At 35.7% G+C, this 144,179-nt stretch overlaps 10 protein-coding genes, 1 long non-coding RNA gene, 2 other non-coding genes and 2 pseudogenes across 16 annotated transcripts; 6 read left to right on the top strand and 9 right to left on the bottom strand.

Moving 5' to 3' along the window:
• Nucleotides 1-8,874: 8,874 nt before the first annotated feature.
• Nucleotides 8,875-8,981, bottom strand: LOC125584750. The gene has a single exon (XR_007321659.1). It is a non-coding gene; the product is annotated as a small nucleolar RNA R71 (small nucleolar RNA).
• Nucleotides 8,982-9,660: 679 nt separating this feature from the next.
• On the top strand, nucleotides 9,661-10,969 carry LOC125583223. Its single transcript, XM_048749859.1, has 5 exons — nucleotides 9,661-9,697; nucleotides 9,808-10,334; nucleotides 10,383-10,580; nucleotides 10,658-10,735; nucleotides 10,811-10,969. The coding sequence occupies exons 1-5, from the start codon at nucleotides 9,661-9,663 to the stop codon at nucleotides 10,967-10,969; spliced, it is 999 nt and encodes a 332-aa protein (XP_048605816.1).
• Nucleotides 10,970-23,422: 12,453 nt separating this feature from the next.
• Nucleotides 23,423-28,729, bottom strand: LOC106419682 (floral homeotic protein AGAMOUS-like). Of its 3 annotated transcripts, none has more exons than XM_013860494.3 (9): nucleotides 28,484-28,728; nucleotides 27,734-27,974; nucleotides 24,708-24,789; nucleotides 24,549-24,610; nucleotides 24,343-24,442; nucleotides 24,162-24,203; nucleotides 24,033-24,083; nucleotides 23,712-23,908; nucleotides 23,423-23,618 (listed from the first exon to the last, which is right to left on the bottom strand). In XM_013860494.3, the coding sequence occupies exons 1-9, from the start codon at nucleotides 28,620-28,622 to the stop codon at nucleotides 23,615-23,617; spliced, it is 918 nt and encodes a 305-aa protein (XP_013715948.2). In that variant the 5' UTR covers nucleotides 28,623-28,728; the 3' UTR covers nucleotides 23,423-23,614. The 3 variants fall into 3 exon arrangements, with proteins under 3 accessions (XP_013715948.2, XP_013715947.2, XP_048607244.1); XM_013860493.3 differs by having other exon boundaries at nucleotides 24,033-24,074; nucleotides 28,484-28,726; XM_048751287.1 differs by lacking the exon at nucleotides 23,423-23,618 and having other exon boundaries at nucleotides 23,708-23,908; nucleotides 24,033-24,074; nucleotides 28,484-28,729.
• Nucleotides 28,730-40,827: 12,098 nt separating this feature from the next.
• LOC106358866 (integrin-linked protein kinase 1-like) lies at nucleotides 40,828-44,379 on the top strand. The gene is made up of 7 exons (XM_013798661.3): nucleotides 40,828-40,941; nucleotides 41,219-41,281; nucleotides 41,391-41,497; nucleotides 41,581-41,666; nucleotides 41,880-42,001; nucleotides 42,118-42,229; nucleotides 42,336-44,379. The coding sequence occupies exons 1-7, from the start codon at nucleotides 40,862-40,864 to the stop codon at nucleotides 42,432-42,434; spliced, it is 669 nt and encodes a 222-aa protein (XP_013654115.2). The 5' UTR covers nucleotides 40,828-40,861; the 3' UTR covers nucleotides 42,435-44,379.
• Nucleotides 44,380-46,774: 2,395 nt separating this feature from the next.
• On the bottom strand, nucleotides 46,775-50,328 carry LOC106419584 (integrin-linked protein kinase 1). The gene is made up of 12 exons (XM_013860401.3): nucleotides 49,350-50,328; nucleotides 49,198-49,272; nucleotides 49,002-49,097; nucleotides 48,828-48,913; nucleotides 48,623-48,743; nucleotides 48,466-48,545; nucleotides 48,126-48,188; nucleotides 47,910-48,016; nucleotides 47,741-47,826; nucleotides 47,407-47,528; nucleotides 47,180-47,291; nucleotides 46,775-47,072 (listed from the first exon to the last, which is right to left on the bottom strand). Exons 1-12 carry the CDS (start codon nucleotides 49,680-49,682, stop codon nucleotides 46,974-46,976), a joined length of 1,380 nt encoding a protein of 459 aa, XP_013715855.1. The 5' UTR covers nucleotides 49,683-50,328; the 3' UTR covers nucleotides 46,775-46,973.
• A 12,781-nt stretch (nucleotides 50,329-63,109) lies between these two features.
• Nucleotides 63,110-63,624, top strand: LOC106419702. The gene is made up of 3 exons (XM_048749858.1): nucleotides 63,110-63,154; nucleotides 63,216-63,346; nucleotides 63,432-63,624. The coding sequence occupies exons 1-3, from the start codon at nucleotides 63,110-63,112 to the stop codon at nucleotides 63,622-63,624; spliced, it is 369 nt and encodes a 122-aa protein (XP_048605815.1).
• A 3,773-nt stretch (nucleotides 63,625-67,397) lies between these two features.
• Nucleotides 67,398-69,979, bottom strand: LOC106419697 (cyclic phosphodiesterase-like). The gene is made up of 3 exons (XM_013860506.3): nucleotides 69,222-69,979; nucleotides 67,970-68,024; nucleotides 67,398-67,829 (listed from the first exon to the last, which is right to left on the bottom strand). Exons 1-3 carry the CDS (start codon nucleotides 69,675-69,677, stop codon nucleotides 67,636-67,638), a joined length of 705 nt encoding a protein of 234 aa, XP_013715960.2. The 5' UTR covers nucleotides 69,678-69,979; the 3' UTR covers nucleotides 67,398-67,635.
• A 9,421-nt stretch (nucleotides 69,980-79,400) lies between these two features.
• LOC106355283 (uncharacterized WD repeat-containing protein C17D11.16-like) lies at nucleotides 79,401-81,290 on the bottom strand. The gene is made up of 12 exons (XM_048749857.1): nucleotides 81,267-81,290; nucleotides 81,096-81,219; nucleotides 80,950-81,011; nucleotides 80,860-80,868; nucleotides 80,639-80,700; nucleotides 80,452-80,548; nucleotides 80,300-80,389; nucleotides 80,063-80,209; nucleotides 79,863-80,012; nucleotides 79,686-79,778; nucleotides 79,529-79,606; nucleotides 79,401-79,460 (listed from the first exon to the last, which is right to left on the bottom strand). Exons 1-12 carry the CDS (start codon nucleotides 81,288-81,290, stop codon nucleotides 79,401-79,403), a joined length of 996 nt encoding a protein of 331 aa, XP_048605814.1.
• A 13,182-nt stretch (nucleotides 81,291-94,472) lies between these two features.
• Nucleotides 94,473-99,640, bottom strand: LOC125583784 (annotated as a pseudogene).
• A 1,777-nt stretch (nucleotides 99,641-101,417) lies between these two features.
• On the bottom strand, nucleotides 101,418-113,191 carry LOC106403133 (annotated as a pseudogene).
• A 1,760-nt stretch (nucleotides 113,192-114,951) lies between these two features.
• Nucleotides 114,952-115,928, top strand: LOC125583222. Its single transcript, XM_048749856.1, has 2 exons — nucleotides 114,952-115,281; nucleotides 115,329-115,928. Exons 1-2 carry the CDS (start codon nucleotides 114,952-114,954, stop codon nucleotides 115,926-115,928), a joined length of 930 nt encoding a protein of 309 aa, XP_048605813.1.
• Nucleotides 115,929-125,276: 9,348 nt separating this feature from the next.
• LOC106402605 (heat stress transcription factor A-4a) lies at nucleotides 125,277-127,083 on the top strand. Of its 2 annotated transcripts, none has more exons than XM_013843379.3 (3): nucleotides 125,277-125,669; nucleotides 125,761-125,975; nucleotides 126,067-127,083. In XM_013843379.3, the coding sequence occupies exons 2-3, from the start codon at nucleotides 125,763-125,765 to the stop codon at nucleotides 126,940-126,942; spliced, it is 1,089 nt and encodes a 362-aa protein (XP_013698833.1). In that variant the 5' UTR covers nucleotides 125,277-125,669; nucleotides 125,761-125,762; the 3' UTR covers nucleotides 126,943-127,083. The 2 variants fall into 2 exon arrangements, with proteins under 2 accessions (XP_013698833.1, XP_013698830.1); XM_013843376.3 differs by having other exon boundaries at nucleotides 125,752-125,975.
• Nucleotides 127,084-127,760: 677 nt separating this feature from the next.
• Nucleotides 127,761-129,091, bottom strand: LOC106404938 (transcription repressor OFP5). The gene has a single exon (XM_013845577.3). The coding sequence runs from the start codon at nucleotides 128,778-128,780 to the stop codon at nucleotides 127,818-127,820; it is 963 nt and encodes a 320-aa protein (XP_013701031.1). The 5' UTR covers nucleotides 128,781-129,091; the 3' UTR covers nucleotides 127,761-127,817.
• Nucleotides 129,092-137,368: 8,277 nt separating this feature from the next.
• Nucleotides 137,369-137,440, top strand: TRNAG-UCC. The gene has a single exon. It is a non-coding gene; the product is annotated as a tRNA-Gly (tRNA).
• A 3,705-nt stretch (nucleotides 137,441-141,145) lies between these two features.
• On the bottom strand, nucleotides 141,146-142,295 carry LOC125583783. The gene is made up of 2 exons (XR_007320850.1): nucleotides 141,530-142,295; nucleotides 141,146-141,446 (listed from the first exon to the last, which is right to left on the bottom strand). It is a non-coding gene; the product is annotated as an uncharacterized LOC125583783 (long non-coding RNA).
• Nucleotides 142,296-144,179: the final 1,884 nt, after the last annotated feature.

Below are 144,179 nucleotides of genomic sequence, written 5' to 3'. Positions count from 1 at the left end.
ACTTATATTTGAATTATCTATCATTTTTTAATTTGTGTATGTCTCATATTTTGTAGGGATTTGACAAGAGTTGTGGTGGATCACCGTAAAACTCTGTTATTTTAAATATGAAAGCATATATTAATTATGTTTTGTTTTCGTTCCAACTTTTGGTGTTTCTAGCATATTCTTGTTTTTACACTTATTATTATCTTCAAATCAAGGTCATATTCAGCTTCAACGTCTCTGTTGAACCTTTAGCAAAGCACACACAATGTCCCAACACTTCATAGACTGCTCTGTTCTTGTATTGAATATATTAGTATTCCCAGCTAAGTAGAAAAGTGTACAACATTGCGACAAAATAGTTTGAGAACGTGGGTTGTTTTTATCCATGTACATGTTCTTGTAAATTATGTCAATGTGTATACTCTCATTCATTCATATGTGTAGAAACTATATAATAAGGGTTGGAAAATAAACTGGTCCAAGTAGCTTAAAACAAGCATTTATACAACATCATGAATGAATGATCTTCAGTAGCAGGTAAATCAGAGTAAAATGAACTGGTTTCAGGCCATTCTGGTCATAACCTCTTGAAGAAGAAACTTTGTATCTTTATAACACGAGGCTAAGTTCTTCGTTTTAGTTGCATTCTTCTTAAGTCTATATGTTCTCCCTTTTCTTTCATAGATGTTCTCTTCCTCTAGTGACAACGAAGAACAAACCAGAGCAAAAAAAAAAATTCATTATCTCCTCACAATGAAGCACTGGCTTACTGCTCTTCACTTTGTCGACGTATATTCAACCCTTAGCCATGATCCTGGTCCTTATCTTTGTAGTGCGTCGTCATGAATACCAACCAGAAATAGCTATTCTCTCTCACCTTCTTACTCGATGAATCCTTACATCGTGATGTGAAACTTCTATAAAATACATTATATTACCTTATAAAAACATACAGTACACATTTATAATGTCTTATAAACAGAGACATGAAAGCATTCTTCTTAACTCTAGTTGTACGGCTCACTGTGTTTATCTTGTTCACTCACTCTCTGTTTTTGTTCTCACACTCACTCTGTTTTGTCTTGTGTTTCATTATTACACAAGCACACACAGTCTCTTTACTCCCTCGTTTCTTTTCTTGTTCTTGTAGAGAGAGAAGAGAGTAATCTTCTTCTTCACTCTTCCGTTTCTTGCGCCTCAAGTCTCTTCTCCTTCTTTCTTCTTTGTAGCTTGTTCTCTGCTACCCTTCTTTGTTCTTGTTCTTGGGAACTTCTCTTAGATCCACTTCGTCTGTAGATTTAATCAAAAGTTCAATTCCAATAAAAAACATATCTTTTAACTAGATGCTCTTCTTCGCCATCTTCTTCTTCCTTGTTGATAACAAACAATAATTATACTTGTGGTTAATTATGTTGTTTTAGGGAATTGACCTAATCTTAAAACATCGATTCTTAAATTTGAATAAGGATAAAAGAGAGTAACGCAAACACAGATCTCGAACCTTTGTTTGAAAAACTACAATCTGTGTTTTTTAGGGACTGTGAAGAAGCCTCTGAGTTTGAAGAAGCAGCAGCCGACGAGATGTTTTGATGAACGTCATTAAGTCGACGTCTTCCTTTTTTTTAAAGCTATTTTCCTTTTTTTTCTTTAGTTTTAATACCTTTTTTGATTAATCCTACATGACAATTTGATTGGTAATCACTAGTGAGGTGAATTTAGGGGATTCACCACAGGGGTGAACCCAAGTTTTGTTCTAATTTTTTCGGTTATTTTTTCTCTGTTTTATTGAACCAAGTTGATGTACAACTCAACTCTCACATGGCAGCTCTCTTGACTCCCAAATAAAAAGAGGCTGTTTATGGAACTTTGAACAAATGGTTAGCTCGGGAGGTTGAGTTTTCATTATTGTTGCAGCTAAGGCTTTTGCAGATCTTGAGAAAGAGAAGTCAATGGCACCATGTGATTCAAGTTAAGTAACATAACTTCATATGCCCTGGGTGCAAGTTTTGCTATAGATGGTGTTCATTGGTATAAAAAAACTCCAGTGGCTAAATGGATGTTAAGCAAAGAGCATTTAATATGGACGATTGGGCCGATGAGGCAGAATCTCTATGGAGCACACGCATACTCGATCAGTCTCAAGACGTTTGTTTGCTAGAATGATAGCTTTGTATGCTCACCATGACCTTCAAGATAAGGTTATCGACGTAAATTAGTTGTCTTTCGTTCACATGTACAAACATGCATATGTATATATCCCCCAGAGTTCTTAAGTCTTGATTGTAATTTTTTAACTGTGAATTAAACAGAATAGTTGAATCTTTGTTGACAAATGCCTCACCATTTGGTCCCAAAGTGATTTTTTTGTTTCTTTATCACCAGAAGCATGAACAAAGTCATAGACTTGAAAAAAAAAAAAAAAAGTCATAGACTTGACCAACTTCAACTACCACATTATAATCATGATGTTCATCGTCATTGTGTCGTTCTTCCTCTTTGCATTTAATGTTTCTTCCATCTACCTCCATTAATACATACATCCATACCTCAAAATCATTCTTCACCCAACCATGATAATTCTTAGCCGTTCAACTACTATACTCCAAGGACACAACACCCATGATCGAGATTACGCAGGTGGCCCTCACATATTTACTATTTGTTTACAATTTTCCATCTATCACAAAACTAGACCATTGTCTAATCCCTTGGCACAATGGAAATTTAAGCTAAAAATGTTAAAGAGTATGTGAGGTTTGGTCAAAGCCCATTAGACATGTTCAATGTTGGGCCGGCTTACACAAGTTACGCGCGGACAACATATGTGCCTAATCATTGAAGCTCATTAGGTAAAGTACTGATACAAAGAAGGAGATATCACGACAGGGATCTCTAAGCTCAAGCTGAGCTTCTAGGAGGCGGGAGCTTCCATGGCGTCTCTTGGAGAGATAGAGTAAGCTAGTGATAGATATGTAATCCTAGGCTTATCTCTTACCCATGTACTTCTCTTGAAATCTCTTTATACTCTCTAGGGTTTGTATACCCACAACAGAGGGAGTAATGATCTTGTAAACCACATCGGAGGTGTTTTCCGATACTTCATAGTGGATGTTGTGGATCTTGGATCCACCCCATATGTAACGCGCTGCGGCTGTGAACTGGGTGAACAATTCTTGAGTCATGAACAAGGATGAATCGAATGAGTAGTGAAAGGTACAGAAGTATTATGAGCTTGTATTCCACAACAAGTGGGTATCATAACGCCCACAAGTGGTATCAGAGCATATGCTCATTGATTTATGGAGTCCACGTCTCGAGGAGGAGAGACATATGAAGAAGCTTCCAAGCGAGACAGAAGAAACTCGCAAGGTTTAATGGAAGCTGGTGGTCACGTGGTTCTACACACGTGGAATTCTGATTATGTTAAAAATCAGAGGATAAACCGAGTTACAAGATCAGGTTAAAGAGATTTTTGGTTTACAAGAGAAGAAGAAAAACCGTTGGACGTTCTTTGCTGCAGCTGCACAAGTTTATGGAGGAAGGATTCACGAGTCAGTTGAATCGGTTGAGATGATTTCTAATTATGAAATCATGGTTTCTCTAGAGTTCTCCAGGGTGCAAGAATCTGCTACTGTGTGAAAAAGACTTCGGGTTACTCACAAGATAAGATGGTGGCAGGCTGCTAGCATAAGAAAGAAAGGTTTCGGAGCTGTCCTCGATCTGCAGTCACAAGGCGTGTGTGACTATATGCATTGGAGTCTTGGGTTTCTCCATGTTCTGCAAGTTATTGGAACTGAAAGCATAGTGGAGCACAAGGGGTTTTCGCACTGGTTTTTCTATGGGATTGTCTGAAGATTCAGTGAGGGTTTTCACGGTGTTCGTGGATTGAATCTACATGGTATATCAGTTGCAGGTGGTGTTCTAATCTATGTGGGTATTTCAGCTCGGTATCTCATGGAATTCTTGGAACTAGGGGACGCCTTAGAGCCTTGAATGATATGAATGTTTCATGGCTGTTTCAAATGGTATTCTTTAGTCAGCGTGAAGGGTGTTGCAGAAGATTTGAAGGAGATCGATTCATGCGGGTTTGTCTATGTGTGATCATGAGAGTCTATAGTTGGGTAGAGGTTCAGAGAACAAGATACTACAAGGCTGCTATTTTCAGAGGGAATGCAGTGTGGTTTTCTAAGCAGATATGTGTTTGGCGTAACACATAGTTTTCTGCTGGAATGGATCTGCGAGAACGAGGAGTTACTTGTTGAAGGCAGAGTTCGGCTGAACGGGTGGCGGTATCAAATCGAGATTGATTCAGGATGGAAACATGTATGTTTTGGATTTTCTGCATGGGATTCAGTAGTAGTTTGTTTTGGCTTCTCAAGGCATATGAGGGGGAAACAAATGGGTCAACGGGGTATCACGGTTGTAGAGGTAATGATTTGTTTGAGCAGAAGTTGAGCAGAGATTCTTTGCGTCGAAAGTATTCTTAGCAAGTTGAGCTAAGCGGCGGGATCTGTTGGCAACAGCAGTGGTTTAGAGTGATGTTCAAGGCAAGGTGTTCATTCAAATTGTTACAAAGTAAATTCTTAGGATGAGGAGGTTGGTGTCTACGGGCTATTGAGGTTGGATAAGGATTGAGTCAAAGGGCTTCTGGTTTTAGGCAGTGGTGATTCAGGTTCTGCAGGAGCTTTAAGTTAGCATTGACATCAGCTGGAAATTCTGGAGAAGAAGAATCAGTAGATTTGTAGTCACGATCACAGTAAGTGTGACAAACCAAAGTTGACGTTGAACAGGTAGCGTTAGAGAAAGCAGATGGCGTTCGTTTGTGGTAGACAACAACGACGTCAGAGACAGAGGAAGAAACGTTCATATAGGATGATCTCAAAGCACATGATGGTTTCAGGTTGGTGAAATCATGATGAGACACTTGTAAGGGATGCAGCAGATGTTTGCAAGAAAGGGAAGACCCACGTAAGCAGCATCAAAAACATTTGCACAGGTGGGCGTGTTAGTGATCAGTGTTGGAGATTGATTTGAGTCGTCTGGGATGGAGGATATCTCAAGGGAAGACAGACTCACATTAAGTCAAAGCTAGACTTAAGGAGATGGAATCAAAGGTTGTCAATCTCACAGGGACTGAAGGTTTTTTCAGAGATCACAAGGAATGCATTTTATCTTAGCGAAAGATGACCAACGGATCTTGCAGCTGCAAAGGTTGGTTGTCGTGTGACAACAATATGACGAAACAAAGGTGATTTGTTTTGGGTCAGTTCAAGTCAGGCTCGTGGGTGCATTAGAGGAATGGTTTCTGGCTGGTAGAAGAAAGTCAGAGGAGTCACCAAGTTAGTGTGACTGAAACATGGTGTACCTCCACGAAGAGGAAACTAGAGCAAGGGAAAAGTGTGTAAAATCCTACACAAGTATATGCTGGAGCAAATGGCTATTTGTGGTAACAGCATGTAGCAGCTTTAGTGAGGTCTTGAGAGTGACACAGAATGTTTCTGGCTGTTAGAAGAAAGCCAGAATAGTCACCAAGTCAGTGTGGCAGGAATAGGTTGTACCTCCACGAAGAAGCAACTAGAGCAAGGACAAAGTGTGTAAAAGCCTATAAAAGGATATGTTGGAGCAAATGGCTATTTGTAGTAACAGCATGTAGCAGCTTTAGTGAGGTCGTGTGAGTGACAGGAAGAACCTAAAGGGAAAAGGTGATTCAAGGTTAGACTTAGCTTGAAAATTCTGGTCAAAGGCAAAGAAAAATGCGCAGGCGGAATCGGATTGAACAGGTTGTTACGACTGGTTGTAATCCTGAGGATAAAGGGTATGAGACAACAGTCATCAACACTTGTTCAAGAAGCAGAAAGTCGCTACCACAGCTAGTAGAAGCGTGTGTGAGTTATACCTTAGAGGAATCGTCGTGGATGTCTGAGTCAGAAATTCAAGATGAATAGACTCAGAAGAGGAGTAAGGAACACCAGTCTGGTGTCACGACCATAAGTGTCAAGGTGGAGCTCTCAGACAAGAATCGAAGCTCAAAGGCAAAAGGAGAAATTTGCAGACTTGACCAGGTCGGAACTTCAGGCCTGAACAGGTTATGGTTCAAGTATAGTTACAGGTGGAGAAATTCGTCATGAGACTCAAGTTTGACACAAGAGAAGTTATAAGGGATTATCTCAGAAGCATCACATGCATAGATGATGTGAGATAAGGTTAAGAGGCCGACATGAACAATGAACAGTTGCAGAAACTTAGTTACAGAGACATGGAACTTCTAAAGGGTTATTTGATTCAAGTGGAGCCACTGAGATTATATAAGGATTGATGCATCAGGGATATATATAATATGATTCCAGGTGAAGTGAGTCACTGGTTAGAAGATGTCTTGATTGGTTCAGCTGAAGGGGTAAAAGTTTCGGTTAGCAACATGTTCAGCTCAAGGGAGTAAGAGCTGAAAGGAAAGGTTATTCCATGACAAGAGGGTCGTGGATATGTTCGGTGTATCAAGGCCAGGAGTGTCAAGGTCAGTTAACAAGTACAAGGCGCATCATTAGGAGATTTGTAAGAGGAGTCTTACATAAGGGAACTTGTCGGCGAGACAAGTAAATCGGCATATGTATCATGAGTACACCGCAGTGAGGTTGATACAGAGGACCATGAAATCAGAGCCGAGTATGAGGCAATATAACATGTGGTGAGGTACTTGGTTAAACTGAAGGGAAGTAAGTTGATATCTTGTATAATTACATGATTTTAGCCATTAATTCTTATACATTTTGATCATATAGATTAAGAATTAGGCATCTTTAGAGTCCATATTGAATTCATTGTCCTTATTAGGTGTTGGAGTGTGCCATGGAGTGATTTGAGATGTTTGGGAGCATTGTGATCCAAAAAGGGGTAAAAGATGAGCATGGATGGAGGCCTTAGAGAAATCTTCTATTGTTAAGTTTTGTGGGAACACAGTAAATTGAGTTAACTTTCTACTGGAAGTGGTTTCAAGTCATTTGGAGATGTAATGAAGGAGTTATGATCAATTTTACTAGAGGCATATCCATCCTTATCGAGCATCGTAGAGTGACCTTCCAGAGCGACACCATAAGGTAGCTCCCAACCCAGAGCGACCTCCAGAGCGATCCACCTACGTCACTCACCTTTTCATCACTTTGGAGGCAAAAAAATAGGCCTGGAGCGACCTCTCAGAGCGACCAGCTGAGGTCGCTCCCAAGCCAGAGCGACTTCCCGGAGCGACACCACGAAGTCTCTGCGCGTCATTTACTCAGTCGAAACTTATGATTTTCCACAGACCTTTTGGTCATTTGTCTTGACATTTTACACTTTCTAAACCTAAGTTTAAGTACCTTTTGTAAGCCAAGGAGGCAGATTATCTTTTATCTGGGAGAAAACCACCAAAAACCTCTTGAAAAAGTTCATCTCTTTGATTGATTTGATCATATGTTATCCTGTTGATTTCTAATATATTATATGTATTTCTCTACATGATTAATCTGAAATCCAATATGAGTTTAAGAGGAATCATGAAGAGTAGTAAGTAATCCACTCTTGAATTCATGGGTTAGGGAGATTAAGGGTGATTAGGCTAGGTCTAGGATGTTATAGTGTAAATCCTTCTTATTCCTTGATAGAAGAGTATTCATAATGTATCTTCTGAGTTGGCCTCTCAAAAGTTGATATTTAGGCATTTACCACCCACAAGGTGTTTGATGAAATGCCTGAGACAACTCTCCTAAGCTTTTAACATACTTTACCAAAGACATTTGTTGTTAAAGGTGTTAAGATAGCCAATAGACTTGTTAGTAATGATTGCTTTCATATTATTCAACCAAAGACATTTGATGTTTGAAATATGTTAGTAAATGAACATTCATCTAGACATAGAGTTTGTTTAAGATTGTGTATAAGCTTAAGGTTGATATTTTGATTGATCATTTGCCATCCTTAGTTCGAAACTTGATCACCCAAGGTCTAATTCCTACACCCATGAGTTCTCTTTTATCATAACAAAAGAAAGTCATTTCTTTTATTGTTTTATTGTTCTGTTATTGCATTCTATTATTAGTAGTAGTTTTAAACCATCCAAATTATCTGTTGCACTTAGATTAAGTACGTACTTGCATTCTCGGTGCTTTGAATCCCTTATAATTGGTTTGACAATCTTTTATACTACATCATTTGTCTTAGGAGCCTTGAAAACTTCTAACATCAAATTGGCGCCGTTGCCAAATTCTGAGTAGATTTCAACATTGAGATTTAGTCATTTGCTTGAGACTAAGTCATTTTTATTTTTCTTTTGTTACTGATTCTCCTTCTTCACTTCCCTTTAACTTTCAGGTGTATGAACTTGAGGAGCAGGGTCCATCAAACCTAGTTTCAAGAGTTGCAGACATCAGAGCTTTAGAGAGAGTGTGTGCTAGAGCGAGAAGAGAAGAAGAGCAACAGGCTCACTTGCAGAGATTGGATATTGATATGGCAGATCAACCGCAAGGGCTAGAACACCCACAACGAGAAGCTCGACCCATTGGAACTTATGACCTCCTCAACATTCATGGTCATAGACTGGGAATCCGAGCACCGGCTGTGGCAGCTAACAACTTTGAGATCAAATTAGGACTCCTCAACGTGTTCGAGAACAACAAGTATCATGGCTTGGCTTTAGAGGACCCATTTGATCACTTGGACAGGTTCGACAGCTACTGTGGGTTGTCAAAAACCAATGGTGTGTTAGAGGACGCCTTAAAGCTCAAGTTATTCCCTTTCTCTTTGGGGGATAAGGCACGTCAGTGGGAGAAGTCTCTACCCAGTGACTCTATCACCACCTGGGATGACTGCAAGAAAGCATTTTTGGAGAAGTTCTTCTCTACTTCATGAACTGCTAAGGTGAGAAATGAGATATCCAGCTTTCAACAGAAGAACTTGGAAGGATTCAGTGAAGCTTGGGTGAGATTCAAGGGCTACCAAGCTTAATGCCCACACCATGGTTTCTCTAAGGAAAGCTTGCTGAGCACATTCTACAGGGGTTTCTTAAGTACAGAGCCAGATTAGATACAGCTAGCAATGAGTTCTTCTTGGGAAGAACTGAGGAAGATGCAGAGGAGCTGGTTAACAATATGGTAAAAAGTGACGCAGTCTATAGTGGAGACCACGACAGAGGCAGTAGAACAGATGACAAGCAAACGAGGAAGGAGTTAAAGGCTCTACAGGATAAGATAGACATACTCATTGCTGATAAATCCACCCAAGCGCAGCTGAACTTTGTTGGTAACCCAAACCAAGAGACACCACCTGTTATCAATGAGGTTGAGGGTTTGGAAGGTCAAGAAGAGCTGTGTTTCATCAACAACAATGGCAGTTGGTACAAGAAAGAGCCCAACTTTCAGTACAACAACTACCAACAGAAATCCAATCCTAACAACCAACAGAGTGGTTATCAGCCTAGGAACAACCAGCAAGGCAACTATCAGCCTCAGCAAAACCCTCCTCCTCGTTTCTCCAACAAAGGGAACCAGTCTTCTCAACAACAAGCTAATCCTTCTACCTCTACTCCTCAGGAAAGCAGCAATGATGTTCTACTGAAACAGATCTTGGAGTCTCAGACTAGAAGTGAGAAGCAAGTTGGATATGAGTTGAAGAACCTTCACTCCAAGATTGATGGAAGTTGCAATGAGCTCAACAACAAGTTCAGGGCTTTGGAAAACCAGTTTGCTTCCATGACCACTCACCAGAATCGCCAGCAAGGGTCTCTACCTGGAAAATCTAAGCAAAATCCCAAGGAGTATTGCAATGTTGTCCTCTCTACTACTTCTTCAGGGATTGAATTGAGTAACCACAAGAAAGAGGTAGATGAAATTGAAAGATTGGTGTTTGGAACTGAGATTGAACAGTTTGAGCATCTGATTGTAGCAACAGCTGAGGCAAAGATTGTGGAGGAAGCTGACAAAATGGTTGAAGCAAAGATTTCGAAGAGAGTTGACCAGACGCTGAAAGAGGTCAAGCTAGAGGACACCACTGAGGTTGAGCAGTCACCCTATGACAAGCTCCCATTTCCACAATGGGTCCTCACCAAAGCTCAGAAGAAGGTGATTTCCAAGTTTAGAATAGACCTAAGTGATATTGGACTTAAGCTTCCAGCGATTTCGGGTATGCGTGAGGCTCATGTCCAAATGATGCTCATCAAGGACATTGTAGACCACCAAGCAGAAGTAGTAGAGCTTCTCAACATCTCAACATTGAAACTTGATCCACCAGTCACACCAAAGTCTCTCCCTAAACTAGAATCCCAAGGGAAGTTCACCTTGTCTTGCTCCATTGGTAAGCTCACCTTTGATGATGCTCTTGTTGATTCTGGTGCAAGTGTGAATGTGATCTCAATGGAGATGGTGAAGAGTCTTGAGATTGAACACATGGAGCCAGATACTTCCTCTCTCACGTTTGGGGATTCCTCTTCTACTACCCCTATTGGTCTCATCAAGGACTTCCCTTTGAAGATTGGATCTTACACTATCCCTATAGACCTCACTGTCTTGAAGATGGCCACTGAAAAGAGAGTTCCATTGATCCTGGGCACACCATTCCTTACTACTGTGGGTGCTTGCATCGATTTTGCCGAAACAAGGTCACACTCCTCAATGTGAACAAAGCTGTCTCTTACCCAATTCAGTCTCCACTGGACGTTGAGTATTGTGGAACCATCACTTGTGGAAACCCCTCCATTGAGAAGATCAAGGATGCAGTGGTTGTTAGTAAGAAAGAAAGTCTTGATGGATAGTCCTCTAAAGAGATATGTGATGAGCATTTGAAAAGTGCTAAAAAGGAGGAGGTGAGTCGAGCCACAAAGGCTGCTCATGACAAGAAGGCCACAAGGACTCATCAACTCCAAGATGATCCAACCAAGCTTCAAGAGCCTCTCTCTCAGGTCCTCACCATCACTCTTGAAGGTGGGAAGGATCCTCCTTCTCCACTTTCCACTTGAGGTACCACTCCACCACCTTTCCATTGTATATACCAGTTTTTCTTTGCATTTATCTCTCTTTTAGGTATCTCTTTCAACTTACTAACACAGAGACTGTGTGAACTAAGTTTGGGGGAGGTACCAAGTATTTGATCATGTTTTCTTTGATGATTTTGAGTCTCATGCATTGCATTGTACATACATATTTGCATAGAAAAACCAAAAAAAACTTAACTAAAAAAAGAGTTTTTGAAAAACACAAAAGAAGCATGTTGTTGCATCTTACATCCTTAAGATTGAGTCTAGACACATGCATATATGTTGCATTCACTTGCATAGGGAGCAATGATTAAAAATGCCTTAAGGTACTTGTCTGGAATCCATCTCTTGTAAAAGCTTGCATGTTTCGAGCCTTGAAAACTCTTCTTGAAACCTGTTTGCTTGCTTGATATTGACATTGTTCTTGAAACCAACTCCAAGCTGAACTTGAGCTAAATGAACTTAATCTCTCTTGCACATGGGCACTTGCATACTTAGTCATGAATTTCATACACATTTGGGTTATCTTATTTCATTGCACCACTCTCTGTTAACCCAAATGACACTCCCATGCCCTTGAACCCTTACCATTCCTTGAAACCAACTTTGATTTGCTTGAGTGAGGCCTTTTATGAAAGCTAGTCATGTGCAAAATCTTGAGAGTATCAGGAGCGACAATGGTTTGTTCTTATCTTTAGCTAGCACTAGGACCTCATTTGAGGTGGCACTTAGGATGGTTGTTGGGTTTGTGAGCTTGATTTTGATCTTGGGATTGGAATATTAGAGGAAAGTGAAAGAAATGAACCAAAAGAGTGAGAAAAAGAAAGAAAACTACTAGGGATATATAAAAAAAAAGGCTCTAGAGTAGAATCCCCTTTAGAATCAAAAGAAAAGAAACATGAAAAGAGTGGGGAAAAGAAAAGAAAAAGAAGAGCTTAGTGAATAAGAAAAAAAAGAATTCCTAGTTGGTTAAGATAAGTGAAAGAAAAGTGTTCATTGGGTGAGAGATGAGAGTGTGGTCTTTCGGGTGTTTGGGATGAAAAAGGGTTGAGATTACCACCAAGAAAAAGGATAGAGTTTAAAGATCTTTAGGAAAGGGGGAGAATGATGAGAACAAATCATTGTATGCATGAATTGCTCCTTTTTTTAGATAAATTTTGCATAATGTTCTTGCTCCTATTTTTGAGTGTGAGTCACCACAAAATATGCATTTGAAAACCATTTGCTTCACATTAGACCAATTTCACTCACCAAGCCAAATGATTGAGATCATGTGTCCATTTGTAAGAATTCACCTTGCGTGTGTGCGTGTGAATAAATGTGAGAGTTGGGTGAAGGTATTTGTTGCTTGATGAGCATTGCGACCTGTGTAAAGGCATAAGAGTATTGATAGGCCTAGAGAAGCTAGAGTATAACAAGAAGTGTTTGGCTATGAGCTCCCACCTTCAAACCTCTCATCCCTATGAGTTCTTGAAAGTTCACTTGAGGACAAGTAAAGAACAAGTTTGGGGGAGTTGATATCTTGTATAATTACATGGTTTTAGCCATTAATTCTTGTACATTTTGATCATATAGATTAAGAATTAGTTATCTTTAGAGTCTATATTGCATTCATTGTCTTTATTAGGGGTTGGAGTGTGCCATGGAGTGATTTGAGATGTTTGGGAGCATTGTGATCTAAAAGGGGTGAAAGATGAGCATGGATGGAGGCATTAGAGAAATCTTCTGTTGCTAAGATTTTGTGGAAACACAGATAATTGAGTTAGCTTTCTAGTGGAAGTGGTTTCAAGTCATTTGGAGATGTAATGAAGGAGTTATGATCAATTTACTAGAGGCATATCCATCATTGTCGAGCATCGTAGAGTGACCTTCCAGAGCGACACCATAAGGTAGCTCCCAACCCAGAGCGACCTCCAGAGCAACCCACCTACGTCACTCGCCTTTTTATCACTTTGGAGGCAAAAAAAATAGACCTGAAGCGACCTCTCAGAGCGACCACCTGAGGTCGCTCCCAAGCCAGAGCGACACCACGAAGTCTCTGCGCGTCATTTACTCAGTCGAAACTTATGATTTTCCACGGACCTTTTGGTCATTTGTCTTGACGTTTTACACTTTCTAAACCTAAGTTTAAGTACCTTTTGTAAGCCAAGGAGGCAGATTATCTTTTATCTGGGAGAAAACCACCAAAAACCTCTTGAAAAGTTTATCTCTTTGATTGATTTGATCATATGTTATCCTGTTGATTTCTAATCTATTACTTGTATTTCTCTACATGATTAATCTGAAATCCAATATGGGTTTAAGAGGAATCATGAAGAGTAGTGAGTAATCCACTCTTGAATTCATGGGTTAGGGACATTAAAGGTGATTAGGCTAGATCTAGGATGTTATAGTGTAGATCCTTCTTATTCCTTGCTAGTAGAGTATTCATAATGCATCTTCTGAGTTGGTCTCTCAAAAGTTGATCTTTAGGCAATTCCTTCCCACAAGGTGTTTGATGAAATGCCTGAGACAACTCTCCTAAGCTTTTAACATACTTTACCAAATACATTTGTTGTTAAAGGTGTGAAGATAGCCAATAGACTTGTTAGTAATGATTTCTTTCATATTATTCAACCAAAGACATTTGATGTTTGAAATATGTTAGTAAATGAACATTCATCTAGACATAGAGTTTGTTTAAGATTGTGTCTAAGCTTAAGGTTGATATTTTGATTGATCATTTGCCTTCCTTAGTTCGAAACTTGATCACCCAAGGTCTAATTCCTACACCCATGAGTTCTCTTTTATCATAACCAAAGAAAGTCACTTCTTTTATTGTTTTATTGTTCTGTTATTGCATTCTATTATTAGTAGTAGTTTAAAACCATCCAAATTATCGGTTGCACTTAGATTAAGTACGTACTTGCATTCTCGGTGCTTTGAATCCCTTAGAATTGGTTCGACAATCTTTTATACTACATCATTTGTCTTAGGAGCCTTGAAAACTCCTAACATCATAAGTATTAAGAGATACTGAAATATTGAGCAGTGAAGATGAAGAATGGTGAGATGAAGCAAAATAAGAAACTGTTAGAAGACATTGCAGGGATTGCAGGGAATTGTCTTATAGTTTGTCCATCACAAGAAGGGTAAGACTTGTTCTCCACAAGCAGGCTCATCTTAAATTCAAGTCATGGAACTGAAAGAAGCTTTCATGAAGGTCTAAATTCAAGGAAAAGCCTATTGCATTTAAGAAAAAATGAACCAGTGGAGTTCTGGATATATGGTCGCATCACAGGGGAATATTGAGGCAGTGTCCTCAGGAAAATCCATTAGCAAATGGCCAGACACTCATCGATGGCCAAGTACTCATCAGGCTAATGGTGGGTTCAAAGACTAACAGGCGTGTTCAAGTCGTTGATGGTGATGCACATGTTTCGGTGTTTGGAGACATCTTAATACAAGAAGGGTATTGAGATAATGAATTCACAGCTGAGAAAAGAAGGGATATCAGGGAGCCTAAATAAAGATAGCACATGCAGCTCGTGAGGAGAGCCAAGGCGTATCATGGATTCGATGGTATGAGGCTCAGTTCATTCAACTAGCAGTGGGGTATAAATCTGTTAGTGGAGGTTCTGTTATTGCAGAACAGTTTGGTCAGATGGTGGAGCAAAGATATTTGTGTCGATAGTCTTCCTAATCATATGGTTTTAGGCGGTGTGTCCTGCTTAAGTGTGCAGCGGTACAAAGTGATGCTCAAGTGTAATCTGGTCAAGAACATCAAGGGTAAGTCAAAGACTGTTTCAGAGATATGGACCATGAGTGACTTCAAGGGTTTGCAGTTGATTCAAGGAGAATTATGTGGTAGAAATTTCTGTTAACAACATGAAGGGTGAACTAAGGTTGTGTCGAGAGTCTGTCCAGCAGTGATGGTCGGATGGCGGGTCCTGTTCAGAGTAACATCGGTACAAAAGGTGTTCAAGGCTGGAGTGGTTTATTCAAGTAGAGAATCAGAGGTTGTTTCAGGTCTGAAGCATATGTGATTCGAAGGTTGTTGCACAGTATTCAAGGAATTTGATTCAAGGCTCAGTGCACATGGGTGGAATCGAAAGGCCAAAGAGGAAATCAACTTGTAGAAGGATGTTCAGGTCTCTGTTCAAGCACTTGAACAAGTTCGTGATTTTGACAGCAAGGTTGTGTTGTTGATAAGTTCACGAGGAGTAAAAAGATATGAAGTAACACGACGTCGATGAGGAGTTGAGCTTGACACTTGGAGTGTAACAGCTGGGTTCGCAACTCAAGACACTAGATGAAGGTGATGAAAATTCAGAATGGCAATGGGATTGTCACATACCTTTCATCAGGCGTGATGTCTATGTTCATTGATGGAGCTAGTGGATTTAAATGTTTATTCTACTTAAGCAGTCGTGGTGTATAAGTGTAAGCTTATGCATGTTTCAAGGAGATCATGAAGAGACTTCAAGCTTTGCTCAAGGTGGAGCTGAGAGAAGTGAGAAGAGATAAGATAAGACAAGGAGATGCAGAAGATGAACAGACTTGCTCAAGCATCAAGAGGTGTCGGCACAAAGTAAGGGTTATGGACTTGGACCAAACCGGTGGAGTTTTGTGAGGTTTGGTCAAAGCCCATTAGACATGTTCAATGTTGGGCCGGCTTGCACAAGTTACGTGCGGACAACATATGGGCCTAATCGTTGAAGCCCATTAGGTAAAGTGCTGATACAAAGAAGGCGGGAGCTTCCATGGCGTCTCTTGGAGATATAGAGTAAACTAGTGATAGATATGTAATCCTAGGCTTAGCTCTTAGCCATGTACTTCTCTTGTAATCTCTTTATACTCTCTAGGGTTTGTATACCCACGACAGAGAGAGTAATGATCTTGTAAACCATATCGGAGGTGTTTTCCGATACTTCATAGTAGATGTTATGGATCATGGATCCACCCCAGATGTAGCGCGCTGCGGCCGTGAACTGGGTGAACAATTCTTGAATCATGAACAAGGATGAATCGAATGAGTAGTAAAAATGACAGGGGTATTATGAGCTTGTATTCCTCAACAAGCGGGTATCATAACCCCCACAGAATAACTCACTCGTTGTCCCCATCTCAATCTTTGTTTTATATCTCAAATCCTTTAAATAGTCCATCAACAACAAACCATCTATGTGATTGATTTGAACATAGGTCTCTCTCTGAAAAAAAAAAGGTTCCTAAACTATATCTGACGAACTAAAATAACAGAATTACCACATGTCATACAAGTTGGTTCCGAGTAGGTACTGTAAGAAACAGAGTTTTTTTTTTTTTTGATCAACTGTTTTATAGAAACTGTTTTTTTTAAGAAACAGAGTATTTTATAATCTGTTTTACTCTTACTATCTCCAGATCCATACGTATACTGTATACAGTTACTTTGCATATCTACACCAACGTTATCACCGCCTTACATTTAATGTTTCTTGAATCGTTAAAACCGCAAAACTTCTGTTTGTTCTTTTGTCATTCCCTCCATATTCTTCCGAACTTTATTATATACACACATTTACGTTCTTCACCTTCTTAAGCTAACCTCTCTCCTCTTTGCATTCTCTATCTTACCGGATAAGATGTTTCAGAGAGATCATGGCAAGAGTTTGCGTAATGATGATGATGGTAGCTATGGTCTTTAACATGGCTATAGGTGAGCAAATAGCACCACCATGTTACTTCATATTCGGTGATTCTTTGGTTGATACTGGTGACAACAATTACCTGTTCACCCGGCGGGTTCTGTAGCGGAAAAACCACCGTCGATGTCATCAGAAATCTTATAACAACACTATATTCACAAGCCGTGGAGCTAGATGTTGCATTTCCTCCAAATAATATTCTCAAGATCCAGATTGAGTTAACCAAACCATGCACATATGAAGGAGAGGAGGACTTGAGGAGCATGGAGCTCAACTCAGGTTTTAGAGGATGATAAACTTGATGTGTTTAGCTCGAGAGCAACATCTGACCTGGCTGCCTACAGGAGATAAATTTCAACTCAATTATATAAATAAACTTACAATACTGAGCTGCTAATGATCATGATCATTTTCATTTTGAGATTTTATAATCAGAAAATCACAAGAAGCACTAATACGTCATGAAATAGGTAAGTACAACAATTGAGCTAATTAATAGCTGTAAGAGAATTTAACTTAGGTTAGTTAGGTTAAAAGTTATCTTGACCTAGGTCTAGTACTGAAAGTAAAGACACAAACGATTTAACGAGTTCCCGGCCCTCGGCGCGGTACGTCTCGTGGGAGAACTTCTGCTCCCAAAATTCACTAGATCAAAGAGACCCTAGAAACACCAAAGTAGTGTCCTAGATAGTTTGTTACACAAGTATCAAATACTCTTCACAAGAGAATACAACAAAGCCCTTAGATCAACTAGACTTAGGCCTAAGCTATTGATCTTGTATTGTTGTCTCCTTCCCCTTGCACTTCACCTTGATATGAATACTTGTTGCTGTCTGCTCTGTAACAATCTGCTTGTATTGTATGGCTTTACCTAATCAACATACTCACATTATGTTTATATGTGATTAGGTGTTTCAGCTGGAGTGGGCCTGCGTGTTCTTGGCCCAAGTCACACCAGCATTGCTTCTGGCCCATCTGTCTTGCCGAAGCCCAAGCTATATTCACAAATCTCCACCAGCTTGGTTAAGGCCCGATCCTGGCCAACCTCGATGAAACCCTCGTGCCGACAGCCTCACGCCTTTGTCTCTTTGTCTTCTTGCGAAAGAAAGACATCAGTCTCTACTCTCTCTCTCTCTCTCGCCGTCTCTCTTCTCACGAGCCTCCACCGGAGAAATGGTCTCGGCTCCGTTCTCCGAGAGATCTCGATCAGCTCCGTCGTACCGACGTCCCTTTGCTCCTCTGTTATCTCCAGGTACATCCAATCTCCATTTTTAGCTTTGAGATTAGGGTCTTCTGTAAAGAAAGTCGAGAGCTTTCTTGGGAATTTAACTGATCCTTTACTTTCTTGTGTCTAGCATGTCTTCTCCGACATGATTCCGGCTCTTACTCGAGCTCCACTGTCACGCTCCATCTCTTCTGTGAACCGAGGTATGAACTGACAAGTCCTCATCCCTCTTTCTGCGTGTTTACGATCTACTCTGATATGATCAATCTGACGTTTCAGGGTAACCTCAAGTATGAAAGCCCTAGTACGATCCTGATGATTCTGTATCTTGATCTGAGTAATCTGTTGTAGCTCGGTGAGCTTTCAACGCGCTGCTTCCTTGCTTCTCATCAATTGAACTTCTCAACAACTCCGTTTGTCTTGTGTAGCTCGTTGTGGGTTTGAAAGCATTTTGAAGAAATGGTTGGTGACGACATTTATAACACCAAACCCTTTGACTGGCTGGCGTTGCTTGGTGAACTCCTCCACCTGAACCGAGAACCCTTATCGATTCTACTTTTGCTCCAGGTAACATCTCCTGTCTCTTGTCAAGATACTTTTGGCCATCAATTGACTCCACATTCGTATTCACTAACATGCGTTTGTTACTTGTGATCTGCGAGGGTGAAGTTTAGACAACCATAGTCACCTGGAGCGTCTTCCTATCTCATTAGTGGACATTCAAAAGTTCACAGCAAAGCTGGAACTTCTGACCAGGTACTGTCTTAGTTAGGAAATCTGCAGGATTAACATTTGTATGAATCTTGTTTAGAACTATGTCTCCTGCTTCCACTAGGTCTCGAATGAAGTTGAACTTGGTGGCTATGTGCTTTGTCTTCTTGTGATTGACTGAATTTCTTGCTAGAGCTAGGGCACTTTGAGAATCGCAGTAGAGTTCGATCCCCTGTTGTTTGAATCCTAGCTCTGCGCATATCTCTTTTAGCCACATTGCTTCTTTAGCTGCTTCATTCATAGCCATGTATTCGACTTCTGTAGTTGAAAGTGCAACAACTGATTGTAGACATGATTTCCCTGAAACTGTATTGCCTGCAAACTTGAATGCATAACCTGTAACTGAGCGTCGTCTGTCCATGTCTGTAGCGTAGTCTGAGTTTGAAAAACCTTCTACTATTAAAGTTGAGTGCTTCTTGAATGTTCGATTAGAGTCCTTAGCTCCCTTTAGGTACCTTAGAACCCACTGGACTGCTTTCCAGTGTTCTCTTCCTGGTTTGCTCATGAAGCGACAGACGTATCCTACCGCAAAGCCTAGGTCAGGTCTAGAACCTACCATAGCATACATTAGGCTTCCCACGGCGCTAGCATAGAGAACTCTTCCCATGTGGGATGCCTCCTCCTTCCACTCATCATCTGTTAGACTTCTCAGTTTGAAGTGAGATGCAGTGGGAGTGATCACGGCCTTGGCATCCTGCATTCCATAAGTCTTTAGTACTTTCTCAATATAGTTTCTCTAAGATAAGATCAATGTTCCTTTTTCTCGATCTCGTATGATGTCCATGCCTAAGATTCTGGAGGCTTTTCCCATATCTTTCATCTCAAATTCTCCACTCAGCTTTTCCTTTAGATCTTTAATAACCTTCTTGTTTCCTGAGGTGATCAACATGTCATCGACATATAGAAGTAGATAGATGGCTTTGTCGGTTTGAACGTCCCTCATGTAGACACACAGGTCCTTACTGCAGCGCTCAAATAACTGATCCTTCATGAAACTTTTGAACCGGTGGTTCCATCTCCTTGGAGATTGCTTCAAGTCATACAGAGACTTTCTCAACAGGCACACTTTGTTCTCTGTTCCTGGCTTTATAAACCCCTCAGGCTGTTCCATTAGGATTCTTTCTTCTAAGCTTCCATGTAAGAATGCAGTTTTAACATCCATCTGTTCTAGTTCTAAGTCTAGGTTCACCACAATACTAAGCATAAGCCTGATGGAGACATGTTTCACCACTGGAGAGAAGATCTCATTGTAGTCGACTCCTTCTCTCTGTGAATATCCTTTGGCAACTAATCTGCCCTTGTATCGGTCATTCTCAACACATGGGATTCCTGGCTTTAGCTTGAATAGCCATCTGCATCCAACAAGCTTTGCCTTTTCAGGCATATCAATGAGATCCCATGTTCTATTCTTTCTGTGAGACTCCATTTCTTCTTCTGCAGCATGCTTCCATAGCTTCTTTTCACGACTCCTCATAGCTTCTGCATAGGATTTTGGTTCCTCAACTTCCAAATCATCAATCACATTGAGCGCATAAGCCACAAAGTTCCCATCCTCATATCGAGATGGTGGTCTCACGTTCTGTCTCCTTTCCCTATCTCGTGCTAGAACATAGGTGTCTAGAGTTTCAGTGTCACCACTCTCACTCTCGTGATCACGTTCACTATCAACCTCGTGATCTTGTTCTTCGTCACTTGAGTTGTTAGAGCTAGAGGATGATTCTTCTCCACCTTGATCAGATGTGCCTTCGGATTCAACAGAAGGAGAAGGCCCTCTGATCAAATCATCACTGAATGACACCTTCTTCTTAGCTCGTTTTTCTTTCTTTGTCACTTATGTGCTTTCTTTTCCTTTAGCAACAGTGTGTTTGTACAGCTCATCCTCGTTGAAGACAACGTTTCTGCTTGTTCTGCATCTGCCTTCCTCCTCTATCCAAACCCTGTAACCTTTAGTGCCCATAGGGTATCCTACGAACACTCCCTTGATGGCTCTAGGTCCCGTTTTCTCCTCGGTTATGTGCACATAAGCAGTGCATCCAAATGTTCTGAGATGTCCCAAATTCGGTTTATGACCTGACCACACTTCTTCAGGCATTTTGAATCCCAGCGTAGAGTTAGGTGATCTATTAATCAAATAAATCGCAGTAGATGCAGCTTCTGCCCAGAAGCTTTGGTCCAAGCCAGATTCGGCTAACATACATCTCACCTTATCCATAATTGTTTTGTTCATTCTTTCTAAAACTCCGTTCTGCTGCGGAGTGTAAGTGCAGGTTCTGTGCCTCTTAATCCCAGCCTTCTTGCAGTAATCATCAAACTGTTTATTACAGAACCAAACCATTGACTGTTCTCAAACACTTGACTTTCTTCTCTGTCTTAGTTTCAACTTCAGCCTTTCATTCCCTGAACTTAGAAAATACCCCATCCTTAGTCTTCAGAAAATAAATCCAGACTTTTTTTGAAAAATCATCAATAAAAGTAACAAAGTACTTAGCTCCAGCAAGGCTGTCTGGTGTAGAAGGAGAACCCCATAGGTCAGAATGAACATACTCCAGAATGCCATTAGTCACATGTTTAGCTTTAGGAAAGCTTTGCTTGTGTGACTTCCCAATGATCCAATGTTCACATAAATCCAGGGTCTTAACATCCTTGTCGACAATAAATCCCCTTTTGACAAGTTCTGACATGTTATTAAGACTCATATGACCGAGGCGTGAATGCCAAACATTAGTCATATTCTTCTCTGCTCTAGATAGATTAGCTTCTCCTTTTAAGACTGTTCCTTGAAGATAATATAGTCCCAGATGATACCTTCCAGACAGAAACCCTTTTATCATCCTTGTAGAAATTAACTGTAAGGTCTCTTCCTTCATATCGACATCCTGTTGTTTCCAACATTCCATAAGAAATTAAATTCCTGCTCATGCCTGGCATGTATCTAACTCCTGTTAAGATAACCAAAGAACCGTCTGGATTTAGAATTTTAATTTTTCCAATTCCCTGAATGTTGCTGTGAGTGTTGTTTGCCATCAACACTTTGCCTCCCTTAAATTCTTCCAAATCAAATAAGAAGCTCTTATCAGGTGTGATATGAAACGAACATCCTGAGTCCATCACCCACTCATCCTTAGTGTATTGCGTGCTGACTGTGAGTATTAGAGGCTGGTTTGCCTCTTCTGCTACATTCGCCGAGTCTTGCGACTTGGATGATCTCCTGTCAGGGAAATCACGCTTCCAATGACCCTCCTTTCCACTTACAAAACATCCCTTGGTGTTTTTGTTGTTCCTGGAACGAGACTTAGATCTCCCATGTCGACTCTGAGATCTACCTTTGTATGTCTTTCCATTGCCCTTTCCGGATCTTTGTCCTGATCTGCCTCTGTCTACAAGCAGACCTTCTCCACCTGACCTGGTGAACTTGCCACTCTCGATCAACTCTCTTTCTTTAGACTTTGCAGCACCAGTAACCTCAGCTAGGCTCAGTGTGTCTCTCCCATACTTGAGAGTCTCCTTGAGTTGATCATACTTAGCAGGTAGAGAACTTAGCAGTAAAATAGCTTGAACTTTCTCTGATACTTCAACTTGCAGATTGTTTAACTCTGCTACAAGCTTTAAGAAGTCATCAACATTCTCATCAATAGATTTTGAGTCAACCATCTTGAAAGTGTAGAACCTGAGCTGTAGATAAATCCTGTTGGGTAGGGAAGTCTCTGTGTAGAGATTGTTCAGTGTACTCCACATTGCAGCAACAGTCTCACAATGTTGAATTTTTCTTAGTACCTTATTCCCAACATTCAGCACAATCAGGTCTTTGGCTTTTTCTGATTTCTCAAATTTTGCAGGGTCTATCGCAGGTGCAGGGTCAATAATTCCAGCAAGTCCCTTTCCCGAGTCCTTCATGGCAGACTCGGGTTCATCCTTTGCGTCTGATCCCTCCTTTAGAAGCTTCGTGTCAGTGAGAATGGATTTAAGTCCAAGCACTCCAAAATGAGCAAGCATCCTCACCTTCCATAGGGCGAAATCACCATCACCCTCGAACCTGTCAATATCCACACGTTCCTTCAAAGTCACCATTGAACATGTAATGGATTTGACTCTGTCTCTCTCTCTCTCCTAAGTAGCCTTAATAACCCGGATGCTCTGATACCACTTGTAAGAGAATTTAACTTAGGTTACTTAGGTTAGAAGTTATTTTGACCTAGGTCTAGTACTGAAAGTAAAGACACAAACGATTTAACGAGTTCCCGGTCCTCGGCGTGGTACGTCTCGTGGGAGAACTTCTGCTCCCAAAATCCACTAGATCAAAGAGACCCTAGAAACACCAAAGTAGTGTTCTAGATAGTTTGTTACACAAGTATCAAATACTCATTCACAAGAGAATACAACAAAGCTCTTAGATCAACTAGACTTAGGCCTAAGCTATTGATCTTGTATTGTTGTCTCCTTCTCCTTGCACTTCACCTTGATCTGAATACTTGTTGCAGTTTGCTCTCTAACATTCTGCTTGTATTGTACGGCTTTACCTAATCAACATACTCACATTATGTTTATATGTGATTAGGTGTTTCAGCTGGAGTGGGTCTGCGTGTTCTTGGCCCAAGTCACACCAGCATTGCTTATGGCCCATCTGTCTTGCCGAAGCCCAAACTATTTTCACAATAGCCACATGATTGTATATTTTTTTTTTTTGACAACAGAAAACACATGATTGTATATTAAAGAAATTAAAGACATTATTATTATTTTTTTATCATGAAATTAAACACATTCATGACATGTCTTGTAGGATATTAGTTTCACATTAACATAAGCAATATAAATAAGCGTGGAAATCATCGACACAACATTCGTGAAATTTATATAAATATTACACACTTATATAACAATATTGGATTAGTTTCATTTTGCTCATTCCTCAACCACTTCAGCTTTTTATTCACTCATCATCCCTTCATGCTTCAGCCAATATTACCTGCAAAATACATGGAAAAAAAAACAATGCTAAAAACAATATAACAGTAGAAAGATTTTATTTAAGTACAGTACTATACATTTGTTTTCTTACACTAACTGAAGAGCTGTTAGGTCTTGGCGACCAGCGGATGAGTAATGTTGATTGTTAGGTTGCAATGCCGCGACTTGGAAATAGTTTCGTGAATCAAACGGCTGAGAGTTCGTTTGAGGCGGTGGTATAATCTGCTCGTAGTTAGATCCTCCTGGCATGAGATTCATACTTGGATTGTTCCTCTCATTTTCAGCTATCTATATACCACATATATCATTTAACATCTTCATAAATTTTTTTTATAATTTTTTTATGTTATATTTGTTGAGACAAATCGTTGGCAATATAAAAAGCACAAAACAGGTATAATGTACAAATTACCTTTGCACGAAGAAGCTGGTTATCGCTATGCAAATCAACTTCCTGCTCAAACTTTCATTACAAATGAGCTAAATTATCATAAATACAGATTAACGATTGAAATAAACTAGATGTAGTATATCTGCTTACTCTCTTCTGCATGTAGTCAATTTCGGCGAATAAGAGTTCATTCTGTAAACATATTTAAATAAAAAGAATAACTTATAAATTTAGGTAAACTGAATATATATATATATGTATATATATATATAAATATAAATAAATTCCTAGGAAGTAACTTGTTTTTGCAGGGTTTATTAGATACAATTACCTTTTTGGATCGTATTCGGTTGATACTTCTGTCTAATCTGCCTTCCAAATTTCTAAGCTCCTTGGGAGACATTGACCCTATCGTCTCACCCATTAATTGCCTAATTCATTTTATAAAAGGTATTAGGGACTGAAAGTATTAATTTTTTATCGGCATCCAAAGTATTAATATATCAATAGTCATACGTTCATTTAGATGACATTAACCTGTTCGAGTTTTGTATGCTGATAATCTGTTGACGCAACTTGGCCGATTCTTGTTGATAATACTTGAAAAAAAAGTAGAAAGTATGAAAATTGTTATATTAATACACAATTTTTGCAAAAAAAAAAAATCTTAAAAATATATGTATAATGTTAAACTACCTGTGCATTAATTTCTGCCACCGATCCAGTGTTGGAATTATCCGATATTGCCTTCTTGTACCTCTCAATTGTCCCTTTGACACTGCAACATTTTTTATAACAAATTACTAACTTAATTAGAAGTATTACAATACAATTTACATTTAAATCAGCATTTCAAAAAATAAGAAAAAGTAATTATAAAGGTCAAAACGCCCACTTGCTCAGTTAAGTGATTTCAATACGAAACCTTAAAAGCAAACATCAGTTCTTTTGAGTCAGAACAAATGAAACATAATGTGACACATGATGTGAAAAAGAAAAAAAAGTAGATATAAGAAAAAAATTAAACTGTTGATAAAATATTCCTTAAAGTTGCAACAAATAAAGAATGATAGAAAACTAAGAGGAACTCCCTGAAACGGTGAAACCTTAAATTTTTCGAGCTAGTGATCGGTGCAACTGCTATTCTGGCACAATTAGAGAGACGAAATTGCCCTGAACATGTCTAGGGTTTCAAACATGTACTGACACGCACCGAAAACCCATTAAACATTGGTAAATCCGGAAGACATTTGAAAGTTTTGAATTGTTAACCACTGGATTAATTAAACTGTGATGTGACCAAATGACATGTCCGAGTAACAACATCACAACGTTCCAGAGTTTCCTTATTTGGAATACAATTACATTACCTATTTACTATTCTACCCATCTTTATTCTCTTTTTGAGTTTTCTGTATACATATACGTACATATATACATACATTTACATTTCACTTACGATTTTCTTTGGGTGAAAAATATACTAAGTACGATGACATATCATAGACCATGATGTCTGAACTTTTGGGGGAGAAATCATGGCCGTCCATTCTGGAATCACAGAAGGCAGAGCAAAGACTTTTTCTGAAAAAAAAACTACAAAAATCTCACTTTTTTCTCTGCCCGTAAAAGGAGAGAGAAAAAATGAGAAAAGCCCTAATTTCTTTCACTACACAACAAAAAAGAAAGAGAGGGATTTGTCACAAGATGTTGAAGCGATTCCAATGCTTTACTTCTATACCAAACCTACTGATTCAGATCATAAATATTTTTAGTTCATAGATAGATCATAGATGAACTAAATTAAGTATTATCCTCATTACTTGTCTCTTTGTGCACATAAGGTGAATTAATTTTTTTTTATTTAGCTTTCTTGGGAGCGATAATTATATTGGGTATTGACCAAATGTGAAATCAATTATTAAATGGTTAGAAGTAGAGACTTTTGAATTTATAAGTAGTTTGCAAATTAATTCATTATGACATACACCTTGTCAGAAGTCAAGAACTGAAACTAACAAAACTTTATACTACTACTAATAAATATAATTGATAAATAAAATAAATAATATCTGTGAGATGACGTGATCAAAGATTCTGTAACAAAGACAACAAATCTTACAAGACCAAACCTAATATTGCGCTCAATACCAACCTCTTCAGAAAAATCTCCATAAACAAAACTAGCTCTGATTACATTTAGTACCCTCTGGACATTAAAAAAATTTGCATATGTAATGAAGATTAATTTTGATTGGTTTATTTGAAGTCCTTGTTAGCTTTTCTTTCTTTGGCCATGAGCATTATATATTTCAGGATATGATTTGACAACTGTAAACAATTAAAATTAAGAAGACTTTTCTAACATTCTTTAATTTTGACATTTTTTTGTGTTTTGAGGAAGATAACCGTAATCACGTGGATTCTAATATAAATTGGAAATTACGTGCAGAATTAGAGGTTACTAGTTTGAGTGATGTAATTCAAAATTTGTTTTGATTATCTTGACATTTTTTTAAACGTAACTAAGGGAAAAAGAGGATCTCATGAGCTTATTTTTCTTAATTACCTCTTTGTTTAATTAACTATTTGGAATCTTGAAAATCCATTGAATTTCAAAATCTTAATGGTAAAAAAATTCGTTTATGGTTTGGAGTTGAAATTTTTCGTTCTTTTGATAATCACTTCTAAATTCTAACTAATCCCAAAACTCACAGATATTTGAAGTTTTTCCATAACTACAAAACATATAAAACTTACACATTCACAAGACAAAAACCTTATAAACATATTGTCCTACTTGTACTTTCTATCACTCATAAGTTCAATAAACATTCAAAAGTCTATTTTCAAATTGTTTTACTCTCACTTACAATCACATGTGGTTGCATCAAATATATGATATGATAATTCAGGAGAGAGAAAGAGGCAAAGATAAGAAAGGAAAGAAAATAAGCAAACGAAAGACAGAAATTAACAGCAATGGAGGATGTGGATGATCACAAAAACAGAAGATATGACCTCATAGTCCTTACGATCCCAATTTGTTTCACAAAACTTACTTTTATAGTCATAAAAATCAAGATTTTACCTATTGCAACACCAGATCTATAAATATATCTAAATCTTGAAGTACTTGTTAGTAGGGAAAATAGAAAGTTATAAAATTTTTACTTATTATATTATATATAACAGAAATTGGTGAAGAAAGAAACCCCAACAAAGTGAATCTTAGTTCTACAAAACTGAATCTAAAACTCCACATAGAAAACTCTGATTGTTTCTTATTTTCTTTTCGTTTATTATCTAACGCTCACTCAGATCTTCATAATTTTGTACCATTTTCACTTTATATATAACATTTTCTACTAAAAAAAAATCTAGTATAAAGGGAAAAGAGACACACAAAGAAGAAATCAGATCTAGAAAATAAGTACAAAACTTAAGAATAAAATCCCAAATCAATAAACATAAACATATGTATTAACAAAGATTCTCACAAATGTTTAGTGTGTACATGTATTATACACGGAATATCAAGAAAAGGTGAAAAATAATCCTACCCACAAGAGGAATTAAAACCATAGAAGAAGCATCGAATAAAATCTAGCAAAGAAGATGGAGAACCCTAGTAAGTAATCGTGCTTGAACATAACCCTAAATCAAGATTTAAGAGTAAAGTATAAAAATTTAAGAACTAAGAACAGGGCATAAGAAGAAACCTGTTGTTTGAGTACTCATAGAGACGGCCACGGCTAGAGAAGACGATGAGTGCGACTTCAGCATCACAAAGAACAGAGAGTTCGTAAGCTTTCTTAAGCAAACCATTTCTGCGTTTGCAGAAAGTGACTTGACGGTTCGTTGTGTTTTCGATCCGTTTGATTTCGATCTTTCCTCTCCCTGCAGTTTTCCTCTGTGGAGAGGAATCTCCTCCTAGCTCCATTTGGTAGGCCGTGTTTGCTGCTACAAAGGCAAAACAATATGGGAAAAATTGATTAATCCAATAAACAAGAATCCAAGAAATCCATCAACAAAAGGTACTTGGAAACGCCTCCAGATTTGTTATGTTTTCTCTTCATCTTAATCTCTTGCCGACACACAACTAAAGAAAGGAAGTAAACTCTTTTTATCGCAATCTTCAAACAAGAGTTAATCATAGGTTTTTTTTTTTTTTGGTATTTTTGTGAGATGACATGGTGAGGAAAAAAACTAAGTAATTAAAGACCAAATCTTTGGGAATTTGAAAAAAAAAAAACAACAACTAAATCTAGGCTGTGAAAAGACAATTTTGATGAGCAAAGAAAATCGGGGAATATTGAATCTTGTTTCTATCTAAACAACACAAAAAGAATCAATAAGAACATGTAAAAAGGAAACTAAAGAACATAGATTTGGTATAAGGACCAAAAGAAGTGAAGCAAAGTAATATTATGAAGAAGATAATGTTTGAAAGGATTGGGGAATAGACTGACCTGTTGGGGAGAGGGGGAGATGAGCAAAGAGGAAAGGGTTATTTCTTGGGAAAATTATTTTGTGGAAAGTATGAGATTTGGAGAACTTGCAGAAAATGGAAGGTAAGGTTGTGCTAGTGAAGAGATTGGGAATATACATTTATATTGGAAAAAAAATCATTTAATTTTCTCTAATTTTAACACCAATTTTCCAGCTTTTACATCCATATAGTATCTTCTCAAACTATGTTGAATGCTGTTTTTACTCACTAAAGCATGTTTTGCGAGATAAATAAATATAATTCTATTGTGAGAGAGTATCAGATTTTTGACTTAATATGTGTACTCGGTTGATATTTTTGAGTCATATTAATTTGAAATTGTACTCATTTTCAGAAATTTTGGATGTGTAAATTTTAAAAAGGATTGACATTTGACAGAGAGCAATCTAAAGGCTCACTTCAAAGCATGAGTTCGCAGCTTTTGAAATCACATGAAAATATAATTAGTAAATAGAGGGTTAATTACCATAAATAACAACCACCATATATCTAGTTTTTAACGCTGGATAATTATGCTATTACAACTATGAGAAATACTACGGACGATTCTACAGCCGATAATTCTACCTGTCGTATGAGGATTCACGCCTGGCTGCATCACCTAAGCCGCCATATGGGATCCACGCTTGACGGAACTCCTTGTGCCATGCTGCAAATCTCTTGTAAGCTTTTTTCTCACTTAATTCGCATAATTTCGCCTTCTCTGGGAATTAAAACCCAGACCTTCTGATGTACAAGCATTAATGAACATTTGGTCAAACCATTGGACCAAGGGAGCTTCCATACCATACGTCTAGTTTTTGTCATAAAAATAATACTTATTTTTTTGCAAATTGAGAAACTATTGAAAAAAGGAAGTGTAACGGAGGAAAAATAAGGTTTTATCGGTGGATAGTTTTTGTGTGGTCTTTCACAAAGCTCTAAATGAAAAGAAGGTTCAAGTTGGACAATCACTCATGAGATGCAGACTCTACTTACCATTACTTGTCTTCCCTTTTCATGTGATAAAAACTTTGGTAAATCTGAGTACATTGTATTTTCTTGCTACAACAAATATTGATTTTTCTTCTTTTTTTTTTACTGAATTTTGATCCTTTTAAAGAGGAAAATTTATCAGCTCTTCCTTTTTCTTTAAAAAAACAAAAAAATTAGTGCCTAAGATTTTATTGACATTTTGCAGGAAAAATTGTTTCCCTAAACACAGTATAAATTTCTATAGCAATATATAAGGAATTGTATGTATTATCAAAAATTATATATATACACATATATGTTTATGTTTTCAAACAAAATTGTCCTTATTTGATATACTTACTATCATTTTGCAAGAATAGTTTTCCAAAATGTATTTTTAATAGGAACCAAAAGCTAAATTTAATTTTACTAAGAAAACATCTTCGAATGTTAATTAAAAAATTTCAACGAACTGTTCTTTTTAACAAATTGTAACTAAATGTTATTAAGGTTATTTTTCATATATATGGACTGATTGTGTATAAATAGTAACAAATATGAAGAGTTCAGTTATCATCTATATATTTGGCTAAACTGAACATTAGTGAGTATATTTATCGTCTTTTCTGGAATCGATGTAAGAAAAAAAAAGAGAAAATACTCCGAATGATGGAACCCATCCATTATTTTATTCTTATTTTTTTAAGCACCCTAACCTAAATACCATGGTTAATGCTGCTCTTATGTGTTACTGATGGGGAGTTTGTGATGTTTGCGTGTTGTGATATTGACATTATATATAAAATAAAATAAGATAAATTAATCCCCTATATATTATTTGTGAAACATTATAACTTCTTTTTGTAGCCACATGTCATCACTAGGATGATTCTTAGAATTATTAGAGAAATAGGTTGGTCCATCTCATTATATAATAAGTTTTTTATTAAACTAACCATAAATTAATTATTAATATCATTTATTATTTCATTAAATAAAGATTACGGAATTGCCTAATGTGGGTAGAGTATATATGACAATTAATGATTTTGAATAATAAAGATTTGATAAAAAAAGTATCTTCTATCAAATTTGTTTAATTTAAAACTATTAAAATAATATTTTTAAAAACACAATAACCATATTATAAAAATTTATATTTTTCTGTATATTTTATATTTTGAATTTTAAAAAATGACTATAAATTACTAAAACTGTTAAAAGTCTCACATTCAAATTTTGCGATCCATGGTTTAAAATTTTTGTTATGACAAAATACAAATGATTACAAAATTATATAAGTAAAAGTCTAATTTAATTAATCATTAAGATTTAAAATATATATGTATATATATCATTCTAAATTAAACTATAAACCATATTGAATAAATAAATATTTTAGTTTCAAAATTTACTTTGAATATTTTTTTTTGATAAAAGTTTTGAACTAACATTGATAAATTTTTATCAATTACTAAAATTATTAATCCCACAATAAAAGTTTTGTTATCAGTAATTTAAAGTTTTTGCCATTAAAAATACACATGATAAAAAAACATATAAGTAGAAAGCATCATTTAAAAAAAAATAAAAAAATAAAATAGACATTAATATTAAAAATATACTATGTATGTTAATATCATTTAAATTTAATTACATATCCTATCAAATTTTTTTAAAATAATGTTTGAATTAATAAAATTGATTTATACGTTCGCACCAATTTAATTATATATGTAATAGTTACTGACTTTTAATTATTCAATATATATTTATTATTTCATAATATGTAAGAACATATAATACATAAAATAATTTATATATATAATGTTTATCCCGCGCAAGAACATATAATACATAAAATAATTTATATATATAATGTTTATACCGCGCAAGCGTAATCTAGTTAGATAAGTATATAGGGTTTTGAGGGTTTATAGGGGGAAATAGGGAGATGAACCGTACTCTAATGGGGCTGGACAAGACGTATGGCTTAATTTGGAAAGTTATTTAAGTGTAATGCTTCTGACTGAATAGAAGTTAACCAGATCTTTCATATCTCTCTCTCTTTTTACATTTTCTTTTTGACTTTTTTGCTCTTCAATTCTAAGTCATATTTTCTGTTGACATCTCATTATTGATTTAAACGGATATGTTTTTGGGAACAAAGAAATCGGAAATTGACAAAATATCAATAGTCAAAGACTGTTGACAAAAAAAATCAAGAGACTCGGGGTTTGATTGGTTGAAGGTGTAACTTTCTATTTTTTGCTCTAAGATTTAGGTTTTAAATTTTTAGTTTTGGATTTAATTTATTTTGCTGTAAAAAATTTTTTAGAGCACTAAATAAAAGCTCTAGAGAAAATGCTTTCTAAAGCTAACATATTTCATATTTTAATGTTTTGGTTTTGGATTCAGTTTTAAAAATAAAAGCATGATTGCTTTTAAAAATAAAAATAGCTGTACAATTTCTGAAATAAAAACATGATTACTTTAAAAGATTACTCTAAAAATGAAAAAGATTATCCACAGCTTCTGTAGACACTACCAATCACCCCCTTAAACTCTAAGGTTGATTGTTGTTTGTTCATACTAATTGATTATGTTAGATTGTTAACAATTGATATATTTTCATAATTTAATAAATTTGTTTAATATATTGTTCAGAAATGTAAACGCTCTATCCACACTGGTTTTGGATTCGATTTATGCAAGAACCTAAATTATTAGTATTTGGTCAGTGTAACCTATGGCTTTGGCTCACGTGGTTTATACTATGGATCATAACAGATGATCGGTTCACCTTTTAACAATAATCGAAAGGTATTCAAATTTAGATCATGTAGTGTGGTATGCTTTCAGGTTAATCCATTCTGTAACACTAAGTTTGTTCTTCATTGGGATTACTAGATAGCCGATAGGATTTTTTTTTTTAAATGTAAAAATTCTCTAAAACAGACTAAATCGCTTCCATAAATGAATTAACAATCTTTCTTGTTTTATCAAAAGACATCATATTGTTTAACCAAATGTACGAAAGGTTCATCTTTTGGCGAACCAAAATGTAAAAGTAGCTAAAATAGACTAAATGGTTTCCATAACAACTCGACCATTAATGTTTTCTATGACAAGAATATCAACATTTCATATGTAGTCTCCAAAACTAATGTGGATTATAAATCGGGATCTTCCGGTATTAAAAAAAAAAAAGAGAATTATTATGTATATGGGGGTGGGGGAATAATGGAAAATTTTATAAGATTTTTCGTAAAATACATTGAATAATTGAGGACTGGTATCAATGGAGTAAGGTTATGCCAAATGAAGAGGGAGAATAGCATGTGATGTGTATCTTTGATCTCTATCTTTATCAACCCATTTAGGGTAACGCGATAGAGATATAAGAAAACTATGTACACATTACATATTCATATTTATCTGAGAATAAATGCTACACCCACTTGCAAGATGCTTTAATTTCTCTTTTACTTTCTTTAATTATCTCGTATTTAGGATAGTTATTCCAACTTAAATATGATACATTCTTTAAAGTATTCCTTATATATCGAAAGAGAAACATTACAATATTTGAGTGTTGCCATGTGTCATCCACTACATTTAGTCTGTACAATTTTTTTTTAATGTATATAGGATAAGATCTGCGCCTTGCGCAGAGTGAGTTTATTTGTATATATTATCGATAGTTTCTTTTATATATTTGATCATTTTATTTATATATATAAAATTTTATTTTGTTTTTATTATATAATTTCTTTTCGATGGATCGGATCAATTTTTATTAAAAATAATGGAACAAAACTATAATTAACACATCATGGGTTGATCGGATTGGACATTAAACAAATTATGACATAAAAACCTTATTTTTTCTATCGAACACATTCTTTAAAAAACTGAACAGTATTGTTTTCAAAGTTGAATTATTTTGACTTTTATCTTCCATATGGTTTTGAAAATTTTCAAATCAACCATCGAATTGATACATGTCATTTTAATGTTTTTAGTCGTATACTTAAGGAAAACTTACATTTTTGTAATTTAAAGTCGTTTTAAAAAAATTTAAAATATAACATATAAGAAAAAATCTAACATATAAGAAAAATATAACATATAAGGTGTCCACATTTTTGTATTTTAAAGTCGTTTAAAAAAATAACATATAAGGTTTTTTCATTTTTTTCAATTCAAAGTCATTTTAAAAAAATTTAAATATAACATATAAGAAAAAATCTAATTTTTTAATTATATGGTTAATGTGATTGTTTATTTTTTAATAATATAAAATTAAAAAAATGAAGAAAGATGCAAAAATTGTTATCAAATCTTTATTATTCATAATCATTAATTGTCATATATATGTAAATCATATTAGGTAATTTCGTAGCGTTATTTTAGGGAAAGAACACACACTTCTTATATTTTAGGTTAATATAATTTTCTCTCGTGGACATTAAACAAATTATGACATAAAAACCTTATTTTTTCCCTCGAACACATTCTTGAAAAAGTGAACAGAATTGTTTTCACAGTTGAATTATTTTGACTTTTATCTTACATATGGTTTTAAAAGCTTTCAAATCAACCATCGAACTGATACATGTCATTTTAATGTTTTAATCGTATACTTAAAGAAAACTTACATTTTTGTAATTTAAAGTCGTTTTAAAAAAATCGAAATATAGCATATAAGAAAAAATATAACATATAAGAAAAATATAACATATAAGGTGTCCTCATTTTTGTATTTTAAAGTCGTTTAAAAAAAATATATAACATATAAGGCTACATTAGTTACATCCCCTATATATTAATTGAGAAGCATTTGAAAAATTAGAACCTTAATTTTGTATTAATTAAGAAAAACCCCAAATCCTAGGTGGCACTCTAAATGCCTTCTAAATTTCATTTCAAAGAATTCTAGAGCATCTAATATAAAGTATAGTTTAATCTAATGGTGTCACATTATTTCATAATCTAAAATATAGGAAGTATGTATTCTTTCCTTAAATAAAAGCTACGGAATTACCTAATATGATTTACATATATATGGCAATTAATGATTATGAATAATAAAAATTTGATAACAATTTTTGCATCCTTCTTCATTTTTGTTTAATTTTATATTATTAAAAAAAATAAACAATCATATTAACCATTAAAAAAATAAACAATCACATTAACCTTATATATTTTTTCTTATATGTTATATTTTAAATTTTTTAAAATGACTTTAAATTACAAAAATGAGGAAACCTTATATATTATATAAGGTTAATGTGATTGTTTATTTTTTTAAAGGTTAATATGATTGTTTATTTTTTTAATAATATAAAATTAAACAAAAATGAAGAAGGATGCAAAAATTGTTATCAAATCTTTATTATTCATAATCATTAATTGCCATATATATGTAAATCATATTAGGTAATTCTGTAGCTTTTATTTAAGGAAAGAATACATACTTCCTATATTTTATGTTAATATAATGTTCTCTAGGGGATGTAACTAATGTAGCCGTAGAAATTAAATGAGAAAAATACTAGAAAATAGGTCTGTGCATTTTACCCGGACGAGAAGACCCGAACCAGAATCGACCCGAACCGGAAATGACCCAAAAATACAAGTTCGGGTCCAGGTCTGGGTCCATGCTAAGTACCTATTGGGATTTTTTTGGATCTGCGGGTATCGGTTCGGGTCCGGGTTGATACGCCCTAAAATAGAAAAGGATCACTCAATCGGACTAAAGGGATATGAACTCGCCAAAATGGAGAACTGATGGATTCAACGGTGACACAATGAGTTACGGATGGCCCAATAATACTACCAGACTTCAGTTGGTGCTTGATATGACTCACAAGTCCATCAAAAGAAGGATTTCTAAACGTTGCATGATATGACGCACAAGTTCAACAAAATAAATATTTGTTTACTCGGAGATAACCCCACCAAGAAACGAAAAGTGTTCTACAAAGAACAAAGAGATAAACTCAAATAAAAGGGAAAATGAATGCTTTATTTCGTGGCTCATAGGCCCATTTTATAGGATTACAAGTTGTAGAAATCCGAAGAAGAATGTACTAAAAAGAAGACATTGAAAATAGAAACAAAGACTTGACTAAATAAAGTCTTTGACTGAAACTTGGACTGCCTCTTGATATAGCTACGACCAGGACTTTGAAATTTGAAGAATATGCTCCTGATATGGGCCAAGACATCTCTTTAAGGCCTGGTCGAAATCCATCTTTTTTCCTTAACCAATTTTTCTCGGTTTCTCCATTTGACCCAAACAAGTCTGTTTTTGAATCTTTTTGAAAACCATCAAGCCCAAGGCTTTCTTGGACATTTAGAACATGGATAATCACCTTTGTCATGATTGAATTTGTCGTTGGTTCATCAGAAAGAAGGTTAGCCATTTCCAGCTTCTCGGGTGGTCGAACCAGCTCGGAAGATCGAACCTGCTTGCTCAGCTTGTCCAAGTGAGTGTCAGTCCTGCTCAGCTCGTCCAGGATAGTGTCAGTCCAGCTCACTTGAGTATTCAGCTCATCCAATATAGTGTCACTTTGATTTAGCTCGACCAGCTCGATCCGGGGCACATCATTCCCTCCCTCTTCAAAAGGATTTGACCTCAAATCCATTTCACTTGTTTCAAAAGGGAATGAATCAGACAAACATAATTTAAAATTCATGTAAAATTCTGAGAAGGAAATATTTTGAAAGAAACTTCCTGATTGTATAGATTGATCTCATGGTCTCCAATGTCAGGTTTGAAGCTGATTGGATCGGTTAGCCTCCAACTTAGGCAAGTGTAGAGCTGGTTTGGCCGGTTTTGGAGAATGGATCATAACTTCATAATTACGTGGACATTTCTCCTGATATTGGGTTTATGGAAAGCTGGGAGATCCATCTTCAATCCTATGATCGGCTTTGGCTCAGGCCGCTTCTTCATTGGGCTTGAATCTCCTTCGAAAATCTGGTACTCGCAGATAGATGGACGTGGAAACATCCGGTTTGTAAAATTTATAACTTCTTCCTCCGTGAAGATTTTCTTGTAATTCTAAGACTCAGTGAATCCTTGTTGAGTTGGCCCTCTAGGAAAATTGGATTCATGACAAAAGACCTTCTGGATGTTGAGATATTCTCCTTGGACTGAACCTTTGTCGCTGGCATCTCTAAGGTAGCCAATTTGGACAGCTTGGTTATGTTTCAAAAACTTGAAGTGCTCCTGAAAGTTTATGGGAAAAGGCGTAGGAGTTGTTCCTCGATCAAAGCAAAGGTTGTTCTCCATGATGATGGGTGTTATACTTGGTGCTTTCTTTTCCTCAAAATCCTGTGAAAATAGAACAAGACTGCTCGGATGCTCCGGTTGTAAAAAGGTTAGTTCTGTAATAGTCTGTTCTTTATTAAACATAAAATCAAGTTCTGGAAAAGGAAGATCGCAATTATCCTCACAAATCATCAAACTTTCAATTAGCTCTTCATCATACTCATCAAAGATTGGTAAAGAATCTAAAAAATCTTTTACATCTTCAAGGTTGTTTTCAGATTTACCTTTGGGTTTTTCATTGATGAATAAGGATGGTTTAGCTACAGGTGCACGTGTGGTTGTGCTCTTCTTTTGGATCTTACTGACGTCCTTGAGGGCTTTCACCGCACCCTCCACAAGGTTGTCACAAAACTCCTGGACTTCAAACTGACTAAAAAGCCTTCTTTGATCAGCTTCAAACATCTTAACCTGAAAATTCTCAACACAAAAGGTTAACAGATAAAAATAATCCTCACACTATCAAGTGTTTATCCTCACCCACACACTTGTTTCTCTCGGATTTTAGTGGTCGCACAAGAGTTTCCTCTCAAAGTTCTAAGAGAAAAAATCAAGTAACCCAATGGAATCTCCAAGCAAACAAGAGATGAACACAAGATAGGAAGATAAAAGAATTGGTTTTGAAATCCATATTCACCATTCCAAGGCTGGATTTCTCCTCAGCCAGCAGGATTTCTCTTCCACCACCTAGCCAAAATCAAACTTTGTTTTTTTTTTTTTGATAGATCTTTGTCTTTTTTTTAATAGAAGAATGACGATAGGTAAGGTAGTGGCCCGGATTTGAGATAGAAAAAAGAAGAAGAAGTGTTTAGAAATAGAAGATGAGAAAGATGAATAGATAGTACCGGTTGAGTGACTCTGATACCACTTGATACGCCCTAAAATAGGGAAGGATCACTCAATCGGACAAAAGGGATATGAACTCGTCAAAAGGGAGAACTGATAGATTCAATGGTGACACAATGGGTTGCGGATGGCCCAATGATACTACCAGACTTCAGTTGGTGCTTGATATGACTCACAAGTCCACCAACATAAGGATTTCTAAACGTTGTCTGATATGACGCACATGTCCAACGAAATAGAGATTTGTTTACTCGGAGATAACCTCACCAAGAAACGAAAAGTGTTCTACAAAGAGATAAACTCAAATAAAAGGGAAAAATGAATGCTTTATTTCGTGGCTCATAGGCCCTATTTATAGGATTACAAGTTGTAGAAATCCAAAGAAGAATGTGCTAAAAACAAGGCATTGAAAATAGAAACAAAGACTTGACTAAATAAAGTCTTTGACTGAAACTTGGACTGCCTCTTGATATAGCCACGACCAGGACTTTGAAAAGTGAAGAATATGCTCCTGATATGGGCCAAGACATGTCTCTTTAAGGTATGGTCGAAATCCATCTTTTTTTCCTTAACCAATTTTTCCCGGTTTCTCCATTTGGCCCAAACAAGTCTGTTTTTGAATCTTTTTGAAAACCATCAAGTCCAAGGCTTTCTTGGACATTTAGAACATGGATAATCACCTTTGGCATGATTGAATTGGTCGTTGGTTCATCAGAAAGAAGGTTAGCCATTTCCAGCTTCTCGGATGGTCGAACCAGCTCAGAAGATCGAACCTGCTTGCTCAGCTTGTCCAAGTGAGTGTCAGTCCTGCTCAGCTCGTCCAGGATAGTGTCAGTCCAGCTCACTTGAGTATTCAGCTCATCCAATAGAGTGTCACTTTGATTTAGCTCGACCAGCTCGATCTGGGGCACATCACGGGTCCTACCCGAGACCCGTTCGGATACCCGAAGAACCCGCAAATAATTGTATATACTAGGCATATTTGGGTGATTGGGTATATTTTTGGTATTTCGGATTTTTTTAAAAGTTCTGAGTTTGGATTTTCGGGTATAATTGTAGGTTTCGAGTAAAATTTTAGATTTTTAGAAAATATAATTCGGGTAAAATTCGAGTATGTTTTGGGTTTTTGGGTTTGATTTTGGATACATTTTTGGGTATTTTTGCGGTTTTTCGGGTATTTTTAGAGTTTTCGGGTCCAATTCGAGTATTTCAGGTCTATTTCGGGTCCTAAATACCCGAACCGACCCAGATCTGAAATATACCCGAAAATTTTGGGTATTTTACGGGTATTGAAATTATAGACCCGAACCGACCAAAACTCGACAAGACCCGATCCGGAACCGATCCGAAAAATTATAGGTACCTATATGGGTCTAAATTGCTAGGATCCGAAGGACCCGGATCCGGACCCGACAAGACCCGACCCGAAGACCCGGATGCCCAGACCTACTAGAAAGGAAAGAAATTCCTACATCAATATTTTTTTCTTTAGAAAAAAAAACTTCTAGAATCATAACTTTGATTTTGACTTTAGATTTAAAAACTACATAAATGATGATTGATAATTTTTATGGCTGTACATAGAAAGTAAAGCTAAATTCATTTGTTACAGCCCAACAAATCAGCCAAAATGACTCTTAGAATCTTTAGAGAAATATGTTGGTTCATCTAAATATATATTATTATTTTTATTAAACTAACAATAAAATTAATTACTAAATTATAAAAATATTCTTTTTTCTTTCCTTAAATAAAATATAAGGAATTACCTAATATGACAACATATATAGGACAATTAATGATTTTGAATAATAAAGATTTGATAACAATTTGTGTATCCTCTTCTTTTTGTTTAATTTATATTATGAAAATAAATTAAACTATTAAATTATTAAATTTTAGAAATTTTTTGTATATAATATATTTTATTTTTAAAAAATGAACATAAATTAAAAAACTAAAGTTTCAAATTGGAAACTTTTGTGGTCAATGACTTAAATTTTTGTTATAACAATATACAAATGATCATAAAATCATATGATTATGAAATTTAATTTAATAGATAATTATAATAAATATATATATATATATATATCATTTAAATTAAACTATATTTTCTTATATATTAAAAGAGAAATATTACAATATTTGAGTGTTGCCATGTGTCATCAACTACATCTAGTCTGTAGAATTTTTTGATGTATATGTAACTAATGTAGCCATAGAAATTAAATGAGAACAATACTAGACAGTTAAGATATTCCTACATCAATATTTTTTTTTCTTTAGAAAAAATAGCTTCTACAATCATAACTTAATTTTTGACTTTAGCTTTAAAAACTACATAAATCATGATTGATAATTTTTATGGTTGTACATAGAAAGTGAAGCTAAATTCACTTGTTACAGCCCAACCAATCAACCACAATGACTCTTACAATCTTTAGAGAAATATGTTGGTTCATCTAAATATATATTTTTTTTATTAAACTAACAATAAAATTAATTACTTATTTATAAAAATATTCCTCTTTCTTTCCTTAAATAAAATATAAGTAATTACCTAATATGATGAAATATATATGACAATTAATGATTTTGAATAATAAAGATTTGATAACAATTTGTGTATCCTCTTCTTTTTGTTTAATTTATATTATGAAAATAAATTAAACTACTAAATTATTAAATTTTCAATTTTTGGTATATAATATATATATATATTTTAAATGAACATAAATTAAATAAAATAAAGTTTCAAATTGGAAACTTTTGTGGTCAATGGCTTAAATTTTTGTTATAACAAGATACAAATGATTATAAAATCATATGATTATGAAATTTAATTTAATAGATAATTATAATATATATATATATATATTATAAAATCATATGATTATGAAATTTAATTTAATAGATAATTATATATATATATATATTATACTCAAGGTTTCTATTTTTTCTCATCAAATGTGAAGCAAACATAATAAAAAGAGCTCATAATCAAGTTGTATACCCCCAACAAAGCATGTGTTTCAGACGCATCCAAAAGGCGTGGGTATAGATGATTTCTAGAATCCTGTACATGGAGCATAAGCCTGTGAATATATATTACATGTGGAGCCAAATTTTGGTCACTGTCGAGCCAACATGCTAATCTAAATTCATTAAAACTTGGTTATATATACACTGCCAATGGTCACTAGAGACGAGAAACATGATACATTACTATTTACACCAGCTACCGCTGTTAGATACGCCCTTGATATTGCAAGGTATGCATTTTTTAAAGCTATGTTCCTAGATTTTGATCCGTGGGTTTATTTTTGGTTTACAAAATTCTATTTAATAGAAATTTTTATTTAGTATATGGCTTATATACTTGTAAGTTTTCTACATATAATTTATTAAACCATAATGACATAATCTGTAATATAATGTGCTTTCAAAACAGTGTTTCTTTTTAATAGTATAGATGCCTGTTCTTTGTTTAGTTCATAAAAACATTTATTAGATTTGTTTGTAATTCTTACATGTTCAAATATCTTTTAGGGGAATGAACTATCTACATGAGATCAAAGGAGACCCTATCATCCACCGAGATCTTGAACCTTCGTGAGTTCGCATTGTCAATATCAGCGTGTTTTTTGGTCGTCTCTTATATGTGCAGTTAGTATCAAGAAGCTCTTTAATTTTCTGACAATGGTAAAAATAATATTTGCAGAAACATACTGCGGGATGATACAGGGCATCTGAAAGTTGCAGACTTTGCAGTAAGCAAGCTTGTTACTGTTAAAGAAGACAAGCCTTTGACATTTCTAGACACTTCTTGTAAGCTTTTTCTATATTTGGGAGCTTTCGTTCTTGATCAAGAGTCTTGATTAATGAATCCCGTTATAACTCACTAATTGTAGGTCGATATATTGCTCCCGAGGTTTTCACCAGCGATGAATACGACACCAAGGCTGATGTTTTCTCCTTTGCATTGATAGTTCAAGAGGTAAGGACACTTCGTTTACTCTCTTTGTTTGTTGACTCAGAGTTGATCCGGAGAACTTTTTTTTTACAACGAAAAACTATTCTATTACTCAAACTTAAAATGACCGGTCAGGGTCCACCGGACCGAATGATAATAATACATAGTGACCACTAATTTTTTGGGACCATAGGCAAATGTTCTGCTTTGACTCGTTTCAGTGTCTTAATGTTTTAGATGATCGAAGGAAGAATACCCTTTGCGGAAAAGGAAGACAGTGAAGCTTCAGAAGCTTATGCATGCAAAGAGCGTCCATCTTTCAAAGCTCCATCTAAGCATTACCCTCATGGACTTAAATCGTGAGTCTCTTTCTTTCTTTTTCTCTAAAGAAAACAGTCTTGCATCAATTGATTGGTTTTGTCCATGTCATTAATCGGTTAGGTTCAAACCGTTTTTTTTTTTTGGTATATCATAGGTTGATAGAAGAATGCTGGTTAGATAAACCGGCCAAGCGACCGACTTTCAGAGCGATCATTAAACGGCTTGAGTCCATTCTTCACCATATGGGCCACAAGCGACAATGGAGGGTCTCTCTCTCTCTTTGCACACTGATCAATGAGATTTTGGGCTTGTGGATTATGTTTTATTTGTCTCTCTAATGTGTTTCTTCTTCCACATGTTTTTTTTTATCAGATAAAGCCATTGACATGCTTTCAGAAGTTCGAGCACAAGAAGAAACATAATTGGGATGTTAGCAGCGCTGATGGCTCATCCTCGGGTTCACATTTGTGATTCTTTAACCGGTTATTCTTTCCGGTTTAATTTGGCTTTCCGGTTTTACTTTGTAATGTTGTTTTAGTTTGAAGAAAGTATTCGTGTGGTCGTGGACAGAAGTTGCATTTTATTTTAGTATAAAGGTGTAACGAGTCTTCAGATTTTGGAAGCTGTATAATACATGTCTAACGAATTATAAGGAATTTGTTTCAATCGAGTTTTTTCTCTAAATGTTTTTAATTTCTTCGAGTTTGATTCGTGTTTGTTCACGACAATGTCTTAAGTAATCTTCGACTTTTAGTTTCTATCAAACTGCTGGTGGTTCGTGGAAAAGACAAGAGGACTCTGTTTCTCCTAAGATACATTTTTCCAAGCTTTAATAAACAATTTTCGGAGGGAAAGAAATGGAAGGAGACATGGATAACAACATCATACTTCAGCCCAACTTATAAAGTTCATAAGCAGGTTCGTAATAGATCTCTTTAGTTCGGGCCAGAGGAGAAAGAAGACTTGACCAAACTAAGCAAGTTTGGTTTCTTTCATGAGAGTAACGGCGCTTTCTGTTTGTTTTCTTGCTTTAAAAGAGTCATTTACAGACTTTTTAAATGAGTCATTTTAACATTCTTTAAAAAAGAGGTGATATGTCAAATGAATAGTAATTAAAAAGGTAATTTTATGGTAAAAAGGTAATTTTATTGTAAAAAATATAAATTTGATTAATGTTGTGAATAATATAGTTTAGTGGAAACAAATTCAAAATAAAAATAACTAAATGAAATATTATTCGTCATTTTTAACGATCGGGCATACGAGGAACACCCGTTGAACCTTCAACCAATCTAAAGAAAAAAATGTAATCATTTCTCAAAATATGCAGTTTTGTGCATGACAGTTTAATGGAATCCTGCTCAAAGCAGGCCGTGTAATTTTCAGGCCAACAAGCAAAAAACAAAAAAAAAATTAAAAAATTTATTAATTATCCTCTAGACATTATTTAAGAATTAATTTGCCATGTATCATCACCACATTCATTTTGAAAGAAAAATAATAACATAGTATAAAATATGACATGGCTCTCACCTTATTATGACATGTACAATGTCATTTATAAAGTTTACTTTTTTGGTAATCATGTCATTTATGAATTTTACATTTTTGGTAAGATTCTTAAAATATATGAATAACTTATTTGTATTATCATTACTAATTTTTTAATTGATAACATGTTAAATATAAAAAGAGTTTCACATCAACATTATAGTTTAAAGATTTAAATAATTGTAGATAATTATACTTCTATCATAAATAATTAATTTTTGAGTTGTAGTTTAATTCTATGCAAAAACAACTAATCATGTTTCCAAATTATTAATTGTTTTTCATGTATAATCGACATAAAATATGTTCACTCAGCGAATGTGATTCGATTCACTGAATTAATTAGTAAATTAGTTGTTATTACTATAATTTTAGTTTAACTAAAATAATTAATAAATAATTTACTTTATTATAAACTTAACTAATCCCGAAAATATAAATTAACATTTTTTAAACTAAATAAAAATATTAAAATAATTATTTTTATTTTTTATTATTTTTTACTGAGAAAACAAAAATCTAAAATATTACCACTATATATTAAATTTAAAATATAATAATAAAATATAATTTTTAAATTATTATTACTGCACAATGCACATGATACAGAAAACCACATAGTTTACATGAAAAATACAGAACACTCTCTGGTATTCAAACTAAATAGCTTATGAGCACCTAAAATGGAATAAAATAGTTTAGTTATAGACATTTAATCCTAAAAATTGGTCTCTGTACCATATCAAATGTATTCTTATATTTTCTAATTTTTATTGTATTCATCTAATTTAATTTTTTAAAACATTTAAATATAATTTAATACTGATATTTTTATTTATAAAAGTTATAAACTTATTAATTACTATATTATTTAACATATCCCCATCAATAGTGACTAAATTATGGCAAAAAGCAACCGGGGATATGTTCAATGATGGACCACAATCGAAGGTTGCTTTTTGCCATAATTTAGTCACTATTGAGCTTGTTTTTAAACTTGGGTTACTTGTCGAATGAATTACAAAGTAAATAATTAATCATTTAAGTGTTCGTTTATTACTGGAAAGTTGCAAACCAAAGTTTGAACTTGGGCAACCCGTCACGGTGTCCAAACTCTAGACCTCCAAAACATATTTTATGTTGTCTGATTAGAGTCGGTTAACGTAAGCATATGCTGTCGTTAAGTCTCTCCTAAGAGTTGAGAGGGATTCTTTGTTTTATAGCATCTTCAGTCTCTTTATTTTATGTTCTCTAACTCACTTCTATTTCTTGATTAACAATAGAAATTACCCCCATTTAATTAAAAAGATAAATAAATTATCCCCATTTTTCTAGAGAAACATTACTTCTATACTATAAAGTTATATTTTTATATTAATAAGTATGATTGGAATAAATAGGTTATTTTTATTAACTATAGTTCTTCGTAAAAAATCATAGAATTTTATGTTATAATTTAGAATAAAATGATTTAAATAATATCAGAATTTTATGAAAACTTTTTAAATAATATAGTAATTAATAAGTTTATAACTTTTATAAATAAAAATATCAGTATTAAATTATATTTAAATGTTTTAAAAAATTAAATTAGATGAATACAATAAAAATTAGAAAATATAAGAATACATTTGATATGGTACAGAGACCAATTTTTAGGATTAAATGTCTATAACTAAACTATTTTATTCCATTTTAGGTGCTCATAAGCTATTTAGTTTGAATACCAGAGAGTGTTCTGTATTTTTCATGTAAACTATGTGATTTTCTGTATCATGTGCATTGTGCAGTAATAATAATTTAAAAATTATATTTTATTATTATATTTTAAATTTAATATATAGTGGTAATATTTTAGATTTTTGTTTTCTCAGTAAAAATAATAAAAAATAAAAATAATTATTTTAATATTTTTATTTAGTTTAAAAAATGTTAATTTATATTTTCGGAATTAATTAAGTTTATAATAAAGTAAATTATTTATTAATTATTTTAGTTAAACTAAAATTATAGTAATAACAACTAATTTACTAATTAATTCAGTGAATCGAATCACATTCGCTGAGTGAACATATTTTATGTCGATTATACATGAAAAACAATTAATAATTTGGAAACATGATTAGTTGTTTTTGCATAGAATTAAACTACAACTCAAAAATTAATTATTTATGATAGAAGTATAATTATCTACAATTATTTAAATCTTTAAACTATAATGTTGATGTGAAACTCTTTTTATATTTAACATGTTATCAATTAAAAAATTAGTAATGATAATACAAATAAGTTATTCATATATTTTAAGAATCTTACCAAAAATGTAAAATTCATAAATGACATGATTACCAAAAAAGTAAACTTTATAAATGACATTGTACATGTCATAATAAGGTGAGAGCCATGTCATATTTTATACTAAGTCATGTTATTATTTTTCTTTCAAAATGAATGTGGTGATGATACATGGCAAATTAATTCTTAAATAATGTCTAGAGGATAATTAATAAATTTTTTAATTTTTTTTTGTTTTTTGCTTGTTGGCCTGAAAATTACACGGCCTGCTTTGAGCAGGATTCCATTAAACTGTCATGCACAAAACTGCATATTTTGAGAAATGATTACATTTTTTTCTTTAGATTGGTTGAAGGTTCAACGGGTGTTCCTCGTATGCCCGATCGTTAAAAATGACGAATAATATTTCATTTAGTTATTTTTATTTTGAATTTGTTTCCACTAAACTATATTATTCACAACATTAATCAAATTTATATTTTTTACAATAAAATTACCTTTTTACCATAAATTACCTTTTTAATTACTATTCATTTGACATATCACCTCTTTTTTAAAGAATGTTAAAATGACTCATTTAAAAAGTCTGTAAATGACTCTTTTAAAGCAAGAAAACAAACAGAAAGCGCCGTTACTCTCATGAAAGAAACCAAACTTGCTTAGTTTGGTCAAGTCTTCTTTCTCCTCTGGCCCGAACTAAAGAGATCTATTACGAACCTGCTTATGAACTTTATAAGTTGGGCTGAAGTATGATGTTGTTATCCATGTCTCCTTCCATTTCTTTCCCTCCGAAAATTGTTTATTAAAGCTTGGAAAAATGTATCTTAGGAGAAACAGAGTCCTCTTGTCTTTTCCACGAACCACCAGCAGTTTGATAGAGACTAAAAGTCGAAGATTACTTAAGACATTGTCGTGAACAAACACGAATCAAACTCGAAGAAATTAAAAACATTTAGAGAAAAAACTCGATTGAAACAAATTCCTTATAATTCGTTAGACATGTATTATACAGCTTCAAAAATCTGAAGACTCGTTACACCTTTATACTAAAATAAAATGCAACTTCTGTCCACGACCACACGAATACTTTCTTCAAACTAAAACAACATTACAAAGTAAAACCGGAAAGCCAAACTAAACCGGAAAGAATAACCGGTTAAAGAATCACAAATGTGAACCCGAGGATGAGCCATCAGCGCTGCTAACATCCCAATTATGTTTCTTCTTGTGCTCGAACTTCTGAAAGCATGTCAATGGCTTTATCTGATAAAAAAAAAACATGTGGAAGAAGAAACACATTAGAGAGACAAATAAAACATAATCCACAAGCCCAAAATCTCATTGATCAGTGTGCAAAGAGAGAGAGAGACCCTCCATTGTCGCTTGTGGCCCATATGGTGAAGAATGGACTCAAGCCGTTTAATGATCGCTCTGAAAGTCGGTCGCTTGGCCGGTTTATCTAACCAGCATTCTTCTATCAACCTATGATATACCAAAAAAAAAAACGGTTTGAACCTAACCGATTAATGACATGGACAAAACCAATCAATTGATGCAAGACTGTTTTCTTTAGAGAAAAAGAAAGAAAGAGACTCACGATTTAAGTCCATGAGGGTAATGCTTAGATGGAGCTTTGAAAGATGGACGCTCTTTGCATGCATAAGCTTCTGAAGCTTCACTGTCTTCCTTTTCCGCAAAGGGTATTCTTCCTTCGATCATCTAAAACATTAAGACACTGAAACGAGTCAAAGCAGAACATTTGCCTATGGTCCCAAAAAATTAGTGGTCAATATGTATTATTATCATTCGGTCCGTGGACCCTGACCGGTCACTTCAAGTTTGAGTAATAGAATAGTTTTTCGTTGTAAAAAAAAAGTTCTCCGGATCAACTCTGAGTCAACAAACAAAGAGAGTAAACGAAGTGTCCTTACCTCTTGAACTATCAATGCAAAGGAGAAAACATCAGCTTTGGTGTCGTATTCATCGCTGGTGAAAACCTCGGGAGCAATATATCGACCTACAATTAGTGAGTTATAACGGGATTCATTAATCAAGACTCTTGATCAAGAACGAAAGCTCCCAAATATAGAAAAAGCTTACAAGAAGTGTCTAGAAATGTCAAAGGCTTGTCTTCTTTAACAGTAACAAGCTTGCTTACTGCAAAGTCTGCAACTTTCAGATGCCCTGTATCATCCCGCAGTATGTTTCTGCAAATATTATTTTTACCATTGTCAGAAAATTAAAGAGCTTCTTGATACTAACTGCACATATAAGAGACGACCAAAAAACACGCTGATATTGACAATGCGAACTCACGAAGGTTCAAGATCTCGGTGGATGATAGGGTCTCCTTTGATCTCATGTAGATAGTTCATTCCCCTAAAAGATATTTGAACATGTAAGAATTACAAACAAATCTAATAAATGTTTTTATGAACTATACAAAGAACAGGCATCTATACTATTAAAAAGAAACACTGTTTTGAAAGCACATTATATTACAGATTATGTCATTATGGTTTAATAAATTATATGTAGAAAACTTACAAGTATATAAGCCATATACTAAATAAAAATTTCTATTAAATAGAATTTTGTAAACCAAAAATAAACCCACGGATCAAAATCTAGGAACATAGCTTTAAAAAATGCATACCTTGCAATATCAAGGGCGTATCTAACAGCGGTAGCTGGTTTTAAATGTTCTTTCCTTTTCAGCAATTCGCGCAAATCCCCCTGAAGAATGTATCAAAATGAGATCTTGGTTTTTAAGAAATAAAGATGTCAAATTTTATCAGAGAAAGTCATCATACCCTAGGCAAATATTCAGTAACAATCATCATTGGATTACTTTGAGTAACAGCACCAAGAAACTGAACAATGTTTGGATGCCTAAGCCTTTGGAGCAATGCAAGCTCATCATGGAATCTCCTTCTACACGCACATACACCAAAACAATCATGGTAAGGCATTTGGAATCTAAAACCTTACTACCCTCTACAAGATCATTCCACTTACACTTGTTCCTCGTCGCTCAAAACTTCATCATCGAGCTTCTTCACCGCAACTTGAATGCCACGCCACATTGCCATACAATAAGTTCCCTATAAATACAAGAAACTCCACACCATCAGACGAAAAAAGTATTGAACACATAAGTAAAAGATTCACTAAAGCCAAGAACATTTTTACGTTTGATATATCTCTGCTTTGAGTGAAATCAAGCTCGTCGGGATTGATTTCATATTCAGGGACTTCAAGAGCAGCTTCCACGTGCATTGGAGCCATCTGAAAACATACAAATCATGTAAATAATATAAATCGTCCAAATGGCAATTACATCAAATTAAAGATACAATCAAAACACCGAACCACATTAGATTATTACCGGATGTTTAGCTCCCTGAGTCTCAAGTATCTTGATTACATCAATGTTCTTGTAGAATATCGCATCTGCAAGAGGCTGTTTTTTTAATAAAAAAAAGGTTAATACATTATTAACAGTACAAACCAAAAGTGTATGGTGTTGTTTCTTATTACCGTGCTTCCCCATCGATCTTTAGGATCAACTTCAGCTTCCCATTCAAGAAGTAACTCCACGACATCTTTAAGCCCCTGGCAAGACGCCACGTGGAGAGCAGTACGATCATCAATGTCTCTGTAGTTAGCATCGATCCCGGAATCAAGAAGCTCCTTGATCCCTTCAATGTCACCTTCATTAGACAAATACATAAGTCTCACACCACCATCGATCTCTTCTCCGTCCTCTAAAACCTCTTCTTCCGAGTGAACAGACGGCTCCAGAATCTTCTCCGGCGCCAGAGAAGATAGCTTTCCGATCGAAAACGACGGCATTAGGACAACCTCTTCCATCTCTTTGAGAAAAACAGACAAAACTAGTTTGGTCCGAAAATCTTGGAGAGTCAACGACAAATCAAAACCTTACACAATCTTGTGAGAAAACGATATCTCAGAGAAAATGTTCTGAGAGAGAGAGAATAACTCAGTGGCGATATATAGAGGTCTGTGATGCCGTGATGGAGAAGAGAAAGCCGGTCTGTGAAAAGTCATTGGAACAAGGATGAGAAGGAGCCTCTGTTGAGCGCGTATGTATCACGTAATCGTGAGCACGTGGAGGAAGGTTTTCCTTGGAAAAAATACGTCATCTCTGGCGCCACGGTAATAATGCGTTGACGAAAATAAGTAAAATAGATCCGAGCCGTTGTTTTAAAAAATTCAAATGAATAGTAACGGCGTAGATCACTCCGCACGTGTATGATAGGATTCGTTTAAACGACTGCGTTTTTACTTGCGCCGACGCAGTTTTCTTCTGGGACCAACCTTTGTGAATTAAATTCCTTACCAAATGGTGGAATTGTATTAAAAACGTGATTTCATATATACTTTAACAAATAAGCTTTTTTTTTTTTGGTAAAAACAAATAATTTTTTTTGTTGTAAAACATAAAAAAGAAAATATGTGTGTTTACTTACATAAATACAGTAAACTTTTCGTTAAGCGAAAAATTGATATATAAAGTTTTTTTATAATAATATTCTAAACATTTAAATAAATATTAATATTTCTTAAATAATTATGTAATAAATTAAAATATACTATGATTTAATTTTAGTATATTATAATATATATAATAAATAAATAAATATGATAAAATAAATGTTTTAAATAAATTTGATATCTTGTAATAACTAATTTAACTATTAATGTTTGTTATTATAATAAATTAATAAGTATTTAAAATATTTTAAAATTTTGTTGGGAGGGAACACATAAAAATACATATACTTGTTTTGTTTCCTTTTGATTTCTAAAACGATTACTGTATTTTCCACTTGTTTGAATTATAGAAATATCAGTTTTTTTACAACGAACGGCTATTCTATTATTCAAACTTGAGGTGGTTTGGATAACCACACCGGAATAGAACAATTAATAAAACAAAGTTCTCTATGAAAAGATCTTACAGTCCTAACTAAAACGTCAGAAATTTGATTTTGTACTCGTGGAATATGATCGATCTTATAATATTTACTTTGATAGTTTTTTTAACCTTTTTATAATATGTTATAAGAGTCATAAATATCAGTTTGCAGGCCGCATATAGTAACTTCTTATAATATTCACTTTAATAGTTTTTTATAGGCCTGAGAAGAATCGAGTATCCGGACAATTTTAAGATATCCGGATCTCAATCTTTATCCGGCAGATCCATAATTTTACTATCTTTATTCAGATCTGGGGTTCTCGGATATCCGGGTGTTGGATATCCTTCTAAAAATTGTAATATCCGCCGGATATCCGGATCCGGATTTGGATCCTTAAAATAAATAAAAAATAATATTAATATATATAAAATATTAACAATAATTTAAAAATAAATATATATATAATGTTTTAATTATTTCTATGTATAGTATTACAAAATTTACATAATATTTATATATACTATTATAAAAATGAAAATATTTTAAATAAAATTAGTTTTTATATGTAGATATTACTATTTTTGAAATAGTTTTTAATAAAACTTATGGATCCGGATATCCAGACTGAAAAAGCAAGATATCCGGATCCGGCTTTGACAGATCAAACATTTTACTATCCAGATCCGGATTCGGCCCCTCAGGATATCCGGATTTTCGGATCGGATCCGGATCGGATCTCGGATAAAAGTTCTACACCTAGTCTTTTATACCTTTTTATAATATCCACTGTAGTTATCTTTTATATTTTTTATAACAGCTACTTTGGTTGTCCAAGGAAAATAGCGAACTGGATAAGGTTTCATGCTAAGTATGTGAACTAATTTATTGATGTATACATTGAATAGTTCAAGATTTGACATTTTCATCTTCATCTCTTTTTTTCCAGTATTATTTTAGAAAAAAGTTGTTAAATTACTATTCAACTTCACAACATGTGAATTTGAACGTGTATAGCATCTTTCAATTTTTATTTTTTTTTGTCAACCAATATGAATAAAGAGAATTGGATGTATAACCATCAAACAAATTATAATTTATTATATGTCTAAATACTCTAATACACCAATACACCATGCATTTTTTATATAATAATACTAATATGCCCTCTTACACAACCGGTAAAACCCGTAAGCAAAAAAAAAACTAAATTAATAATACTTACCTAACACACATACATCGTGACCTTTGGAGAATCACATACCTTGTAGAACGTGAGTAGTTTCTTCTCCATTTTTGATGTACTGTGTAACCACCAAAACCATTTATGGAGTACCTTTGCCTAGGAGACACTACAAGAAAACAGGGGGATTCTGATGACCGAAATCGTCGGAAATTCGTCGGAATAGACCGATTCCGACGAATTTCCGACGAACCCGTCCGTCGGTATCGTTTCGTCGGAAAAAAAAAATTCGTCGGAATTTCGTCAGAACTTCCGACGACTTTCTGACGAATACCGAGAAACGTCATTCTGACGAACTTCCGACGATATTACGATGCGGATACACAAGACCAGAGTTCATCGGAAAACTACGTACCGACGAAGAACGTTCGTCGGACAATTCCGACGTAGAGTGTTCCTCGGTTTATTCCGACGAACTTTGGGCGTCGGAAATTACCGACGGACCACGTTCGTCGGAATATACCGACGAAACACGTTCGTCGGAATATACCGACGAAACACGTTCGTCGGTATATTCCGACGGAAATGTGGTTTGTCGGTAAATTCCGACGGATATATGCCCGTCGGTATATTCCGACGACCATTGTCCGTCGGTATATACCCTTTTTTTTTTACAAATCAATTTTGCATTTTTATATATTTTTTGATATTAATAAATTTGAAAAATCAGAAATTTAAAACTAATAATATTATAAAATTTAAATTCATAAAAACCTAAATAGGAAAAAAACATTCATAAAGTTTAAAATTCATACAAACCGAAATAGAAAAAAAAACATTCCGAAAGTTTTAAAAAGCCGAAATAAACTAAGATGAACTCGAAGACATCAAACGATCTAGCTTCTGCATAATCTCGGTGTTGAACTTCTTCTGGGATGCCAACTCAGCAAGGATAGTGGCATTCTCCGAACGGATAGTGGCATTCTCCGAAAGGATAGTGGTGTTCTGCTCCTCCAATGCCCCAATCCGTTCATCTTTGTCATGTAGCTCCTCGAGAATCATGGGATCGGCATACGGAGCTTGCGAAGAAGATGCCGGATACGAAGAAGCACGACGGGCCAACCCAACTAAACGGCCTCCTTTCCTTTTAGGAACCGCCTACAAAAATATTTAAAGTAAGTAAATAGAGACAAGTAAGTAATCGACATTATAAAAAATATATATTAATAAAAAAAATTACCTTTTCAACCATCTCATTTATTTGCAATAGAGACAGGTTGGTTGAAGCTCCCGTGGAGTCGCCGTCATCAGAGAGAGGCTGAGATTGAGAAACTATCTTAGCTTCCACCAAATCAACTACACCTTTGATCACGGGGTCCTGAATTTGACCCGTCGTCTTGTTAGTGTGAGCCACCTTAATGAGTTGGAGACGATCAACGGGATTACCGTCATTTGCTTCGATCTAAAAAAACCGCCATTATTAGCCAAGAAATATATAAAATATTTATTTAAAAAATATAAAGATAAATAATAATAAAAAACTTACAAGTTCATCCTCCTTAGTAGACATGGAGCAAGCGCCGAGGTTGTGCACATACATACCTTTCCCGCCACGATCGCTCTTCCGGTTCCTGGAGTTCCTAGAAGACGTCTCTGCAGTGTCTTCCTTCTCCCAATGAGCTATCAACTGCTCCCACACCGTCCCGTTGATGAACCGTGGCTTCTTGTTCTTCTGCCAAACTGTCTTCCACGCGTTTATCTGCTTTGTGTAAGAGTCCATGGCCTTTTCGTTGAATTTCTTACGGACTGTTTCCGTAAGATCGGAGTGCCAGTTGAACTCTTGCTACAAAACAAACACAATTTAATAAGTAAATATATGTAAAAAAATGTAAAAACTTTAAAAAAAATGAAGAGTTACTATACCGCAAACTGACGAAACCACAACTCTCGTTCGTCGGAAGGGATCACACTCCACTTTGGATATCCAAAACGGAGCATGGAGTACATCATCTGGTTGATGCTCCGGCTAATGCCATTTTTCAACTTGGTGAACCTTTAACAAAAATACAAGTTAGCAAGTTAATTAAAGGAAAAAATATAACGGTACAAATAAAAAAAAACTAACCAAGTGCTATGGCCTCGTCGTGGGTTGGGTTGGAGAAACGGGAGATGCTCTCGACCTGGTTGTTGAACCAATAGATGAACCGGCATGACCCCCGGATCCTGTTGAGCAGCAGCGTGAGGGGCAGCGTGAGGGGCAGAGGGAGCTGGAGCGGGAATATATGCGGGAACCGAGTCATGAGACGATACCGATGCACGGGAACCGCTCACCGAACTACGTCGAAGACGGGCTGCGGGGCGGGCTTCATCCTCGGCCCTAAAAAAAAAAAATTAACCCATCAAACATGTTTTCATTTATATATTTACAAAAGGTTTTATAAACGTTTTAAAAAAAACTATTAAACCTTTTATATATATATATATATATATGTATATAAAATTATAAAAAATTTATAAATATAGAAAAATGTTGTTAAAAATTTATAAATGAAGAAAAATGTTGTTAAATATTTATATTTTTTTTAAAAAAACGTTTTTTATACATAGTTTATTAGTGGAAACTTAAAAAAAATTATAAAAAATTTTAAAATTTTTATTATACATGATTTACATATATATATATATATGTATACAAAATTATAAAATTTTTATAAATATAGAAAAATGTTGTTAAAAATTTATAAATGAAGAAAAATGTTGTTAAATATTTGTATTTTTTTAAAAAAAACGTTTTATTATACATAGTTTATTAGTGGAAACTTATAAAAATTATTAAAAATTTTAAAATTTTTTATTATACATGATTTACATATATATATATATATATACAAAATTATAAAAAATTTATAAATATAGAAAAATGTTGTTAAAAATTTTTAAAAATTTTAAAAACGTTTTAAAAAATCAAAAAACGTATTTAAAAATCAAAAAACGTTTTTAAAAATAAAAAAAAACGTTTTAAAAATCAAAAAACGTTTTTTAAAATCAAAAAATGTTTTTAAAAATCAAAAAATGTTCCAAAAAAAACTAAAACAACAATCCAAACAACAATCCTAACTTATATATCCTAAACTATCCATTCAATCCTAAAATTTTCAATCAAACAACCTAAAATCCGAGATCAACTTCCAAAACCCTAAACAATTGATTAAAAAAAGGTTTGGGATGATTCTTACATGATTTGGGGTTTGGGGAAGAGATATGAGGGTGAGGAGAGGATTCGCCGGTGAAGAGAGGTGGAGAAAGGCCGGAATCGCCGGAGAGGGGGAGAAATCGCCGGAGTGTTTGTGAGAGAGAGAGGCCGCGGAGATAACGAAGAAGGAAGGAGAAGGGTTTTTATTTCCGAGGATTCCGACGGACACGGGTTCGTCGGTATTCCGTCGGTATAATTAAAATATACCAAATGCCGATTCGCGAAAATTTTCAAGCGGTTTGGTTCTCCCGGGCTAATTGAAATTCCGACGGAACGTGTCCGTCAGTATTTTCCGACGGACACATTCCGTCGGTATATTCCGACGGAATTCCGACGACTTAGTGTTTAGGGTGTTCATTTCAAGTTTCTAAATGCAAAATCCCAATCTTTGATAATATATATAGTATTTGCATAAAGATTTAACAATAAAAATGTTTTATAACACGATTTTACACAACAACATTTTTTGTAGTGTAAGCTTATATAAATATGATTGTATAAGTATATAATGTTAAGATGAGATGTTATGAAAACAATGATATGCATACATAAATATTTTAATGAGTTGTTATATTTGAACGGTTGCGATCTAATACTATACTAAACACTTATTATGTGTTATTTTCATAGTTTTGGCATCTAAATTTATAGATTTTTATGATTGAAACTTTATAGAAAAACATGTCGTCGGTATTTCGTCGGAAAATACCGACGACATTCCGACGAACTTGTCCAGTTCGTCAGAATGTCGTCGGTATTTTCCGACGAAATACCGACGACCTTTCCAATTTTCAATGAAACCCGTTGTCGTCGCTATGTCGTCGGTATATTGCGAGGGATTTCCGACGGACCATTAAAAAAAAAAAAAAAACTAATCAGAATCTTCTGAATCTTCATCAAACTCCCCAACCTCGGCTTCCGGCTCTGAATGTACGACAGCATCATGTCCAAACACAGTCAAATTCTCAACGAGTTGAACATTTTCCAAATCTTCAACTGCCTGGGCGTTGCTGGTAGACTCTGGTTGCAATGGTTCATCATCATCAGAAGTTCCATCCACTCGTCCTCTTGGGTTGATTTGCGTTACAGTAACCCATGGATCGTCTCTGTACGTCACCCGAGGGTAACTGATGTAGCACACCTATACATATCAATTATACAAGTATTAGTTCAATATATAACATTAATTAATTATATTGGTAAAAAATTATGAATAGATTGACATACCTGATCAGCTTGCGAACCAAGAATGAAGGGATCATAATATTGAAGTTTCCGCCGCGAATGAACTGATGTAACACCAAACGCATCAATCTTCACTCCTCTATCTGGGGTGGTGTCATACCAATCACAATAGAATACTACACAACGCAATCCAACCATTCCAGGAAATTGGATTTCCAATATTTCTTTTATGTTGCCGTAGTAGACATCGTCACCAGAAGAAGATGAAACACCAGCATCATATGTTGTCTTAGAATGACCTTTCCTTGTGAATGCATATCCTCGCGTACAAAATTTAGGATATGATTTGACCACATAGTTTGGTCCCTGCACAAATTCGCGTATCCAATCATCGAACACAAGACCTCTGGCCAAACCATCATTCACCTATAAAAAAAAAACATATATGATTGCAAAATTAATTAGTTTATATATATTAAATTTAAACTAATCATTTGCATAGGGTAATATGATATATGACTCACATAACTACGAAGCCACGCAGCAAATCCGTTATCTCTAAGTTGTCGAAGCTCATCTTCTGTTGCATGCCTGTGAGTCATACGCAACTCCGCCATATATACACTATATACAAAAATATTATCAATATGAAATAAATTTATTGAATATTAATCTAACAATAAATGAATAAATATTTTTACCTCTCATATTGTAGAACATCTTCACAGTTGGTGAGCAAATATGTTTGCAAATGAGCGTGCTCAGTGTCCGTAAGTCTCCGCTTCGTGAATTTTCCACTAAGTCGTCCTATTTCCTTGAACATGCTTGGGACAGTAACATGATATGTTGCTCTCTCCCCTCTATCATCATGCCGAGCAGGTCTTCGGTGTTTTGTTTGCACTTCTGGTGGAAAATAATTTTCAGCAAAGATTGCAGTTTCTTCATTGATCACCTGTGCCACTATAGATCCTTCCACCCTGCTTTGATTTTTGACCATCTTCTTCAGATGATGCATATAACGCTCAAAATATACATCCATCTGTACTGCACAGGACCACCAAGTTCCAATTCTCTTGCGAGATGAATAGCAAGATGTTCCATTACATCAAAGAATGATGGAGGAAATATCTTCTCAAGGTTGCACATGCTGACTGGTGCGTTTGTCTTCAAATTATTAATACCCTCTTCAGTCACTACTCTGCTGCATAAGTCGCGGAAAAAAACACTAATCCCTACATAGATAAAAGACATAATTTTCGTAAGTATTAAGTTTTTATAAGCATAATTGTTAAATATAAAAATAAATTAAATTGTAAAAATATAATATACCTGCAATTGCTTCATGAACATTACGTGGCAATAATGCTGAAAAAGCAAACGGAAGGAGGCGCTGCATAATTACATGACAATCATGACTCTTCAAGCCAGTAAACTTTCCTTCGCTTCTATCAACGCAGTTCCCCAAATTTGATGCATATCCGTCAGGAAATTTCACTTTATCTGTAATCCAATCAAAGAACTCTTCTTTTCTAGCACCATCTAGCCGATAAATGGGAAAAGGGGCCGTACCGTTCTCATCAACGTGAAGTTCAGAACGATCACAAATATCGACTAAATCCAACCTTGACTTCAAATTATCCTTCGTTTTACCTTGGATGTTAAGGACTGTGTTCATCAGATTATCGAAGAAGTTCTTCTCAATATGCATGACATCTAAATTATGCCGCAATAGATGACTCTCCCAATATGGCAGATCCCAGAAAATACTCTTTTTGTGCCAGTTATGTAGCTCTCCAACCGCATTGACTCGAATGTTTTCATGTCCACCTACATCTGGCGTCCTTTCTGCATCAAAATACCTAAACTGCTTCAACAAATCTTTCCCACTAACTTCCTCAGGTGGACCATCAAACACCTGCTTGTTCTTCGTAAACGAAGTCTTACTCCTGCGGTATGGATGATCAGGTGGTAGAAATCGTCTGTGACAGTCAAACCAACACGTTTTCCTTCCGTTCTTTAGTTGGAAAGCATCTGTGTCATCTTGACAATATGGACATGATAGCTTCCCATGTGTTGTCCATCCAGATAACATACCATATGCTGGAAAGTCACTTATTGTCCACATAAGTACTGCCCGCATCTGAAAGTTTTCTTTGCGCGAAACATCGTATGTCTCAAAACCATGCGCCCATAGTTGTTGCAACTCATATATTAGTGGTTGAAGAAACACATCTAGTGATCTTTTAGGATGATCTGGCCCGGGGACGAGAATTGAGAGAAACAAAAACTCTCGTCGCATGCACAAGCTCGGCCGTAAGTTGTACGGTGTCACAATAACTGGCCATAGAGAATACTGCCTTCCATGCTTTCCAAATGGGCTGAAACCATCAGTAGATAATCCAAGATAAACATTTCTTCTCTCTTCCGCAAATTCTGGATATGTTGACTGGAAATGTTTCCAAGCCTTTGCATCTGAAGGATGTCTAATCTCACCATTTGTGGAATGCTCTGCATGCCATCTCATTGCTTTTGCTGTGCGCTCACACTGATACAACCTCTTCAATCTTTCCGTCAAAGGCAAATACCACATTCTTTTGAATGGGATCGGAACTCTTCCCCTCGTCTCCTGATAACGAGGTTTCCCACAAAATTTGCATACATTCCGTGTCTCATCCGCTCTCCAGTAGATCATGCAGTTGTCAATACATACATCTATCACTTCATACGGTAGTTGAAGACCTGCAACAAGTTTCTGAACCTCGTAGTATGAACCCGGTGCAAGGTTATCCTCAGGTAGAATACCTTTGACAAAATCAGTAATCGCATCCATACATTCCTCAGCCAAATTATAGTCTGTCTTAATACCCATTAATCTAGTTGCAGATGATAAGACTGAATGACCATCTCTACAATTTTGATACAAAGGTTGTTTTCCTGCATCCAACATGTCAAAAAATCTCCTAGACTCGGGGTTTGGTTCTTCCCCTCTATAATGATCATGTACCATCTGCTCAGTACCTACACCATAATCTATATCCGTTCTAGATTCTTCTAACCTAATATCAGGCTGAGGTTCGCTAGTACTACCATATTCATAACCAGTTTCCCCATGAAGGTACCAAACTTTATAATTACGTGAAAACCCTTTCATATACAAATGAGTCCAAACATCAAATTCTTTTATAACCTTATTATTATTGCAAGAAGAGCAGGGACATCTTAACATACCACTTTTTGCATCCGGTTGCTGTTGAACAAGCCTCATGAATTCTCCAATCCCTTGAACGTATTCTTCCGTAAGCAAATTGGTGTTCGGATCCAAATGAGGTTTATCCATCCACGAACGATAATAAACTTCTGAAGACATGATTTTCACGGAATTGTTATGACTAAAGAGAATGAAGAGAGAATGAAGTGTGAATGATTTGAATGAGGAGGGGTTGTATTTATAGGAAATTGCTACGGACCTCCGACGACTTTCCGACGGAATTCCGACGGATGTAAAGCAGTCCGTCGGAATTCCGTCGGTATTGTCCAATCTCAAACGGCTATACAACGGTCATATATATTTGTCGGCAATGGTCACATGGTTCGTCGGAATTCCGTCGGATAATACCGACGGAATTCCGACGACATTCCTGTAAATCGGAATGTCGTCAGAAATTCGTCGGTATTTTCCGACGGAATTCCGACGACTACAACGGTTACATTTTTTATCGGAATGTCGTCGAAAAGTCGTCGGAAAATTCCGACGAACCCTATTTCGTCGGAATTTTGTCGGAAATGGCCGACGGAATTCCGACGACTTAGTTTTTTTGGATTTGGTCGGAAATTTGTCAGTATTCCGTCACAAATATCCGACGACCTTGGTGTCGTCGGAACCTCCGTCGGAATTTGGTGTGTTTTCTTGTAGTGAGATGCCCATCTGCAACGGCTCGCTTGGCTACTGACGGGAAGCGTTGCGCATCTGAAATCTATGGAGTCGCCGACAACGTAAACGACACCGATGTGAGGTTCGCCAACTCTTCCTTCAATCTCCCTAATCTCTTCGGTTTACTAGGCGGTTACATACTATTCCCACGGATGTCACTAGTTACACATATTTTGTCGCTGTGAATATCCTAGAATTGATCGGAGAAGATGAATAGTTTTTGTAACATTGTGTTCTATTCTATTATATGCGCATGGAATAGAAATGTAAAGCAATATGTATTATGAATGTTCTATTCATGTTATGTAATGTGAAATAGTCTGTTACTATACTTATTTATTATGTATCGTTCCATTTGACGATTAATAAAGAAGATATTATTTTTTTCACCAATATGTACTATACTATGTATTTTGTTTTATTCTATTTGGGTTTAGGGTTATACTTGAGTTTAGGGTTTAGTTATTAAGATTTAGGGTTTAATATTTGAAAGGTGGGGTTGAGGTTTCAGTTTAGTGACCCTATCATGTATCGTTTCATTTGACGATTAGTAAATAATGTTCTATTTTGTTCATTAATATGTACTATACTATGTATTTTGTTTTATTCTATTTGGATTTTAGGTTTATACTTGGGTCTAGGGTTTAGGGTTTAGTGATAGGATTTAGGGTTTAGTATTTGGAAGATAGGAGTTAAAGTTTGGGTTTAGTGATAGCAGTTTAGGGTTTAGTATTCAAAAGTTATGTTTGGAATTAGCATTTAGGAGTTGTGTGTTGTTATAGCTCTATACTATTCAAAAGTTAGGTCTGAATTTAGTTTAATATTACACAATATTATATATACTATTTTCGGATTTTGATAATTGGGTTTAGGGTTGATAATTAAGGTTTTTATTTGGGTTTAGTATTTTAAAGTTATGTTTGGGTTTAGTATTTAAAAGTTGGGCATTGAGTTGATATGAAATGCATTCTTTATTGAAGTCTTATATTTTATCTATTCATTTTTCTGTCATTCAATCACATGATTATAGTTTATATTTGGATTAGGGTTTATGAATTATGATTCATTATTTAGGAGTTGGGATAGTGTTTCGTATTTAAAGATTAGGGATGTGGTTATAGTCCTTCTATACTATTTCGTGTGATATGAAATATAACATTCAGTGCATACATATGTGGTCAATAAATATGTAACGTGAATGTCTCTTTTTTTTCCACTCATGACCATATATTATTTGCTATAATACTAGCCATACTTTTTTTTGTCTACGTCATCTCACATTCTTCTCTTGCACATGCTACTTATATGAGAAATGATTAACATCGAATCAAAAGAAACATAATTATTAGTTATCTAATTATGTCAAAATCAGTGACTTGTACTTAATTATCTTCTCAAACTTGGCTATTTCACAAATTTACCGTATGCATAACTATTTTTATATAAAAATAGTTCTTCGAGTATGATAGATATATTTATATGCAATGTAAGGTCAAGATTCTGGCATTTGCAGTTTAAGACATGTGCATATAATGTTTTTTGGAAAAATTGGAAATATACAACAAAAAACTAGTAGATTGTCCATATGCTATAATATGAACTAGAAGTTGTCCACTTAGTATAATTTTTTATGTAAACCCAAATAAGTCCCTAATCTAAGCCTAAAACATTTTTTGTAAATTTAATAGTTAAAAAAAAGTAAAAAGTAAAAAAAAAAAACAGATAGTAAATAAACAAAAGGGGATAATCCCAAATTTTGACTTAGAACCTTAATTTCGCCTCCTCCTTTGGCTATGCCAGGAGGTGTGCCCAAGCTCCCAAAGTTCCAACCGGCGGATATCCAAGCCGACGTAGGATGGGGTGTCGCCGCCGCAGCCGGTGCCATCTAGGTCATCCAAGTAAGCCAATCCGCCTCTTACTTGTAGATTTTCAAATTGGGTTTAACGGATTATGTCTCCTAGTGAAGTTCATGGCTTGATTTGGACGAAAAATGAAACTTTACAATTGATCTTGTTAGATATATATTGTTTTCTTCCTAAAGGCTCTAACTTTAATGTATATTGCATCCTTGCATGTATACCTATCATTTCAATTTCATGAAAGGTTTGATTCAAGTCTCTTATGTGAAAAAAAAAGTCTCCTATGTGGATGTAGATGTTAGTTGATTCAAGGTAATTTTATTCAGATTAGTCTCCTGTTTTGCTTCTATGGATACCACTTATACATGAATTACTCTAATTAATGTTTCCATCTTTTATGCTAAAAGCATTCTTTTTTAGACTTTTAGTTACTGACAGTGATAATGCGCTCTGTATATATATACTGGTGTTGTGAAGAGTTTAATTAGTCCTTTAAGCAGTCATGACTTCATTATATTGTTTTGTATCTTAGCATCAAATTTGTTTTTATCATTCACAGCCATTTGATTGGATAAAGAAGACATTTATTGACAAACCAGCAACTGAAGAGAACTGATGGGAACACCAAGATGTAGACTTTTCTTTGCAATAAATTTTGGTTGTTTTTTGGAGGTTTTGTGGTTTCATGTCTTCAATGTAGATTTTTTGTCTTCTCAAATGTTATAACACAATAAAAAAGCATACACTCTCCAAATCTGTAACCAGAAAAGAGTACGCATTTTGCTTTTTATAACATTCTGCCTTTTCAATCGTATGTTGTTGGTACTATTACCTTATGAAAGAAAGTATACGTGTAGATCAGGGCATAAGAAGGAGAGCTATGATCGGAAATATGATAAAGGGTTTTGAAACAAGCAACTTCAGAGCAAGATTTCATGCTTGAGCAATGTTTATGTTGGTCTTCTCTCAGACTTGTTCAAACTACTTGCTTGTTTATGTTATGTTCCTTATTCTCCTGGATAGTGTTTTTATTGTTGTTTACTGATTTGCAGGAAGCTTTGCAGTTATTGACCGACCATATAGGAAAAGAAAAGGCTCAAGAATCTGGTAGCAAAGTTACTTCTATCATCTGCAAAGTTCTTTTCTTTGAGCAACTACGTCTCCTCCAAAAGTCTCCGGACTGGTACTAAATCATTGTTTCTTTCTTTCACTGTGTTATCAATAACATCTAATTTTTGTTTTTCAAAGATTGGACATGGTCAATGCAGGCCAGAGATCTTCAAAGATGCCAAGCCAGTTCCAGCTGATGAAAGCTCTCAAATACCTATGGCACAGCAAGACGTTGACGGTGAAATAGACTCGAGTGATGACGGCATGCCCCCTCCCCCATTGGAAGCATATACAAACAGATTGAGACCATTTGGAGTACAATTTGATGCAGAAACGGATTCTGATTCTTAGAAACCTATAGTTGCCGAGATGTATCTTATTAAACAGTATGTAACCAACACACATCTGCTGAAAAACAAGCAGTGTTTTGATATGTAATAAATTGATTGTTGATTTATAGCTCAGCAAATGGTTCAGAGAGTAGTAGTCCATTGCTACTCATTCTACATCAATGTAGATCACAGATAAGTGTAGCATACTCTGATACAAGACAAAAGAGAGTCTTTGATACAAGCTTGTTGTTGTTCAAGTAGTCCAGGGAAATTAAAACGAATTTTAAGAGCTCTCTTTTTTGAGCTTTTCAATCTCCTCACGGTGCTTTCTTTCAGCTTCTTGAAGCTCTCTTTCAGCATCTTCTTCCTCTTCAATTCTGTCAAGATTATCGAACTCCTTAGTCGCTGCCATGGCTTTCACAACAGGGTCTCTTAGCTCAGAGATCAAACCGCCACCGACTTTGTACCCTTCTTCATCTCCAATCAGATACAACCGTTGGTCGGGACCAGACGCCATGGGGATGTCCACCGCCAAAAGCTTCATGTCATACTGAAGAAACAAACAAGAAGATCAATGAATCTGTTAATTCCATTGCTAGCCACTCTCTAATCAACTTACAACAGCTCCAATCTGCTACACTCATTCCTAGGCTAGAGATAGAAGACCTATCTATATCTATTACCTGGCCTTTCTTCTTCTTGACTTCAACAATAACCAGCCCCTTTCTCTCAGACCTATCTATTTTTTAAGAAAATAACTTTAGGAAACACGTAAAATTTGGGAAAATAAAGATTTACAGAATATTTTTCAACAGATTTTGGAGAGATTTAAGGAATATTTTCCAAAAGATTACGAATTTGGCAGAACATGCATTCTGCTGCTAGTAGATTGTATATATGATGGTAGATACGATGCTTGAATGTATAATCAGACAGAGATAGGATATAGTATCTTAGTAGATAACGAAATATTACCACAGTAGATTATTAGTAACTGGCAGATTCTGTGATTCCCAGCCAATAGATATATAGGAAACAGTAGTTCATGAAATCTTTCGTCGTTCAGATCATAAGCAAAACCGTAACATTTTCTTTCTGAGGTAGTAGACAGATTACCAAATCGTAGATTTTAAAATCTGTAACCGCCAGATATCTATGTAGTTAACCGAAACTACGATCTACATGTCCGTAGTTAGTAGATTTTGTTTTCTGCTATCCGTAGATCAAAATATGAAATTGTGTTTCACTAATATTTAGTCAACCAAATTATTTTTCATATGATTGTTTCTTGTTTATGTAAATTTTGAATAATTTTCATATTTTTCTGACTTTTAAAATAATTGATATGAATTTTTGAAGTTAATCAGGGATATCTAAGTCCAAATCCGACCAAAAAAAAGATTTATGGTAAAGGGACAATGTAGTTGTTTTTGTGGTGTTTTGGCAATTTTTTTTTTTTTTTTGCCTCAACCGAGAACAAGTTGTCTAATATATTCATGTCGTAACCTTTTAATGATTCTTATCTTTCTCTTAATTTCAATTCCAAGTTTTGGAGTTTTTCTGAGAAATCTTTAAACATATGCCAATTACATTCCAAATTGAATTCCCATAGAATATTTTTAAAGCTAGTTTTCTTTTTTAAAATGAAAAGAATATTCTAACAAGATACTAAATTTTAGATTAAAATATAGTATTATTATATTTCATTGCATCTTTTTAATTAATATTGGAAACGTGCACTTCATAAAAGTCACGTCGTAGTTTTTAATGCTTATCGCTGAGTGTGAATAAATAGTTAGATTTTGACAGCTATGAAAATGTGAAAATAATTTTGATATATAAGGAAAGAGGAACACTCGAAACTTTTCAAGTTTTCTGTTTTATAATTGTTTTATCAAAAATCCCACTAATCCAAAAAAAATATTTACTTGTTTGGTTAGCAGGGAAAAGGTTTCACAGAAAGAAAAAAAAACAAGCAAAAATAGGATTTATAATTCTATTTTCCTTAATATTTCTTGGAAAATAACAGAAAAGAAATGAGAAGAAAAATGGAGAGTGAAAATCTATTAATTGGAAAACTGCTATTAATCAATGATAACTTTAAAGTATAACATGAAATATCAAAAGATTTTTGTTTTAATTTTCCAGCCGTTTGCATGTTTAAAAATATTAATATGAAAGTCGTTAAAAAATATATATATATCAAAAGTAATGAAATAACCTTTTATTAAAAAAAATTAATGAACTAAAAGAAAGTTACGCCTTTCAGAGGAAACCATAATTTTCTTATAACCGTAATTATTATTATTATTTTTTTCACAGCAAACGATTATTCTATTACTCAAACTTGAGGTGGTCTAGGAAGCTAGACCGGAATAGAACAACCAACAAAACATAAAGATCTATGGAAAGAACGTGCATTCTTAGCTAGCGAATCTGCAATCTCATTTTGCGTCCTTGGTAACTAGGTGATCTTGAATTCCGAAAAACACAACCGAAGGGTTGTGTGATCTTAGATAGCGAATATATGTGTGATGATCTGTGCGTATATAGTAGTGGAAGACTGGGAACAATTAGCTAGAATTTCCTGCAAAATCTTACCAAATTGTCGAATGATCATGCTAACTAACGGTGAGCAAATATCTTACAATAATCTTTATAAACTGGGTTAGAACAAATGCATATAGTTGTCTCAACTAATGACTATACTTGTTTCATTTTATCTTTATCTTCCTCATAAACACGAATTCTTATCCTTCACTTTTTGGAACTCTTATAAGTAATTTTGTTATGACTCCTCCATCGTTGGATCGTGGAGCTGATAGGTTCTTATGGCGTAATGGAGCTGGTCATTATGTGCCAAAGTTTTCTGTTAAAGCAACTTGGAATTCTATTAGGGAGCCTGCCTCGGTTGTGCCTTGGCACTCTCTGGTTTGGTTCAAGGAAAGGATCCCCAGATGTTGTTTTCTTACTTGGATGGTAGCTCTCTCAAGGCTGCCTACGAGAGACAGGCTGAGCGCTTGGGGAATGAATATCCCTCTGCATTGCGTGCTATGCTCTGAGGGTCTTGAGTCTTACCAGCATCTCTTCTTCCAATGTTCCTTCGTAGCTGGCCTCTGAGCTCACTACTGTGGCAACTATGGACTCTCTGTTCCTTCCTCGGTTTCTTCTCTCCTGTCTTTTCGTCAGGTTGGTGACACACCAGGTCTCCGGGTCGTGTTAAAGCTTCTTTTGCAGGCCATCGTTTACTGCTCTTGGAGGGAACGGAACCTTCGTATCTTCCAGCAGATCTCTTCGACTGAAGCCGGCGTCAAAGCTCAAGTCCATCGCCTCCTTCGGGACCGCCTCATCTCCACCCAGCCTCCAACGCCTGCTTCTACTCTGCTGCAGGTTTATCTCTCGCTACTGCCATCCGGTCTGTAATAGCTTGCTCTTTTGTTCTATGTCTTGTTGTCTTCTCTTGTTTCCTCTGTAATCTCTTCTCCAAATAAGTTGGTTTACACAACTCTTGTAAACTGAAAAACCTTGGTATGAAATTTTAACATTTTTACAAAAAAAAAAAAAAAAAAAATTGTTATTAGTAACAAATGTCAACTGTTATATTCGACATTGGTCCGTAATTGTGTGTTTAATTATTTTAAAATATCTTATTATCATTCTGATAAGAATCCAATATTGTAATCATTGACTAGTTCACCCTTCTTCAGGATATAGACCAAACTACTTAACCAGAATCACAAGTAATACTCCAACAATTGCGAGAAGCATATGTTTATCCATATTAACAGAGACTTGATAAATTTCACATTGTCATTAGATCTTATCACAAAACCAGTAGCAAGCAACAACAACAAATAAAAAAAGCAAACTGCAAACATCATTTAGGTCAAACCGATAACAAATATGAACCAAACCATGATTATACCACATTAAACCAAGCCTTATAACCGATAAATTAAACCGAACAAGCACAAGAGTAAAATCGAAAATAGACCAAAAACTATAATAGTTTTTCTCTCATAAATTTCATTTAAGAAATTAGATTGTGTTCGTCGATTTTCACCCAAGATCCAACGTCCGCATCGGTTACCCATAGCTCAACTCGATTTATCCGAAAATTCAGACCGTCTAGACTCGAATCAAGCGTGGAAGCTTTCTCTAGCGCTTTCTTCTTCTCTTCCTCCGTTAGATCGCCGTAAAGTATGCTCATATGTGGCACGTAAACTGCGACATCCCAACATGTCACACACACAGACACACGTTTCTTGGTAATAATATGATTTTGACTCTAGCCTCATTATCAACAGTTAATTCACATTTCCAATGGAAGATTAAAATTCGACTGAATAGAGATTAGATCATACGTTTTCCGGAGAAGGCTTTGAAGTGGCCCATAAAATGTCCGGCAGCATTCATTACCTATAAACATAACACCAAACAATGTTTTTTGTAGTATATAGCTTTGTATTTTAAAATTTTGCTAATTAGATGACCTTCTATAACTTAAGTTAATTTTGGCAATCAACAAATAATCCAGTGTCCCATTTGATTGTTTTTCTTTGGGCGAGTTTTCAGTCTTATAAGAAAAGTAGTAGATTAATGATTCTATTAAAGATTGATGTGATGCGTTTTCGATCACGGTTCAAATTTTGTTTTAATTGTTGCGTATATAGTATAGCACATTATTGTTGCCTTTTTAAAATAACACAGACCTTTGCGATAAGTTTTTTTAAGAAATCGAAACACTAAAGGTTTTGGATAAGCATTAGCATTGCTTACTAAAATTTAGGGAGCCTTCATAAACTTACAATGATTTCCTAGTCACCTTTCTACTTAAGGTAAGTAAGACTCATTTTCAATAACGCATACATTTTCTGTAAATTATACATTCTGTAGTGTTTTAAAGTTAATCTAAGTTATCTAAGTTATCTAAGTTTCATAAGATAATATAAATAATAGTATAGGAAAATAAAAGAGAGACTGTGACATTCACAAATATTTATTTGAAAAAAATTATTGTTATCTACACTAAATATAAATCATCACATAACTATACATTTACGCAATACAATATACAAATATATAATTAAGTATATACATTATATGATTAACGTGATGATATAAATAACATGAGTTTAGTAAACCGTGGTTAACATCACACTTATATTAAAAAAATATCACACTTATGTTATTTGTGGGAACAGTGAATCGAAGCTTAAAATCCGACTATCTAGTATTAAAAATCTAATCAAATCGAAAACCAATCAGATCCAATTTAATTGATCTAAACCAATTTAAATATAGTATTAGCAAATTGAATCAGATGGGTTTCTATTTAGAAAAGTCGGTATTTTAATATTTGGTTGCCAAATTTCGATAGCAATTAAACATATTAATATGGTGTTAACCATATAACAAATTAGTTGATATTGTTATGTTAGCCATCTAGTTTTGTGTAGTTCAAAAATTAGGCATATAATTGATGCACCTAAAAATAATTTTGTTTTACCTTTTTCTATTTTCTTGGGTTCATTTCAGATTGATTTTAATATGACTGATAAATTACAAAAAAAACAGTATAGTTAGAAGCTAAATAATAATTCCGAGAGACTTTACCTCTACGGTGTGCCGGAGAGACACATAGACACACTGAAAATAGGAAGTTCCTGCGGAGACTTGGTCAACGGTGGCCGGATACGCCTTAAAACCTTCATACGCCGCCTCAAACATCAGTTTTGCCTCGCCGGCAGTAAGCTTCTGCGGTCCGACGAGCGTTAAGTGAGGATCAAACGGTGGACCACCGAACTCCGACCTTAGTCCCTCCATTAGCCTTCGAAGCCGATCTTCTACGTCTTCCTCTGGTACAGCCCATACAGCATACATCTCCCTCTTCTCCTCCTCATCCTCCTGCGTTTGCGGCGGTTGCAGTGGCGTTGCGTTTTTCTCGGCCATTGTACTCTCTTTACCCACGACTAGCATAGTTGGGGATGTGACTCTATATAAGAGATACCTGCTACTATTAGAGCATGCAGGTGGACCGATAGTAAGTGTAGCAAAAGAAAACCCGACCATATGAAAATCGACCCGAATGTTTTTTTTATAAACCGATTGGCTTTATTATTGTATTCGATTTTAATTAATGTAACCCAGCTAACTCAAACAAAAAACCCTGAAATCTTATAAAATTTTAGTTATATCCTATTACATATTTACATTATATTTTTTTGATCAAACATATTTACATTATATAACATTCACTGGCGATGATTTATCAGTCTATTTATGTGTTCGTATTAGTTTTAATTAAACTTAAACCGAATCAAATGCAAACTGAGAACAAACTGTACCAAAGTGAAACAACATCAAACCGAATTACAAATAATTTTATTTGTTTAAGTTTCTATAGTATCAAAATTTGATAAACTCAAATGGTTGATCCGGTTATCCATCTCTAACCACGATCACTAATTATGGGGTGTATTTTGTTTTAAAAAAACATTTCAATAAAATCGTGGCCTTAACATGTAGATATAAATATGTTATGTTATAGAGATATTATTGCCTTAACAACTCCACCTGCCTTTTCAATTAATCGAACGAAGCTTTGGCCTTTTGAGTTTTGACCCATATGTTACGGAGTATTATCAAACACACAAAATACTCTGGTTTACAAAAGCTTGCGAATCGTTTATTTTTGCCAAATATGCAATCAGCACCTGGCCGCGGTGATCATTTGTAACGTTAGCTCTGATACTATATTACAAATCAGAAAGATTTTTAGACACTGAAACTAGATTGTTATAAAAAAGATATTTTGTAATTACTCTTCGGCGGATATTATGTATGTTAGATATGAATTTAGCACATAATTTTGGTCTACTAAAAGTCTATTAAAAATAGATTTGTTTTTAATAAAAATAGAGAAATTCCCTATGATATCTTTTTTTAAGTTTTTGTCACAAAAATAACCCTCAGTGAAAAAATGACCAAAATAAGTTTTATTAAAAGATAAAAATATAGAGTTAACTAATCTAAACTTAAGGTTTAGAGTTAATGGGTGAAGTTTTGGGGATATGGTTTCAAATTTTTTTAAAAAAAAAATTAAAATTATAATTTTTAAAATAAAAAATAGTAATATCAAAAAATTGTTAAAATAGAGCAAATTGTAAATACTAAACTTAAAAATATGAATTACATAATTACTAAAATGCAAAAGGGCAAAATTTAATATCCCTAATTATATAACATATATTTTATATGTGCATCTATATACATAATTTTTTAAATTATATAATTCGTACAAAAAGTCAAGTTGCTCACACATATTTAAATAAAATTTTCTATTTTATTACAAATCAACACATAAGGGAAAAAGTATGAAAATGATGTTAATAAAAAAAAAAAGACTAACATGCCATTAACAAAATAATACATTTAATAAAATAAATATTAAAATAAAATAATTTTTATCACACTAAATTTTAAATCCTAAACCTTAAATTTTAATGGGAGGCAAATGTGGTATAGTATGCTCCAAGATTTTGGTGGCTTGATGGAAAAAAAAATACAAACTTGAGTCTTACACTATTGCTAGGCCTGGGCATTTCGGGTATCGGTTCGGTTCGGTTCGGGTATTTCGGGTTTCGGGTAGTTTGGATAGGGGTTAGAGGATCCATTTAGTACTTGACATATTTTCGGTTCAGTTCGGTTCGGTTCGGATAGTAAATGTAGGAACCGGAAAATATCTGGAAAAAGTTCGGTTCTCATTTGGATCCGGTTCGGGTTCGGATAGTTCGGGTAGTTCGGATAATTTGGATAAAATATCAGTTATTTAGAGTAAAATATCAAATAATTAGGATGATTTAGATAAAAAATTTGGATATTTTGGATTACTTTGGATATTTCGGATAAAACTATCCGGATAGTTTCGGATACTTTCGGGTAGTTTGGATACTTTATAATAATTTAGTTATCCTCAACTATTTTCAGATATTTTTACTAGAATTTTGAATTAAATATATATATTTAGTGATGCTATATGTATATATAATTAATATTTTTATATATTCGGGTACCCGTTCGGTTTTCGGTTCGGTTCCGGTTCGGTTCGGTTATTTCGGATATAAAAATATAGGAACCATTCGGGTATTTGAGGGTATTGGTCCGATTCCGGTTTCGGGTATTTCGGTTCGGTTCCGGTTCGATTCTTCGGTTCCGGTTATTTTGCCCAGGCCTAACTATTGCATTCAAAATTTGAAGCTTTCATTTAGCTTATAGAATACATGAAAACCTTCCAACAACAAAACATCACTTTTACAGCATATTTTTCTCATTTGGTGAAGATAGTTTACACTACAAGAAAACACACCGAATTCCGACGGAGGTTCCGACGGACACCAAGGTCGTCAGACATTTGTGACGGAATACTGACAAATTTCCGATCAAATCCAAAAAAATTAAGTCGTCGGAATTCCGTCGGCTATTTCCGACGGAATTCCGACGAAATATGGTTCGTCGGAATTTTCCGACGACTTTTCGACGACATTCCGATAAAAAATGTAACCGTTGTAGTCGTCGGAAGTTCGTCGGTATATTCCGACGAATTTCCGACGACATTCCGATTAACATAAAAGTCGTCGGAATTCCGTCGGTATTTTCCGACGGAATTCCGACGAACCATGTGACCGTTGCCGACAAATATATATGACTGTTGTATAGCCGTTTGAGATTGGACAATGCCGACGGAATTCCGACGGACTGCTTTACATCCGTCGGAATTTCGTCGGAAAGTCGTCGGAGGTCCGTAACCAATTTCCTATAAATACAACCCCTCCTCATTCAACTCATTCACACTTCATTCTCTCTTCATTCTCTTTAGTCATAACAATTCCGTGAAAATCATGTCTTCAGAAGTTTATTATCGTTCGTGGATGGATAAAACTCATTTGGATCCGAACACCAATTTGCTTACGGAAGAATACGTTCAAGGGATTGGAGAATTCATGAGGCTTGTTCAACAGCAACCGGATGCAAAAAGTGGTATGTTAAGATGTCCATGCTCTTCTTGCAATAATAATAAGGTTATAAAAGAATTTGATTTTTGGACTCATTTGTATATGGAAGGGTTTTCACGTAATTATAAAGTTTGGTACTTTCATGGGGAAACTGGTTATGAATATGGTAGTACTAGCGAACCTCAGCCTGATATTAGGTTAGAAGAATCTAGAACGGATATAGATTATGGTGTAGGTACTGAGCAGATGGTACATGATCATTATAGAGGGGAAGAACCAAACCCCGAATCTAGGAGATTTTTTGACATGTTGGATGCAGGAAAACAACCTTTGTATCAAAATTGTAGAGATGGTCATTCAGTCTTATCATCTGCAACTAGATTAATGGGTATCAAGACAGAGTATAATTTGGCTGAAGAATGTATGGATGCGATTACTGATTTTGTCAAAGGTATTCTACCTGAGGATAACCTTGCACCGGGTTCATACTACGAGGTTCAGAAACTTGTTGCAGGTCTTCAACTACCGTATGAAGTGATAGATGTATGTATTGACAACTGCATGATCTACTGGAGAGCGGATGAGACACGGAATGTATGCAAATTTTGTGGGAAACCTCGTTATCAGGAGACGAGGGGAAGAGTTCCGATCCCATTCAAAAGAATGTGGTATTTGCCTTTGACGGAAAGATTGAAGAGGTTGTATCAGTGTGAGCGCACAGAAAAAGCAATGAGATGGCATGCAGAGCATTCCACAAATGGTGAGATTAGACATCCTTCAGATGCAAAGGCTTGGAAACATTTCCAGTCAACATATCCAAAATTTGCGGAAGAGAGAAGAAATGTTTATCTTGGATTATCTACTGATGGTTTCAGCCCATTTGGAAAGCATGGAAGGCAGTATTCTCTATGGCCAGTTATTGTGACACCGTACAACTTACGGCCGAGCTTGTGCATGCGACGAGAGTTTTTGTTTCTCTCAATTCTCATCCCCGGGCCAGATCATCCTAAAAGATCACTAGATGTGTTTCTTCAACCACTAATATATGAGTTGAAACAACTATGGGCGCATGGTTTTGAGACATACGATGTTTCGCGCAAAGAAAACTTTCAGATGCGGGCAGTACTTATGTGGACAATAAATGACTTTCCAGCATATGGTATGTTATCTGGATGGACAACACATGGGAAGCTATCATGTCCATATTGTCAAGATGACACAGATGCTTTCCAACTAAAGAACGGAAGGAAAACGTGTTGGTTTGACTATCACAGACGATTTCTACCACCTGATCATCCATACCGCAGGAGTAAGACTTCGTTTACGAAGAACAAGCAGGTGTTTGATGGTCCACCTGAGGAAGTTAGTGGGAAAGATTTGTTGAAGCAGTTTAGGTATTTTGATGCAGAAAGGACGCCAGATGTAGGTGGACATGAAAACATTCGAGTCAATGCGGTTGGAGAGCTACATAACTGGCACAAAAAGAGTATTTTCTGGGATCTGCCATATTGGGAGAGTCATCTATTGCGGCATAATTTAGATGTCATGCATATTGAGAAGAACTTCTTCGATAATCTGATGAACACAGTTCTTAACATCCAAAGTAAAACGAAGGATAATTTGAAGTCAAGGTTGGATTTAGTCGATATTTGTGATCGTTCTGAACTTCACGTTGATGAGAACGGTACGGCCCCTTTTCCCATTTATCGCCTAGATGGTGCTAGAAAAGAAGAGTTCTTTGATTGGATTACAGATAAAGTGAAATTTCCTGACGGATATGCATCAAATTTGGGGAACTGCGTTGATAGAAGCGAAGGAAAGTTTACTGGCTTGAAGAGTCATGATTGTCATGTAATTATGCAGCGCCTCCTTCCGTTTGTTTTTTCAGCATTATTGCCACGTAATGTTCATGAAGCAATTGCAGGTATATTATATTTTTACAATTTAATTTATTTTTATATTTAACAATTATGCTTATAAAAACTTAATACTTACGAAAATTATGTCTTTTATCTATGTAGGGATTAGTGTTTTCTTCCGCGACTTATGCAGCAGAGTAGTGACTGAAGAGGGTATTAATAATTTGAAGACAGACACATTCCGTCGGAATTTAAATTTGCCCGGGAGAACCAAACCGCTTGAAAATTTTCGCGAATTGGCATTTGGTATATTTTAATTATACCGACGGAATACCGACGAACCCGTGTCCGTCGGAATCGTCTGATATAATAACCCTCCTCCTTCTTCTTTCTTCGTTATCTCCGCATCTCTCTCTCTCTAAATTCCTCTCTCCACCGGCGATTCACCGGCGATTCCTCTCTCTACACCGGCGATTCATCCCTCTACACTGGCGATTCCTCCCCCAAACCCTAAATCATGTAAGAATCATCCCAAACCTTCTTTAATCTCAATTGTTTAGGGTTTTGGATGTTAGATCTCGGATTTTAGGTTGTTTGATTGATAGTTTAGGATATATATAAGTTAGGATTGTTGTTTGGATTGTTGTTTTAGTTTTTTTTGGAACATTTTTTTATTTTTAAAAACGCTTTTTGATTTTTAAAAACGTTTTTTGATTTTTTAAAACGTTTTTTTTTTATTTTTAAAAACGTTTTTCAAGTTTCCAGTAATGAAATATATATAATAAAACGTTTTTTTTAAATATAAATATTTAACAACATTTTTCTTCATTTATAAATTTTTAACAACATTTTTCTATATTTATAAATTTTTTATAATTTTGTATACATATATATATATATATATAAAAGGTTTAATAGTTTTTTTAAAACGTTTATAAAACCTTTTGTAAATATATAAATGAAAACATTAAAAATAGAAATGATTTGAAAATATGTTTGATGTATTAATTTTTTTTTTTTAGGGCCGAGGATGAAGCCCGCCCCGCAGCCCGTCTTCGACGTAGTTCGGTGAGCAGTTCCCGTGCATCGGGATCGTCTCATGACTCGGTTCCCGCATATATTCCCGCTCCAGCTCCCTCTGCCCCTCACGCTGCCCCTCACGCTGCTGCTCAACAGGATCCGGGGGTCATGCCGGTTCATCTATTGGTTCAACAACCAGGTCGAGAGCATCTCCCGTTTCTCCAACCCAACCCACGACGAGACCATAGCACTTGGTTAGTATTTTTTTTATTTGTACCGTTATATTTTTTCCTTTAATTAACTTGCTAACTTGTATTTTTTTTACAGGTTCACCAAGTCGAAAAATGGCATTAGCCGGAGCATCAACCAGATGATGTACTCCATGCTCCGTTTTGGATATCCAAAGTGGAGTGTGATCCCTAACGACGAACGAGAGTTGTGGTTTCGTCAGTTTGCGGTATAGTAACTCTTCATTTTCTAAAGTTTTTACATTTTTTTTAATATATTTACTTATTAAATTGTGTTTGTTTTGTAGCAAGAGTTCAACTGGCACTCCGATCTTACGGAAACAGTCCGTAAGAAATTCAACGAAAAGGCCATGGACTCTTACACAAAGCAGATAAACGCGTGGAATACAGTTTTGCAGAAGAACAAGAAGCCACGGTTCATCAACGGGGCGGTGTGGGAGCAGTTGATAGCTCATTGGGAGAAGGACGAAACTGCAGAGACGTCTTCTAGGAACTCCAGGAACCGGAAGAGCGATAGTGGCGGGAAAGGTATGTATGTGCACAACCTCGGCGCTTGCTCTATGTCTACTAAGGAGGATGAACTTGTAAGTTTTTTATTATTATTTATCTTTATATTTTTTAAATAAATATTTTATATATTTCTTGGCTAATAATGGCGGGTTTTTTAGATCGAAGCAAATGACGGTAATCCCGTTGATCGTCTCCAACTCATTAAGGTGGCTCACACTAACAAGACGACGGGTCAAATTCAGGACCCCGTGATCAAAGGTGTATTTGATTTGGTGGAAGCTGAAATAGTTTCCCAATCTCAGCCTCTCTATGATGAAGGCGACTCCACGGGAGCTTCAACCAACCTGTCTCTATTGCAAATAAATGAGATGGTTGAAAAGGTAATTTTTTTATTAATATATATTTTTTATAATGTCGATTACTTACTTGTCCCTATTTACTTACTTTAAATATTTTTGTAGGCGGTTCCTAAAAGGAAAGGAGGCCGTTTAGTTGGGTTGGCCCGTCGTGCTTCTTCGTATCCGGCATCTTCTTCGCAAGCTCCGTATGCCGATTCCATGATTCTCGAGGAGCTACATGACAAAAATGAATGGATTGGGGCATTGGAGGAGCAGAACACCACTATCCTTTCGGAGAATGCCACTATCCGTTCGGAGAATGCCACTATCCTTGCTGAGTTGGCATCCCAGAAGAAGTTCAACACCGAGATTATGCAGAAGCTAGATCGTTTGATGTCTTCGAGTTCATCTTAGTTTATTTCGGCTTTTTAAAACTTTCGGAATGTTTTTTTTTCTATTTCGGTTTGTATGAATTTTAAACTTTCTGAATGTTTTTTTCCTATTTCGGTTTTTATGAATTTAAATTTTATAATATTATTAGTTTTAAATTTCTGATTTTTTAAATTTATTAATATCAAAAAATATATAAAACTGCAAAATTAATTTGTAAAAAAATGGGTATATACCGACGGACAATGGTCGTCGGAATATACCGACGGACATATATCCGTCGGAATTTACCGACAAACCACATTTCCGTCGGAATATACCGACGAACGAGGTTCGTCGTTATATTCCGACGACCGTTGTCCGTCGGTAAATTCCGACGCCCAAAGTTCGTCGAAATACACCGAGGAACACTCTACGTCGGAATTGTCCGAGGAACGTTCTCCGTCGGTACGTAGTTTTTCCGATGAACTCTGGTCTCGTGTATCCGCATCGTAATATCGTTGGAAGTTCGTCAGAATGACGTTTCTCGGTATTCGTCAGAAAGTCGTCGGAAGTTCTGACGAAATTCCGACGAATTTTTTTTTTCCGACGAAACGATACCGACGGACGGGTTCGTCGGAAATTCGTCGGAATCGGTCTATTCCGACGAATTTCCGACGATTTCGGCCATCAGAATCCCCCTGTTTTCTTGTAGTGTTATGAACTAAAAAAGGCATGTGTTTGCAATATATATATATGGAAGAGTTTCAAACATGCAAGAAACTTATCAACATATTTATGGTCATACATGTGTCGCGAACTAAAAATACAAGAACGGACAATCTTATACGATGTGATCGTAATTAACTTTATTACACGTACCGTTCATATAGACACAAAGTTCACAAAAAAAAATTTGATAAAAGATTTAAAAAGTTCACAATTTAGTATGCAAAGTCGTGACAAAGTATATTGTACTGATAACAAAAAAAAGCCTTAAATCATAACCCCTAGACTCAGACACCTAAACTGTAAACTTTAAATCATAAAATTTTAAAATTAGGAATATACATATATTTATACCTTTTAGTAAATGTTATTTTGTGATTTTGTTTCTTATGTGTTACTTTTATAACAAATCTTTGTTGTCAAAAAGGGATTGAATGCAAAATGTCGTCTTGAATTCATAATAATTAAGTCATCATGTCGTCTTGAATTCATAGTAAAAAATCTTAAAAAATAACACAACCAATTTCTTGTGGAAAGTCACAGAAAAATTAAACTATCATCACCATCTAATGTTATTTGTCGAGTAGATAACTAGTACAGTACTAATACGTTCATTGACATGATGCACAAGTTTTTTTTTTGGAACACAGCACAAGTTTCTTTAAAATTGAGACTTTGACTAATACGTCCATCGAGTTTCAATATTGATGAATTAACGGTTGCAGTATTTTTCCGGTTGCAGTATTTTTAACCTTTAATGAAAATTCGCGCTTTAAAAGTGACTTGGGTATTGTGGACCGGTTGCAGTATTTTTCCAGTGCGTATGCATAATCTCTAAGTGCATCCGCATTGAGTTCAATAATCATAGCCTAACCTCCCACTAATTACATTTACCTTCAACAAAGATCCCATTCCCACGTAACTTTAAAATTGCTCATAGGAATTTTTTTTGGCTCAATTTGAAAATCGATTGTTATTTGATTAGTAACTCATCAAAGAAATATGAAAACAGTCTATTTACATATGCTATCGAATATATTTGTCAAGAATTTATAATTTTTTTAGCAAAAACACTACTACAATACTCCATCCGTATCATTTTATTTGTCATTTTAAGAAAACATTTTATCTATACATTTAACCATATTTCAACCAATAAAAAAATTAATAGAGAATTAAGGTTAGTAAATTCTTGTGATGTTTCATTACTTCTAATTTCACTGTATCACTCGAGTTTCTTATATATTTTTAGTTTATTTCACAAAAATAAAGTCTCATAAGAAAATGTCACGTCTGGCACTTCGTGAACAATCTATGCGTCATATGAATGCATAAGTATGATTACTAGGCAACAAGCACAGATCCAACATCTTCTTTTCATAGTAAGATATCAAACTACTTTCAATCTATTTTCCACTACCTTAAATAAAATGTATTAATTAAATTCATAATTTCACTTCACCATTATAGAACGCATGAACTTAATACATACACAAATGTAAAACATGTGATGATACAAGTTGAAAAAGAGTTTAACAAACATATAAAAGCTGACACACCCTTACACGATTAACCATAATCACAGTATATAAAACAAACCTAGAGGAGAAAAAAAAACAGAAAAGAAACTCCAAAACTTTTGGCATGAGTGTGATCGAATCAAACGACCATCACAGCTTCAACGAAACAAGCGATCCTTGTGGAATTTTCAAGATTGTTTGCTTCCATACTTGCGAGAGACATTAGCGTCCAACAGTGTGTCCCAAACCTGCAACACATAGTCATAAGTTACATTCACTAATAAAAAAAGAAAGTTGTATTAATCTCTCTACTCACATGTAGTTCTCCCTTTGAGCCACCAATAGCAAGCAAGAAAGGGTTGTCCGCTGAGAATGAAATGGAGAATACAGCTCCCTGATGACAACATCAGAATGGTTAGGAATAAAGAGAAGCAGAAACTACAAAAACAGATTAAATGTTGATTGGTTCTTACAGCTTTTGGTTTGTGTGAAGCAATGCATGAAGGCTCATTGTTCGAAAGTTCCCAAAGTTTCACCGTTTTATCCATAGAACCCGTAGCCAAAAGCTGTTAATCACAGATCATAAATGGTGAGAACTCATTACAAAAAAAAAAAAAAAACAATAGAGAGAGAGAGAGAGATAGAAGTACATTGGGAGCAGAAATGTTGTATGAGATGGAGGAGACTCCTTTGTCTTGGTCATGTGCTTGGATAGTGAAACTTGGCTTTAAATCAGAATCTGAACCTGAATGTGCAGCGCGTATATCAAAACCTTTCACGGTTCCATCCTCAAGACTTACCTAAGAGAGACGGTTGATCAGAAAAAAAAAATGTTTTAACACTGCTAAACCATCCCATCATATTGTCTAGTAAAAGAGAAAAGGAAAGTGTAGTTCACCACAAAGGAGTGTTCACAGTGGGGATCCCAAGCTAAGCTTTCTACGTCAGACATGACTGACCATTTGAAACCCGAGTGTGAAGGTTGTCTTCCGTCTTTCTGCAACATCATATACAAGCTCATATATTAATGGTAATTGTCAGTACAAGATTGAAAAATGCAAAACAAAACATGGAAGAAAGCAGTTACCAATACAACAGTCTGATCAAACGACCCACTCAGAAGCACCTGGAGCATAATGATTCCAAGCAACCGCTTGAACCTGTGAGCCATACAAAACTATAAACCATGAGAAAATAAATATGCAACTGAATTTATCATCCTATGAGTCATGTTCTTACCTCTTTTGTGTGATGCTCCATAGTAATCTTGCATGTTCCAGTAGCCATATCCCAAACCTTAACCTTGTTGTCGGCACTACCACTAGCAAGTATATTCCTTTCCATCCAATAAAATTTAAAAGATAATCAGACACTCTACAGAGGAAACTTACAATCATAGGCACTAGTAATATAGCTTTAAACGTACCGAAACTCCTTGTTCCAAGCAAGACCAAGTACTGAATCAGTGTGGCTACCTTCTTTATATTTCTAAAAGAAACCACAAAAGTAAAATTAAAATGACTTTGACATGAACTTTAGAAGAAGAGAGAAGTAGAGGAGTTTGATGTGGCACCCCTGCTTCTTGCTCTTCATTTTCTTAATAATCTCCATCTCCTCTACTCCTCCTAGTTGTACACAAGGTAGCACCTCGTCCCTCTGAAACCAATATCATAACCTTATTAACAGTCTATTTACAGATAACAGCAAACATACAAAGACGGAGTTACTTGTACTTACAACATCAAGATCCCATATCTCAATTGTCGGCGTTTCCTTTGAGCCAATAGATACAAAATTCCCTGCCAATACGTAAAGCAAAACACATTGTTAAAATGATATTCCATTTGTGGCGAGACTGATGTATAACAAAAGAGTACAGTAACCTTTTTCACCTCCTTTAAGAGGACAATCCATCCATGCAGTACACAAGGGAAACTCCGGTATAATAATGCGATGATGAACATACATGTTTGGAGAGCCATCAGATGATTCCTCATACACATAAACCTGATAATAACAGATAGCTTTCATATGAGCCCCAACATTCAACATACAGCAGCAAGAAGGATATTGACCATATACCTCTAAATGGCTGACTTCATCTTCATTCCTAGCGCAGATAATCACTGAATCTGTTGGCTTGATTGTCGTATCATCAATATCATCTTCATCATCATCGTCATCCTAAGAATATTAATTTATATTCCATATAAACAACATTGAACTACAATTAAGTTTTCAACACAAACAGAAAGAGTGGAGGTAGCTTACAGCAGCATCATTGGGATATGGATCCAACTCATTACTCGGATAATAAAGATCTCCACTGTAACGGCCCGATCCCCCGCGTCCGACCGGGGTTATCGAAAGGGCGTTATCGACACGTGTCTACTCATTTAGATAACCCTACGTGTCCCGTTACTGGTCCCGAGAGCCGACGAGCGCATAACCTTCTTTGAAATACCGTCACACCCACACCCACATCCATATACTTCTACTTACAGTCCTGCGCACAGGGAAATGGAAATGGAGGAGTGAGCAACAAGTTACTCAGTGAAGTGGCTCTAGACCAGCCTGCCCGCATGACACTCTATACTACTCTATGCGGGAACTAGGACTGACTAGCCACTACAATCAGGTAATGTATTTTTATCATTTCATACTGTCATCACTAATTGTCCACATTCAATTCCATACATTTCTAGTAACCTAGTGATCAATCATTACAATGAACTCACTCATTGCCACACACGTTAAACCCTAGACTTAACCGACTCATCATACCAGACCGACTCGATCCTATGACACCTTTAACTCCCTGTTACCCGACCATGAGCTAAAAACCCTACAATGCACTTCCTTTTCATCTTTTCGTCCTTTTCAACAGTGGGTAGCCCCAACTAGGCTTATACCCCATATTCTTGTGGATTGGCCACATCTCCTATGGGTGCTTCCATATTCTTGTGGATTGGCCACATCTCCTATGGATACCTAGCGTGGACTACTACCCCACATATTTTCCTTAGACCCTCTATATGCTTTCCCACCCATGCTTAACCTTAACATCATTCTCTCATACTTTTACTTATCCTTTCACTTCCTTATCATTTTCACTTATCCCTTCCCATTCCATTTACCTTCTTTTTTCATTCATACTTGTACTTGGGACTCAATTCACTAGACGCCACCCGCTATCGGTGTCACACACAATACACATCGCATTCAAGTTCTACTTCAATAACTTTTATAATTATTACTTGTCTATCGTCCTAGCATTTATTTCTCTCTAGCATCCTAACTTCAATCACAGCAACACATGGGACAACAAATCCAAACATATTAGAATCAACTCACTACAAGAAAACAGGGGGATTCTGATGGCCGAAATCGTCGGAATAGTCCGATTCCGACAAATTTCCGACGAACCCGTCCGTCGGTATCGTTTCGTCGGAAAAAAAAAATTCGTCGGAATTTCGTCAGAACTTCCGACGACTTTCTGACGAATACCGAGAAACGTCATTCTGACGAACTTCCGACGATATTACGATGCGGATACACGAGACCAGAGTTCATCGGAAAACAACGTACCGACGAAGAACGTTCGTCGGACAATTCCGATGTAGAGTGTTCCTCGGTTTATTCCGACGGACAATGGTCGTCGGAATATACCGACGGACATATATCCGTCGGAATATACCGACGGACATATATCCGTCGGACTATACCGACGAACCACGTTCGTCGGATATTACCGACGGACAACGTTCGTCGGAATATACCGACGGACAATGGTCGTCGGTATATTCCGACGGAAATGTGGTTTGTCGGTAAATTCCGACGGATATATGTCCGTCGGTATATTCCGACGACCATTGTCCGTCGGTATATACCCATTTTTTTTTACAAATTAATTTTGCATTTTTATATATTTTTTGATATTAATAAATTTAAAAAATCGGAAATTTAAAACTAATAATATTATAAAATTTAAATTCATAAAAACCGAAATAGGAAAAAAACATTCATAAAGTTTAAAATTCATACAAACCGAAATAGAAAAAAAAAATATTCCGAAAGTTTTAAAAAGCCGAAATAAACTAAGATGAACTCGAAGACATCAAACGATCTAGCTTCTGCATAATCTCGGTGTTGAACTTCTTCTGGGATGCCAACTCAGCAAGGATAATGGCATTCTCCGAAAGGATAGTGGTGTTCTGCTCCTCCAATGCCCCAATCCGTTCATCTTTGTCATGTAGCTCCTCGAGAATCATGGGATCGGCATACGGAGCTTGCGAAGAAGATGCCGGATACGAAGAAGCACGACGGGCCAACCCAACTAAACGGCCTCCTTTCCTTTTAGGAACCGCCTACAAAAATATTTAAAGTAAGTAAATAGGGACAAGTAAGTAATCGACATTATAAAAAAAATATATTAATAAAAAAAATTACCTTTTCAACCATCTCATTTATTTGCAATAGAGACATGTTGGTTAAAGCTCTCGTGGAGTCGCCGTCATCAGAGAGAGGCTGAGATTGAGAAACTATCTCAGCTTCCACCAAATCAACTACACCTTTGATCACGGGGTCCTGAATTTGACCCGTCGTCTTGTTAGTGTGAGCCACCTTAATGAGTTGGAGACGATCAACGGGATTACCGTCATTTGCTTCGATCTAAAAAACCGCCATTATTAGCCAAGAAATATATAAAATATTTATTTAAAAAAATAAAGATAAATAATAATAAAAAAACTTACAAGTTCATCCTCCTTAGTAGACATGGAGCAAACGCCGAGGTTGTGCACATACATACCTTTCCCGCCACGATCGCTCTTCCGGTTCCTGGAGTTCCTAGAAGACGTCTCTGCAGTGTCTTCCTTCTCCTAATGAGCTATCAACTGCTCCCACACCGTCCCGTTGATGAACCGTGGCTTCTTGTTCTTCTGCCAAACTGTCTTCCACGCGTTTATCTGCTTTGTGTGAGAGTCCATGGCCTTTTCGTTGAATTTCTAACGGACTGTTTCCGTAAGATCGGAGTGCCAGTTGAACTCTTGCTACAAAACAAACACAATTTAATAAGTAAATATATGTAAAAAAATGTAAAAATTTTAAAAAAATGAAGAGTTACTATACCGCAAACTGACGAAACCACAACTCTCGTTCGTCGGAAGGGATCACACTCCACTTTGAATATCCAAAACGGAGCATGGAGTACATCATCTGGTTGATGCTCCGGCTAATGCCATTTTTCGACTTGGTGAACCTTTAAAAAAAATACAAGTTAGCAAGTTAATTAAAGGAAAAAATATAACGGTACAAATAAAAAAAATACTAACCAAGTGCTATGGCCTCGTAGTGGGTTGGGTTGGAGAAACGGGAGATGCTCTCGACCTGGTTGTTGAACCAATAGATGAACCGGCATGACCCCCGGATCCTGTTGAGCAGCAGCGTGAGGGGCAGAGGGAGCTGGAGCGGGAATATATGCGGGAACCGAGTCATGAGACGATACCGATGCACGGGAACCGCTCACCGAACTACGTCGAAGACGGGCTGCGGGGCAGGCTTCATCCTCGGCCCTAAAAAAAAAAATTAACCCATCAAACATAGTTTATTAGTGGAAACTTAAAAAAAAATTATAAAAAATTTCAAAATTTTTATTATACATGATTTACATATATATTTATATATATATATATATACAAAATTATAAAAAATTTATAAATATAGAAAAATGTTGTTAAAAATTTATAAATGAAGAAAAATGTTGTTAAATATTTATATTTTTTTAAAAAACGTTTTATTATGCATAGTTTATTAGTGGAAACTTAAAAAAAAATTATAAAAAATTTTAAAATTTTTATCATACATGATTTATATATATATGTATACAAAATTATAAAAAATTTATAAATATAGAAAAATGTTGTTAAAAATTTATAAATGAAGAAAAATGTTGTTAAATATTTATTTTTTTTTTAAAAAAACGTTTTATTATACATAGTTTATTAGTGGAAACTTAAAAAAAATTATAAAAAATTTTAAAATTTTTATTATACATGATTTACATATATATATATATATATGTATACAAAATTATAAAAAATTTATAAATATAGAAAAATGTTGTTAAAAATTTATAAATGAAGAAAAATGTTGTTAAATATTTATATTTTTTTTTAAAAAACGTTTTATTATACATAGTTTATTAGTGGAAACTTAAAAAAAATTATAAAAAATTTTAAAATTTTTATTATACATGATTTACATATATATATATATATATGTATACAAAATTATAAAATTTTTATAAATATAGATATATGTATACAAAATTATAAAAAATTTATAAATATAGAAAAATGTTGTTAAATATTTTTAAAAATTTTAAAAACGTTTTAAAAAATCAAAAAATGTTTTTAAAAATCAAAAAACGTTTTTAAAAATAAAAAAAAACGTTTTAAAAAATCAAAACAACGTTTTTTAAAATCAAAAAACGTTTTTAAAAATCAAAAAATGTTCCAAAAAAAACTAAAACAACAATCCAAACAACAATCCTAACTTATATATCATAAACTATCCATTCAATCCTAAAATTTTCAATCAAACAACCTAAAATCCGAGATCAACTTCCAAAACCCTAAACAATTGATAAAAAAAAAGTTTGGGATGATTCTTACATGATTTGGGGTTTGGGGAAGAGATATGAGGGTGAGGAGAGGATTCGCCGGTGAAGAGAGGTGGAGAAAGGCCGGAATCGCCGGAGAGGAGAAGAAATCGCCGGAGTGTTTGTGAGAGAGAGAGAGGCCGCGGAGATAACGAAGAAGAAAGGAGAAGGGTTTTTATTTCCGAGGATTCCGACGGACACGGGTTCGTCGGTATTCCGTCGGTATAATTAAAATATACCAAATGCCGATTCGCGAAAATTTTCAAGCGGTTTGGTTCTCCCGGGCTAATTGAAATTCCGACGGAACGTGTCCGTCAGTATTTTCCGACGGACACATTCCGTCGGTATATTCCGACGGAATTCCAACGACTTAGTGTTTAGGGTGTTCATTTCAAGTTTCTAAATGCAAAATCCAAATCTTTGATAATATATATAGTATTTGCATAAAGATTTAACAATAAAAATGTTTTATAACACGATTATACACAACAACATTTTTTTGTAGTGTAAGCTTATATAAATATGATTGTATAAGTATATAATGTTAAGATGAGATGTTATGAAAACAATGATATGCAAACATAAATATTTTAATGAGTTGTTATATTTGAACGGTTGCGATCTAATATTATACTAAACACTTATTATGTGTTATTTTCATAGTTTTGGCATCTAAATTTATAGATTTTTATGATTGAAACTTTATAGAAAAACATGTCGTCGGTATTTCGTCGGAAAATACCGACGCCATTCCGACGAACTGGGCAAGTTCGTCGGAATGTCGTCGGTATTTTCCGACGAAATACCGACGACCTTTACAATTTTCAATGAAACTCGTTGTTGTCGCTATGTCGTCGGTATATTGCGAGGGATTTCCGACGGACCATTAAAAAAAAAAAAAAAAACTAATCAGAATCTTCTGAATCTTCATCAAACTCCCCAACCTCGGCTTCCGGCTCTGAATGTACGACAGCATCATGTCCAAACACAGTCAAATTCTCAACGAGTTGAACATTTTCCAAATCTTCAACTGCCTGGGCGTTGCTGGTAGACTCTGGTTGCAATGGTTCATCATCATCAGAAGTTCCATCCACTCGTCCTCTTGGGTTGATTTGCGTTACAGTAACCCATGGATCATCTCTGTACGTCACCCGAGGGTAACTGATGTAGCACACCTATACATATCAATTATACAAGTATTAGTTCAATATATAACATTAATTAATTATATTGGTAAAAAATTATGAATAGATTGACATACCTGATCAGCTTGCGAACCAAGAATGAAGGGATCATAATATTGAAGTTTCCGCCGCGAATGGACTGATGTAACACCAAACGCATCAATCTTCACTCCTCTATCTGGGGTGGTGTCATACCAATCACAATAGAATACTACACAACGCAATCCAACCATTCCAGGAAATTGGATTTCCAATATTTCTTTTATGTTGCCGTAGTAGACATCGTCACCAGAAGAAGATGAAACACCAGCATCATATGTTGTCTTAGAATGACCTTTCCTTGTGAATGCATATCCTCGCGTACAAAATTTAGGATATGATTTGACCACATAGTTTGGTCCCTGCACAAATTCGCGTATCCAATCATCGAACACAAGACCTCTGGCCAAACCATCATTCACCTATAAAAAAAAACATATATGATTGCAAAATTAATTAGTTTATATATATTAAATTTAAACTAATCATTTGCATAGGGTAATATGATATATGACTCACATAACTACGAAGCCACGCAGCAAATCCGTTATCTCTAAGTTGTCGAAGCTCATCTTCTGTTGCATGCCTGTGAGTCATACGCAACTCCGCCATATATACACTATATACAAAAATATTATCAATATGAAATAAATTTATTGAATATTAATCTAACAATAAATGAATAAATATTTTTACCTCTCATATTGTAGAACATCTTCACAGTTGGTGAGCAAATATGTTTGCAAATGAGCGTGCTCAGTGTCCGTAAGTCTCCGCTTCGTGAATTTTCCACTAAGTCGTCCTATTTCCTTGAACATGCTTGGGACAGTAACATGATATGTTGCTCTCTCCCCTCTATCGTCATGCCGAGCAGGTCTTTGGTGTTTTGTTTGCACTTCTGGTGGAAAATAATTTTCAGCAAAGATTGCAGTTTCTTCATTGATCACCTGTGCCACTATAGATCCTTCCACCCTGCTTTGATTTTTGACCATCTTCTTCAGATGATGCATATAACGCTCAAAAATATACATCCATCTGTACTGCACAGGACCACCAAGTTCCAATTCTCTTGCGAGATGAATAGCAAGATGTTCCATTACATCAAAGAATGATGGAGGAAATATCTTCTCAAGGTTGCACATGCTGACTGGTGCGTTTGTCTTCAAATTATTAATACCCTCTTCAGTCACTACTCTGCTGCATAAGTCGCGGAAAAAAACACTAATCCCTGCAATTGCTTCATGAACATTACGTGGCAATAATGCGGAAAAAGCAAACGGAAGGAGGCGCTGCATAATTACATGACAATCATGACTCTTCAAGCCAGTAAACTTTCCTTCGCTTCTATCAACGCAGTTCCCCAAATTTGATGCATATCCGTCAGGAAATTTCACTTTATCTGTAATCCAATCAAAGAACTCTTCTTTTCTAGCACCATCTAGCCGATAAATGGGAAAAGGGGCCGTACCGTTCTCATCAACGTGAAGTTCAGAACGATCACAAATATCGACTAAATCCAACCTTGACTTCAAATTATCCTTCGTTTTACCTTGGATGTTAAGGACTGTGTTCATCAGATTATCGAAGAAGTTCTTCTCAATATGCATGACATCTAAATTATGCCGCAATAGATGACTCTCCCAATATGGCAGATCCCAGAAAATACTCTTTTTGTGCCAGTTATGTAGCTCTCCAACCGCATTGACTCGAATGTTTTCATGTCCACCTACATCTGGCGTCCTTTCTGCATCAAAATACCTAAACTGCTTCAACAAATCTTTCCCACTAACTTCCTCAGGTGGACCATCAAACACCTGCTTGTTCTTCGTAAACGAAGTCTTACTCCTGCGGTATGGATGATCAGGTGGTAGAAATCGTCTGTGACAGTCAAACCAACACGTTTTCCTTCCGTTCTTTAGTTGGAAAGCATCTGTGTCATCTTGACAATATGGACATGATAGCTTCCCATGTGTTGTCCATCCAGATAACATACCATATGCTGGAAAGTCACTTATTGTCCACATAAGTACTGCCCGCATCTGAAAGTTTTCTTTGCGCGAAACATCGTATGTCTCAAAACCATGCGCCCATAGTTGTTGCAACTCATATATTAGTGGTTGAAGAAATACATCTAGTGATCTTTTAGGATGATCTGGCCCGGGGACGAGAATTGAGAGAAACAAAAACTCTCGTCGCATGCACAAGCTCGGCCGTAAGTTGTACGGTGTCACAATAACTGGCCATAGAGAATACTGCCTTCCATGCTTTCCAAATGGGCTAAAACCATCAGTAGATAATCCAAGATAAACATTTCTTCTCTCTTCCGCAAATTCTGGATATGTTGACTGGAAATGTTTCCAAGCCTTTACATCTGAAGGATGTCTAATCTCACCATTTGTGGAATGCTCTGCATGCCATCTCATTGCTTTTGCTGTGCGCTCACACTGATACAACCTCTTCAATCTTTCCGTCAAAGGCAAATACCACATTCTTTTGAATGGGATCGGAACTCTTCCCCTCGTCTCCTGATAACGAGGTTTCCCACAAAATTTGCATACATTCCGTGTCTCATCCGCTCTCCAGTAGATCATGCAGTTGTCAATACATACATCTATCACTTCATACGGTAGTTGAAGACCTGCAACAAGTTTTTGAACCTCGTAGTATGAACTCGGTGCAAGGTTATCCTCAGGTAGAATACCTTTGACAAAATCAGTAATCGCATCCATACATTCTTCAGCCAAATTATAGTCTGTCTTAATACCCATTAATCTAGTTGCAGATGATAAGACTGAATGACCATCTCTACAATTTTGATACAAAGGTTGTTTTCCTGCATCCAACATGTCAAAAAATCTCCTAGACTCGGGGTTTGGTTCTTCCCCTCTATAATGATCATGTACCATCTGCTCAGTACCTACACCATAATCTATATCCGTTCTAGATTCTTCTAACCTAATATCAGGCTGAGGTTCACTAACAGGCTGAGGTTCGCTAGTACTACCATATTCATAACCAGTTTCCCCATGAAGGTACCAAACTTTATAATTACGTGAAAACCCTTTCATATACAAATGAGTCCAAACATCAAATTCTTTTATAACCTTATTATTATTGCAAGAAGAGCAGGGACATCTTAACATACCACTTTTTGCATCCGGTTGCTGTTGAACAAGCCTCATGAATTCTCCTATCCCTTGAACGTATTCTTCCGTAAGCAAATTGGTGTTCGGATCCAAATGAGGTTTATCCATCCACGAACGATAATAAACTTCTGAAGACATGATTTTCACGGAATTGTTATGACTAAAGAGAATGAAGAGAGAATGAAGTGTGAATGAGTTGAATGAGGAGGGGTTGTACTTATAGGAAATTGCTTACGGACCTCCGACGACTTTCCGACGAAATTCCGACGGATGTAAAGCAGTCCGTCGGAATTCCGTCGGAGTTGTCCAATCCCAAACGGCTATACAACGGTCATATATATTTGTCGGCAACGGTCACATGGTTCGTCGGAATTCCGTCGGAAAATACCGACTGAATTCCGACGTCTTTGCTGTTAATCGGAATGTCGTCGGAAATTCGTCAGAATATACCGACGAACTTCCGACGACTACAACGGTTACATTTTTTATCAGAATGTCGTCGAAAAGTCGTCGGAAAATTCCGACGAACCATATTTCGTCGGAATACCGTCGGAAATGGCCGACGGAATTCCGACGACTTATTTTTTTTGGATTTCGTCGGAAAGTTGTCAGTATTCCGTCACAAATGTCCGACGACCTTGGTGTCCGTCGGAACCTCCGTCGGAATTCGGTGTGTTTTCTTGTAGTGACTACCAATCAATCATCACCACAACAATTCAATTCAGTTCATCGAGTCCCATTTATCAGTATGAGGGTTCTTATGCATCAATGTCCTTTCATCTAACATCCTAGCAATAATCATGATCTATCATCCTAGCTTTCAACAGGGTCTAATCAACCCTAACTCCAACATAAAGGAGTATACAGTACATGAGAACAAGATGGGTTCAAGACACTCCACCTTAGCCTAGATCTGGATCCGGATCTGGAAACAAGAGATTTAAGAAGGTTGAGATCTGGTCACCACCACCACTTCACGGCGCCGGCGAGAGGGAGAGAGAGAGAGAGAGAGCGTGCGACGGCGAGGAGAGAGAGAGGGTGTCGGCGAGGAGAGAGAAAGAGAGCGATGCGCGGGAGAAAGAGAGAAGAGAGAGAGGCGGCGCTGGATAGAAGGGGAGAGAGCTCGACGGCTAGGGTTTTCGGCCTCCGGGAATTCTCTACAGAGCTTCGCTTCAGATTTGTGATGAGGCAAAAAGGGAGGCTGCATCTCTTTTTATAGGAAAGGGGAAGGGAAACCCTAGGTTTTTGCCAAATGGGCCGTAGAGAAGCCCATATTCTTTGGGAAATTTTACGGGCCAGGAACCGGGCCGTTACAATCCTCCCCCGTTAAATCGGAATTCGTCCCCGAATTCCAAAGCCCACATCTTTCAGACCAATCGTTCGTTAACGAAATGAATCACACATTCACACAACAATCAAGGGAGGCATACAAAGCGTGATAACTCTACTGGAATCTTTAAAACCAACGAATGAATGTCATAAATAAAAGGAGTAGGCCTACAATAGTTTGTAAGAGAAAACTCAGCACATCTGCACAAAACACAGAATGCCGTAACGAAGGGAAAGAACACCAACTCCAATAACCAATAAATGAAATAAAAACCAATAGCGAAACACGTGTCCTACTCCTACGATTCGTCCCTAGGATATCGTCTAGCCACATTGACATGGCGAGGGGCAGCGGGTCTCGGATCCAAGGTCTTCATCGCCCTCTGCGACGCGATCATACTCGGCCTCCGCCTCACTTTCCGCCAGCCACTCCTCCGCGTGCAGTGCTTGGTTGGCCATCCTTCTCACCAGTGCAAATTCCAGAGGCTCCAGAACTCCAACAAGCTCTTCACGAATATCTCCACGTAGTCAAGCCCTAAACAGATGACACCACTCCTCGGCTGGCTTCGGTTGACACCTCTTGGCCGTATCCAAGAACTCCTCCAGGTAATCTCTCACCTTGCGTGGCTTCTGAACCATCTGGACCAGTACGTCACAATCACATGTCACTATAGGAGGTTTTCGCGGACGCCCCCGCTTTCCCTTAGCGAGTTCCCCGACCGGCACCTCATAGCCATCGACGTCCCTACCCGGGTTTCCTCCTTCCATGCTCGAGAGAGCGGCCACATCGGCTGCAATCTTCTCTTCTGCCTCCATGGCGAAGTCTGTCATCCGCCTCACTAGCGCGAACTCCAGGGGCTCCAAAACACCCCTCAATTGCGCCTGGAGTTCCTTACGAAGCCCGTTCTTATACCATATGCACCACGTCTCTGCATTCTTCGGTTTGCACAGCTTCGCTTGGTTGATGAAGTCCTCGGTGTATCCAGCGACTGATCGGTCCTCCTGAGCATTCTTGATCAGCACTCCACACTGGCACTTCCCGGAGAACACCCTTGGGGGTCCCCCTGCTGCACTTGGCGGCTTGCATGGACGGCCACGCTTCCTCGGGGGCCCCTCTTCGGTTGCAAGCTGGAACCTCGCATCGCCCTGCAGTAGACGTTCCTCCATAGCCATCCTCTGGAAATGTGGCATCAACACCTTATGCCTCACAGTCTGCTCGTGCGGGTACTTGAATGGAAACTCCTTGTACTGCTCTTCAGGATCCGGAAGCATGGGTAGCACCAAGTTACCCTCCATGTCATAGTGACGCCTTTGGGCATACTCCCTGGTGTTCCTCCGTCTGTAGTGCATACGCGGCATCCTCCACTCGTAATGGTCAAGCGAAAACATCCTCCAATAAATTTTCAATCAGAACCATAATAGAAGTATGGATATAGTGGGATTTTCAAATAACCTTTCACAATCCGAAAACACTTAGTAAAAACGAAATAATAATTTTTTTTTTTTTTTTTCGAAAACGAGTTATTTTTTTTTTGAAAACGTCGGAAATGCCGATCTCTTAGGACAGAACTAAGGGATCTTAACCCGCTCTAATACCAATTGTAACGGCCCGATCCCCCGGCGTCCGACCGGGGTTATCGAAAGGGCGTTATGGACACGTGTCTACTCATTTAGACAACCCTACGTGTCCGGTTACTGGTCCCGAGAGCCGACGGGCGCATAACCTTCTTTGAAATACCATCACACCCACATCCATATACTTCTACTTACAGTCCTGCGCACAGGGAAATGGAAATGGAGGAGTGAGCAACAAGTTACTCAGTGAAGTGGCTCTAGACCAGCCTGCCCGCATGACACTCTATACTACTCTATGCGGGAACTAGGACTGACTAGCCACTACAATCAGGTAATGTATTTTTATCATTTCATACTGTCATCACTAATTGTCCACATTCAATTCCATACATTTCTAGCAACCTAGTGATCAATCATTACAATGAACTCACTCATTGCCACACACGTTAAACCCTAGACTTAACCGACTCATCATACCAGACCGACTCGATCCTATGACACCTTTAACTCCCTGTTACCCGACCATGAGCTAAAAACCCTACAATGCACTTCCTTTTCATCTTTTCGTCCTTTTCAACAGTGGGTAGCCCCAACTAGGCTTATACCCCATATTCTTGTGGATTGGCCACATCTCCTATGGGTGCTTCCATATTCTTGTGGATTGGCCACATCTCCTATGGATACCTAGCGTGGACTACTACCCCACATACTTTCCTTAGACCCTCTATATGCTTTCCCACCCATGCTTAACCTTAACATCATTCTCTCATACTTTTACTTATCCTTTCACTTCCTTATCATTTTCACTTATCCCTTCCCATTCCATTTACCTTCTTTTTTCATTCATACTTGTACTTGGGACTCAATTCACTAGACGCCACCCGCTATCGGTGTCACACACAATACACATCGCATTCAAGTTCTACTTCAATAACTTTTATAATCATTACTCGTCTATCGTCCTAGCATTTATTTCTCTCTAGCATCCTAACTTCAATCACAGCAACAGATGGGACAACACATCCAAACATATTAGAATCAACTACCAATCAATCATCACCACAACAATTCAATTCAGTTCATCGAGTCCCATTTATCAGTATGAGGGTTCTTATGCATCATGTTCCTTTCATCTAACATCCTAGCAATAATCATGATCTATCATCCTAGCTTTCAACAGGGTCTAATCAACTCTAACTCCAACATAAAGGAGTATACAGTACATGAGAACAAGATGGGTTCAAGACACTCCACCTTAGCCTAGATCTGGATCCGGATCTGGAAACAAGAGATTTAAGAAGGTTGAGATCTGGTCACCACCACCACTTCACGGCGCCGGCGAGAGGGAGAGAGAGATAGAGAGCGTGCGACGGCGAGGAGAGAGAGAGGGTGTCGGCGAGGAGAGAGAGAGAGAGAGCGACGCGCGGGAGAAAGAGAGAAGAGAGAGAGGCGGCGCTGGATAGAAGGGGAGAGAGCTCGACGGCTAGGGTTTTCGGCCTCCGGGAATTCTCTGCAGAGCTTCGCTTCAGATTTGTGATGAGGCAAAAAGGGAGGCTGCATCTCTTTTTATAGGAAAGGGGAAAGGAAACCCTAGGTTTTTACTAAATGGGCCGTAGAGAAGCCCATATTCTTTGGGAAATTTTACGGGCCAGGAACCGGACCGTTACATCCACGCCCAGAGCTGAAGAGTTCAATGCCTAAGTCCAAACACACAACAACATAAAATAGCAGAACAAACACCAAAGAGCCAAACAAAAACAAAACGTACCATCATCCTCTTCATCGTAATTATCCATGTCGAGTTCTTTCATTCCAGCAGCTACATCATCAACCTCCATAGTAGAAGAAGCCTTCTTGCTATTGGAAGACTTGCCAAAAGCTTCTGCTACAGCCTTGGCGTGATCAACCTCACTAATCTCTTCTTCTTTCATTTCTTCTTCATCCTCGTTGGCGTGATCAACCTCACAAAGCAAAACCAACAACTCACCTTGCAGTGAAAGCTCCACTCTCAATGAGCTCTTTGATCTCTTCCTTTGAAGGAGGTTCAGCAGCGTCAGGAACTGGCTTTAAAGACCCTTTTGGAATCCATGAAACTGCCGTTATCAATGGAAATCAAAACCGGTTATTTGCGTTCAGGGCACCTCGAAAGTAATGTTCTTTACGTCATTTGATTAAACCGACACATTCAATTTCAATAACTTGGTTTGGCCATTTCAAAAAGCTAAAGACCTTTGAGAAGGAATCAAAAAGAACTTACTTATTTGCTTGCTTGAGAGAGAGATACAAGAACTATGGGTTTGAACTGAGGTTTAGGGTTTAACAATCGAAAAAATTGCTTCTGCGGATTTTATGGAGAGTGAGAGGTGTAGCGGCGCTTCCCGACGAAGAAGAAGTGCATAAAGCACCCTGAAGTTTTAAAGTATTTTTGATTATGAAACTTAAACTTCGAAAAGTGCATACAAGACCTTTAAACTGTTAAAATGCCGTTAAGCAAGAAGCTTGGGTTAACACCGTTATTTTGATGTGACGGAGACTAAACGCCTCTCGTATGTGTTTTTCGTACAAGTTTTTCAAATATTGCTTTCGGAAACGTGATTCTTCTATTTTCTATCATTTATAAATTATTCATCAGTTTTCACGCCATGTTTCCGATGTATAACTAAAGTGATTAAATATTAATTCTTTTACTGCTCATTAGCTCTATATGCTACATGAAAAATAAAACAAAACCAAATTTGGGTTAAGTGTGTTCGAATCTAAGACCAATCTCACAGCTTGACTAAAGACTATTATGGTCGGGCTCGGCTGCTTCCGTATCTACGGGAGACATTTGTGTCAGAAAGTGTGTCCCAAACTTTTAGATCCCCCCTTGTGCCACCGATAGCGAGTAAGAAAGGATTATCCGGAGAGAAATCAATGGAAAATAAGCTTCCCTGCGCGACGCAAAAGTTTCGAGTCATAAGAACAAGTTAAGAATCAGGCTTTAAGATAAATGAAAACTTTTTTTTTATTTGTTGATTTGGTTCTTACAGCGTTTGGTATGTGAGAAGCAATGCATGAAGGCTTGTTGTCTGAAAGATCCCAGAGCTTAACCGTTTTATCCATAGACCCCGTTGCCAAAAGCTGTTACGTTAGTTCAAAACAGTGATATAAGTGAAAACCACTAAACCACACACAACAATGACCAAGGACCAAGGACACAAGAAAGAGTAGGCGTCAGTGTCCAGTTTAAAAAAAAGACCTTGACATATATATGAGATGTTTTGAAATAATTTATTTCCTCTATTAAATTGTGATTTTTTTCCTCTATTAAATTGTGGTTATCCAAATTTTTCGGATCAAATTGGCCGTCTAAAACATGAAAAAAAACTTATCAATAAACCACTACAGTATGGGAATTTGACACCCTTAATTTTATATGAACCTTGGTTGTCATCTGATAGATAAGGGATATTACTAATATTTTACTTACATTAGGCGCTGAAATGTTGTATGAGACGCAGGTGGCTGGTTTGTGATGTGCTTGGAGAGTGAAACTTGGTTTTAAATCAGAGGCTGAATTTGAGGCTTGACGTACATCGAAAACCTTTACAGTTCCATTTTTAAGACTTACCTATAAAAGAGGTGAAACAAATGAAAACAAATAAGTCTTTAAAACCGCTAAGAAAATCATATAGATGATTTAAAATGTAACACACCACAAAGGAATGTTCACTGTGTGGATCCCAGGCCAAGCTTTCTACTTTGGACATGACTGACCATTTGAAACCCGAGTGTGAAGGCTTTCTTCCGTCATTCTAAAACATTTATACGTAAATATATACACAAACCAATAAATATTAGTTAGTGAGTTCACATATTGTTTTGTAGGTAGTGACATAAAACACTTACCAATACAACAGTCTGGTCAAACGACCCACTAAGAAGCACTTCTGGAGCATAATGATTCCAAGCAACCGCTTGAACCTGTGAACCATACGAAAACAATAAACCATGAGAATATATGAAACTAAATTAATGAATTTCTCATTCTACGAGAGTCATGTTCTTACCTTCTTTGTGTGATGCTCCATAGTAATCATACATTTTTCAGTAGCCATATCCCAAACTTTAACCTTTTTGTCAGCACTAGAACTAGCAAGAGTGTTTCTTTTTTTCCCAATAAAATTGAAAACTCAGTCAAGTCTATCAAGAAGCAAATCTGAAGATGTATATATAATCAATCATGGGACATACCGAAACTCCCTATTCCAAGCAAGACCAAGAACTGATCTAGTGTGGCTACCTTCTTTGTAATGCTAAAACAAAATACCGCAAATCAAATTAACGTATATATACATTTTTTTTCTTGCTGCAATCAAATCAAAATAAAACTTAATTTACTCACCCCTTTCTCTTTTCCTCCTAGTTGTACACAAGGTAACACCTCGTCTTTCTGGGGCATTAAAAACAACATATATTACAATAAATCTCGTGATTGGTCAGAGAAACAAACATATGCAAAAATACAGTTTAATTCACATACAACGTCAAGATCCCATATCTCTATCATGGGCTTCTTATACAAACCAACAGCTAAGAAATTTCCTGCCAATACGAAGCAAAAGGAATCAAATACAGATTCAAATGATATAATCAACTTATAGCAAGAATGAAGAGTCCAATAATTTGGTTGGTTAATATAATCCTTTGATTGATGATTAATACACATCACTAACCTTTTTCTCCTCCTTTAAGTGGACAATCAAGCCAAGCAGTACACAACGGAGCTGTTGGCAATTCAAATCTACCACGACTATAAATATTTGGGTAACCATTCGATGTTTCCTCGCATACACAAACCTGGTCATGCATTCATATAAGCTCCATGTCGTGTGTGTGGACCAAAATAAATAAATAAAACTGCGAGAATAATATGACAAACATCAAGATAGCTAGCATCATTGTCGTCGGTCTTAGCGCAGACAATTATTGACTTGGTTGGTAAGATTGTCTGGTCCTCATCTTCATCTGAGTCATCACTATCCTGAAGAACACATATAATATTATTTGTATGTACAAAATACGATAATATTCCATGAAAATAAGAGATAAATGATATGAGCTTATACATCATGATTCATGAGATATGGATCCATCTCATTGCTCGCATAATAAAGACCTCCATTCCCGGAGCTAAGAATTTCAATTCCTGAATCGAAACACAACAACGAAGGAGTCATTTCATCTGCTGCCAATGGTTTTTAGTTAAAACCATTATAAGCCAACTTACTATAATCTTCTTCATCGTAATTATCCATGTCGAGTTCTTTCATAAAATCATCATTTAAGTCATCAACCTCAATTGAAGAAGAAGCATTCTTGCTTCTGGAAGATTTTCCAAAAGCTTCTGCTATTGTTTTCGCGTGAGCAACTTCACCATTCTCTTTTTCATCCTCAGTATTGTCTTCTTCGTCCTCACTGTAAACTTGATCACAAGTCTCTTTGAGCTTTTCGATTTCCTCCTTAGAAGGAAGTTCAGCACGATCAGGTATGGCCTTTGCAGCCCCTTTTGGTACCCATGAAAATGCAGTTATCATTCTGAAAAGGTAAAAACAAAATGTAAAACAACCAACAAACATTAAACGGAAAATAGATAACAAACAAGAACATAAAAAGTTTAAGCAAAAAAAAAAAAAAAAAAAACATAAACCCTAATAGAAATAACATATGTAACACAATATGACATAAATCCACCCCATATATTTCAGCATAACACAAAAGATCTTCCAAAGCGATTAAAAGCAAGAATTTCAAAAGATAAAATAAGAACAAAAATCATAACAAAAACTGTAGGTAAAAGTTATGCCAATCCTCAAAATCCAAGGTCGAATCGAGAGGAACAAAAAGATGATATACTAATGATAGAAAAATTGGGTAAAGGACATATATGTCTACTTAAAAACAAATTCAGCTTAAGATCATGAGAAACTGCAGATGGATATAAGAACTATAGAAAATTGATATGTTACCACGGCGAAAACCCTAAACAGGTTACAAAGAAGATGGTGACCAAATATATATATATATATATATACCAATCTCTCTTTATTTGAACTAGTTTAGATTGAAAAGGAACCAACAAGAGAACTTACGAACTAAAGTAAGCTCTAAGAGATATCTGCCGAGAAGGTAGCTGACCTCGAGAGAAAAGAGCGGTGGAGAACTTATAAAGTGTTCGGTTTTGGTCGGAAGAAGGTCATCTGAAAATAAAATTGCATCTAGATATGGGCCTAATTGTTAGCTCATTAAGGCTAATTGTACTTGGTTCCACTATGCAATTCAGGGACATTTTGTAATTGAACATAATCCAATGTGTGCATTCTCAAGTCAATATTACTTCGTACAGTACTGTTAAGTTGAAGTCAATGTCCTTAAGGTCCAATTAAATTCATATTGTCACGTTAGTTAATAATAGACTTATTCGTGAACCACCGACCAATAGGATTGTGTTATTTCATATTCGATATCTTTTAAAAAGAAAACAAAATATTGTCAAATTATATTATTTTTTTAAAATTAAAAAGTAAAAATAAATAAATAAAAAATAGTAATAATTACAAAAAAATATTTTTAACGTCGTCAGCAAAACATTAAACCTTAAATCCTAATCCCTAAACCCTAAATCCTAAACCCTAAACCCTTGGGTAAACCCTAAATTCTAGGATAAATCTTAAACTCTAAGATAAATCTTAAACTCTAAATCAAAATCACTAAACACGAAAACACTCAAGGGTTTAGGGTTTAGGATTTAGGGTTTAGAATTTTAGGGTTTAGTGTTTTTATTTAGAGTTTAGGATTTATCCAAGGGTTTAGGGTTTACCCAAGGATTTAGAGTTTATCCAAAGGTTTAGGGTTTACCCAACGGTTTAGGTTTACCCAAAGGTTTAGGGTTTAGGATTTAGGGTTTAGAGATTATGATTTAGGGTTTAGGAATTAGGATTTAGGGTTTAGTATTTTGCTGACGACGTTAAAATTTTTTTTTTAATTCTTTTTTCTGTAGCTGATATTTTTTTTTTACTTTTTTTTTAAAAAACATAATATAACTTGATAATATTTTGTTTCCTTTTTTAAAAGATATCGAATTTGAAATAATGAAATTCTATTGGCCGGTGAATCTAAGAATAACTCTTAATAATATCAGACACATGTGGTCGACTGGTCGTCATTGTTCGTTGACTTTTCTATTGATTACGTACGACTTTTTTTTTTTCGATTACGTACAACTAGAACATACATAACATATCTTTGGTCTTCCAACCTAATCTAGCTTTCTGTTATCATTTACGTTTGATGATAATCCGCGTACATGCGCAAGGTGAATTTTTTATATTAATTTAAGTTTATTAAATAGTTTTAACATTTTGAAAAACTAAAATTTTTATCGATTTTAAAATGACGAATACAAATGTTGGTCTATTAAATATATCATCATTGTTGAAGAATTAATTACAACTCATTTTAATTACTTTTAAGACTTCATATGCACAAAAAAAAATTAAGTTTTCCGACTGAAATATTAAGTTTTCCGACTGACACAAATCACAAAAACCAGATAGGCAACATCGATTGTAAAATAACGAAAGAGGATTAGGTTTTCTACTCTCGATTTGCTTACTATTGATTCTCTATAAGTGATTTTATTTTTCACCTCTATAAAATTATGTTTTCGTTTTCGTTTATATTTCACTGATATGAGTTTAGTTTTTTTTTTTAAAACTTCTTCTATGCATTCAATGAATTACAGAAGTGTCAATTAAAAAATATGGACATTTGTAAAAAATATTTCTACTCCAGATACATATCTAAGAATCAAATTTTTGAAGAAACTCATTGGCACTCTATTCACATGTTAGTGTTCAAATCTAATATATCAAACTGTTATAAAATATAAGTGCAGACTCGAAATATAAATGTATGTCTAGTATATATTCACCAGTTCGGTCTAAAAATCATATAATTCTAGAACAACAACAAAAATTACTTATTTTATTAATTTACGCTTTTGTGATTTAGTTACTTAAGAGTATACCGATCAAAATATATATAATATTTTACTATTCTAGTATATTTAAACTATGTATAAATTAAGAATTGTTTGATTTATTAAATTACACTTATGTAATTATATGGACAAACTTATTTTTAAAAAAAATCTAAAAACCATCTTACCGTTGATACGTAGTTACCAAAACATTTTGTAATTCTCGAGGGGATGTTAAAAATAAAATATGTTCAAAGACAGGTTGCTGATAAGTTATCACGTTCAAACTGACTTCAATATTTTACATGAATATCCCACTATGGTAATAACATTGCTTAATCGAAAATCAAATTTCCACAAATATTTTTTAAAAAAAACTGGAGATATAATATACTAACTACAACTTTAGTATAGGCCAACAAGGAAAAAAAAAAACAAAGTTCTAAAATGTTCGTCTTCCCTCAATCACCTTTAATCATCACTGAAAAAAACAGACAAAAGATGAAAAGAGAAAGTAAGAGACTAAATATAAGATCTGACTGACAGCAAACGACGTTGAATCTTCTCAGAATTTATCTGGTTCTTGAATTTCCAAGTGTAAGTTCTAAATCATCTGAAACTCATTCTCCATGTATCATTTCTCATTCCCAAGGCTTCACCATTCCAATCGCATTAGAACCGAGCGCAAACTCTGCCGCCATTCCATCAGCCATTGGTACATCACAGTTTGTATCAACACCAGCAGGTATAGCTGGAGAGCAGTTTCCACTTTGTCCAGGAGTCCACATTGGTGAATTACAATCTCCCATTTTAAAAGCCTCTTTGTCAAAAAACGGGTTTCTCGACACTAATCTGAAAGTAGGAGAAGACGGTCCGCTCTGTGGGGGTTTGCATTCCAGAAAGCCATCCAGAGTCAGGGATGGTCACTTGGTTACGAGTAGGGCTTCGAGCCAATGGTGGAGTCATATAGAGTTTCCATGGAAGAAAGGAAGCTTGGAAGGTGAGTTTGAAGAGAGATTCTTGAGCCATGGGATTAGTGAGTTAGCATCACCGTATGGGTTTGTAGGACTAGGGAATGAGGAAGATGAAGGGCTCGGATTGTAGGAACCACGAGGGCTAGGTTGGTACGATGAGCATGGACTCGCTGAAGTAGAACCATTCCTGAGTTCCATTCGATCCATTGGTTTGCATCCCTACACAAGTGTTTATGCAAAGTGTAAGAAATATTATCACAAACATATAAACCATTTCAAGCAGATAAATTTTGAAAATGACAATCTTTTGCTAGTGGATTAATTACACAAGAGAGAGTTAAAACTGTTCTTTACCCTTTTCACCTAAAGCAAAAGATGATGATTAACGAACAAAATAACATTATGATTGAGTAACTGAAAATTCAAATGCAACAAGAAAAGAAAAACAAAGGTAAAAGACAATGATTTTCTCTGGTTTATGTCAAAGAACAAATTTTTTTTCTCATGGATGTATTATAAAAAAGAGAACTTAAAGCTGGTGAGCACGAACAAGATACACTATTGGCTTTGACTGTATGTCCACTATAGCGATAATATATCAGCGAAAATTACTCTAAGTTCAGCTACTCTAGAAACCAATCAGGTGAAAAAAAATTATAATAATTTTTAATATGTTTACTCTGATTACTGTTTAATCTAAGGGAAAATGATTTATTTTTTCCTCATGGTTATTCAGAAGGAAATCAATTAAAGCTGGATGTGACCTTTACTTTTTTTCTTTTATTATTTGTTTACTCCATAACTTTTTCTCTCAATTACTCTAATTTATTTACTCCCATTTACTCGATTATTTACCGATCACAATTTATGATCGAGAAATTGAAAATCCAAATGCAACTAAAAAGAATAAAAGGTAAAGAACAATGATTCTCCTTGAAATCTTAATGGTCAAACAATGAATAATCATCCCATTTTAATTATCATGGTTTGTCGAGGAAAATAAATAAAATTGAATTTCAAAGTGTCTGATTGGTAAAATCTGAGCGTAAGTCGGTGTAAAACTTGTTATCTTGGACCCACCTAATTTGGAGTAAATATTTTGCTGAGAAAAAGACAAAAATAGCACTAAATCAAGTTTATGTTTCCAAACTAGCACTCAAGTTCAAAAGTCACAAAAATATCACTTAATGTTTTATCAAAAGTCACAAACTTAGGGTTTAGAGTTAAAGGGTGGGGTTTAGGATTTAGGGTTTAGGGTTTAGAGTTTAGGGTTTAGGGTTTAAATTATAGGGTTTAGGATTTAGGGTTTAGGGTTTAGGGTTTAGGGTTTAGAGTTTAGGGTTTAGAGTTTAGAGTTTAGGGTTTAGGGTTTATGGCTTAGGGTTTAGGGTTTAGAGTTTAGAGTTTATGGTTTAGGGTTTAGAGTTTAGGGTTTAGGGTTTAGAGTTGAGAAATGAGGTTTTGGAGATAAGATTTTAAATTTTTAAAAATAAAAAAATTAAAATTTTCAAAGGATAAACTTAGAAATGTGTTATTTTGGTCATTTTAGTTTTTGAATGCTATTTTTGTTTTATAAACTTAGAAATATGCTATTTTGGAGATTTGCTCTATTTTTTTGTTATCACATGTTTTGTTTTTCTTCCGGCGATAACATTTCCACTTAACGAAAGAAGCGAGAATATTTACTTTAGTTTGGTGGGCCCATATACATTTTACTCTGCTTTTTGTTACGCCAGCAGACTAACCAATCACAGCTTAAGAATCTGAAAAGAAGATTAAAGTCTTCCTCGATCGTTGTACTAAAGTCTTAACTAAAGCAAATTATGACCAAAGAAAAATTCTCAAATGATCTCACTTTCAGATAGTGAGACAAAAATATTAAACGGACGAGGAAACACAAATTTAGGGTAAATGACCATCCTACCCAGAGAGATACCTATTAGAAAGAGGTTAATGTGCTATTTCCCCGCAAGAACTATCGTATGTCATCAAATGTCCACAGAACTATGAGCTCCTGCTATATATACATTAACTGAATATTACAAATGTATTTTCCCTGAATTAAAAGTTACAGTCTTATTTCTCCCCGAACCATTTATTTTGAGCTTAATTATACATTGTTAGACAAATATTTTCCCTTAACATTGTACGTTGTATTCGCTTGAAATATATACCAGAGTTGGTTACAATATTTGAGAGATTGCCCTTGATCTATACAGAATCAAATCTAAACAATAAGAATATTCTTTAGAATAATCTATCACCCTCCCGCAGTTGTAGCGTGGGGATCATACACGCCTAAGCTGGACCGGAAGTTGTTGAAGAGTGATAATGGCAAGCCTTTGGTAAAGATGTCAGCGTACTGTAGAGATGACGGTATGTGCAGCACTCGAATCTGACCCATTTGGACCTTCTCTCGAACAAAATGTATGTCAATTTCTATATGTTTCGTTCGCTGATGCTGCACCGGATTGGACGATAAGTACACGGCACTGATATTGTCACAATAGACTATGGTTGCTTGTTGGAGAGGGCAATGCATTTCTAGTAACATGTTACATAACCAACACACTTTCGCTACGGCATTGGCTACGCCTTTGTATTCAGCCTCGGCGCTAGACCTGGATACTGTAGGCTGTCTCTTCGCAGACCATGAGACGAGATTGTCTCCGAAGTAAACGCAGAACCCCGAGGTTGATCTTCTTGTCGAGGGACAATCCACCCAATCCGCGTCTGAGTAGACAGTGAGTTTCATTGTCTGAGACTTCAGCAGTTGTAGACCTTTCGATTTCGTGCCTTGCAAGTAATGTATTATACATTTGAGAGCTTGGAGATGTGGCTCTCTAGGGTCATGCATGAACAAGCATATTTGTTGAACTGCATGGGCTATATCAGGCTTGGTGAATGTAAGGTACTGCAAAGCCCTTGCCAAGCTTCAATATTCAGAGGGTTAGTGACTGGTTTACCTTCTTTGTCTGATAATTTGGACTTTAAATCGACCTGAGTTGCACAGGGTTTGCAGTCCACCATCTTTGCACGTTCTATTATTTCTTCAGCATAGCGTGATTGATTTAAGAACAAGCCCTTGTCGTTAAAGAGAGCAGATATGCCCAAGAAGGAGTTAATCTGACCTTCAAGAAGGAGTTAATCTGACCTTCATCTGTGATAGGAAACTCTGACTTCATGGCATCGACAACTGACTTTCGAAAAGACGAAGATGATGCTGTAAGTATTATATCGTCGACGTATAGGAGAAGATACGCACGTTCACCGTTTTTGAGATATATGAACATACTAGCATCACTCTTGCTCTGTTTGAACCCTTGTTTTGTTATAAACTCCACAAACCGTTGGTTGCAGGCTCTGGGAGCTTGGCGTAGGCCATAGATGGAACGGTTAAGTCTACAGACATGATCTGGTTTAGTTGCATCAACGAATCCGGGAGGCTGAAACATATAGACTGTTTCTTCCAAATTGCCGTGAAGAAAGGCATTCTGAACGTCATACTGATTTATCGGCCAGTTGTTTGCGAGAGCAACATGTAGTACTGCGCGAATTGAAGCTGATTTAACGACAGGGCTGAACGTCTCTGTGAAATCAATACCTTCTTCCTGCGATTTACCATTAGCAACAAGACGGGATTTGTGCTTTTTGAAGCAACCGTTAGCATCATATTTATGTTTGTGAAGCCACATTGATCTGATTATGTTTGCCCCTTTGGGTCTCGGTACCAAATTAAAAATCTTACTTTTAACTATTGCACTGTACTCATCACCCATTGAATTGTTCCAGAACGGATCTTTTAAGGCTTATTTATAGCCGAGAGGAAGGGGAGAGCGATGTTGAGTATGAAGAGATAAAAGCTGTTTTGGTTTGTGTATTCCATGTCTTGACCGAGTGGTCATTTGATGCCTTGGAGCCTCTGATGTCGTGTTAACAACTTGAGTTGGCATGTTGGTAATAGCTGGAGGAGGAAGAGGTGTTTATGGTGTTTGAAGAATTTGTTGAAACAGAGGAGAGGGCTCAAAGTTTGCTGAAAGAAAATCATAGGCAGAGTCTAGCTCTTTTTTGATTTGTTGGTATGGAAAGCATGTCTCATCGAATTGGACATGTCTCGAGATTATGATTTTTCTGGTTTTGAGGTCGAAACATCTGTATCCTCTATGGCTGTGAGGATAGCCAAGAGATACACAAGGAAAGGAGTGATGGGATAGTTTGTGAGTGGTTTTGTGGTTTTGGTTTGGGTAGCAAAGGGAACCGAAGACTCTTAAGTGAGAGTAGCCAGGTGGTTTATTGAAGAGAGTGGTATATGGTGTTCTGTTTTGGATCGTTTTTGAAGGTAAAAGGTTTAGGATGTGGACAGATGAGTGAAGAGCTTCTACCCAAAAAGAGTTCGGGAGTTGAGCTTGGAACAAGAGACTTCAAACCGCATTGTTTATGGTTCGGATCATCCGTTCTGATCGTCTGTTTTGTTGGGAGGTGTATGGGCACGAAAAACGAAAGGTGATCCCCTTGGCAGAGAAGTGATCATGGAACTGGGAATTGTTGTATTCTGTTCCATTGTCACACTGAAAAGATTTTATGGTTTTAGAGAATTGGTTTTGAATGAAAGCGGTGAAGTGAAGAAATTTGGAGAAGACTTGATCTTTTGATCTCAAAGAATATACCCATAGGAAATGAGAGAATTGATCAAGGAAGAGGACGTAGTATTTTATTCCACTGATACTTTGGACAGGAGAGGTCCATAGATCAGAGTGAACAATGTCAAATGGTGCAGTGACAGTTGAATCAAATTTTTGAAGGGAACTTTATTTTGTTTGGAAAGTTGACAAGCATTACAAAGTTTCTGCAGGTCTTTATTATTACACTGCAAAGCTGAAGAAGAAAACAAGGAATTTAGTGTTTCATTGCTTGATGAGCCAGTCTTTGATGCCAAATGCTGGAGGAGGAGACAAGCTACGCTGAGGGAGTCTCAGAAGTTTTATTGAAAGCTAGAAAAACTGGATATAAGTCTCCAGTACTGTCACTGCTCACTGCGGAGAATAGTCATCTGAGTGTGTAGATCCTTCACAGAAAAACCATAAGGATCAAATTCAATAGAGCAAGAGTTGTCCTTTGTAAATTTACGGACATATATGAGATTTTTTATGATTGATGGAGTGACAAGAACAGAGTTTAAAGAGAGGGAACGAGTGTTGGTAGGAAGGGAAACAAAACCGGATTTAGTAATAGGAATGTTGGAGCCATTAGCAACGGTAACTGACTTTCCAGTGCTCAAGTTAAAAACAGACTTGAGATTACCTGAAGAGTTGGCAAGATGAGCAGTAGCTCCCGAGTCCATGTACCAGTTGTTGTCTGAGGGATCTACAAGCGTCATGGTGTTGAAGGCTGAAGCAAAATCCACAGTAGGCTACATCATCGAGGTACCTGCTTGAAGCGGCTGTTGATGTTGTTGAACTGGGAGTTGCGGGTGTGGACCAAGAAGTCCCTGTCACTGAAAGTGAGGTTGGTTCTGTTGCATCCAGGTATTGAACTGTTGTTGCATCCAAAACGGGTAGTTGTTGGTCTAGAACGGTGAGTTTCATTGCTGCAGTTGTAGTCGTGTGTTGTGTCCCCTACCACGGCTACGACCACGACCTCTGCCACAATTGTTGTATGATTTTTGATTGATGTTTGAATTTGCAGCAGTGTGTTTACTCTCTGTATTTGGAACCGTTGCAACTAGAACCTTATCAGCTGAAGAGGTGTATGTGTGTGTTGGATCCTGTTTCTTGCCTCTGGACAAATGATTTTCTTCAAGAAGCAACATCGATCTTGCGTCTTCAAAAGTTGGAAATGGTTGACGGTGCATGATGACCTTAATGATGTTGTCGTACTTTGCATTTAGGCCATTGAGCATATATGTGACCAGAGTCCGTTCGGAGACGGGAGCATCAACGTTTGACATCAGATCAGTTAGCGACTAAGCTCTTGGCAGTAGACTTGAATTGATTTATCACCGATTACTTTGTTGCGCAAGTCGTGATCTAGCTGGATTGCCTTAGCTTCCTTGTTATTACGGAAGTAGTTTTCGATCTGTAGCCAAATTTCACGCGAGGTACCGCCGGTTTTGAATGTACTCTTGAAGAGGCTCTTCGATAGAGTGATGTATAGCCACAGCTTCACGAGCCCGTCCTTCTTTCTCCATTCTGCATCATCGTCATCAGCTGGTAGGAGAGTGCCGTCCAAGTGGCCAGAAACCTCAAAGGTTTGACAATGGGTGAGGGAGAGTTCCTTCCACGCATCATAGTTGTGTTCATCATCATCGAGAATGATAGGTATGTGTGACTTGATGTTAGTCACTCCATAAGCCCGTTCATGAGGCGAAAGATTGAAAGAATCGAGGTTTAGAAGAAGAGAAGAGAAAAGAGAAGAAGAGAAGAGAGAAGAAATATTAGGTTCAGGATGAATCCTCTGATACCATGTTAGACAGATATTTTCCCTTAACATTGTACGTTGTATTCACGTGAAATATATACCAGAGTTGGTTACAATATTTGAGGGATTGCCCTTGATCTATACAGAATCAAATCTAAACAGTAAAAATATTCTTTAGAATAATCTATCGTACATAAATCATGCTTTTGATTGGTTTATTATTTACCAAACAATATAAACCAGTTAAACCTAACAAAAACCCAATTTTAGTTAAACCAAACCATTTGACTCAAAAAGAAAAATAAACTAGACCCCACCCGATCCATTGTTCTCTTCTTCTTCACCCTCAGTTTCAATTGAAACAGAGAAGAGAACCTACTGTTGAGCTCATCGAGCCACCAACGTTCTCGAAGTTTGAGATGCGAGTGATGTCATAGACGACGAGTGCTCCGACGGCTCTACGGTAATAGGCGGGAGTGACAGCGCGGAAGCGTTCTTGACCGACGGTCTCTCAAATCTGAGTTTTGACCTTTTTACCGTAGATGAGCATGCTCTGAGTCTGAAACTCGACGCCAATGATGGCTTTTGAGTTCGTGTTGAACTTGTTGCGAGCGTAGCGGGTGAGGAGATTGGATTTGCCGACGACAAAGTCTTCACCTCTCTCATTTTCCGACATATCTTCGCCTTAGTTTCCTCTAACTACTTCTGTGCTCTGTTCAAGAGATAGAAAAAGAGAGAGAGAGTGTATGGTTTAATTTGTCGGGTGAAGAAGAAGAGAACAATGGGTCAGGTTGGGTCGGGTGGGGTCTGGTTTAATTTTTTTTTTGAGTCAAAAGTTCTGGTTTAATTTTTTTTTTGAGTCAAAAGTTCTGGTTTAATTAAAATTGGGTTTTTTTTGTTTGGTTTAGTTAGTTTATATGGGTTGATAAATAATAAACCAATCAAAATCATGGTTTATGTATAATTAAGGTCAAAATCAATGGTTCGGAGAGAAATAAGACTCTAACTTTTAATTAGGGGAAGAAATACATTTGTAATATTCAGTTCATATATATATATATCACGAAGTCATAGTTCCGTGGACATCTGATGCTATACGATAGTTTTCGTGGGGAAATAACAAGTTAACCCTTGGAGATATAACTCGCTAAGGGTAAAGTCATTACGGTGTAATATTCTTGTCTGAAAGTGAACACATAGTCTTAAAGAATCAGCGAATCTTACACAACCGTCATGCTTTTTCAGTTCACCAGAACGGTTTCGATCTGACGTTTGCAATCACGACTAAACCGGTCAATGTTAAATCACAACCGTCCGGTTCACGTAATAATTAAAAGTTATGTCTCCAACAAAGAAAGAACAGATCTATTCAGAGTTTCATATAAAGAAACTGAGTTTTTGATTTACCTTACGGTAAGTAGTTCCGTCGTCTTCGACGGTCCAACCAGATTCATTGCAAAGAGCTTTAAGAACTTCGTTGTTATCGCAGTGTTTGGGAAGCTTGAAGTTCCCATGAATCCGAAGTCCCGCGAAGATCTTAGCCGCAATCGCGCGTATCCGCCGCTCTCGCCGTTTGTTATTCTCTCGTTCTTTCCATGTCGGTGTTCTAGTCCCCGAAGTCATCTTCGGTTCACCGGAATTTTCTGGTCCACCTCTTCTTCACGTAATTTTTAGCCGATTGAGAGAAAACTCACCGGAAATTTTGATTTGTTTTTGTTCCTTCCGGTGAGTAATAAATGAAGAGGAACACTTGCCATGATGGGTAGTATATGGTAATAAAGCAGAAAATGGGAAATTATGTGTGACCGTGAACGATGCCGTTGTCTCTCTTTTTTTTTTGGCTAAACAATGACATCTTTTGTATGGGATGTTTTTTTTTTTTGTCATCTGTATTCGAGGTTAAAAGGTCAAAAACATCAAGAACTATCTATCTATCTATTTATATAAAGAAAGTTTGCTCACTCCTGGTGAAGCCCACAAAGTCATGCATTTCGGGAGTGACACGTGGCAACCCCAAAAATCAAGATTTTTATGAGTTTCGTGCAAATCTTTACTGGGCCTTTCAAAAAAATCTATATCAAAGCATTATTTTCGTCGCCGTTGTCCGTTACAGAGTCGACCAGATTCATGCATCTTCATTAATGCTCAATTTAACTCCAATTTCCCACATATCACACGATCCTCTATTCAATTAATCTACTCCTTAATACCATTGAGTGATTTCGCTGCTATAAATATGTAAGTTTCCTTCCTCAAATTTTCATCACTTCAATCGGCAAGAGAGAATCTTCTCTCTAATGATCTATGGGCTGCTCGGATCGAGAAGGTCTGGAGAGATGTTGATGGTGTGTGTTGGATTAGAATTCATTGGTATATGATACCGGAAGAGTACTGCTTCAGAGCGTCCTCCGCCTCAACAACTGAATATACGGCAACATTTTGATGAACCACGGCGGATGATGCGAAGAGGACGAGAGAGAAAGAGCCAAGACGAAGGTTGACCTGGAAACCAGTAAAAAAGAGGATTTAGGATTGAAGGAAGAAAGGGAAACATAAGAAATGGAGACAGATCTAAGTTTTGTGCAGAGAAGAAAATCACAACGATGAGGAGATATTATGAACTGTATGACGGCAAGCACAGAGAAACTGATCCCGTCGTTAGGTGCGGCCGAGAAAAAAAGTTCAACCATAAAAAATAATGTTTAGATTTAGGTTTTTATTTCTTTTAATACAATAAATGTTTGGTGGGTTAGTTTAATTATATTTAAGGTTTATTATTTTTAGATGGACTTTAAGTAACTTGGGCCAATGAACATGCTAAAATATATCCAAATCATTTGGACCAAATGTTTTTTTTTTTTTGAACACGAGATCCAAATGTATATAAACTTACAAATTTGGTAAAATACCAAACAAGTTTCTATTGATATAAAATTTGTACGATAGATTTAAGATTGGAACTCTCTTCTTTCTGATATAAAAAGACAATTTTTATCCATTATCCCCAAAATGAAACTCTCTTCTTTCTTTTTTTTTAAATAAAATTTCTTCCATTTAGATATTTTATTTTCTCTAAAATTTGCATTTGACATATATATATATATTGTGCTGTCGAATCATCAAAAAGGAAGAAATTTTGATATTTCACCATTCTAAATTTACATTTTCCTCCAACTACATATAAAATAAAAATATATTTTTTTTATTTTATACATTATTTTTAAATTCTATAAGATTTTATAAACTCTAATAAATGTTTACATATAATATTCTAACAAACATGTCGATGTACAAATAGTAATTGTAGTTTCATCTTATATATATAAGTAATTTTAAATATTTTTAGTTATAATGAATAAATTATTTCTTTTACATCACATAAATCATTTATAATAAAAAAATATTTTAAAATAGTTTATTTCATGAAACAAACATATAAATAAGATAGAAAAACTTCAGTCTACTTATAATCTATAAACGTCACTGAATCTAATTGACTTTAATGTTTAATCCAATCGACTAAAATAAAGAAAGAAATTAAATAATTATATTTTAAAATGATATAATAATCTCTAAAATAAATAGTAAAATAAATTTTAAATTATTGTAATATTATGAAATTAATGTTATTTTAACTTAAAATAAATAAATCTTTTAAAATAAATTTATATTATTCATTTATTTACCCGCCCTATGAGCGGGTTTACCCTAGTAATAGTATAATACATTAATATTCTCTCCGTTAACAAATACTATTATTTGAAGATATTAATTTTGTTTCCCAAAAATTATCACTTTACGTTTCCAATGAAAAATCATAAACAATGTTTCAATTTTAATTATTCTTCCGAGATTTTGACTCGCGTTTTCAAATCACAGAATCACTTTCCTCTTTAAATTTCATTTAAAATTAATAAATATTTGTAAAATGTAATATTTTCGTAAATTTAATATTTTTATAGCAGATTTATAATTGTCCTTTTCGTTATTTATTATGTTGATAAATTTGATAAATTTTCCAAACATTTATATGTTTTCCATTACAATATTTATTTTTATTTTTCTTATATGGATTAATTTTTTTGGCAGTGTGGAGAATGTTTACGTATAAATCTTACATTTATTTAAAATATTTTGGTACCTTTTTACTTTTAAAATTTCTAAATAAAATTTTATATTTAGTGTAATCAAAATTATCGAGTTGTAAAAAACAATGTTGCAATTATAATAAGTTGACTTTTAGAATTGAAATCAATAATTTTTATGAATTTTAATTGGGCTTCCAATTTGTTTTATAAATGTAAACACCAAGAAATGTATCTTTTTTTTTTGTCGATGGTTAATTATGGTATTACAAACTATGAAAAATATTACAAAACGATTATACAACCGGCAATTTTAACTGTCTTATGAATATTCGCGCCTGACTGCGTTATCCTGAGCCGTTTTATGAGATCCATACCTGACGGTACTCCTTGCGCCATGCCGAATATCTCCTGTATGCTTTTCTCCATAAATCTGTATAATTCATTTTTGTTGGGATTTGAAACCCACACCTTCTGGCGTAGAAACATTAATGAACCCTTACTCAAACCACTGGATCAAGGGGATTCCCACGGAAAAATGTATCTAACCATAATAAAAAGTCATGCATGCAATACGTAATTGCACCATCTCTTCAGCTTTTTCCAATTACGACAAAAATCTATTTTTAAAGATGTCTCTAAACAAAATCCAAGAATGGAGGGATGTGTTAGTTTTGACTGTATTGTGATAAGTATACACCGCTAGTTATAGGGATTATTAATTGTTGAGAATATTCTCTTGAACGATTTAAATAAATAATACTGAAATTAAAATTAAAAATAATGGCATACCATTGTAAATAACTTAGAAAATAAAAGATAGAATCCTAGTAAAGATTTTGTTTTAATAATATAGACTATATTTTGATCTACGCTTTCAAAGCGCTGTAATATTTTTGTTAATAAAATTATTAACCGTATTATTTTGTTGATAAAATAATCATATTATGGATTCTGCTTGAATAGTATAAATTAATAATTTTTTTAAGTGAAACATAAAATAAACTGTAAAAACAGAATACCAATCATATATATTAAAACAATGGACCTAATGGACCTATTCCTAGAAAGTCATGTTACATTTAATATCTAATCTTATCATTTAAATTTTGGGCCTACTAAAATTTTTTATTGGCTATCAATAATTGGATTTAAAGAATATATGATCCATTGGATTTATAGATAATATAAATTAAATAGATATAATTTAATATTGTAATACTATACCTCCATATGTTAAATATTTAAATATTTGTCAATGTTAACTTTTAAAACTATAAAGATTTTTTTAAATAACAAAAATAATATTATCTAACAATGATTAATCTTTACTACCTTAAACCAACGAAAACAAATTTTAAACTATATAGCTTATTTTAAAAATTAAACAAAAACTAAATGTTTAATTATTTACTCGATAATATAAATCTATGAAGCGAAAAGTTTAATTTTTAAATTTTTTTCTAAATTTGTGAAATGTTACAATATATTTGAATATGAAAAAAAATATTTTACTAATCTTTATATATATAGTTACGATTTTAATAATGAAATAATAATCCAAAAATATATATATAGAAGAAGATACAAATACATGTGAACGTTTAAAACAATCTATTCAATGAAAAAATATACCGTAAACTTATTATGTTTTAAAAATTGATAGACACATATATTATAATATATACCAATTTATAATTGAAAAAAAAATATTTATATAAAAATAAATAAAAACAAAAATCTGCGCGGTTGCGCCGGTCGAAACAATATTTCATGGAGTTTCCTGTTGTTTCGTTCACACCAAACTCCATGAAATACTGTTTTGAAAGTCAGCCGAAGAAGGCACATATCAGTATCACTACGCCTAGGAGAGACGAGTGTGTTGAAAAGTAAACTTGATTTGGATCAAACATTATTGGGTTAATCATGTGTTGATCCAAAACTTAGCCCAAATTCTAGAAAAATCATCCACCTCCTTAAAATAAAAATCTAGATATTCTTATAGAATTATCTAGAAAATTAGGATAAAATAATCTAGATATTATGTTAGAATTATCTAGATTTAGGATTAAAATATTTGAGATATTTTGTATAATGGAGGCTATAAATACCTCCACTCCCCTTTCATTTTGTATCACCAAGAAATAATCCAAGTTTGTAACAAGTAATAAAATCCTCTTCTAAGTTATAAAATCTTTCTTCTTCATACAAAACACTTTCTCTTCAAACACTTAAACACTTTCTCCATATCTACAAAGTTTTTCATTCCAACAAAGTGGTATCAGAGCTACAAGTTCCTTTTGAAGATGACAAACAATGGTGTTCCCTTCCAAGTTCCATTGCTCACTAAGAGCAACTATGACAATTGGAGTCTTAGGATGATGGCTATCTTAGGAGCACATGATGTGTGGGAGATAGTCGAGAAAGGCTTCGTTGAACCGGAGAATGATGGTGGTTTATCTCAAACACAAAAGGATGGTTTGATAGATTCAAGGAAGAGAGACAAGAAGGTTCTCTGTCTAATCTATCAAGGATTAGATGAAGATACATTTGAGAAAGTTGCTGGTGCAAGGACGTCCAAAGAAGCATGGGAGAAGCTTCAAACATCTTACAAGGGAGCGGAACAAGTTAAGAAGGTACGTCTTCAAACTCTAAGAGGAGAATTTGAACGTTACAAATAAAGGAAGGAGAACTCATCTCAGATTACTTCTCAAGAGTCTTGACGGTTACTAATAACGTAAAGAGAAATGGTGAGAAGTTAGATGATGTGAGAATCATGGAGAAAGTTCTTAGATCATTGGATTCGAAATTCGAACACATTGTTACCGTGATTGAAGAGACAAAAGACTTGGATACTATGACAATGGAGCAACTTCTTGGATCACTACAAGCTTATGAAGAAAAGAAGAAGAAGAAAGAAGATATTGTGGAGCAAGTTCTCAAGATGAGAATTGATCACAAGGAAGAAAGTGGTCGAAGCAATCTAAGACGTGGTGGCGGTCATTTCCGAGGACGAGGCCGTGGTGTAAATGGACGAGGTTGGAGACCATATGAAGACAACTTCAACCAAATAGGAGAGAACTCATCAAGAGGTCGTGGAAGAGGAAACACAAAATCAAGGTACGCAAAATCAAGCATCAAATGCTATAGTTGTGGGAAATTTGGGCATTATGCTTCTGAGTGCAAAACTCCAAACAACAATAGAGTTGAAGAGAAGTCCAACTATGTTGAAGAAAGGAGTAAAGAAGAATATATGCTATTGATGGCTTACAAGAGGATGTGAACCTTGATAGTGGTGCAAGCAACCACATGTGTGGGAATAAAAGCATGTTCGTAGAGCTCGATGAATCGGTGAAAACCAATGTGGCTTTGGGAGATGAATCGAAGATGGAGGTGAAAGGTAAAGGAAATATTCTCATCCGCTTGAAGAATGGAGATCATCAATTCATTTCCAACGTTTACTATATTCCAAGCATGAAGACCAACATCTTGAGCCTAGGACAACTCTTAGAGAAAGGTTATGACATTCGACTAAAAGATAATAGCCTTTCTTTAAGAGATAAAGCAAATAATCTCATCACAAAGGTGCCAATGTCAAACAATAGAATGTTTGTCCTAAACATTCAAACTGACATTGCACGATGTCTCAAGATGTGCTACAAGGAGGAATCTTGGCTTTGGCATCTTCGATTTGGGCATCTCAACTTCGGAGGCTTAGAGCTACTTTCCAAGAAAGAAATGGTGAAAGGATTACCTTGTATCAATCATCCAAATCAAGTGTGTGAAGATTGCTTACTTGGAAAGCAATTCAAGATGGGTTTTCCAAAGGAGTCGGAGACAAGAGCAAGAAAGCCACTAGAACTTATACATACAGATGTATGTGGTCCGATCAAACCAAGTTTACTTGGTAAGAGTAACTACTTCCTTTTCTTTATTTATGTCTTTTCAAGAAAAACATGGGTTTACTTTTTAAAACAAAAATCAGAAGTGTTTGAAAATTTCAAAAAGTTTAAAGCCCATGTTGAGAAGGAAAGTGGTCTTAAGATCAAGTCCATGAGATCAGATCAAGGAGGAGAATTTATGTCCAAGGAGTTTCTGAAATATTGTGAAGATAATGGCATCCGAAGACAGTTGACGGTGCCTAGAACCCCTCAACAAAATGGAGTAGCGGAAAGAAAGAATAGGACAATACTTGAGATGGCAAGAAGCATGCTCAAGAGTAAGAAGCTACCAAAGGAGTTGTGGGCAGAAGCAGTTGCTTGTGCGGTTTATATATCAAACCTTTCTCCAACAAAGAGTGTTTTAGAAAAGACACCACAAGAAGCTTGGAGCGGAAGGAAGCCCGAAGTCTCACACCTAAGAGTCTTTGGAAGCATTGCTCACGCTCATGTTCCAGACGAGAAGCGGAGCAAACTAGATGATAAAAGTGAGAAGTACATCTTCATTGGGTATGACGCTAACTCCAAAGGCTACAAGCTTTACAATCCTGAAACAAAGAAGACAATCATTAGTCGGAATGTCATCTTTGACCAAGAAGGAGAATGGGACTGGAGATCAAATAATGAAGACTACAACTTCTTTCCATCCTTTGAAGAAGAGAATGGGGAGCAACCGAGAGAAGAGCCAGCTACACCACCAACTTCACCAACAACAAGTTCTCAAGGAGATGAAAGCTCAAGTGAAAGGACTCCGCGTTTTAGAAGTCTACAAGACATCTACGAGGTAACCGAAAATCAAGACAATCTTACTCTATTTTGTCTATTTGCGGATTGTGAGCCTATGAACTTTGAAGAAGCCTAAGAAAAGAAGTCATGGAGAAGTGCAATGGATGAGGAAATCAAGTCGATTCAAAAGAAAGATACATGGGAGTTAGCTTCACTTCCAAATGGACACAAGGCAATTGGTGTGAAGTGGGTGTACAAGGAAAAGAATAACTCTAAAGGAGAAGTTGAAAGGTACAAGGCAAGATTGGTGGCAAAAGGCTATAGTCAAAGAGCCGGGATCGACAATGATGAGGTATTTGCTCCAGTTGCTCGCTTAGAAACGGTTAGACTAATCATTTCATTGGCAGCCCAAAAGAGTTGGAGGATACATCAAATGGATGTAAAATCAGCCTTCTTAAATGGAGACCTTGAGGAAGAAATCTACATTGAGCAACCACAAGGCTACATAGTCAAAGGAGAAGAAGACAAAGTCTTAAGGCTGAAGAAGGCGCTTTATGGATTAAAGCAAGCACCAAGAGAATGGAACACTCGGATTGGTAAGTACTTCAAGGAGAAAGGCTTCATCAAGTGTCCATATGAGCATGCACTTTATATCAAAACTCAAAACAAAGATATATTGATTGCATGCTTATATGTTGATGACTTGATATTCACTGGCAACAATCCGATTATGTTTGAAGATTTCAAGATGGAGATGACAAAGGAGTTTGAGATGACCGACATTGGATTAATGTCATACTACCTTGGCATTGAAGTAAAGCAAGAAGAAAGTGGAATCTTCATTACTCAAGAAGGTTATGCTAAAGAAGTGCTTAAGAAGTTCAAGATAGATGACTCAAATCCAGTTTGCACGGCAATGGAATGTGGAGTCAAATTATCAAAGGAAGAAGAAGGAGAGAGTGTGGATCCAACACTCTTTAAGAGTCTAGTTGGAAGCTTACGATATCTAACGTGCACAAGGCCTGACATCCTACACGCAGTTGGAGTTGTGAGTCGATACATGGAGCATCCAACAACATCTCATTTCAAGGCAGCTAAGAGGATCCTACGCTATATCAAAGGTACAATCAACTTTGGCTTGTACTACTCTATCTCTGAAGATTACATGCTTATTGGATATAGCGATAGCGATTGGGGTGGAGATGTAGATGACCGGAAAAGCACAAGTGGTTTCGTGTTTTTCATTGGAGAAACCGTTTTCACATGGATGTCAAAGAAGCAACCAATTGTCACTCTTTCTACTTGTGAAGCGGAGTATGTGGCAGCTACTTCATGTGTTTGCCATGCTATTTGGTTACGAAACTTGCTAAATGAGTGAACCTACCACAAGAGGAGCCAACGAAGATCTTTGTGGATAACAAGTTGGCAATAGCATTGGCAAAGAACCCAGTCTTCCACGATCGGAGTAAGCACATCGATACTCGTTATCACTACATAAGAGAATGTGTTACCAAGATGTATGTGCAATTGGAGTATGTGAAGACAAATGATCAAGTAGCTGATATCTTCACCAAGCCACTCAAGCGAGAAGACTTCATCAAGATGAGGAGCTTACTCGGAGTAACCAAATCAAGTTTAAGAGGGGGTGTTGAAAAGTAAACTTGATTTGGATCAAACATTATTGGGTTAATCATGTGTTGATCCAAAACTTAGCCCAAATTCTAGAAAAATCATCCACCTCCTTAAAATAAAAATCTAGATATTCTTATAGAATTATCTAGAAAATTAGGATAAAATAATCTAGGTATTATGTTAGAATTATCTAGATTTAGGATTAAAATATTTGAGATATTTTGTATAATGGAGGCTATAAATACCTCCACTCCCCTTTCATTTTGTATCACTAAGAAATAATCCAAGTTTGTAACAAATAATAAAATCCTCTTCTAAGTTATAAAATCTTTCTTCTTCACAAAGGTTCTTTCTCTTCAAACACTTAAACACTTTCTCCATCTTTATAAAGTTTTTTCATTCCAACAGAGTGTTGTACCGTGATGTTCCAGTCATGTGTAGGACGTGGCAGGATGGCTTTCGTAAATTCTGTCCAGATGGTGTGGGAGTATGGACAGGCAAAGAAAAGGTGGTCTCGAGTCTCATTCTGTTCTCCACATAGTCGACAAGTTTGGTTTTCACCCCACAGTCTTGTCCTATCTCCTGTTCAAAGCCGGTTACGAACAGCTTGAATGAAAACCGAAGAATGGCCTGCAGAAACCAAACCAAAGCGCACCAGTACACTTCATTTCTCCGTTGTCGAATTTGCTCCCAAGTTCTTTCCGACTAGAACCAAGTTTTGTAATCCTCCTCATCATGTCGCCAGAGGATACAATCGCTTCCTGCACCTTCGACAAGGAGGATACTAGTTAATATTTTTTTTGTTTATATTTATGTTTGACACTTTTGTTTGCGTAATTACGAATTTTTGTGAACAGCTTCTGAAAGCAAAAAAATCAAGACACAAGTTATGCTTAGCAGTTAGCATCTTGTTTCCCAAACGCATATATTTCACCATCCATTGCTGAAACAGAACAAGGAGGTCAAAGGCTTGCATCAGCATTAGAACCACCGCCTCCTCTCTTGTTCTTGTTGTGTTCTGGTTTCTTGTTTTGCAATTTTGTGTGTGTGTAATTTTTGCAGTCTTATTACATATGATGGATTCTAGGCCTGGACGTTCGGGTTCGGGTTGGGTGCTTTGGATTTTCGGGTTTTCGGATAGAGGTACAGAACCCGTTCGGGTTATTTTATACTTCGGATCGGGTTCGGATTTTTAAGGTTCGGATTATTTCGGATATAACCGAACTGTGTAACAAATAATAATAAAAATTCTATGTATCCTTGATTTGACCATGTGAAACCACAAACAATACTGCTCCTGAAGTTAAAAGATTGAACAACTTAATATAAGATATATGATCTTTCTGATTTGTTATTACGTTAAGGAACACGCGCATGTATTCTTTTTCTTCATGTAATTTCAATTTGTATTATATTGAATATAAAATAGTAAAGAACCCATCTATTCATAAATCAAAATCAAAGAGATATCAAAATCAAACAGAAATCAAACCTGGATAATTATGAATGTTTGAGTTCATGCCTGTATATAGAGCAAAGAGAAAACAAATCGCAAATCCTACTTGTAACCAAACATAAATCAAAATCGCAAAGTATAGTGATACATACATATAACCAGTCATAAAATAAGTTTGACTATGTATTGAACATATATGTTGAAGAAGGAGAAGAAGAAAAGATGAATGAAAATGTAAGATGTAAGTTTAGGGTTGATAAAATATATATTCGGGTACTTCGGATAATTGGTTCGGGTATCGGATATAACCAATCGGGTACAGATATCCGGACTTGTTGAATTCTAAACCCGTTCGGGTTTTTCTTAACTTTGGTTCGGTTTTTGGTTCGGATTTTTCGGGTTCGGTTTCAGTTAATATACCCACACGTAATGGATTCTATAGACTTGATACATAGAAATGAGTTTTTTGTTTCTTTGGTGACTGCAAGTCTTATTTTTAGTTAAATGCAGAGTTTGAAAATTAATTCATTAAGCAAAGGGGACATTATCGTATGGCACATATGTCCAGTTAAAATTTGCACAGTTAAGCCATTCTCTTTTTAGTCGATGACTCATTACAAAATGCATGGTAGTTTGGCTACATTGAATAATACTCCCTCACATGTTAATTATACCAAAATGATAAAATTTGTCCTACGTCATGGTTTAGGTAGCAGTGTCATCTCAACCATAGTTACCAAACTCTATCACATCTGTATATTCATTCAAATGAGATTTTTCACTTTCGATAGAGATTTTCGTTTTGTTGGATGTTCTATTGGGTTCTGGTTATCCAGAATAGCTTTCTCACGGTCATAAATGTTTCTACATACACAAATGTTTAAAGTTGTACAAACACAAAGATTATAAGAACTTTTCTTCTTATTAGATTTAGAAACTCTCTCAAAACTAAACCTTTCAATGTGTTTCTCTTGATGGAACATCTCTCCATGAGAACTCTTTATATAGGAAGAAGCTACATCTTTTCCTAAGAGCGAAGCTACATCTTTTCCTAATAATAATATGGAAACATTCCTAAGCTCGATATGTTTTCCTTTTTCCTTAACCCATCAAACTTCACTTTAATGAGTTAACTTGCTCCTCAAGTTAATTGAAATTATCCAACATTCTCCCCCTTAATTCCAACTTGAATCTTAGGAATGTTGATCTTCTTAACTCCGATGAACTTCCATAGACCGTTAATAGGTGCATCACATTTCGTCGATACGATGTTGCATCAGAACGTGAGTATAAATGCTTCACTGCTTCTCTATGACTCTCTCTTAAGCATCCTATGGTGCTTCGATACAATGTTGCATCAATCTCAGGCTCCTCCTCTGCCTTTGATACTTTCAAACTCGTGTGCATCAGAACGTGAGTATAGTTACATGACTCCATCTTCGTCTTGACAAGTATACCTTGCGCGTATCCTTCTTGTTTGATGTGAATACCATCAGATCCTTGCGTTACTTCTATACCAAGATAGTATGTAAGCTTCCCGAGGTCTGACATCTCAAATCTTCTTGACATATCATCTTTGAATTGCTTGATAACGTTGAGTGAAGTCCCTGTTACAAACAAGTCATCAACGTATATAGCTATGATCAGAAGCTCCCCCTTCTGTTTCTTTTAATATACCGCATGTTCCTTGGTGCACTTCGTGAACTCCATCTCCTTGAGAACACGGTCGAGTTTGATGTTCCAAGCTCTCGGAGCTTGACGCAAACCGTATAGTGCTTTGCTAAGTTTGTACACATGATCCTCCTTTCCTTTCTCCATAAAGCCTTCTGGTTGAGTAACGTATAGATCCTCATTTAAGTCTCCATTCAGGAACACAGTTTTCACATCTAAGTGATGGATCTCCCATCCATTAGTTGCTGCTAACGCCAAGAGTAGTCGTATGGTTTCTATCCGAGCAACTGGTGCAAATACTTCGTCGAAGTCTATGCCTTGTTGCTGCACGTAACCTTTTGCAACTAGCCTTGCTTTGTATTTGATCATCGTTCCATCTGCATTCCTCTTGATCTTATAGATTCACTTCAAACCTATCGGTTTCACACCTGTCGGCTTCTTGACGAGCTTCCAGGTCTTATTTTTGATGATAGATTCGATCTCTGCCTTCATTGCATCGATCCAAGCTTGTATCACTGCAGCTTCGATGTAACTTTCTGGTTCACCATCGATGGTGAGCAAGAGTCTGCCACCTTCAAATTCGGCAAGTAGGATGTAATCATCGAACCGCTTTGGTTTTCTGATGTTACGACCATATCTTGATGTTACATGCTGGTCTTGGTTTGCATCGTTGTTCTCTGCTACTTGTTCTTGTTCACCTGCGTCTACAGCTTCTTCTTCTTCATTATTGTTTTGCTCTTCGTGGTGTCGGTGATCTTGATGCTCATCACCATCTCCTTCTTCTGTAACATCAATATGAGGAAGCTTGAATGATCTTGGTTCTTCGTCTACGTTTGTTGATAGTGTGTACGATGCGGTGAGATGTCTAGTTACACCGTTTTCTTCACAAAAACGAATGAAATCAGAAGATGTGAACTCTCCTCCTCTATCGGTGCGAAAATTCTTGAGTTGTAGCTTCGTTTGATTCTCCACGGACTCCTTGAACATTTTGAACCGATCGAATGCTTCACTCTTCTCTCTTAGCAGCATCGTCCACATATATCTTGAGTAATCATCAATTAAGACGAATACATATCTATTGTTTGCTGGTGTTGATGGTGATATCGGACCGCACAAGTCACCATGTACCAACTCCAATGCGTGTGATGCTCGATACTTTGCTTTAGGCGGGAAAGACTTCCGATTTTGCTTCCCAACTAAGCAGGCGCTGCATACATCTTTCTCGTGTATCACCTGAGGCATCCCTACTACCATCTCTTTGTCTACCATATTCTTCATAACTCCAAAGTTCACATGTCCTAGCCGTGCATGCCACATCCATGTAACATCAGTTTCTTGTATTTGAAGACACTTCGGATATTCAACCTCCATTGGCATCTTGTACAATCGGTTTGGTTGCCTTGTGACTTGTACTAATAGCCTTCCACGGGGATCTTTCAGCATCAGTAAGTCTTCTTTCATATTGACCTCACAACCCATCTCGGTTGCTTGTCCAAGACTTATGATATTATGTTTAAGATTTGGGATGTAGTAGATATCTTTGAGTGCTCTTCTCTCCCCTGTTTTTCCGATGAACGTGATCGAACCTTTCCCAACAATCTCGACGTTTGATCCATCACCGAATTTGACTTTGCCTTTGATGCTCTCATCTAGGTTTGAGAAGAATTCTCTCTTGCCTGTCATATGGTTACTTGCACCATTGTCAAGGTACCATATACTCGTATTTCCATTGGATTCATCAAACCTCTTAGGAAACACTCTCTCTTCGTTGAGGAATACTACTTCATGCATATATAATGCATCCGCTTCTTGTGTTTCCGTTAGGTTAGCTTCTTCTCTTGGTCGTGTAGGACAATGTAACACGAAGTGCCCCATCTTGTCGCATCGCCAACATCTAACCTTAGAGTAGTCCTTCTTGGTCTTGTCTGGAGTTTCTCCTCCTTTGTTACGACCATCAGAAACATTAGACCTTCCTTGTCCTCTTCCTCTTCCACCATAAACTCTACCTATGCCTCTTCCTCGCGAGTTGTTATGGCTTCCACCACCTTGCATATCATTCTTTCCAAACATGAGCTTCGATTGACCTTCATCTTGGGTTTCTTCTTTGATGCGTTCTTCGAAAGCCTTCAATCTCCCAACAATGTCTTCGAATCCCGTTGAATTTAGATCCAACACTTGTTCTAACGAAGCTACGATGTGAATGAACTTCGTTCTTGGAAGTCCCTTCAGAAACTTCTTTACCAGCTTTGATGCTTCCATTATCTCTCCTAACGCGGCTGCTCTCGATGCTAAGCCTGAAAGTTTTCCTGCGTAGTCATCCACCGTGTCTGTGTCTGTCATCTTCAGTTTGTCGAACTCAGACATCAAAGTTTGTAACCTTGCTTCTCTCACGCGATCAGCACCTAGGTTACGGGATTTGATAGCTTCCCAAATCTTCTTCGATGTATCATGTTCTCCAATCTGAAGTATTAGCGCCTCCGGGACTGATTGAAAGATTAGAGCAATCGCCATATTGTTCTTCTTTGCATCGTTACTCCCTGGATCAATTGTATCCCAAACTTCGTATAAACGAAGCATGACTTTCATTTGCATCGACCATACGGTGTAGTTGGTCGATGTTAGCATCGGACATCGTATGTCCTTCTTCATCTCAAGACCTTTATCACGTGCTTGAGAATCGTCTCCCATGTTTTGATCGAAGTTACAACTCCTCTTGTAAACGACCTTCGAAACCTGGAGCTCTGATACCAATTAAAGTTGCACAAACACAAAGATTATAAGAACTTCTATTCTTATTAGATTTAGAAACTCTCTCAAAACTAAACCTTTCAATGTGTTTCTCTTGATGGAACATCTCTCCATGAGAACTCTTTATATAGGAAGAAGCTACATCTTTTCCTAAGAGCGAAGCTACGTCTTTTCCTAATAATAATATGGAAACATTCCTAAGCTCGATATGTTTTCTTTTTTCCTTAACCCATCAAACTTTATTTTAATGAGTTAACTTGCTCCTCAAGTTAATTGGAATTATCCAACAAATGTACGATTATCTGTTTATAGTTACGTATCATTGACTTTTTAAATTAAAAAAGTTTATAATTAAAAAACTCATAGCATGGTGCCATGCCATGGACCACAGTTTCATAAGAAAATAAAAATAAATGAATAAATAAAAATTCCAACCAAACCCAATCTCTGCAAAAAGATGTGTTGTGTTGTACGATTCGTACGCACTTGATCAAACTTTTAGATGTCAAAAAAAAAAAAAAAATCAATGCCTTTATTTCGTTTAATTTCTATCCAATAAAAATCGTCGAAAGCTTTGACAATTCTTCTTATTATATCAAGCACCGGGTCAATCGTCTTGTCTACTTTTCTTCACAAGACTCTGTTATTTCCTCAGAGAAACAGAGCAAGACAAAATCATTGATCTTTGAAAATTCGAGAAGAAGAGAGGTTTCGAGAAGCATTTTTTTCTTTATATTATAGGATTAGGTGAAAATTTAATACAAAAAGGGCTCTAGATTCATTGAATCTCAGAGTAGTTTTAAAAAGGTTCTGAGAAGCTTCTGTTTGATTGGTTTCATTACCAAAAACACTGGTGGGTTCTCTCTCACTTTGTTAAAGTTCGAAGCTTTATCCACTTTTGGTCGAAAGTTTTGATCTTTGGTTTTCTTGAAAAGCTTTTATAGAGATGGATGAGAGTAACCATGGAGGCTCGCTTCCACCTTTCCTCACCAAAACGTACGAGATGGTTGACGACTCCTCATCTGATTCAATCGTCTCGTGGAGTCAAAGCAACAAAAGCTTCATCGTTTGGAACCCACCAGAGTTTTCAAGAGACCTTCTTCCCAAATTCTTCAAACACAACAACTTCGCAAGCTTCATCCGACAGCTTAATACATACGTACGTGTTTAGTTCTGTTCTGTTTTTTTTCTTTCTTTTTTTTTGTTTAAACCGAACGTTCTTTAGTTTAGTTTAGTTTTTTTGTCTGTAGGGTTTTAGAAAAGCTGATCCAGAGCAATGGGAGTTTGCGAACGATGATTTCGTGAGAGGTCAGCCTCATCTTATGAAGAACATTCATAGACGCAAACCTGTTCACAGCCACTCTTCACCGAGTCTCCAACCTCACCCATTGACTGACTCAGAACGACAGAGAATGAATGATCAGATCGAGAGACTGACCAAGGAGAAAGAAGTGTTGCTTCAGGAGTTACATAAACAAGAAAAGGAACGAGAGATGTTTCAGCAACAAGTTAAAGAACTAAAAGATCAGTTACAACACATGGAGAAGCGTCAGAAGACAATGGTCTCTTTTGTCTCTCAGGTGTTGGAGAAACCGGAGCTTGCTTTGAATCTCTCGCCGTGTCTACTCGAGACTAACGAGAGGAAAAGAAGGTTCCCTAGGATCGGGTTGGAAGGTTCCACAAGCCCTTCTTCACAGGCAAGAGAGCTTCAGGTGGAACAGTTAGAGTCATCAATAGCGGTTTGGGAGAATCTTGTATCTGAAGATTCTAGCGAGAGTTTGGGACAAGAAAAAAGAAGCATGATGACACTTGATGTGGATGAGTCATCTACTTGTCCTGAAAGCCCTCCTCTCCCTTGCATTCAGCTAAGTATCGACACATGTCCTAATTGTCCTACTTCTCCAAGGACCATCGACATGAACTCTGAGCCTGATACTTCCAAAGAACCTCCTCCAGCAGCAGGAGTGAATGATGTCTTCTGGCAGCAGCTTTTGACAGAGAACCCTGGCTCAACTGAGCAAAAGGAAGTTCAAGCAGAGAGGAAAGATGATAAAGCTGAGGAATGTTGGTGGGATTTGAGGAATGTAAATACACTTACAGAACAGCTTGGACATCTGACTTCTTGAGATAGGGAAGTTGTTATGTTAAAGGATCTCTACTTCAGATCTGTTTATAGTTTCTTGTAACATATGTTTCTTTTTTTCTTGTTGGTTCATTGTATTTTGAGTCTGGTTCTGCTTTTCATCATCACATGTTATGTCCTTTCAGTTCACTCTAGCAGACTAACATTAATCTTGCAGGACTATAGAAGCTTAACCTGACAACTTTGTTCAGTTGTTTTCTGTCTTTGATACTTTGATTCATGTGAGAGTTAGGTATCATCTAGAAGCTCTGCTACATTCTCTATTATGCAAAAGATTATGACTGATACTAATTCCTCCCTTTTTATTAGATGACACTTTCAAGATCGTGTACATAGATTATCATTAATTATGAGTAATTCAGTAAGATATACCCGAAATTTTTTTTTGTCACAAATATAAATATAGACCTTAAAAATAAAATGACCAAAATAGACTCAAATGTTTTTATCGAAGAAAATGTACGTTTATATCCATAGGGTTAACTAATTTAGACATTAGGATTTAGAGTTAAATGGTGGGTTTATGGTTTAGGGTTTAGAGTTGAGGAATGATGTTTTGGGAATAAGATTTCAAATTTTAAAAAATAAAAAAAAATTAAATTTTTAAAATAAAAAATGTTATTTTGGTCATTTTAGTTTTTGAGGTTTATTTTTGTGACAAAAACTTATAAAATTCTATTCGAAAGACTTGCCCATTAATTATTCCCTTAAACAAAATTCAACCGATAATAAAATACACAAGAAAATACTAAGGGTGATAAAAATTTAAATTGAAAAAGTCATCTAATTTGGAAAAAAAAATTCTATAAAACTTCCATATTAAAAAAAAAGAGGGATAATTACTATTCAACACCAAAATTAATGTAAATGTAAATCACTGTGCACCTGCTGAAACACATTGATGATCATATCATGGTATTCATTGGTATTGAGTCTAAGATAACAAACCAGAAGCTCTTTGAGTTCTTCAGGGTGGTTGATAATACCATTCTCCATGATCATCTCCACCATTGAATCTCTAAAATCCTTCTGAGGATCGCTCGAGCATTTCACTACTGCAAAGCTTTCCTTCTCAATTCCTCCTCCATCGTGCTCGCGTGCTCTCAGTTTAGCCTTCTTCAAGTCTTGAATAGCTTTAACTCTGCATGCTCTTGGTGAAAAGACTCTAACCTTGCTGTTTTCTTTTGTTCCTAGCTCCCTTCTCAGGTACATAGATTTCCTCTGTTGGTCAGCCTTCAGCTTCACTTCTCTTAGTTTTATTTCCTTCAGCTTCACAAAATCTTCTCTACTGTAGCTTCTTGTACATGTTCTTGTGGCTGGTTTTTGCACCTTGACCTCTGACTCCTGTTCTGATCTCTTTGGTTTTTGTAGGAGAAGCTTTTGGTCACGTCTCTTCTTATCTCTGTTCACGTGAATTCTTGGCGTCATGATCACAGTTCCTCCTTTGTCTCTATCCATTGCCTCTACTTCTAGGAAGCCACGCGTCTCCCTTTGGTTATCTCTTGCTTTCTTCTTCACACTGCTCATGATCTCTTCAAACTTCTCATTTGACTCCATACCTGCTGACCTTTTTGCAACGTTCTCCTTCTCTTCTGATACTCTCTGTAACCTTTTGCTGCTCTCATGAATATCTTTTCCAGGTTTAGTAGAACTCAAGGAAGATTTTGTAGACATCTTCTGGATAGCTTCATCATGATGCTTCTTCTCCTTTGCAGGTTTCAAGTCAGAAGAACCTCTCAACTTTGAAAACCAAGAAACATGATGAGCACGAGACAAAGAAGATGAAGAAGTAACAAGTTTCTTTCTTCCCCATTTCATCATTCCTAAAGATCCTAGAAGTCAGATGTTTTGAACAAATGAGAATTAACTTAAGGGAGGAAACACACTTAAAGAAAATACCCGTTTTAGGATTATAAATATTAATAGGGAGATGAGAAGATGTTTTTTTAACGGGTAAAAGCTATTGCAGTTTTAAAAAAATGGGTATAAAGGTTGTGTTAAACTCGCTCGACCGAGTATAAATGTCCTAAAATTCCGAGATTTCTGGCCGATAACAGTCATCATCTCGAAGAGAGGTATTAGGGATATATATCACACATCGAAAATTTTAAAGGGCATTAAATAATATATAAAGGGTTAGGGCCAATCCACTAATCACCAATTAGTTTTAAGTTGGAAGCCCGTAATAAATCCGAATCTAACAGGTTTCGTAATCTCTGGGTAAGTTGTGGAATTTATACAGAAGTAGGGGACCAGTTGCATCAATCAGAAACCAAACTTCATTGATGACAAAGACTTAGGCTATGTCTTCTTTCGGAGTAACGTGACCGATCCAAGAACCACACGAATCATCCCATCTTTTAGTTTTGTAGTAGCTGTCTTAATTGCGTAAAACCCATAGTTAAACACTTGGGTTCTTGGCTCATGGAATCTAGTGCCTATGCAATGATTACATTTACATTATTATGTCCCTAGACTCCTAGTCATTAAGCAAACCGGTTACAGAATTAGCCCCAAACCCTAGTTTTCGTCAAAAAAGAACAATATGATTGTCATATCGGTCCCGGGTCCTAGACTAAGAGATTTTTAATCATGAAGATGGTAAAGCTATAGGATTCAGGGTTATGGTTAGAGATTTTGTGAAGTTGGTGTGGTCCTGATTTTAGAGGAACAGCTAAAATCTCTCCATATGGATATATCACCTACCTTGAGGTATGGTGGTTCGTGTCATCGACCACCAACTTGTTCATGATTTTGATTTTTAACTTCTACTGGGATAAAAGATGCGTCTTCTGCACCGTTAGTTTATTTGTATATATTATCGACAAATTTTTTATATATTTGATCATTTTATTTATACATATACAATATTTTTTTTTGTTATTATATAATTTCCTTCCGATGGATCGGATTAATTTTTATTAAAAATTTTGGAACTAAACTATAATTAATATATCATGGGTTGATCGAATTGGATATTAAACAAATTATGACACAAAAACTTTTTTTTTTCCACCGACCACATTCTTGAAAAAATGAACAGTATTGTTTCCACAGTTGAATTATTTTGACATTTATCTTCTATATGGTTTTGAAAGGTTTCAGATCAACCATCGAATTGATAAATGTCATTTTAATGCTTTTAGTCGTATGCTCAAGGAAAACTAATATTTTTGTGATTTAAAATTATTTTAAAAAAATCAAAAATATAACATATAAGAAAAAATTTAACATAAAAGAAAAATATAACATATAAGGTTTCCTCATTTTTGTAATTTAAAGTCGTTTTAAGAAATTCAAAATATAACATATAAGAAAAAATCTAATTTTTTATTATATGGTTAATGTGATTGTTTAATTTTTTTAATAATATAAAATAAAAAAAATGCAAAAATTGTTATCAAATCTTTATTATTCATAATCATTAATTACTATATATATGTTAATCATATTAGGTAATTCTGTAGCTTTTATTTATGAAAAAAATACACGCTTCTTATATTTTGAGTTAATATAATATTTCTTAGTAATTGGATTTGGACCAATATTTTTTTCAATTGATTCTTAACCTGTCACGTAAGCTAAATTGACATCGTAATTAAGTGATATCTAAGCATTGTTTTTTTTTTAATTTAAGATTACAATTTTTTAAATGATCCTCAATTAATATACAGCTGATTTTCTTCTATAAAGAAGTGCTTTTTTATCTAATAAGTTTTTTTGTTTCTCTTATATTGTAAAGACTTGACATTGAAGCATTAACAAATTCACCGGATCCAGGCTCTTCTACTTTATAATCTGAAAAGGAATAAAAGAATAGTACCCCGCGCGTATGATATAAGAAACTTTAATTTTAAATGATCTGTTATGATTTTTTGGACTGTCCATATTATTAAAAACGACAAGACGTTCGACTAATAGTGATGGCAATATGAACCCGTTGTGTTTTTATTGAAAAAGTAGACTAAATGTTGCAAGTTAAGTTTAATTTGATTGATATAATTATTTTAACAAATACAATATTTTTTTCCAAATTTCTTTGTGTGTTTACAAAAATTTAAGATTTCAACGATCGACTCCATAAGAAATTTGTCACTTTTTTGCTATAACAGTCCCGATTTTTGTTTACCATGTATCAAATTGTGTTTATACAAATGTGCCAATAATATCATTCACCAGACACTAATGCAAATATACAATGTGTTGCTTGAATAACATATAATTTTACAATGTGTTGCTTGAATAACATATAATTTCCTTAGGTATACTAAATTTTGTTGAACTTTTACGTTCACTATTATGAAATATACAACATAATGCTCACCTTTAATATCTTTTTAATTTCAATAAAAAACTAGTTAGTACATCAAGTGCCTCAATGTTTAACGAATGAAGATGGGAATAGCGTTTTACGTGATTGAGCCAACTATGGAACACTATGGTTGAATGGTGGTTGGTGGATTGAGCCAACAAGAAGCAAAGAGCAATGCGGTATATTCTACAAACGACATAATATGATATCAACCATTGCGATAACTTTTCTTAGAAGTCGTATTTTTTTACCAAATCGTTTTATTTTTTGCTGGTTTGCATCATGCATATAATATTTTGACGACTACAGAGAATGATGAGTCAATTTTTGACTGTTTTAATTGACTCAAGATTATATCATGTCATGTTCATGTTAGGAAATATGCGGTCAAATTTTGCGGTAAACTAGAATTTATGGGAGCGGGAAAGAAGCACACACACAAAATTGTTAACGGAGTTCGGCCAATGTTGCCTACGTCTCCGGACCTGCTACAGATCTTTTATTATCAACCAGAGAAATTTTACAATCTCAGAACTCACACCCCGATCCCAAATACACTCAGAAATTACTCGTAATTTCTTAAAAAAATATTTTTTTGTGAGAAAAAAAAACTTTTTTTTTGTTCTTCTTCTCTTCTCTTCTCTTCTCTCGTTCTCTCTCTTTTTTCTTGTTTTGGGATGCCTTTCCTCTTCTCCTTACGTTTATTATTTATAGGAGAAGATTGGATATGTGAAAGCCACAAAGCCACAATTATTGACAAAATGAAGTTCCTCTTTCACCGTCCATCACCGGCCAACACAATAAACGTGTTTCTTTGACTAACAATCTCCCACTTGAAGACTGATTTCAATCTGTCTTCACACCTTGATCAATGTAGCAGGTCTCCCCAGCTTGTTACTCCAACAAGCCAACTGAGGTTGCACACAACCTCAGCTTGTCATACGGCACGATCTTCGTCAACATGTCTGCCGGATTCTTGCTTCCTGGGATCTTCTCAAGCACCAACATTTCATCTTCCAACGCTGATCTGATGAAATGATACCGACGATGTATGTGCTTCGTCCGAGCATGGTAAACCGGATTCTTTGCCAAATCGAAGGCATTTTTACTGTCACAGTACAACACACCTTTCCCTTGGTCATGGCCTAGCTCTTCTAGAAAAGACTGTAGCCATATCATCTCTTTTGTTGCCTCCGTTACAGCAACATACTCAGCTTCACAGCTTGATAGAGATACAATTTTCTGCAACTTTGAAACCCAACAAATTGCAGTACCGCCAAAGGTGTAGGCATACCCGGTTGTGCTCTTCGTGCTGTCAATGTCACCTCCATTGTCAGCATCAACATATCCCTGCAATCCCGTCTTAGACTTCGTGAAACATAGCGATAAACTTGGATTTCCTTTTAGATATCTGAAAATCCACTTAACGGCTTCCCAATGTTCCTTTCCTGGATTGCTCATAAATCTGCTAACGACTCCCACTGCATGTGCAATGTCTGGCCTTGTACATATCATCGCGTACATCAGGCTTCCTATAGCAGAAGCATATGGAACTTTATCCATACATGCCATCTCGTCTTCCGTCTTTGGAGACTGTTCTCTGGATAACCGAAAGTGACTTGCCAGGGGAGTACTAACTGGCCTCGCTTCATCCATGTTAAACCTCTTGAGGACTTTCTTCACATACTCCTCTTGTGATAGCTTAAGACATTCCTTGCTCCTACTGATTCTCATCCCTAGAATCTGTCTTGCTTCTCCAAGGTCTTTCATCGCAAACTCTTCTGAGAGTTTCGTCTTCAAGCTATTGATCTCGTGCAAGTCTGCTCCTACTATCAGCATGTCATCGACATATAGGAGCAATATCAAGTAGGACTCTTCAAGCGTCTTGAAGTAACAACAGTGGTCAGCTTCACACCTCAAGAAACCAACGCCTTTAATAAAGTTGTCGAACCGTTTATACCACTGTCTTGGAGCTTGTATTAAGCCGTACAAACTCCTTTTCAGCTTGCAAACAAGGCTTTCCTTCCCTTTGATCTCAAAGCCTTCGGGTTGCTTCATATAAATTTCCTCATCCAAATCACCGTGAAGAAATGCCGTCTTCACATCCATCTGTTGAAGATACAGATCTTCTTGTGCTACCAGCCCAAGAACCGTTCTAATGGTCACCATCTTGACTACAGGAGAGAAGGTGTAGTCAACACCTTCTTTTTGTTGGAATCCCTTCACAACAAGCCTCGCTTTATAGCGCTTACTCCCATCAGGTTCTTCTTTTATTCGGTAGACCCACTTGTTATGCAATGCCTTTTTCTCCTTAGGCAAATCTGCTAACTCCCACGTGTGATTGGATAACAACGAGTCCATCTCGTCGTTCATTGCAAGCTCCCACTTGATCGACTCATCAACTTGCATAGCTTCCTCATAACATTCAGGCTCGCCTCTGTCTGTGAACAGAATGTAGTTGAGTGATGGAGAGAATCTTACTGGCTTTCTGATGATTCTGCTTGACCGTCGTAACTCCGTGACTGGTGTATATGGGATCACTTCAGAATCATCACTTTCTTCAGCCTCACCACTCTCGTCTTCAGAGATTTCTTCTTCTGCTGTTGCGGTATCCTGTGGCAACTCCGGTGTCAGGATATCTTCTAAGTCAACATCTCCAGGCTCTTTCTTCTCTGAGCCTTCTCTTAGCTTATCCTTGTACAACGCTTCTTCGTTGAACACAACATTCTTGCTGCGGATGATCTTCCGATTTTCATCATCCTAAAACCGGTAACCAAACTCCGCGTTACCATAACCGATGAAGTAACACTTCTTAGACTTCGAGTCAAGTTTACTTCTTGCAGCATCATCAATATGAACATAAGCTAAGCATCCGAACACCTTTAGATAAGAAAGATTTACTTTCTTTCCACTCCAAAATTCTTCAGGGATCTTAAATCCCAACGGTACAGACGGTCCTCTGTTTATTAAGAAGGCTGCGGTATTGATTGCATCTGCCCAAAACGTCTTTGGCAATCCACAGTGCAATCTCATGCTCCTTGCACGCTCATTCAAGGTTCGGTTCATCCTTTCCGCTATTCCATTCTGTTGAGGCGTTCCAGGAATAGTTTTTTCCATCTTGATCCCATTATCAGCGCAATATCTCTTGAACTCGTCGCTGATGTACTCTCCACCATTATCAGACCTTAAACACTTCAACTTGAGATTCGTCTCAATCTCAACCATGACTTTCCATATTTTAAAAACTGAAAACACTTCATGCTTGTTCTTCATGAAGTAAACCCACACCTTTCTTGTGGAGTCGTCGATAAAGGTCACATAATAGTACGAACCTCCCAGCGATGCAACAGGAGCGGGTCCCCACACATCAGTGTGCACCAGCTCTAACTTCTCAGATTTTGGCTCTCTTCCTCCTTTAGAGAAACTAACTCGTTTCTGTTTCCCAAGGATGCAGCTTTCACACATCTGATGATCCACCGTCTTCAGATCCGGAAGAGCGCCATTTTCCACCATGAGTTTCATCCCTTTCTCACTCATGTGCCCCAACCTACAATGCCACAACTTGGTCTGTTTGGCATTCTCGACAACAGCAACAGTGTCTTGATAACTCGTCGTCATATAAAGAGTGTCTCTTTTATGACCTCTAGCCACCACCATGGAACCTTTCTTGACTCTCCAGGCTCCACCACCAAAATTAACATCGTGCCCCGTATCATCAAGTTGACCTACTGAGATCAGATTTCGCATCAACTTTGGCACATGTCTAACCTTCGTAATCTTCCACACACGTCCGTCTGACATTTTCAGGTTGATATCTCCAATACCAACTATGTCTAAAGGTAATCCATCAGCAAGATATACCTTTCTGTAATTTCCCGCAACATAATTCTCCATAATGTTATGGTGCGGTGTGGTGTGGAATGACGCTCCTGAGTCAAGAACCCATGAATCGACTGGGCTATCAACGTAGGATATTGATGCTTTGGTGGTACTTGTAGCTGCATCACGAGCTTCAATTTTCCTCGGAGAATCAACAGACACTACCAATGCATCAGCGATTTCACGTGTCACTACATTGGCCCCGCCTCTAGTGTTGTCTTCCTTCTTCGGTGGTGCTCGGCAATTCTTCTTAATGTGACCTGTCTTTCCACAATTCCAGCACTCTGCAGGCTGTCTGAATTTGGACTGACCCCGTCCATTCCTTGACTTCGATCTGCCATTACTCCGGTTATTTCTATCTGGGTTTCTCCCTCTGTTTTTCCACGTTGAAAGCAGAGCTCGTTGATGCCTCCCCAGAGTCTATCCTTCGAACTTCCTCGGCAAGGATACGATCTCTAACATCATTGAATTTAAGCTTTTGAGTACCCACAGAATTACTAACCGCTGCCCTCATTAGCTCCCAACTATTTGGCAGAGATGCCAACAAAATCAGTGCTCGCACTTCATCACCAAATTCGATTTCAACCGATGACAGTTGGTTGACAATCGTGTTGAACTCGTTCACATGTGCGGCAACCAGGCCACCTTCTTCCATCTTCAAATGAAAGAGTTTCTTCATGAGAAATACCTTATTGTTTGCCGAAGGTTTCTCATACATATCAGAGAGAACTTTCATGAGCCCTTCCGTGGTCTTCTCCTTCGCAACGTTGTGAGCAACGTTTTTCGACAGTGTTAACCTTATAACACCCAGAACTTGTCTGTCAAGGAGCTCCCACTCATCCTGATCCATCTTCTCAGGCTTCTTGCTCAGCGGTTGATGAAGCTTCCTTCCGTACAGATAATCTTCAATTTGCATTCTCCAAAATGCATAATCTGTACCGTCAAATTTCCCGATACTGTGCGCTGAACTGTCTTCGCCTCCCATCGTTTCTGGAACCACCGTGTATTAGAACAACTACGTCGACAAACCGATGTTACCGACAAAATTCACTATTCACGAATTACTGTTCATGTGAATAGTAACCCCACAAAAATTTGACCGATCACCGTAACTCAGGCTCTGATACCAGTTGTTAGGAAATATGCGGTCAAATTTTGCGGTAAACCAGAATTTATGGGAGCGGGAAAGAAGCACACACACAAAATTGTTAACGGAGTTCGGCCAATGTTGCCTACGTCTCCGGACCTGCTACAGATCTTTTATTATCAACCAGGGAAATTTTACAATCTCAGAACTCACACCCCGATCCCAAATACACTCAGAAATTACTCGTAATTTCTTAAAGAATATTTTTTTGTGAGAAAAAAAAACTTTTTTTTTGTTCTTCTTCTTTTCTCTTCTCTTCTCTCGTTCTTTCTCTTTTTTCTTGTTTTGGGATGCCTTTCATCTTCTCCTTACGTTTATTATTTATAGGAGAAGATTGGATATGTGAAAGCCACAAAGCCACAATTATTGACAAAATGAAGTTCCTCTTTCACCGTCCATCACCGGCCAACACAATAAACGTGTTTCTTTGACTAACAGTTCATTGTTAATGCTGATTAAATGCTGACTATATGCGGCCAATATACGTTAATTAATACTCATCCTTTACAGCAAAGCAAGTGTGCTCTCTTTCTTTTTTTACCAATCTAAGTTTCATAAATAAAGCTTATACTCCAACCATGGAAAACTCATTGAATCACAACAAAGTAGCCATACTGATTAAAAATGCTGTTGCATCAAAAGCTAAACGGCCGGAAACATTAACATAACCGCATAAACAACTTAATATAAAGCACCAAAAGTTCTAAACGGTGAGATAAAAATCATAAAAATCATAGGACACACACAATGAACTAGCTGCGAATGCACTTGGAGGTCACAGAAAGTGACTTGCAAGTAAAATGTCTTTGAAATTTCCTTTATGATATCACTAGAGACGATTTCTGATGCAAATAAACTTTATCTGGTCAAATGAATGGTGAAGTATCACAAAAGAAAAGTATTAGCCAATTATATTTAAGACCTCATTTCATCTGCTCCCAGTCAGTCACAGCATATTTAAGAGATCACAAATTAATACTGTTTTGTTTAAAAAACACTCAAGTACTTAACAAATGTTTCTGGTAGAAATAGTATAGGTTCAATATATTTGTTTCCTATTATTCAACAAGAGCGTCTGTAGTCCAACGGTTAGGATAATTGCCTTCCAAGCAATAGACCCGGGTTCGACTCCCGGCAGACGCATTTTTCAGTACTCTTTTGTTTTTAAGCTTAATGGAGTAAACGATGTTGTTTGATCTGTTTTCGTAATGGTAGGTTCATCGAAACATTGTACTTATTCAGTGTTTGAGAAACTAACTAACGGATCAACCGAGGAACTGGTTAGTGCAATGGACAATTCTAGAATCATTCTTCTGGCTGGAGCTACTGGTGGTGTAGGTAGAAGTGTTGTTGATATCTTCGAGGAGAAGAAGCTCGACTGTTAAAGCTCTGGTACTAACCTTTTGGATGTACTTCTCGATATTAAAAATATGTGGGCAGTCGTAAACTTTGTGTGAAAATATCAAAAGGTAAGGAATGAAGAGAAGGCTCGGACGAAGTTAGGAACTGACATTGAATTCGTGAGGAACTCCACAGTTTCAAGATCATTGATAACTATTTGCTTACTTCTTAGATTCTTGATTTAATCAGTGGGCTAAAATCAGATTGTTGCAGACATTACAAAGGAAAATAAATTAGTTCCTGAATAGTTAAAAGGGGCGAGGCACTACAAAAAAATATGGTATTAATAGCACTTTATGATAGCATTGTTTTCTAAAGTGCTATGAATGATTAATTTTTTACTTTTGTTTATATTGATATCAGTTAATTATTGCTGTTGTGGAAAATTAGCGAGCGGGAAATGAAAATCATTGATACCGCCAATACTTAGCTAAAAATTAGATTTAAGCACCTAATACATGATATCAAAAACATATAATAGCATTTTTCTTATGCTAAGATAAACAATTTTTCAAAAATTATATTTAAAACATTAATCTTTAAATATAAACTACATACCAAATCATACTTAATTTTTATATCTTACACAATTTTAAATTTTTAAACTTCTTTGCTTTAATAACTTTTACTTTATAATTAACTAAGTCTTAACATTTATATTTAATAATCACTTTTAACATTTATAAACCTTAAATTAAAATTAAAATTCCAAACCCTCTATCTAAACTCCAAACCCTACTCCACAAACCCTAAAATATACTTCAAACTCTATGTACTATACCACAAATTATAAATCTAAACACTTAAACTAATATATTCAAACTTAAACATCAAATCTTACGCACATAAACTACAAATCTAATATTTTCAAAAATAATTTCAACTTAATCTAATATCTAAACTTAATTTTTAAAAGCGTAGTCCAAGTCTTAATCTTAACCTCAAACCCCAAATTTAAACTTTGAACTCTATATCATAAACATTAACTTTACAATATAGTAAATAATCTAATTATTAGATGAAAATTTACTCTATATTAACGGTTTTAAGTTTATAAATTTAATTTTCAAATATTTATCCTAAATTTAACAAACAAGTTAATTAACAAAGTGCTGAAAGATTAAATAAAAGAAAATTACATTTTTGTTACCCCTATTTGAAACCCTAAACCCTAAACATAATCTTTAAAACTCTAATCTATTCAAATCTAAACCTTGCACATTATATTCCTAACATTAAAATTTTGACTTTAAATTACATAAACTGAATCTTAACTACAATTTTTCAACCTCGAAGATTAATTAATTTATATAATCTCTGAAACTTTATATTTACATTTTTTAAAAAAATATTATAATATTAAAATTACAATAGTTTCCAAGAAAGAAGAGAAACTACAATAAAAATAAACAAAATTAGTAATCTCTCATCTATTTTTCCATTGGCTAATACTGAGAGTGTTTGGATTGGCAATATAGACCATTGATTAATATTATTCGATGGCCCAGATTCATCCAATTTGTGCATCTTCATCTCTCTGTCGCTCGGCTATTTAGTTTTCATTTTATTTTTTGCTTTCTTCCTCTTCTGTCAAATCTCACTCTTCCTTGCTTCCTCTTCTATGGAATCTATCTCTTGTAAACCCACCGTCTTCAACGCCAAGCTTCGCCTCCTCATGAACCCGAGGACGAACCCCACAGACGAGCCATTTTGATTGGGCCGAGATGAAGCTCTGCGCCTGATGAGCTTCTCTACCGCATCTCAGATCCGTCTTGGCCGGTCTCTGCCTTCACCGAAGTCGCCACCGCCACTGCTCGCCACCACCATTACTGGTCACATATCTCTCCGTCTCTCTCACTATGTGTTTTTCACTCTCTTTTTCTGTGTTTTGAGTTTGATTTTTTGTTCTTCTTGTTAGATGAAGGTGGACAAGGCAGAGGAGCCTGATGGAGGAGGATGTAGCAGAAGCGGTGGGTCGTTAGCGGCTGGGAGATGCAGTTGGTTCATAGACGATGAGGAGATATAGATGAGAAGCCATAGAGGAGAGATAGATGAGACATGGTGGAAGTGAAGAGCTTCATGGAGTTGGTTCAGAGACAATGGTGAGGTTTGACGGTGGCTGTTCAAAGACGACGAGATAGAAGAAGAAGAAAAGAAGAAGAAATCGATGGAGTTGAAGTTGACGGCGAAGAGTTTAGATCTAGGGTTCTTCATTTTGTTTTTCAGGTTTAGATTTCTAAACCGGGTCTATGTGTAAACCAGTGTAAACCAGGTTTGTGTGTAAACCGATATAATTTGCAAACCACGATTTTAATAATAAACCAATTTCCTTATCAACCAATTATATTTGAAATAGATTTTAATTATTAATTTGTTAAAAATATATTAATTTATAATTTAAAAATATAAATGAAAATAGTAACTAATAGCAAACAATAAATATTGCTGTCATAAGTCCATGATACAATAGCCCTCGAGGAATTGTTGTCATAAATGATGGACTTTTATAGCTGGGGCAGACATATCGGTTTCAATAATGCTAATAAAAGCATATAATTGCTGTTTTCTCTTGCTAAGAAAGACGATTTTTCTTGTAGTGAGGAAAGTGATCAATGCTGTTTCTGTTATAGTCTGTCCAAAGGAAGGATATAAACCTGAGAGACAAAAATACATTTAGGTTGTTTCTTAAAGATTTGATGCTCCTTTTTTATATATTCCCGCTCTGGGAAATGATGGTTTTTAGATATGGATTTAACGCAACGAGTCAGGTTCTTCTAGCCTGAGGTGATGGTACTGAAAGAACATTTCTTAAGCTCAATATTCAACAGAACTAAACATATAGATTGTATGGTGATACACAGATAAAAGGCGACTCTCCCGAGTTAGTGGAATACACGGGAATGAAGAACTTGATCAATGATGTTAAAGATAGTGTTAAACTTGAGAACGGGAAGCTTCTTTTCGTTGGTGGGGGTAAGTTGAGTCGCGTAACTTGATTAGTCTTTTTTACTTGACATAACCTTTTTTGAGAAAAAGTTGAAGTCGATGTATTTGTATATATAACACATTTAAATACCTACATTGGGGAGCCTTGGATGATGTTTGTAATGGGAATTGTCAGCGAAAGTAACTTCATAGTAGACCTAACCGGTGGTTTGTTTTGTTTACTTTCTTTCATAAATGTTTTCTTCTCTTTGCTTTTTCTTTTCAGCTTATGTTTAGCAAATTAAGAAGGACCATTCGAGCGTACATTCAAGAATCTAAGGTGCGTTTAGTTTCTTTCTTCCATAGAAACAAGAATCTTCACTAAACTCTGAATTGGCATTTGGTTTATATGCGGTTACAGGTTTGTTCATGTTGGCTCTGTTTGGAGTAAACCGACCAGAGAGACCCGGTTTGGTTCTAAGCAAACAACCTCCGGATGTGAGAGTAAACAAGGAGCTTGACTTAATTCTCACTTACAAGTTAAAGACAGAAAATTTGAGAAACTCATTTTCACAAAAATTGAGGATTAAATCAAGAAGATGTTTAATTTCTCATTTGAGCTATTTTGTGTGTTTGTTTTCAAGTTAAAAAATACCGTTCAGCGAACCTTTCACAATAGATCCTCAGAGTCATCCACCATAGAAAGACTACAAAGAGTATTTCAAGAATCTGAAAGATGGAATCACTGGCAAAGAAGCTTTGGAACAGAGCAATGTTTCTGTTTGAAACATGATTTCTCTTTTGTTTGTTGTATCTGAAAAATCTTTTGCGAGTAACAACAAAATAAAGATTGTAGATCAAGATTAATATACAAAGCGTATTCAACTACAACAATAAATATTATACCATTTGATCCGTGGAGGTTCTAGAACATTGTCAAGCTTCTCTGCCATTTCTTTGCCTGTAAGAATTGTGCCTTGTGGTGTAAGAAAAGTGGTGCGTTGAAACGGTGGAGACCAGATTCCACTTTTCTGGTAATCGAACTGAAACTCAGACACGTCAATGTACTTGTCAAGAAGCTTGTCTGAAACTGGTTTTGATACGTTCTGAGTTAAAACAGAGGAAGATGAAAATGGAGAATCAGACATTGTCAGTTTATAAAATTAAGACAAAACAGAAAGTTTTTGATTGGAGGGTTTCAGATTCATGAGGAAAGGTTTGATGGAGACTTTTGTGGTAATGACAAAAAATGGGATTTTCAGCAAAATAATGGAGGATGAGTGGGAAGGAGCACAGAACATTTGTGTGTTTATTTTTCTCTTTTTTTTTTTTTGTTTCTTTGCCAATAGAAAAGATGCGTTGATTTTGGGCACAGAGTACAAATCATTGAGTGCTGTTTTCCTTTCCAAGAATCATTGTGCTCTTTCACATGGCAAATGTTAACCAAAACGTGAAAGATTTTTTTTTTTTAAAATAGTACTCCTTTTGTTTCATGGAGTAATAAATACTAGGATAAGTTTAAAATAGTAATCCCTTGCGCATGGTGAGTTTATTTGTATATATTATCGATAGTTTTTTTATATATTTGATCATTTTATTTATATATATAAAATATTTTTTGTTGTTATTATATAATTTTTTCCGATGGATCGGATCAATTTTTATTAAAAATAATGGAACAAAACTATAATTAATACATCATGGGTTGATCGGATTGGACATTAAACAAATTATGACATAAAACCTTATTTTTTCTATCGAACACATTCTTTAAAAAAATGAACAGTATTGTTTTCACAGTTGAATTATTTTGACTTTTATCTTCCATATGGTTTTGAAAGCTTTCAAATCAACCATCGAATTGATACATGCCATTTTAATATTTTTAGTCGTATACTTAAGAAAAATTTACATTTTCGTAATTTAAAGTCGTTTTAAAAAAATTCAAAATATAATATATAAGAAAAAATATAACATATAAGAAAAATATAACATATAAGGTGTCCTCATTTTTGTACTTTAAAGTCATTTTAAAAAAATATAACATATAAGGTTTTCTCATTTTTTTTTATTTTAAAGTCATTTAAAAAAATTCAAAATATAACATATAAAAAAAAATCTAATTTTTTTAATTATATGGTTAATGTGCTTGTTTATTTTTTTTAATAATATAAAATTAAAAAAATGATGCAAAAATTGTTATCAAATCTTTATTATTCATAATCATTAATTGTCATATATATGTAAATCATATTAGGTAATTTCGTAGCTTTTATTTAGGGAAAGAATACACACTTCTTATATTTTAGGTTAATATAATGTTCTCTAGTGGACATTAAACAAATTATGACATAAAAACCTTATTTTTTCCCTCGAACACATTCTTGAAAAAGTGAACAGTATTGTTTTCACAGTTGAATTATTTTGACTTTTATCTTACATATGGTTTTAAAGCTTTCAAATCAACCATCGAACTGATACACGTAATTTTAATGTTTTTAATCGTATACTTAAGGAAAACTTACATTTTTGTAATTTAAAGTCATTTTAAAAAATTCAAAATATAACATATAAGAAAAAATCTAACATATAAGAAAAATATAACATATAAGGTGTCCTCATTTTTGTATTTTAAAGTCGTTTAAAAAAATATATATATAACATATAAGGTTTCCTCATTTTTGTAATTTAAAGTCATTTAAAAAAATTTAAAATATAACATATAAGAAAAAATCAAAATTTTTTATTATATGGTTAATGTGATTGTTTGTTTTTTTAATAATATAAAATTAAACAAAAATGAAGAAGGATGCAAAAATTGTTATCAAATCTTTATTATTCATAATCATTAATTGTCATATATATGTAAATCATATTAGGTAATTTTGTAGCTTTTATTTAAGGAAAGAATACACACTTCTTATATTTTAGGTTAATATAATGTTCTCTAGTGGACATTAAATAAATTATGACATAAAAACCTTATTTTTTCCATCGAACACATTCTTGAAAAAAGTGAACAGTATTGTTTCTACAGTTAAATTATTTTGACTTTTATCTTCCATATGGTTTTGAAAGCTTTCAAATCAACCATCAAATTGATACATGTCATTTTAATGTTTTTAGTCGTATATTTAAGGAAAACTTACATTTTTGTAATTTAAAATCGTTTTAAAAAAATTCAAAATATAACCTATAAGAAAATTCTAACATATAAGAAAAATATAACATATAAGGTGTCCTCATTTTTGTATTTTAAAGTCATTTAAAAAAATAACATATAAGGTTTACTCATTTTTTTAATTTAAAGTTATTTTAAGAAATTCAAAATATAACATATAAGAAAAAATCTAATTTTTTTATTATACAGTTAATGTGATTGTTTAATTTTTTTTAATAATATAAATTTAAACAAAAATGAAGAAGGATGCAAAAAATTGTTATCAAATCTTTATTATTCATAATTATTTATTACCATATATATGTAAATCATATTAGGTAATTCCGTAGCTTTTATTTAAGGAAAGAATACACACTTCCTATATTTTAGGTTAAT

This window comes from Brassica napus, chromosome C3, assembly GCF_020379485.1.
Source record: "Brassica napus cultivar Da-Ae chromosome C3, Da-Ae, whole genome shotgun sequence".
Classification (NCBI taxonomy): Eukaryota; Viridiplantae; Streptophyta; class Magnoliopsida; order Brassicales; family Brassicaceae; genus Brassica; species Brassica napus.
The sequence above is the reverse complement of the archived record's forward strand: the minus strand, read 5'-3'. Positions and strand labels throughout refer to the sequence as shown.

Excerpts from the sequence above, each read along its gene's own strand:
- LOC106419702 (XM_048749858.1), top strand. The coding sequence starts at position 63,110 with ATGTTTATGTTGGTCTTCTCTCAGACTTGTTCAAACTACTTGCTT. Across the intron at positions 63,155-63,215 it reads CTTGTTCAAACTACTTGCTT|GAAGCTTTGCAGTTATTGAC; the intron begins GTTTATGTTATG and ends ACTGATTTGCAG. Across the intron at positions 63,347-63,431 it reads CTCCAAAAGTCTCCGGACTG|GCCAGAGATCTTCAAAGATG; the intron begins GTACTAAATCAT and ends TGGTCAATGCAG.
- LOC106402605 (XM_013843379.3), top strand. The coding sequence starts at position 125,763 with ATGGATGAGAGTAACCATGGAGGCTCGCTTCCACCTTTCCTCACCAAA. Across the intron at positions 125,976-126,066 it reads TCCGACAGCTTAATACATAC|GGTTTTAGAAAAGCTGATCC; the intron begins GTACGTGTTTAG and ends TTTTGTCTGTAG.
- LOC106404938 (XM_013845577.3), bottom strand. The coding sequence starts at position 128,780 with ATGATGAAATGGGGAAGAAAGAAACTTGTTACTTCTTCATCTTCTTTG.
- LOC125583222 (XM_048749856.1), top strand. The coding sequence starts at position 114,952 with ATGACAAACAATGGTGTTCCCTTCCAAGTTCCATTGCTCACTAAGAGC. Across the intron at positions 115,282-115,328 it reads GAGCGGAACAAGTTAAGAAG|GAAGGAGAACTCATCTCAGA; the intron begins GTACGTCTTCAA and ends TTACAAATAAAG.
- LOC106419697 (XM_013860506.3), bottom strand. The coding sequence starts at position 69,677 with ATGGTCGGGTTTTCTTTTGCTACACTTACTATCGGTCCACCTGCATGC. Across the intron at positions 68,025-69,221 it reads CTCTCCGGCACACCGTAGAG|GTAATGAATGCTGCCGGACA; the intron begins GTAAAGTCTCTC and ends TTATGTTTATAG. Across the intron at positions 67,830-67,969 it reads CAAAGCCTTCTCCGGAAAAC|TTTACGTGCCACATATGAGC; the intron begins GTATGATCTAAT and ends GGGATGTCGCAG.
- LOC106419584 (XM_013860401.3), bottom strand. The coding sequence starts at position 49,682 with ATGGAAGAGGTTGTCCTAATGCCGTCGTTTTCGATCGGAAAGCTATCT. Across the intron at positions 48,189-48,465 it reads TACGCCCTTGATATTGCAAG|GGGAATGAACTATCTACATG; the intron begins GTATGCATTTTT and ends AATATCTTTTAG. Across the intron at positions 47,292-47,406 it reads TACCCTCATGGACTTAAATC|GTTGATAGAAGAATGCTGGT; the intron begins GTGAGTCTCTTT and ends GGTATATCATAG.
- LOC106355283 (XM_048749857.1), bottom strand. The coding sequence starts at position 81,290 with ATGGTCAATATCCTTCTTGCTGCT. Across the intron at positions 80,549-80,638 it reads GCTTGGAACAAGGAGTTTCG|GAATATACTTGCTAGTGGTA; the intron begins GTACGTTTAAAG and ends TTGGATGGAAAG. Across the intron at positions 79,607-79,685 it reads CTTCACACAAACCAAAAGCT|GGAGCTGTATTCTCCATTTC; the intron begins GTAAGAACCAAT and ends TGTTGTCATCAG.
- LOC125583223 (XM_048749859.1), top strand. The coding sequence starts at position 9,661 with ATGAGCTCAACAACAAGTTCAGGGCTTTGGAAAACCA. Across the intron at positions 9,698-9,807 it reads TTCAGGGCTTTGGAAAACCA|GGATTGAATTGAGTAACCAC; the intron begins GTTTGCTTCCAT and ends CTACTTCTTCAG. Across the intron at positions 10,335-10,382 it reads TCACCTTTGATGATGCTCTT|AGTCTTGAGATTGAACACAT; the intron begins GTTGATTCTGGT and ends GAGATGGTGAAG.
- LOC106419682 (XM_013860494.3), bottom strand. The coding sequence starts at position 28,622 with ATGTATATTCCCAATCTCTTCACTAGCACAACCTTACCTTCCATTTTC. Across the intron at positions 27,975-28,483 it reads TCTCCCCCTCTCCCCAACAG|CAGCAAACACGGCCTACCAA; the intron begins GTCAGTCTATTC and ends TTGCCTTTGTAG. Across the intron at positions 24,790-27,733 it reads TATGAGTACTCAAACAACAG|TGTCAAAGGGACAATTGAGA; the intron begins GTTTCTTCTTAT and ends AAAATGTTGCAG.
- LOC106358866 (XM_013798661.3), top strand. The coding sequence starts at position 40,862 with ATGGTCACTAGAGACGAGAAACATGATACATTACTATTTACACCAGCT. Across the intron at positions 40,942-41,218 it reads TACGCCCTTGATATTGCAAG|GGGAATGAACTATCTACATG; the intron begins GTATGCATTTTT and ends AATATCTTTTAG. Across the intron at positions 41,667-41,879 it reads TTGCATTGATAGTTCAAGAG|ATGATCGAAGGAAGAATACC; the intron begins GTAAGGACACTT and ends TTAATGTTTTAG.